The 144,179-nt window shown below is 28.5% G+C and overlaps 1 protein-coding gene across 1 annotated transcript; it reads right to left on the bottom strand.

Annotated features, from left to right (window-relative positions):
- Nucleotides 1-29,359: 29,359 nt before the first annotated feature.
- LOC129958264 (homeobox protein abdominal-A homolog) lies at nucleotides 29,360-93,279 on the bottom strand. Its single transcript, XM_056070593.1, has 3 exons — nucleotides 92,633-93,279; nucleotides 89,357-89,401; nucleotides 29,360-33,354 (listed from the first exon to the last, which is right to left on the bottom strand). The coding sequence occupies exons 1-3, from the start codon at nucleotides 93,075-93,077 to the stop codon at nucleotides 32,813-32,815; spliced, it is 1,032 nt and encodes a 343-aa protein (XP_055926568.1). The 5' UTR covers nucleotides 93,078-93,279; the 3' UTR covers nucleotides 29,360-32,812.
- Nucleotides 93,280-144,179: the final 50,900 nt, after the last annotated feature.

Below are 144,179 nucleotides of genomic sequence, written 5' to 3'. Positions count from 1 at the left end.
TTTTTTTTTCAAATCTTAATCTAAATTCTGCAATGCCTTATTTCTTAAATTACATTGGGATTTAATAGAAAGAAAACGAAATTCTTCACAAGCTAATCAATTCTAACTTTTGATCAGTTCTTATAAATGAAATACTACTGAAAAGAATTTGAAATTCATTATCATTCAAATTATTATTTGAAAGTTATAATAAAAAATTATCCTTCACATTATTATTTGAGAAAAATGAAAATAAAATAAACAAATAATGTGACAGCTGGCGCAACTTCATGCGATAAATTTTTATTAAATCATATATTTTTTCCACTCAAACGTTTTTTTAAAAAATTCATTTCACTTAAAAGAAATATTTTTCTTAATCATTGCATCTTTTTAAAAGCTTATTATTTAGAAATTGGTAATGATTTCATTTTTGCCCTCGGATATAGAATGTCTTTGGACGATTTATTTTACAAGACAATCAATTTCATTCTTTAATTAATGATAAGTTATTCATAATTCATGGTATAAAAATATCACTCTTTACAAACTTTGATGGAAAGAAAATTCTCTTGTAATAAGTAAATGAAATTAATTGTCATTTTTGTCAATTTTGGATTCAAAATTACAACATTTAACTAAATAATTCTTTATTTCCTGAAAGAAATTCATAAGATTCGCCCTCATCGTTGAATATCAGATCAATTAATATATCAACAGAGAATTTAGAAACTTTAAAATAGGATTCTTTCTTTCCTGGTTTTTAAAACAGAAAGTGGAGTCTTTTTACCTTAAAGGAATCGATAGGCGGGAGAGACTTCCATCAAGAATCCGTGTGAAGTGGAGTATGAAGGAAAAAGATCGCCTTCTTTTGATGCTGATTCGGCTTTCGTAAGGGATGGTGGATTAACTTCGAAATATGAAGACACCGCGAAAGACGATTAATAATGTCCACAACTGACAGCTAATTATTGAGAGCACGAAGTAAAAATAAAAAGCTAAAATTATTGACTAGTTTGGTTCTTTCTTTCCCTCTTGCTAACCTGATCAATGAAGCAGGGGAAAAGACTTTTTTCCCCTTCGAAAATCCATATACAAATAAAAGATAAGATAGTCACTTAAGAAGAATGCTTTTTATTTCAGTTAATCACTTCTGAAGAATGCTCTTTATTTCAGTTAATCACTTCTGAAGAATGCTCTTTATTTCAGTTAATCACTTCTGAAGAATGCTCTGTATTTCATTTAATCACTTATGAAGAATGCTCTTTATTTCAGTTAATCACTTATGAAGAATGCTCTTTATTTCAGTTAAAAATCTATTGACATAGTGCTTCCATTCACATAAACTTGTGATGATCTAAATTTTATTGATATATTTATAGTACAGTGAGAGAAGCAAATTTAACTAATGCGTGTGAATCATTTATAATGATTCAAGTCACAAAATCTTTCAATACATTTGACACTTGAATTTCATCACTCTTTTTAGATTCGAAAGATTTAAAATAGTAGCTTAAAAGCTACAAAAAATATTTATGTTTTAGAATTTCCCTCAAAAATGTGCTCGGCTTATTTGAAACTTAATGGATCATTTATCTGGAGAAGAATTCTAATTTTTACAATTTTTTTTTGAATATCTGACATTAGCATGCATTAACATGCTGTTAGCTTTGCGGCAAAATATTTGAACTTCTCATACGTGCTTATTCTTAAGCTGATAATGCATATACATGAAAAATAAGAAAAGACGGGGGGGGGGGGTCTTTAAAAGAACGTGATGAAACAATACCCTGAAGAAAAAAAAATGTTTGACATTCTCCGACAGAATTTTTTTCTTTTTGTGTGTCATCTGCAGTTGTATGTAGAAAATCCAGACATCAGAAGAAGAAGAAGAAGAAAAAGAAAGATAAAGGGAGGGGGCTACAAGGGTTGATTGTATAGCTTCTGAAAGGATGCTACAATCAAAGCCGAAACAAAAGGCAAAATCTGTTACATCCGAAATTTCATACAAATAAATCTCGTCGACATGTTGAAAAATTTTAGATTAAAAGTATTAAGCCATACAAAAAAAATATTTGAGTCATTCTTTTTTATTGTTCCATGAAGGGCAAGCTATCGATTTCAATTTGGTATTATCTTGCAAATATCGGTTATGTATTGTTGTTGTGACTTACGGCACTTTACAAGCACGCCGATAGTTATCGGTCAGCGATTTAAGCCGTGTGAGAGTCTCTTGTTTTTTCATCAGCGCCAATTATGGCCAAGAGTACGATTTAGCTACTTCATGGGTCACATTCGCTTACACAACCCTTTTTACAGGGGGGCACATTCACACACCTCACAGAGAGAACACAGAAGCAGAACAACCATGCCCGAACCGGAACTCAGCCCTAGATCACGGGGAAGACGCGCTACCCTTATACCAGGACGCCGGCAAAAGTCGGTTATATATTCATTAACATTTTTTTCAATGAAATTGTTTGATAAATTTTTTGAATTGATTAACGAAATTTAAAGAATTGAGTTTGCTAAGCTTTTAAAACTCAGATATGCGGGTATTTATGCCCTAGTTATGCCGGAATCTTAATTACCCATAACTAATAGCAACATTTATTTGTACTATTCAAAATATTCTTATTAATTTAAATTTAATTTGGACTTTTTTCTAAATCTCAAAATAAAGCATTTCCTCTATTAATAAATTCTGAAATATACATAAAATCCTAAGTTTCCAAAAAGTTACATTATAAACATCTGCTATTCTTGGCCAAAATGATTGTTATTTTCTTTGTTAAGAAACAAAGCCTTGTATCGCATTTTAATCTCATTTTCTGTGGTTAGATTTTAGAACCTATTTTAACCACATTTTAATTTATTTTTGGTAGTTGAAGTAGCTGATTGAGAAAGTGAGACGATTAAAAAAATGATAAAAAAATTAAGTTCCGTAATTCAGGCAAGTTCTCGTAATTTCTTCTAGCGAACATTTTAATTGCAGTTATTAAAGGGAATAATTAAGGGTTTAAATTGGTTATTTTTCCTTGTTTTTGGTCACGCAAGTCATTTTCTTTTTTAACTTCAATGATCTGCCACATATAATTTTTTTCTTTGTATGATGGTAATATTACTTAGAATTATAATTGCACAAGCATTCTAGGTTTCAAATGACATTAAGAAAAAAAAAGACATCGCAGTTTTTTTTTTATAACTCCCTTATTAGGTGACTTTAAGATAATTCTTCGAGGGGGGAGATTCGCAATGGTAATTACTTCGTTCATAAACACGAGTTTGCTTTCGGCGAAAAATAATTCTTATCTTTTACGTTTACAAGCCAGAACTGAGAGAAATGCTTCATTTTTTTCATTGGTTTCTGCACTTTATATAGCCATTTAGATACAAAATATAACCTCTACTTTGCAATTAGTAGCCAAAATAGCCTGATGTCTTAATATATAGACATTTCTTTTTTACCGTTAGCGCACGATTCCTACAGTAATGCTGCCTGTTTTCAGTATATAAATTCATGGGCATGATTCGATGTTAAAAATCCATTCTACATGCTGATAATTACAGGAAAACGAAGAAGGAATATTAGTGGTGACTTCTAATTAACGACTTAATCTTGAAGTGGTTAAATAAAGAAATTGATCCTCGATATTTATATGTTTTTACAAAACTTTCAATTAAATATGATTTATTATTTATGTCAGTGTCATATTTAAAAGGATTAAATTACATCTTTTAGATGGGATTTCTATTGATAGTTGGATTTTTTTAATTACGAGGTTACCTCATATATTAAGTTGATATTTTATTGTTTTTTTTTCTATCAAAAATTTCTTGGAAACGTTGTAATGATATTATTTTCCACAATTAAAAACTGAAAAATATAGAATTTGAACGCAGTTATTTTTAATTGCTTTCCATTTATTTGTCAGAATGTTTTAATATCTTCGGCTAATGCTATAATTCAGAAATAGTGTGTTCTTCAAATGGACTTTTTATCTCAATCAGAAAATTAAAAATAGAAATTTCCGATATACATGACATATTAGTTTTTGTTACTTAACAGCAAGCATTTTGGATGATTACAATTAGTATAAAAACAAGTTTTTCCTTTTAAATTCAGGATTTCTTTGGTTGGCATTGTTTGGAATTGACATTTTATCGTTTTAAAATATTTCAAACAAAACATGTTATTTTTATATCTTCATTAATAGTTAAAAATCTCCTGCTGTAGAAGAAACTCAAAGCTGTAAACAGAATAAAATTTAAACACAGTTAATTTATCAGTATTCTAAATTCACAAACTTAATTTATCAGTATTCTAAATTCACAAACTTAATTTATCAGTATTCTAAATTCACAAACTTAATTTATCAGTATTTTAAATTCACATTTATACATGTGTCTGAAGTTTTTGTTTTATTTGTTTTAATTCATACTTTACCTCACATGAAGATCAAACTTGAAAGTACAATTGCATAGTACTAATTTCTACACAAGCAATATAAATGATTAAGCAATATCAATGCTCATAATAATCCTGAACCATTACAAAAAATAAATAACCTTTAGCGTATTTTTTATTTCGTTTATCTCAAGTTCAGATCTGGAAATAAAAAGAAAGGCTGCTGCCGAGTATAATAGTTTCTTCGTCAGATAGCCAGTAAGGCATTAATGAAGCCACTGCTTCAACAAAGCAAAAAGATATTTCCGATTCGCAGACACACCCAAAACCATGAATTAGTTGGCTTGACAACTTAATCCCCTATTAACCATATAGCGTTGTCCTTCGTTAACGATAAAACGTTTGCATATTCAAAAATATTCTGGGAATCGCTAGGATAGCAATTTGTCGCACGTTTTCTCTCTAATCCACTGACTAATTTATCAATAATTTAACTTTGAATTTTTGTTTTAAGACCATCAGTTGGAGCAGCACAGAACTAACGATCCGATAACGACGTCTTTGTGGAAGAAAGAGCACTCCATTAAAAAGAATCCTTATTGAAACAAGTTGATGATTTGAAAACCGGGATATAATTTGGTAATTACTTCGCTCAATTTCTTAATTTTTTCGTCCAGAACTTAGCTATGATTTGTTATTTTGAAAGGGACATTCATGATGCTATAATCAACAATTTGTTAAAATACTATCTGAATGGATAAATTAAAAAAAATCATTCAAGATCCAATCAAAAAATGTTGCGTTATTTGTTATTTAGATTAATTTTTGTTGGAAAGCTCACTTCTGTTGCGAGAAAACTATTTGACATAAATTAAAATAATGTTCTACATTTATTTAGTTTACTTAATGTATTAAAAAACATTGCTTTTATATATCGAAAAAAATACTAATAATTTATTCTGGAAATAATTGCAGCTTAGAGCATTATACATTAATTTTATTGCTGTAAGGACGAAAAAAATAGTGTTGCTACTCATTAATTTTGAATTCTCTAACGATTTCTGTCATTGAACGCCTCCTTAAGTGATAAGAAAGTCATTAAGTTCTTACTCCGATAATTATATTTCTATTTTAAGAATAACATTAATTTAGTTTAATGCAATTGACATCAATAAAACAATGCCTATAAATTTGAGCTTTCGACTGTACAGTATAGACTCTGTTGAAGCATTAAACAATAGGCATTAAAATTAAGTAAAGAATCATTAAAATTATTCTCAGCACTTTTTTATGCACTTTTTCTTAGAAGGGTTTTGAGCATTTAATTTTTTAATGAAGTTTTATCATGTAGTAAAGAAATGATAACCAAATTAAGAAAGCCTTTCGTATTGAATGTCATAAATAATGATTGCAAAAATCCGATGAGAAATTTTTGAATTGTAAAACGAACTAATTCGTTTTAAACTAAACGACTATATCAATTGATATGTAATGCACAAAATGTGACTCTTTTCTTCGCACAACTTAGAAACCGCCTCAATTATTGCATCAAAATCAAGAAGCTATATTATTTCAAATTAGTTTAAATGAAATATTTAATCCTATTACAGAACTGAATAATATTATAATCTTTCAAGTAATAGCAGTTCGCTAATTTACAAAGATATATAAACCTTTTCATTAGCATTTATCTAAATGAGGATTAAAATTAGACAAGCTACATTATTTTTTCTTAAAGAAACCCTTTGATTTCTTAAATAGATTAATTTTCAATATATCTGAAGAAAATTACCTATTCTAAGTTTGTGTAACTAGTATATTTGTAATACATACTATTAATAAAATAATCTGGTTTTAAAATTATATTTAAGACTCTTGAGTTGAATTGATTTTTATAAAAAAAAAAAAAAAAAAAAATGTATAGTTTTTCATTGTTTTTCAATATGGAAAATTATTTCAAAATAAAACTATGTTTTGTTATTTGAATTCTAAGGAATCTTAAAATAGTCCTTGTTTTATGAACATTATTATGTCACTTTCAGATCTATTTATTTTCGTTTGTAAGTAAATTACTTGTTAAGGTTTTAACAAACCGCAAAATCTCAGAATTTCATAGCTCTCTTCGAGTAAGTTTTTCATTCATAATTCCAAATAATTATCAAAATTTTATTCATAACGTCAAATAAACTATTTTAATATGAATAAATAAATATTATATTATTTTACAGCAGGATTTCAAAAAAATTTCGCTAAATCTATCTTACATTGCAACTTCAAAAATTATTCGACGGCCGAAGTTTATGAATTATGTTTCGTACGTGATCGCGATATTTTATAAAAATTTTAAAAAATTCCTAAAAAATTAAAATAAGCGTTTCAAATACATATACATATTTTGGCACTTAAGAAGCTGAACTCAAACATGTATATTTATTTGCAAATTATTGTTTTTTTTAATTAAGGGACAAAAATAAAGATTAAAAAATACTATACATTCAAACTTGCGATATAGCTAAACGCAGTATACGTAGCGTTCTGATGATTACTGCAATGTGGGTTGCGAAATACAAGTTCCTAGTCCGGCATTATCTACTGTTAATTTTGCATTGTCTTTGCATATGCATGAATTTTTATGATTACAAGCTGTCTCAACGAACAATGAGTTGGCAAGGAATCTATAAGGAAATTAAATTCAAATTTGATTAACATGACTCATAACTTATATCGTAGAATGTGTTTTTTTATGTTTCATTTTGATAGAGAAAAATTTGCAGTAGGCAACACACACATTTGAACGATCATTAACTGAAGCAACCTAAAAGGTTGAAAATTTTATTTATGAGTATTTATTATGTGCATTAGCTGATACGCAGGCAAAATTCCTTAAGGTGCATATTTTGGTTTATTCTACAGTAAAATGGGATATAATTGCTCGGCGACCATAATAAAGTTCTTCCTGTCTTCATTTTTTTTTTATTAAAATGAGTTATAGACTTTTGGCTATATATTCTCAGATTAATTTTTAAAAAATTCATATTTTATTTCAGGATAATTTATCTTAAATCTTCTAAGAGGAAAACACTGAATATGTTCTTTTCTAAAATACGCATACATTGTACGAAGAATATTTCATAATATTAAAGGATATAACAAAATTTAAGTTGTTTTTCAAGTATATATCTATAGCCTCTGGGAGAATTTATTTCTGATAGTTATTAGTCTTAAATTATTTATAACTAGGGATTACATCACTGCTTAAAATTTTATCATTTCTTTTTCATGATAGATTTTTTATTTTTAATTGATTGACATTAAATTATTGATCACGACTGACAAAGGTGCTACACGACAAAGAAATTTCCTTCTGTTGCTGAAAAAAGTAAGCCCTTTCCCCAATAGCATGAAATGCGGAATAGAAATACATTAGAAGCGAAATTATATTTTAAGTTACCGCAAAATTATTAATTTATGAAAAACTTTCAAATGGATTTTGTTATTCGTATAAAGAAATCAATATACATATTTGCCAATCACACAGATTTTTAAACAAAATTGAAGCTAATGATCAAAGTATAATATGTGAGCAATTGATAACCAATAATGAAATTGTAGAATTATTCAAATATTCATTTAAATGGCTCCTCTCATACATTTTATGCAGATAGCTCACAGTTAAGGAAAATATTTTTACGAGAAAAAGATGACAATGAAATTGCTAAAATTAATTTTTATTTTAATTAAAAAAATTCTTTTAAGATTTTTTTTGAAAAGTCCCTTTAACATATTCTCTGAATCAATCATTACAGTTAAAACGAATTATTTATATTTTTTAATTCTTAATAGTTCGATACTAAGCTTCTAGAAAATGTATTTAAATTTTAATGGCTTATGTTTCATAAATGGCTAAAAAAGATATACGTGAACTAAAATTCAAAATTGAAATCATAAAGATATGATTTTCAAAGAATTATGAAACTCTCATATGCAAAAAATAATATGAATTCTGAAAAAAAAAAAAAAGACATAGAAATAATTTAAATATTAACGAGGATGAAGTCAATATTAAAAGCCAAACATTTTAAATTCTTGCTTTTGTGTCAAAAGTAATATATAAATGTCACGGTTATAATTATTTACATAAAAATTAAAGTAATACTCCCTCCGGACTTCATTTTATGTCACTATTTATGGCTCCTGTGAAACGTAATACAGATCTTATTTGCCAATCGATAAGTGCTTTCACGGATGCATCGAGATGAGTCAGTTAGAATTCTTTTTCATAATATTTTAAGACAACTGCCATCTGATCATTAAAAAGACCATTTCATGCTTAAATAACTGGGGTGGATAGCGCATGCAAATCGCTGAGAAAATCCGGCCATCATTTCTTTAGAAAACAACTTTTAATTTTCGGCTTTTGTTAGTGGAAATATTTAAAGCTTTTACTCATGCCCAGTGTCTCGAAATCACCAGCAAGTAATCGATGCCAGCTAAATCCCATGGAATGCACCACTGCGGGGAGCGCTGATCCGAAGCAAGAACTTGGAAGATTAGGAAGAAGAAGCACTTGCCTTTAAATGAGTCTAGCTCTAACCGATGGCCTGGGCTTAAGATATAAAGTGACGCCTTAATGCTCTGCACAAACCAGCCTCTTTACGGCGGATGGATATGTATTTTGGTCAATTTTTGAGAATAAAATACGCCCAATAGATAGGAAATTTCATGGATTTAACTCAAAGGGCTTTAAGAAGGTTCATGCATTGGCAAAAAGTGGCTTCGCCAATTAAATAATAATAAATAAATTATGTCTATTTTCTTTTATACAGATAAAAAACATGTTGGTATATAATAATTAATGGAGAATGAAGAATTTAATTTTTTAAATGGAAAATTTAATTTTTCCTGATTTATTTGGATAAATTTAAAACTCCAATAGCAAATTGATATGAGTATTAATAATGATTATTGATATTTGTGGATTGGTATGATTACATATTTATTAAATGTAAGTAATAAAAAATAATCCAATTTAAAATATTATTCTAACCTAAATTTTTAAATGGATTTATTAATTTGTATAATTTAAGTGATTAAGTCAATGAAAAATAACTAATGCACCTTTGAAAAGAACTGTAGCATTTTTTTTTTTTTTTTAATCATTGAGAGATTCTAATAAGTTTTTTTTCCCTCTCTCTCTTTCAGAAATAAATACTTAGATTAATAATTTTAGTATTAATTCTTAAGTAAAATATTTGGCATCTACCTTCTTATAATGAAGAATTATTGAGAAAAATGTTTTCTTTCTTTAAAACTACAATCTTTAAATAAAACAGCTTTACTTTTTCAAAAAAATTGACAGTTCTATAACTTAAATGCATTAGTGTAATTTATTGTTGTGTTATTCGCAGTAGGTAAATAAATTTTCATATTTAAAAATAAATTTGAAAAATTCTAATAACTGAATATCTGTCAAGCAATAAAAAAATACAGATGTTATTTCAGAGATCAATTTTTTTGGACTTAACAGTTCTCAAGAAGAGATTCAGTTGAATTGTGATCAGTTGTTTAGATGCCTATTTTATTAAAAAAGTAGTTAAAATGAAAAAATGTAAAAGATGAGGTAAAGTATTAGTATTGATAATAATATTATTAATGTTTAAAAATTTTAAGATGTAATTTAGTCATTAAATAAAAAGCTGATAGCAATAATTTTTGTATTTGATCTAAAACTCAATTTATTACAAATCAATGTTATAAAAATATTGAAATATATTTTTCAATTATTTCCGCAGTATCGATAAACTGACAGCAAAAATTATTAAAATTCAGGCAGTATTGAGGTCAGAATTCAAGATTTTTTTTTCTTTCTTAAATATTGGCTGACTTTAGGAGAACACTTCTTAAAATAGAAATCGAAAATAAGATGTTATAGGACTCCAAGAGAGCTTTCTGTCTACCCGACTATAAAGTAACTTGGTATATCTCTATTCTTGTTTGCTTTTCTTCTCATGTCAGGTACAGACTACCTAACTACAATCTGCTGCGGGGCGTATCTAAAGGGCGTTCGTTACAAGCCATTGTACTGGTTCAGCGTCCCACAGCGTTTCTATACAGGACCAATGTTATCCCCCAACTCCCCCTTAAACACTAATGTATAGAAGCTAAGGCTTTTTCCCGAGTCGGTGTTCTCATAGATTCAAAGAATCTTCGTAATTGACGTCAGATATATCAAGATACTGTCGACAAAACTTATTGCGCAAGAAGTATGTCAATAACTAGTTTCAAGGAATTCGGAGCACAGCAGGATGGATAGAAAGCCTAATGAATAAACGACTGAGGATAGCTTAGATAAAAGAAACTAGAAGTAGCCGGAAAGATTGTTTTTGTTTCATTTGAGTATCTTTTAGCGGTTTGGTAAAAAGAAAAGAAAAGCTCTTCGGTAGGGGAAAAGAAAAAAGGCCACGTAGATTAGTCTTAATTTACAATCCAAGATTGCGATTAGGATTTGAAGTTTTTTTTTTTTTTTTCTCTTTATCGATTGCAGTAGTAACTGAAAGGGCGCATGACTATCAACTTCGAATTTTCCATCCAGTTTTTCCTATCTGATTATTGCTCTTCTTAGACAGAACGATACATTCAAAATTAGATTGTTGATGAGAAACGAGAAAGCAAATAAAATACCATCTGGGCAGAATAATACATTAGTCTGGGAGGCTCAGTTTTATGAGAACAAACGATCTTCTCAAGTGGTTTAATAAAAATGACCGAAAAGGTGCCAAATAACTTTAAATCATCTTGAGTTAAATGTATTGGGTGTGTATTCAATATGTAAATAGACATCGTCATTTACTGCATTCGTCATTTCGTCTTTTCGTTACCCATTTTCATCTGCAAAAAAAAAAAAAAAAAAAAAAAAAGGAATGTCTATATACAATGCAGATTTATGATTAAATATGTTTTATATTTTGTTTCAAACTATTTCAACTGTTATTTTAAAGTTAGATTATATTGTACATATTAATACTTCAGATTTCTAAATGTAATAGAATTAGTGATACAGAAGTAAAAAAAAAATCCAAGAAAATTATATATATATATATATATATATATATATATATATATATATATATATATATATATATATATATATATATATATATATATATATATATGCAAGTTTTAAATAAGGCCAAAGGCAACGTTTGAATAAAAAAGCCTAATGAGTCAACTTTTATGAAGAACAGTAATTTAAAAAAAACATCCTGTATATTCACAGAATCTGTGAAATACTTTTATGGAATTTTATTCATTTAATAATAACATTTAAATTTATATACAAACTGCTGAGACGATCTAAAATGTAAAATTTAACTATAAAATATTCCTGACTAGACATAAACATGTAAAATAGATTTTTAAAAAAATATTAATTTGTTTGGAACTACAACTGCCACTGGATCCCTTGTGTACAATATGATGTTATATCTCAATTAATATTTTTTAATGAGTAATGCTTATCCATAAAATGATATGCTAATTCTCTTTTAATTTGAAGTGATATTTGTCAGACATATATTTTTCCATTTTGAAATCTCAATTCAAACGCAATGAAATAAAGAAGTTACAAATAATGCTCTGTTCCCTGTCTAATGTACGCTGATGGTTCGTTTTATTTTCCCTTTTCTGAAGATTTTATCACATTTCATTTCCGTTTCAAAAATATCAGCTTAGCTTTATTGAAGCACCACATCCTCTAGACGAAAGATAGATTTTTGAATAAAATAAATGCTTTTGGTTGAAAAAAAGATGCCACGAGCAATCATCAGTTGAGAAAATTGCGATAAACATGATAAGAAAACGCAATTAAAATAAACAGATAAAGTTGGATAAATCTATCATTCTTTGTATAGTAACAGCCAATAAAGATAAAACTTGAAGATATCTAGAATGTTTTATTTTCTCATTCAAGCTTTTTGATTTACTTGTAGTATCAGACTTGTTGAAACTTTCTTCCGTCGACGATCTCTGTCTCTGAAATGCTGCATTTGTTTCTTCATTGACTTAATAAGACATTTATAAAATATTTTAAAACTTGTTACGAAAGGGATTTTCACATTCTGAAAGAAATCTTTGTTTCCCTCAAAACGCAATATTTATTTCTTAAGAGACTTAAACAGAAGCTTCATAAGATATATACTCCTCTGCTATCAGAAATGTCCCCCTCTTAATATAGGTCATCGGTATGAAAGCCAATAACATGTTAGATGTCCCTACAAGTTAGGGGTAATCCCACCTTCTACATGTTGAACTTAATGAGGTTATCTGCAGGCCTATATTTCCTCTCACTAGAATCTACGGTGACTACGAGTAACCAAAGACGCCTTCATACATATCGTTATCTTCATGCATTTTATAGCCGACTGTAATCTTCGAAGGCACCGAGAAATAGCTAGTAACGGCAACATTAGCGGGAATTTAAGATCCGCGATGAGAAATCTTCAAGTGCTTAGACAAGTCTCTGGGCAATGACAGCGGCCGTCATTTCGCAATATAATGGGTTCATGGTGATGACATTGGTTTCAGATGAGCGGTTTATATCTCCAGGACCCATTTGTTGGTCTTGGGAGGGGCACATAATAGTCTCTTTATTTCGGAGTCTTCTGCACTGTTGCTCCAGGATAGATATCCACAGCCACCAAAATTGAGATTTATTAGTTCATATTTCTTCACAGAAAAGCAGATTCAAAATCAAAAGGCGTCTCAGTGAAAGAAGGATTTTTTAGATTGAATAAATGGTTCACTATCTCTGCAACTTGCTATTCTCGGATGAAAAATGACTATTTTTGAAAGTATCCTTTTACATTTGCTTCGGTAATCTATTAAATAGGGTTATTTGCTTACAAAAAGCCAATGTAATTCATTCAAACAGTGTTTAAAATCAGTTACTTTCCCTGACACTGAAAAACAATACTTCAATTAGTGCCATTTAAGCAATTTCTGATTTCACTGAAATTCTTGAATATGTAAAATAAATTTTATATTGAAAGATAAAGAAGATATAGTTTAAAGTTACTCACATTGCTTAAAATTAATAGTAATTTTCGAATCTTGAGAAGATTTTCTTATACAAAAATTCTTTTTGTTTAAATATTGATATTTACGCATTTGATTCAATTTTAACTCTTGCTTAAAAGTATAAAATAGGCCCATAAATTTTTAATTAACAATTTTTGTCTGTTCGCATTTGCTTTGCGCTCGTAAACATGAAATTTGGTATTGTAAGTTTTCTTGCGAAGTTCTTTAACATTTTTTAAAAATTTTATTTGTGAAAGCTCTTATATTATTTTTATGATTCAGCCAGGATTAAGCATTAAATATCAAAACAAAATTACCATGTCAATGCGTTTTAAACTTACTCTGTCGATTCACACTCTGGCAATTCTAAAAGAATAAGCAAATGCTTATAATATTCTAACATGAAAGATCAACACAGTAATCCGTAATACAAACCCTCCAAAAACAGGGAAAGAAAAAAAAATCCCCCAAACTAAAGCTTTCTCATCAAGACGCCACCTTTTCCTGCTATTTCACAATTACCACGCCATTAATGAATAAAACGAGCATCGAAGGAGAAAAAGAAATGTTTTTGCTTCCGGCAAATTACTAAATTACGGAGGCAGTGGAAGAGCGTATTTTAGTCGATCGTAATCTAAATTACCAGAACAAGTACTTCATTGCGAAGGTGGAAAGAAAGAGTATCCGGACTAATGCTAATGCTATGAAGCTGCACTGGAATAACATCCTGTATCGAAGAGAATTCTAATAACTGCGCTAACTGCTAAACGTTTTTAATCAGAACTTGCCCATAAAGGCAAGAGATGATGTTCACCCGCCCTGCCAGGGGGAATATCTACTTTTTACGAAAACGAAACAACTGAGCCTCGCAGCATTGAGGCGCTACCAAACGCAGCTGCCTACAGGATGAATGTTATTCGGTTGTCTTCTGAGACCATTTTATGTGATAGTCTAAAAAGTAATTACATTGGAAAATTTGTTATTTTTCCTTTATGTTGGTGAAGGCACATTCTTGATAAAACACGTCGAAGTAAAAATTATTTAATAGTTGGGTGGCCATTGAAATAAGAAAATGAAAGTTAAAGCGATAAATTATTTGATAATAAATAATTATTTTTAAATCACTATTTCCTTATAATTTCAGAAAAATTCAAATTCAGGTTTTAAGCAACAATATCAGCTAAAACGTTGGTTTTGCTTATTATTTTTCACTATGCACTAATTAATAAAAAGGTCGTTTATTTTATTTTAATTTGAGAGCTAATTTTACATTTTGTAGATAACGTCCTATTTTTTAAGATGGTAATGTTACTTATCTAAAAATAATAATCGGTTTGTTTAAACTTCTGACATTTAGTAATTACTAGTAAATAAAAGTTACCCAATGTTTTATTTAAAAATAATGGAAAAACAGGAAATGTTGTTTAAATAAGTGTAAGTACGAATTAATGCATATTGTAGAAAAGGTATTTAAAAAAAATTGTCGTAATTTTAATTACAGTGGTAATGGAAAAATGTTTCCTTCGAAAAGAAATAAATATATTCAGATGAAAAAAAATATGTATATAATTGATATTTTCCAAAAGATTGCCACTGTACTTCAATCCAAATAATATTAAGTTTATCGGTAATGAAGCATTCTGGTTTTAAATAGACTATTAAAGTAATAAATTTTATTACTATGTTTTGATTAACGTTGAAACTGGAAAGACATAATTTCAAGGAATGTTATTTTAATGTTAAAATTCCATCTAAAACAACCTGAAATACGTGACCAGGCAATAAAATTTAATATCAGTTTTGAATTCATGGCTTCCTGGACTATTTGCAGCAACTATGCTTAAAAAAATAAATAGCAGCTATGTTTGTAAAAAGAAAGAAATAATATTTATATTTAATAAAATGGTCATAAATTGTTGTATTAGCGTATTTTGCTCGCTTCTTGTCCCGTAATTTTTGAATAATAATTTCAGTTAAAAATGCATAAAATAAAAATCTAGCGACATTTTATTTCTTATTTATTTTTTAGAATAAATTATGCCTTACTGGAAATTTGAATGCTATGAAAAAAATATTTCACACTTGAACGATTAGCGCAAATGTTTTTAAAAGTTTACATGGATATCTCAATTTCTATTTGTACTGAGTTTTTTCACAGACCAGGGAAATATTTTCTTTCTTTAGGATTACACATAATCGAGTAAAATGGCTTATTTTATTTATTATTGTAATGTCCAATAAAAGGGAAATAACTTTTTTTTATATATCTAAAATCGTTTTGCGGATAAGAAGAAATGTCAAAATTTTCGATTTACTTTAGGTTTAATCGATGCCAAAAATATTAAAACAACAACAATTATTGAACAAGAAAATGCATTTAAAGGACATATAACTTCATCCTTTTCTTGTAAGAGACTATCATACTTTTTTTATTGGATGCGATTTCTATTCATTATTGCATCAGTTTATGTCAAAATCGATTCCATATCACATGAAAAACTATAAAATGCTCGTAAAATTTATAATATTGTAATTCTGAACCTCAGTAACTGAGCATTAAAACTTCGGATTAATGTAAGTTTGATTTATGTCCATGCTTTGTTTCTCTGGAATTTTTTTATGAATCCATTTCACAAGTTCTTTTGAGGAGGGAACGAATACGAACGCATCAATTTCTATTGATAGTTTTGGCTTGACATCGTCTTCGATGAATGTCGTTTTTTCTCTAGCAGCGTTCTTTTCTATTCATCGATACCTCATAACGATTGCGTAAGTGCTTATGATGAAAGATCCCGCTGTTCATCCATAATAGAGATTCAAGTTTTACAATTTCGCCTTTTTTATTTTTTTTATTTCCTAGCAGCTATTTCGAAGAATTATTTAAGTGCATCATGTGTAAGTTGTACAATTTTCAGAAATTTAAGATTTGTAACTTATTATTTATTAATAGCGTAGTCATTATAAAAAAAATTGCTTATCTTCCACGGATTTTAATGGCTCAATTAACAAATATAGTCATGATGTGCCAAAAATTTACCAAAACTTTGCTTATTCGGAAAATAAGCTTTTCTTAAATGTAAAATGCTATTTTTTTTTTTAAAAAAAAGAGGGAATCGGAAAGAAAATGCAATACGCCAGTAAACATTTAGATCACCTAAAAAGAGAAAAAAATACCAGGAGACGAATGTGTTCATTTTCTTAGGAAGGTTAAACAGAGTGGAATTGGACAATTCGAAATTAAACAATAGCAAAAATAAATATTCAGTTTATTCAAAAATTCGAATTAAAAAAATTTGGTCTAAAATGAGTACAGCATGGGGACGCCATAGTTTTTGAAATAAAGATACGAGCAAATTATTTTTAATATTTAATAATTTTAATATTAATGTATCCTTAATAAATAAACAGTAAGTAAATTTAATAGATCCTTTTAATAATAATACCTAAAAAAATTTAATAATTTAAAGAATAAATTCGACTCTAGAAATTTCAATAAGTAGTACAATCCACGTCTGCCATGTACAGAATTTCTAAAAAAAAAAAAAAAAATTAATATTTACTGCTTGTTTGGTTGAGTACATTGCATTGTAGCGAAGTCCTTGAGCTATTTAAGGACTTAAAAATATAGTTCACTTACGAGCATTGGAGACAAAAGGTACCGAAGCATTTAACTGACGTTAACAGTTTTGAAATGAATATGATTTTTTTTTTTTTTTTTTTTTTGCAACTCTTAGATTTTATTTCAAACTAACCAAAATAAATCCGAGTAATGGACGATATTTTAACACTATATTAATAGAAAATTCAAGGAATCACAAAAATTCAAATACCCAGCAAATTCGAACAAAAAGCATTCCAAGTAGCCTAGTTCCATAGTAAAAATCAACTTAACGATTTACAGACTAGTCAATCTTATAAATTTTTAAGGTCGTTTGTTTTTATATGTAATCTCTCTTCCTCTCTCATTAACTATTAAAAATGTCAAAAATAACATTTATATTATTGGACTTATAAATATATTAGGAGATTTGTAATTTTGAGGAAAAAATGTACATTGAAATAAATGATGAAACTACTAATTATGACTGATTAATATTATGCGACAGAAAATGTTATATCATTTTCTTTTAAATATTTTTCAAGGAAAAGGAAAGTCTCAGCGAAATTTCAAATAAACGAACTATTTTTATAATCTTTTTTAATCTTCACCGATAAATACTTATATGCAAAATAATAATAATAATAACATCTTTTCTGGCTTTCGATGTTGGACAGAAGTAACGTTTAGTTCTCCCCCCCCCCTTCTTTTCTATTACATTGGCCTTTTATACTTTTTAAAGTATGTACTAATGCAAAATGCTTTCTATGAAAATTCTATTTACATTTATTTCTTAGAACTAATACTCCGAGAATAATATTTTATATAGACCTACGCGTTTTGTGTAATCTTGTTTTTTTTTTTTTTTTTGTTTTTTTTAAAATTGTGATTGATAAAAAATCAGCTTTGCGTTCTTGAAATTTTTCTATTGAAAATGTTCCTCTAAATTACCAATCAATATTATGAAATGTTAGGCTTAAAACCCTTTTAGATCTGAAGTTATCCTGCGTAACTTCATGCGTCTCCCCTCTGTGAAGGGCGCATTTTCCGTGGGCCGTAAATAATATGATATCGCGCTTTCTAGCCGTTTTAATTTCAGCGTAAGCCACCTTCATATTCTTGTCAAGTGTAGATATATCAGTCTAAGTTACTGCACCAACCCTAGCTCTCGGAGCCTTCGCTTTGTGGCTTCCGATGATAATTGAATTGATCCAGTTGGAACGAAATGCAACATCTCGGTGCGCACGACCAGCGCATGCGCTCGCTTTATGGCTATATCTGTGGGCTGAATTTTTGATGATGGTGGAATTTCGTTGAAGATGGCTTCAAGCGGTGAATTTAAAATAACGGAGGATGCAGTCCCACTTATCTGGTTCCATTTACGGTTTGTTGGGGCATCATGGCTCTCATTTTTACGAAGCCGTAAGCCCTCGTAATATCTACTTTGAACCCGATGGCCACTGAAAATCACTGATGCGGAGTATATTAGACTCTCCAAGTTCCAACTCTCATTGAACTAATGTCGTAAATTGTGGCCCTTTTTCCCTCCATCAAGGCCCAGATAGATAAGGATATGGCTTCAAACTAAAAATTGGATGGGGAGAAAAAATTGAAGGAAAAAGCACATAAAAATAACACAGCGATGTGTATACATATCATCTTGGCAGAAAATTCGTTTCATACTTTAATAATTTTTATTTTTTATTTTTAACCGAAAGAAATGTTTTTGTGAGCATAGAAGGAATTTATTTGCCAACCTTATTTTAATTTTTTTTTTTTTTTTTTTTTTTTTATCTGAATAGAGAACAACTTAGTCTGAAAATGTTTGAAAACAGCAATAAAAATAGAATAAGCAAAATTTAATGAACGAACAATTCTTTCATTAATTAATCTCTAATGCATAATGTTTAGTGAATAGAAATTAATCGTGTATATATATACATATATACCAAAAGATTTACCAAACATGATAAAATAAATTAATGTTTACTTAGAGTGGAAATATTTTCTTCAATTTCACTGTTTTGAATACGGATATTAGTATCATTTCCTTAAATTATTCAATGAAGTTCGTATGATTCTTTTGTCTTCTTAGTTAAATTAAAAGAACTCTTTTGCAGAATAATGATTCCTCCAAGCTTCAAGCCAAAAACTTAAAAAATAAATTCGGAAATTCTATTTACAGAAAATTAAATTTCCTTCAGAATCATTTGCATTATTATGAATATTTATAAGTAATTGAAACATTTTAAAATTAGATTTGGTCATACTGCCTTTTTGTGATTTTTCTGGCGTTGTTTAGATTTAAAGTAGCAAATACTGTATTTTCTATAAGGGGAAGGATCAACTTAGACTACTTACATGCTCCCGCCATACGATATGCCAAGTGCAAATGAAAATTATTAGGCTGATATTTGTAAGATAACGACTAGCAGTTTGAATCATTTCCTGTTTCAAGCAACATAACTTTCATAGTGCAATTCTTGAATAATTTTTTTGCATTTATAAGGAAATAACAATAAAAAGTTATATTGTTTAAACTAAACCTTTGGAAATAACTCATGAAAATATTCCTTTAATCTCGAACAAGGCGTCAAACACACTAATCACAAGCAATATCTTTGCAACCTTGCAGAAGTAACATAATGTAACAAATTTTTTTAATAAAAATTTTATAAAATCGGGAGTAGTTGAAAATTCACGATGTAATGTAATAACTTTCCGACTTGCAATATGAACAAATCGAATTTATGGGAAAATACATCTTAGTAAAAATGTTTTGAAAAAAAATTTAAAATATTAGAACTAAATTTGAAACAGGTTAGGAGGTTTTAAATCTATGGATGGATAGTTTTTTTTCTATTCTTAACCTTTTTTCCTTATAAGAATTAGTATTTATAATTATAAAATTAAATTAGTATTAATTCGAACCTATCTTTGTACAAATTGAATTAATCAAAATTTACTGCTATTCAGATTTGAAGACAAAATTTGACAAAGTTGAGATTATTATATTATTATAATTTTACAAATATAAATAATTCATATTTAAAAACCAAAATTTGCTCAAAAAGTCAGAATATGAAATTATTTCCACTTTGGAAGTATTTATTGGTGTGAGTAATTACTTTCATTAATGAAAAAGTCCGGTTAGCTCCATGATTATTAGCATTTATCAGGGGTCAGTTGAAAAAATAGTCATTGCATGCAAGATATCCTCTGAATTAGGAAGGATGGTAGTAGAAAGGAAATGGCAGAAAATAACATTAGCTTCATCGTTGCCTTTGTTTTATTCGCACTAAGTTCCCGAAATAAATCTGTGTTTCTTTAAAAATTGAGCATTTTGGTTTTTTGCAAGCTACATAAGCAAATATTTTGTTTATTTGTCTTTGTGCTTCAGTTAGAAACCAGTGATTGATCTAGAAACCAGTAAATTACACAAAAATGGATTAAAAAAATTAAGTAAATACTGAGATTTTTACCCGAACAGATTATATTTCTCTTTCGAGGTTATGAATATAATTTTAAATTCGATTTTGAGTTTTTGCCTTGATTTTAACTAAGCATAATTCATTTCCCAACCAAAAGATCTACTCTTCTTCAGTATATCACAAAATAATGAATCTGAATGCTAAAATACCAGGCTGAAAAAAATGATGAAAATTCATTGACTGAAAATTTACATGTTCCCATTTTTAGTAACTCAGTATAATAATATGAATCTCTTATCAAGAGTACAAAACGGATATGGGACGTTATGAAAGCCATCGACGAGCAGTATAAACCACAGTCAGCTGTAAAAATCAGCCTCAGAATTCCAGGACTTTCGTATTTTGGGTCGTTGGACTTTCATTTCTGGAGCGGGAAATGCCTGGAGATAATGGAATGGAGGGATCGAAATGGTGATGACGATTCCCCAACTGGATATCTCTCCGTCTCCGGTTATTGCAAAGGCGGGCTTACGGCGTTTGTCAGAGGCATAAAGTGGACGTTGACGTAAAGCGAAATGTGGTTCGAGGCGACGTCGTCGGGCCTATCAAGTAGAGAGTTGGTCTTGATGTTTATCACCTCGTGGACAAAGCTACGATCTGGGAGGATGTCCCCTCTCGCCCATTTTGAAGTTGCTGTCTTTGCGTATTTTATTTCCCTTTCCTCGGCAATTCACTTTAGGAGACCAGTTGAATCCGACGGATCGGTAAACACTCAAAGAGGCTTGTTGCTGACGACGTTGCATTATAGAGGATTAATTTTCTATAGGAATTTTCTTCATGTTCGTCTATGATAGGGGGAAAAAAAAATAAGGGTGTTGTGTTCAATAATCGTGCTTCGTCTAAACAAATATATCCTTTAATTTTAGAATACAGGCAGAAAATATATTATTTGAAATGAGAATCAGAATAATTAATTAACTTATTAAAATTTTTCTTATTTTTATTTTCAATTTTTAAGAATCAAACGAATTTCATGTCTCTTTCCTGAAAGAACGATAAGAAATCAACTTAATTTTTTTTAAGTATATATGTTTATAACATTTAAAAAAAAAATTGAAATATAAAAAGCTAATAGGTTTAAATTCATAATGCAAATAAAGCAAATGAATATTAAAACGACTGAATTCTTAGACATATTCATTCTATTACTGATCTCTGTTGTTAATATTGTGTAATGATTTTTAACATGAAATAACTCATTTTATTGCATAGAATCTAATTTTTTTTGTACCAGAAATTTGTTTAATAAACAATTAAAAAAGAATAATTTATACGAGAATGCTAGTTCTAAATTTTAGTATACTACTGAGATTTTTGCGTAGTTCCAGTTATAAATAATTAAAGAGCGGCATTTTTCAATAATAATAATAATAATCTGTATTATGAAGGGAATATACAACCCTTCTTTGGTTATTTGTAGTTTAAAAGTTTTAATTTTGTAGTCTTTCATGTTAAAATCCTTCAAACTACATTTTCAAGAAGAAAGTGTATATATATATATATATATATATATATATATATATATATATATATATATATATATATATATATATATTGTGTTTTGATATCAGTAGGATCTTCAATAAAATAGGAAGTGTTCAAAGGAATATCATAAATTAATGTTGTAAGCATAACAGTGATTCTTTCGGGACAAAGACTGGGAACGATTCTCAAGAGACTAGGCTAGAATAAAGAGAAACTGTCAGATGAAATGTTGGTAGCATTATAGATTTCCTCTCTCCTTAGAAATGGACTTTTTCCTTTCTTCCGTGTAGTATATAGTGAGGCAAACGGAGTTGTAGGGGAGTGCTTTCGTCCCTTTGGTATGGTTTATAAAGAAATAGGTTTCTTGAAGAAATAAATGCTTAAAAAAAACTATTTTCTTTTATTCTTGCCTTCCTTACTTTTTCCCTACGTCCTTTTCTTTTTTCCTACTGAAATATTTTTTTTTTTTTTTTGAAAAGCTTGGTGTATATATTTTTAAAAGTATGAAGTAGAATTTAACAACTTTTCACCAATTGACTTAAGAGTGTATTAATTATATACCCGCATCAATCAAATTAATTCATTTGACTTATTTTATGGCCCAATTTCTTAGGAGCTGTACAAAGAAAACTGAGATACAAAGAGCATTGTATTTCAAAATTTTCAAAATTGAACCCAGAATTTCTTTTTAAATAGTGGATTTTATATAGATTTATATAATTAAGTTTCAAATGAAAGCGCTATTTCCGTTTACAGCAAAGAAAATCAAAGCATTTTTAAGTAAATAAATAAAAAAAACACCATATTTTTTTAAGTACGAAACTAACTTATAAATGATAAAGGCAAAGCTCCTGAAAACAATTTTTTTTTTCTACACTGCGAATGAAACATAATCCACGTATAAATCATTTCATTGGAACATATAAGCATTAATTTTTCCACCAGAAAGCTTTTGATGACATATCTCATACCCCATCTTATCGCATATTTGTTCGCAGAAGACTGAACAGAATTACTTGGCTAAATTAAAAGGTTAGCCGCTACACCATTAACTTTGCGTTTCTCTCAACGCAGCAATATCCAAAACAGCAGAGCTTATTATACCTTGCACTACTTCTAATTCTTATTATAGATATCGAAATCGATGATAATTGGAAAAACCAACAATCCCTGATTGTTTTTATGTTCAGTGAATTCATGGGATATCAGATAAAAACGAAGCGAGAGAACTGAAGTGGACTGCAGCTTCAGCATTGTGGAGATTATAGATATTAAGAGCTATTTGTTTGCAATTTATCGTAAGCATGGAGTCTAGATCTCCAATCCTTAGTCGTTTACTTTGCTGATGAATCACTCGTATCTCATTCTAACTCAGCTTTCCGAGAACTCTTTGACCAATTACTGCAATAAATTGCTTGGGACTGATATTGCTATTCTGGCCAGCAAGCTTCCTGCCAAAAGGTACCCCAACGCAATCGGCAAGCGGGAGCATCACCACAATTATTAAAGTATCCTTGAAGACTCATTCCTTTGCATGTTCTATTAAAATCGATTTGATTGATTTCAAATAATTCAGGCTATTTTGCTTTACTTTGTTACATTTTGCATTATAGAAATGACAGAAAAAATCCTGCAATCTATGTTGATAAGAACAGAAAGGGAAATATTTTGGATATACTATGATTATGCCGCAAACATTGTTGATTTGTTTAATAGATTTAATCTCTTTCGCAGTCAAGACCTTTTTCTGTCACGATTTTTCTATTATATATTTAATTGTTAAGAAATTTTGTAACTCATTTTCTCGTGCAAAACTAAATATTTTCTGATAATTTTTCTTAAACAAATATTTTTTTAAGAATGGACATCAGTAATGTTAAATTGCTTAGTGATCATTTGGAAACTATCATGAAAAATTTTAATAAAACAAAATAAAGTAAATTTATGGGATTTTGAAGAAACATTTGACTACTGAAATGCATCTCACAAGAAGTTAACCAATTGGAATTCTTCATTTTACGAGTAGGTAATTTTCTTACCTTTGTCTGCTCTTCTTTTCCATTCATAAGTTTGCTATTCTCATTCGGGTAAGATTGTCTTGGATTTTACCCTAAATTATAAGACAATATAATATATTTATGTTTATATACAGGATTAAAACAGTACCAGAATTTTTATTTATGTATATTCCCTGGCTAAATAAAAGACTCACAATTTGAATTTGTGTGCGTGAGCAACGAAATTCAAAGCAAACCGCTTAGTTATGCGAGCTTGCTTCACTATGTCGGCGATTCATTTCAGTTCCTTAATTCAATTACAGCTTGCGGTTAAAAGTCTTTATTTAAGAGGCTGGAAGGAATTCAAAAAAAAAAAAAAAATTAGAAGAATGATTTATTTAGAAGAATAAAAAAATTTTTGAGAAGATTTTTTTTTTTTTTTTTTTTTTTTTTTTTTTTTAGAATTTAGATACTATTACCAGTAGCGGTTTTGGTCATTTTGCGGCTCTGAGCCATTACGAAGCATCTCTTTTAATAAAATAGTTAATTTAATCTCATATTTATAACTTAACCAGCATGTTGATGATTTATTATAGGTTAATATTTTATTTTATTATATCTATGGCAATGCATATATTTTACTTATATATTTAATATGACTCATGATTGCGCTACATACACATTTATACACAATATTTTTTAAGAAGATGCTCGGTATTTATAAATATTGTAATAATTAAGTGAACGTAATGAGATAGATTGGAACGTTTCTGGTTTCCTTATCTCCAGTAGCTCAAGGTACTCGGAAATCCGTCACTCGCTATTACTATGCAAAATAGAAAAATTATTCTTCGATATACATTCAAAGCTCGTATTAAATAATAAATTTTTTCCACTTGTAGGAATGTTTAACATACAAGATATGAATAATCTGATAAAATTCCTTGGAGTTAATCAAAATTCCACAGTTCTAAAGGGGAAAAAATATCTGCAATAAAAAATAATTTAAATGGCAGAATTCTTATTACTACAAGGTGTTTCGATATTCATTGCTAAACAGTCCATGGAAAAAATTAAAGTAATTTTCATGTTAATTTACATTTTAAGAATTTTTATTTCTTTTATTTTGTGTCATGCATATATAATTTCTTCTGTGTACCGACGATTATCAAACCAAATACTTAATATTCTACTACGACATTTCAAGATACTGTTAGCAACACTTGAACTTGATTTCGCTGTACATATTTTATATTTTTGGAACATTTTTGGCATTATATGTATATGAACGCGAAGCTGAATTGAATTAACTAAAAATTTTATTTAATTTTTTTGCAGGTTGCCTTTTTCATGAAAATGGCTGAAATATCTTCCCCGATAAAGCGTTTTATACTATACATCTGAGACTTACGCACATATCTGACTAACAGATAACGCTCCTTTTATGAACAATAATAAAAATAAAAGTTAAGTATATTTTGTTTTTTATATATTTTTTTTATTAAACTTGTCATGTTTCATGTTTATAAAGCTGGAATTCTGAAACAGATTTTACACTGACTTACTGATGTGGTAGAGTTTTCGATATTTTGCACACTTATGTATTTATGTAGCGCAGATGATAATACTCAATTTTAGTATTTTCAGAACTTAAATGTTATTTAATTGATCAATGCCAATTAAATTTTGATTCCATGCAGATGACGTCATCTGATAGTGAATTTGAGAAGAATCCATAATATTTATACAAAATGAATTAAATAATAAAATGTAGAACATGATAGAAAAAATTATTATCTGTAGGAACACTAATTTATCTGCGCTTTCAAAAATTATTTTATTACATATATTTCTGAAAGCACTTTCACATTATAATAAAGAAATAATTATAAACATATTGAATCCATTACGTTTTTAAATTTTTATTGATATAGTTTATCGTCAATCTGTATGTCAAATATTGCGTGTATTTTTTAGAGAGGGATTTAAAATCTTAGATAAATTAAATTAGTAGCTAATAATATATTATTATAAAATTAACGTTCATTTGCAATCAAACTACTTCTCTTATATCATTAAAATATCAGTATAATTTTTTTTCACATTTTTTCGTATTTTGAAGCTACGCCTTTTTTTTATATAACAGTTTTTTTGGATAATGTTAAATTTTAATTAGAGAAGAAAAATTATGTCATCGTCAGTAATAAATCAATATGTTTTCGTATAAATAATGTAAATGCTTTTCTGGTTGATTCTTTTTAATTATATATGTTGATAAAATAATCCGTTCTCTAATAAACTAACATTACTATTTTTAGAAATTACGAAGTGCTGTTTTCGCTGATTATCTTTTTTCTGCTATTTCAGTATGTATACCTATAACAACTATATGTATCATTTATTATAAATTACGAATACAATTAACATTATACAAGTTGCTAGTTATTAACCACTGATATTTAACATTAAACTTCAACCTCGGTTTTTTTTTAACTGAAATAAGTGTAAGCTACATAGCTTGTTTTTTATACTTTTTTTTCTAAATTCATTACTTTTTCTTTATACAACTTTGTTATAAATCTAAGCTGCTCTCATAAAAAAATAGTGCAATCTAACGTTTGAGTTTTAGATTAATCGTTAATATTTTCGGATTTTTAGAGCATTAATTTTAAGGATAAAACAATGTAATTAACAGTCTCCTTTAAAAAATCTCCTTTAATTATTTTCAATACAATATAATTGTATAAATATCACGGAGATAAAATGAAAGTTATTTCATTGCTACCAAAAAGCATTTTATTAATTTTTCTATACATTTTTAGAAAAAAGTTTTTAATTAAATTTATTCTTTTTAAAATAATGCTTCAATCTATGCTTCACATTTACCTTGTAAGCTCATCTTTATGTTTCTACAAATTAATCAAACTGTAATACTCTGTACACAAAACAAAGTAAGGAGTCAATAAGGAATACAAAGATAAATCTTGCAATGTATATTTATTTGACCAGTCTTCTGAGTTATGTCCGTAAGTACTAACGTATAATGACGTATATTTCATCAGACTGTAGAGCTACACGAACTTACAGGCATAGAAGCAGTTCAACAACTAAGATTTCTACAGGCTAAATACCTTTTTCTGAACGCCAAAAAGTTTGAAAAAGTTTGCACTAATATAAAATAAACCTTGCTGCTGTTAATGTTAAATCTTCTGTTGATACATATACGCATGTTTGCTGATTTTTAAATTTTACAATCAGCGAAATACAATTCAGTTCGACTCCGGAGGGAAACATATTTTTTTAAAAACAATTTGAATAAATTTTTTGGTAAATATTTTTTCACTAAACTATAAATATTTTTAACGTGTAAAATTCAGATCTATACGAATCACTTTTTAAAAGGGTATTTTTTAATGGAGGAATTAAATTTCTTTATATTGCATAGAATATATATGAGTATGTATTTTCTATTAATTAACAGACATCATTCCGTTTCAGAAGATGCACATTAACTTCAGCTATAATTATAACGAAACTTGAATTATATCTAGAAAAACAAATATGATGATTATCTGAAAAAATTTACATTTAACCTTTTGGCGTTCGAATTAGGCGGTAGTACGTAGCATATTACACTTTTCAGTTGTCCATTCAATGAACGTTTTTTCTACTAGAAAGCATTTGAATTTTTTTAGTAATCAGTAAAAGTTATTAACAAATAAACAGAAAAACAGGGAAAAAAAGAAAATTTATAACTCACAAGTCACACTAGAAGTAACAATGATAGTAAGACGCGAACAACAAAGCCTTTTGTCAGCTGTATATTGCATGCCAAGCCACTGAAACTTTGTAAAAGATTATATGTATATATATAATATATTTATTAGTGATAAAATGTTATTTACCAACAACATTGACGACTGACGTATGTGGTAGAATAAATACGTATGAGACCAAGAGGGACTTGTAAAACATCAATTTGTTTTTCAAAATCACTCCTTCAAGAAATTGTTTACACACACGGTGCAAAGATGTACTCGTATTCCTTTTTTTTATGAAGAATAATACATAAACAGAGAAACATGACTGTACACTTTCACATAAAAGTTTATCAGGAAATTGCATTGTTGCTGCACTCCGATGAAGTTTCCAAGGATCTGAAGCGAATATTTTCCACTCCGTTGGATACGTAAGAATATATTGCTAGACCAAAAATGATGTTCACGATCGCAACAAAGACTGCAGAATCAGTTTCATATTTACAGTGAATGTGAATTTGAAATCATTATAGGAAATTACGGAATTTTCAAGAAATTAAAGCATGTAACAGTACAAATTCGATAATTCACATTAAAGAAAAAACACAGCAATTTTTTAACACATTGAAACAGAATTTAAGTTTTAAATATGGTACTACGATACAGCAATTACTTAATAATCACAAAAATTAAGAAACCCTCAATTTCATTACAAAAATGTAATAAATACTGTATAAACACACACACACGGTCAAATATACAATACAAAAATTAAATTTTGATATGCTACACTGATAGAGTTGATAATTTATTGATTTTTCAAAGCGAGCATTAATTGGAATCGCAGCATCAAAATGCAAAATTAAAGCCTCACAGATAGTTCTAAATCATTTATTTTAGTTCATGAAACTTAAAAAATTTGAAGGAAAATTTCTACTTTATCTTGAAAATTATTGGAATAATTTATTTATAATACTTATTAATTTTTCTTTTGAAATCAATTGTCAATGATGTAACAGTTATTAATAAATAAAATGCATTGACAAAAATTAATTTTTTTTATATAAAACCTTTTTTAAAATTGTTAAACTATTTTTTGTATTTTATATAAAAATCTGTCATTTAGGAGTTTAAAATTAGTTATTTGTTGATTAAGAACAAAAATATTTAGCTTAAAATATATTAATTATTCAGATCCCATATGTCGCCCTAATTGAGATTTTCTCGATTTAGAATAATTAATTTAAATCGAATGAATTTAATTTTAGATTAGATTTAGATTAATGGATTTAAAAATCAATTTTAATCAGAATTAAATTAGATTCTAATATATTTCTACTTTAAGAATCAAGTAATTAATCATATAAGTTTAAATACCGAATTTTTTGTCTATGTTAAAATTTAATATTGATTTTGAAGTTTGTATTTAAATTTTTTTTATTAAATATTTACTATTTTATATAAGTCTGAAAGAAAATTTCAATTTACGTATCTATAATTCAATAAAATTAAATAAAGCATTGCTTGAACTGTTTCAATATTTATAGAAAATTTTAAACTTTCCAATGACATTCCTATTGTAAAAGAATTAGATGGAAGCCCTAACAATATATTGAAACAAATACGAGAAATAAAGAAGTCTTTTGAATATCCTTTTATTAAAAGAAGAAATAAACACCCATATAAAAAAATTCATTAAAAATTTAATTGTGGAAATAATAATTTTGTAGAAACCCATTTGCAAATAAAAATGATTGTTAGTATTTATATTTTAGAAGGAATATTTAAATATTTCGAAAAAAATTACGATTGGATGCATTTTTTTTCTTGAAATAGAATTTAAATACTCCTTCAATTATAAAAATTTCTCAGATTGTCACGCAGAGCGTATTTAACTACCAATTAAGACTAAGCGTAAATTTTTGAGGAACTGTCAAGTCATGGCAAAAGGAACTGATGAATCTAAAAGCATAAGCTAACAGTTTTTTTTTTTTTATAAAATAGTTCTTTCTGATATTCCTTCTGCTCCTACTTACAAAGGACTGCGTTATAATTTTCTTATTACGTACTATCTGAATTCGAAGTTTACGTATATACGTTGTACGTATATTGTTATATGTTTTTCTATGTACCTAGAGAGCAACATGGGTAATGGCAGTAGCTCAAAAAGGATATGTTGAAGCATTAAAATAAATCCTGAAAATATTCATATATTTTTTTTAAAAAGGCTGTAATTATCAGATATACAGAAATAAATTGTAAACCTATAATTCAGAGTATATACAGAGAGAAAAAGAATTGAATATACTCTCTATAGAAAACGGCTAAACCCGAAATTTCGCCAGCATTAAATTAACCAAAAGACATGAAGTTCTAGCCCTAAGTAGTACCTCGTGTTTTTAAATATGAAAGCTTACGTTTTAAAAAGTTTCCTGAGATATTAGAGAAATATGATAAAAACAAGGCGAATTTAATAAATGTTATTCATTCTTATAAAGTGTTAAAGGCTTTTTGAAAATTTACCTAAAGATTTAATCGTAGAGAGTCCTAATATTTGGAAATTAAGCCTTCAACTTGTTGTTAAAAGGTAGAATGCATTTTGATGAGTAATAGGCACAGTTAAGATTTAATTTGTTGACTTGCATAAGACATTTTAGGTTTTTAGGACATTTAGGCAAGGTTCATAAAAAAAATTATGAAAAAAATACTCCTCAGATTTCACAAAAATAGAAAGATATTTTCAATAATCCTTAAATAAATTGCGAATTATTATATGTATTTAATATTTAATAAAATCATAAAAATATATAGCATATTATATTCGTCATTTATGTAAAAGTTTCTAGAGTTATTAAACACATTTTTTGAATTTTCTCGAAATGTTAGTAATGTGATAATACAATATACAACAGACTCAATTCTAATATTGTCTTCGTTGACTTGCCAATAATATGTGATCATTAAAAAAAAAACCAATGATAACATTCCAACATTATTAAAACTACAAATAACTGGATTCAAAAACCTTTGCAAAACATCATATACTCAACACCATAAAATTAACCAAAATATTTAATCAAGGTAATAGACTGAGGAAATGTTTAACTAATGCATTGCAAATGTTTTCTCCTCTATTGCCATTTATACAATAAAATCTGATTTATTTAAAGTTATAACATTTTCATCACAGAGAAAGAAAGGAATCAAATCAAATAGAAGAAAAATAACGCTTAAAATATTCTAACAATTAACTGAACTTTTCAGAAGTTCGCATAACCTGATATTCAACAAAGAGTAAGAAATTTAACAACAAACTTATGATTCGATGATTGACAATAAAACAAAAATATTAACATATTAACAAATAATGACATTGACTTTTAATACAATGGTAACATGCTGGATGCTTGCAAAATTAAATAAAAACAATTAATTTAAATTTAAAAATGTAACAGTGAAACATATGAGACTTTAACGAATGAAAGTGATACATGATAATTAAGTATTTTGCTGTTGGGTTTTTTAAGTCTCGATGTTTGAAATTCTTAACATGTTAGGTTTCAACATTGTATTGAAATTGTAATCCAATGTGTATTGGATTTATTGGGAGAACTGGCCAAAATATGCTTATCGTTACAAGTTTTCAAAAATACGCACTAAATTCTGGTACATTATCCAACGCTTGATTTGTATTGGTATTAAATTAGAAACACATTAAATAAAAGAATGAAGGATGCAGAAAACTGTAAAAATTGCACTTGATAAGATTATCATTTGACAGAACTTGCTGTTTTTTACGTAAATTTTTTATTGGCTTAAAAGCTTCGAAATATTTACCAATAAATATAATTCTCCAATCACTCTTACATAAAAAAAACAACAACAACGGACGATTGAATTAAATTTTGTTTGTGTGACAACAAACTTCGAGCACTTTTTTACAGTGTCTTAGGGCCTAATAACAAAAACCTACTATATAAGACAACAATAGACATACATTAGAATTGATTTCGTCTTCATCAGTGTTACAGTCATTTAGAAAATTGCAGAGAAGTAAGCTAAGTTGAACTGCACAGCTGATCCGATGAAAAATTTAAGGAATGTCACACAAACTTATAAACGAAAACAAATTTCAATATATATATGATTTCCAAAATTATCTTCACGAGTAATTTAACATAAAACACTTCTCTATCTAGCAACAAACAAGTGATGGGTCATTTAAAATCTATACAAACATTTAAGTTCCTTTAAAGTCATCAACACATACAAAGAGAAAATAACTGATAACGAACGGTGTCTCAGTTTCATGTAGAAAACGATGAAATACGTATAGAAACACTCAATGATAAGACACAGTACAAAATTATTCGAAAGAAGATGCTTTTGTTCTTGCAACAATTCTCGGGAGTCGGGAGTTAAAACTCCGGCTATATTACAAAAAACAAAATTTCTGGGACTATTGAATGCCTCGAGTGTCCATTGCATGCCTAAGAAACGTAGGGTTCCCACATTCGTAAGTGTATGAATGCCATGGATAAATGTTCAAATATTTGCTAATGAGATTTCATCTAAATTACAGAGTTCAAATATATTGATACAAATTGAATTTTATTACTTGAATCACGTTACATTACCTTTGGGAAGTACTTTGTACGAGGGAAATGCATTCTATGTCTTTCTGTAATATCTACTACGTATATCGGAAAGGCGTTTAGCTGCTTTGTGCTGAGGCTCACATGAAGGTTAAAAAAAATACCTACGAAATAATAAAACCTATCGTCATCAGATTGAGCATGTCAAAACCACTGATAGATCGAAATTCAGAAGTAACATTGTGCATCAACGTGGGAACCCTAAATGGCAAATTTTCACTTCCATTTTGAAAGGTGAAATTAAATAAAATCAAATAAACTCTACGGTTTTTGTAGAAGCAGCAACACAGAGAAATTTGTTTCAGTAACGTCGTATATTGGTAATCATTTGCCCAATCTGGATGATCCAGATGAAGGTCAGTATATTTACGGCAAACTAGCTTCATCAGAGCTAGGAATCAGAGGTCTGGCTACCAAATGATCGACCCTAGGGCTTGTATCCACAATATCACCTACGGATGTGGTGCTGATATCCGTGTTGGTGGAATTTCTGGAGTCGTTGTCCTCATCCTGAAGACTCTCTCTCCTTCCTCGTGCATCACCATCTGTATCATGTTTCACTTTCTCGGAGTACTGATCTTTACTGGTCGCCGATGACGAAGAATCTTTCTTGTCACTACCGCTAGATGAGTTGCTTTTTCGTTTTCCGTCATCCTGATCTTTTAGTTTGGCTTCTAATCTAGCCTGCTCGTTTATTTCTTTGACAGCCCGAAGTTCTTTCTTGAGCTTCATACGCCGGTTCTGAAACCATATTTTAATCTGTCTCTCTGTGAGGCAAAGAGCGTGAGCTATCTCAATCCGCCTCCGTCGAGTCAAGTAATGGTTGAAGTGAAATTCTTTTTCCAGTTCAAGGGTTTGGAACCGGGTATATGTTTGTCGACCACGTCGCCTAGGGCACCCATTTGGACCTGGAAAATACAAGTAAACACAATGCATTGGATATTTCTTATCAGCTTTTAACAACACTTTTGGATACAGTAAAAAAAAATTTCGTGAAAGTTTAAAAGCAACACACATCATTCCCTCCAAACACGAAGACACATTATGTGGTCTTTTAATCCTTTACACTCAAGAAAATAATAACAGGCATAATTATACAAATGTGGGAGTAAGAATTCCTTTTAGTGCTTAGGAAGCTAAAAAATATAGTAACAACTTTATTATATTTCCTAAAAATTAATGTAAGAGTTTTTGCTACGGCTTTTATAACTATTATAACTAATTATTATAACTTTTATAACTAACTATACGGCTTTTATAACTATCATCATCTAACAAGAATGTGAAAACTGTGCTTCCTTCAGAATGGCCAGTCAGACTGGACATATGATGGCAAAAGGTTAATGTTTTTTTTCAGTAAAATTTCAATGAAATTTCTTTTAAAACAAAGAAGTATCCCTGCTCCTAACTAATATGCATAGAGTTCATAAATTATTAGACCCATCATAAAATTATTAAAAAATTGAATACACAATGCTGTCTCATTTTTTTTTCTTTAGCAGAATAATTATTGATAAAACTGCAGTAGAATATCACTACAGCCATTCACTCCATAATTTCTTATATGTTGACCGATGCAATATGCACACAATGTGAAGTCGAGTATCGATTGGATTCACCATGAGCAACTAAATCATCTCAGAGAGAAATGTATTGATTTTTAGTTAATGTGTTTTTATTTATTTATACAAGTACTTTATTTCTATTCATATACATCTTTTTCTAATGTGTCTAATACTTCTCGAACACCCTGTATATTCTTATAATGCACAGAAACTACAAAATTTGTAATAACTCAGACAAACTTTTATGTCTTGGCTTAAGATCCAAAGCATACAGACTTCAGTTTAAAAATGATGCATTATTCTTCCTATTGTATTTTCCATTTCATAACTATACAGAAAGTTCCAAAAGTGTTTTTAACCATTTTAAGGGAAGGAACTAAGGAATTAAAAGTGGACACAACCCACTTGTATTACTTCGGGTCTTAAATATAAGGAATTATCGCTGCAAGTGGCTCTTCTTCAGTGAATTTAGTAAATGAAAAGAATTTACAAAATAAAATATATAGCAAAAGAAGACAAATGATCGATATTATCACATAATTGCATGAATAATAGCATTGCAAGTCATACGCAGCATAACAAACACAAATAGGATGCAGTATCAAAGTAACAAGCCTTTGGAGAACTTAAAAGTAAATATTCGAAGAACCTGCTGTTCAAGTAGATGCACGCTTAGCTTGTTGCTATCTGTGCAATTGTGTTGTTGTGATATCGAAAATTTGTAACCCACTGAACTTGTGTCATATATTTTATCTGGTATATCCTTTTCTCTTACTTTATTCACTGGCAAACAACCCCTGCGTAGCAGCTATTTTTTGTTTTGCAACCCCATGTTCTAGAGAAAAAAAATGACTTTTTTTCCTATCTGAATGACCTATACTTATAATTTGTAAACAACCTTTTGAAACATTCTGTACGTCTTTGTATTGCATCGTTAATATCAATTAGATTCTTTTTAAATTATTTTACCATTTCCACTGTATTTAATATAAATTGAATAGCCTTCGCTTTTCACTTTATTAATTATTTATAAAAGCTAAGATTTGTCTTTATAACATTTATTATTTAACAATCATAAAAAAAGTAATACTATTGATGTTTTTATTTTTTAGCAATTTCAAAAGAATATATATGTTATGATCAAGACTGACAGTTTACACACGAGTTGTTTAGGCTGTAGTAATAGTTCAGATTTGCAGATTAACAAGTCCTCGTCTTTGTTCTACAGAACTGTCGTGCAGCGTCAAGTTTTAAAATATAAGAATCTCAAATCTCAACTGAAAGATGCAAAAGATTTCAGATCTTGCAATTATAGAATTCAGGTATTTAAATAGAAGTAAAATTTATCTTAAAATATTAAAATTTCTCAATAGTAATTCACAACGAGAAAAAAAATGTAATGTTATGTAGTTTATTCTTTGTTTATTCAATCATTCATTATTCCTTTCAGAAAATTCAATTATAATCATAAAAATTTCCTTCAGATGTATCTTTTTTTTATTTACATATTTATGATTTTTGAGATATGAGTTTTGATTATCTTTTTTAAATTTGTTTTAACATTTATGAACTTCCCTAAATGAATTCTTCTACAAATGGAGATATTAACAAAGCTGGTTCCTGTACAACTGTTTGATAGCAGCAGGATTAGAAATTTCGGAAGAGAAACTTCAAGTTGGTTTGATGCAAAGCTGTGAAGACTGGGATTTCAGCTCAAGTTCTTCTTCACTAGAAATTGTAAAGTGCATCCTTACATTCCCATAGTACAGTTTCGAAATTTGACAATTATTTCGCTGGTCAAATAATTTTAAATTCCATAAGCTGCATAATAAAGGTAAATGAATTCTATTATATTTTTAAAATTTTTCTCCTCTACCCATTTATACAGTTCAAATGAAATAAATGAAACTTAATAGAATGTGAAGTGCAATTTTGAATCCACAAACATTTAATGACTAATAATATCACATTTTTTTATTGTATATAAATGATTGCATGAAGATAAATTGAGTCATACGAATTGCATTACCTGGAATTGGAATTTTTTTACCCCGATTTTTCACATATAACTCATTTTGTCATATAAAATACATCGTAATATCATTCTAAAACGTTTAAACAGACGAAAAAGTAAGAATAAAATCCTTTTTTTAAAGGATAATATTCTTATTAAATTATATTCCTACCCGTATATTCTAAATTTAATGCCCCATAAGTACAGTTAAAACTGTAGTAAACCTGTATTTTTAAAAGCTTTAAAGAAAAGATGCAAAATCCTTTTATAAAGTGATTTTTAAAAGCAATAGAAGACAAATGAACATCAAGTATGTGAAATTGAGCACTGCCTCCTCGAAGACACATTATGGATCATTTGAAAAATTCTTTTTCATTTATAATCGCTTTACCTTCTTGGAAATTTACTTATCTAACAAATTTCGATATTCTTAAGTCCTACAACAATTATGAAATCACGTCTGACAAAGTAAGAATTTATTTAATGACAATATCTGCTATAGCTTAGTATTTATTTCTGCTACTCTTTCTATTAAATTCATTCAATATTCAGATTTATTATAAAAAATACAAGTTTAAATTAATTCTCATCATTTGAATACAAAATTATTTTAGTGCTTCGGTTTGATATTTTAAAGCCCATATCGTAGATCTGAACATTAGATTTACTTTATAGGCTCTCTGAAAATTAGTGAAAATCGCACTTAGTGACAATTTTTTTGCTGCTGGTTGAAATGAGAAAATAAAAGTTTTTAAAAAATTTTTTAAGTAAATAAATAAATTCAGTAAAATTAAAATAATATCTTTAGCAGTAAGCCTCATCTTGATTCAAACATATACACTTATGTTTATGCTTTATGTACTTATGTTATAAGTTACATAAGTTACTTATAACGTATTGTTTTCAAACATATTTTACTTATGTTTTCTAACATATTTTACTTATGTTTTCTAACATATTTTACTTATGTTGTTCAGACATATTTTACTTATTTTTTCTAACATATTTTACTTTTGTTTTACTTATGCTGTTCAGACATATGTACTTATGTTTTCTAACATATTTTACTCTTGTTTTACTTATGTTGTTCAGACAAATGTATATGTTTACATGTACACATGCTTATGTTTTACTTATTTATATATTTATCAAACATATTCGACTTATATTTAATAACTACCCGAAATAAATATTCGCATCAGTAGGTTCCTTAGTTATCTATTAAAAAATGTACACAATAAAACATAAAAAATCTAAGCGTATTAGCTTGTTATACTCTCTAAAAGAATATTTAATTTTTGAAGATTAATGGCCTTCTAGTGTGTTCTCTAATCAAGTAAATGTGGAAATACCATTACTGCAGAATAAAAAATAAGAAAAACGGATATCGGTGAGACTTCTTGTCCATCATGAGGGAGACATTTTTATATTGCGATTCCGCAATTTCTTGAATGATATCTGACAGGGAACATGCTTCGAATCCACAACACATATTTATTGCATCATTTTTTACATTTCATAAGAGTATAGAACGCCAAACAATTTTTTTTAATGTAAGGAGCTATTTCTTCAAACAAAATTAAACAATATTTACAACGTTAAGCCTCATCTTGAACGTGGCTTTCGTAAATTCTATTCTTGATAACTCATCGAAAACCAATAATTAATACCAATAGATTTATTTATATGTCAAAAAATATTGCATTTGAACATTCAGTTAACAATTAAGTGGGTTAGCGAGCGAAGTACCCTCAAAGAATAAGCAGAATTTTCATTGTTAACTGTTTTTTACTGAGATATTGTAACCAAAAAAAATCTGAAAATTTTAATACCAATTATAGCAGGATGAACAAGTCTTATCATGAGGAAGCATTTTTGTACGCCAATTCCGCAACATTTTGAATGATATCTGACAGAGAACACGCTTCGAATCCATAACATAGAATTATTGCACCATTCTTTGGCATTTCATAAGAATTTATTTTCATTTTGTTTGTGTGTACACGGAAGCACTGATCAGGGTTCCTCTTAATTCACTCACTTTTCACTTAGTGTGACTGAAATTAAGGAGACAATTAAGCAGCGTATAGGAGCCTTGATGAGAAATTTCGTTAATTGCATTAATTTAGATGTCAGTCATATTCAGGAAATACAATAAATATAGAAGCAAATTTCCGGAACGTCGGAAACGCAGAAGCGAATTAATGTGTAATTGGCAATGTAATGAGTTCTATAATATGGAGGTTTGATAATTAGCTGGTAAATAAAATGACTAGATTATTCGATTCACTTTACAGCTATAGCTCTTACTTCGATTAAGCTTATGAAATAATGGATTATTCAAAACTATTTTAGCAATCGAATCATATAGAAAATTAAAAGTGTTGCATTTAAAATATGCCTCATGAATAACGAAACAGCAATATGGGTTTATTATGAAAATTTCGGTGTAGGTATTGCACTGTCTATATAATAAAATTTGATAAATAACGCTAAGTGGAGTGTGCTTAACTTCTTTAATTCATGTCAAAAAATCTGTATGGGATTTTGCATATTTCTATTGTTGTTTTGTGGGAAAGAACAAAAATTAGAGGTAATATTTACGTATGTAAAATCCTTTACCAATTCTTAATAGTATCAAATTTAACAGGAATTGAATTCCTTTGATATTTGAATTTAAATAAAACTCAAATATTCAAATTTCAGTTTTTCTTCGAGGAAACAACAGGTTTTGTATGCTTTTAATGGTTTTCCATTTTTTGGATTGTTTAAATGAAGTGACGTGCCCTGACGAAATCATAGTTATTATTCTAAATTTTATTTAATTAAAATTTTTTTATAGCACAAAAAGGAAATGGAATAGGCATACGCTACGTATAGAGTATTTACTATATGCTGTTTTAACAATGGTTAGAAACTGCTTGTTTTGCAGATTAAAAAATTTAATATGAAATAACAAACTGAAAAGAATTCTGTAGACTGCTTGAGATCTTTTAAAATTTTTCTTTTCGAGACAAGCAAAACATAATTTTTTAATAATAATTCCAAAGTTACGTATACATAGTAGCATACACATACGCATCAGAGAAAAATAAGCGCCAGATAAAAAAATAATAATTTTAAAGCGTTGTTTGCTAATAATTACACTGGTGACCATAAACTAAGGAACAACAACATTTTATAGGAAAGCATATATATAAAATGCAAAGAAAAAAAAAAGCAAAAGTATAATGCGAAAAATAACAAATTTATAAAATATATCATAGACACCGAGTAGGAGAAAATTATGGCTTTTAAGAGGAATTTGCAAAATTATAAAAGTTTCATTACAATTTCTTTTACGAAATTTTATGTAGGTGTTCACATTTCACCACAATGTATGTACAGCATCAGTTTCGCATACTCTTGATTAAATCCTCATTCCAAAATAAGGTTAATTTTGCAACTCTTGTTTCAAAACTACAAGAAAATCTTTGCTAAGCAATGACGGATTGCAGTTTGCCACGAGTTTTCTAAGTATATGCCATATATGTTCTGAGTGATTAAAATCAGTTGAGAATGCAGGACACTCCATTCAGTGTAATTCTTCACTTTCATTGAGATTATCAACACACCACGCACAATGAAAGTGAGCAATATCATACATGAAGATGGAACTTTTTCTAATAGTGCAATGAAAATTGCATGCATGAGATTCTAAAATATCTTGGCAATAAGTATGTGAATTTTTAGCGCCTCTTTCCATGATATTAAATTGTGTAAGTCCGTTTAACATTATGCCTTCCCAAATACATAATAACATCACTTCAGTCAAGATCAATTTTCAAGATGTTGGTGAAAGAATATGTCATTGCAATTTTACGCCAAATGTACTGTCTCATAGAATCGAATGTTGAGCAAAATTTGCTTTAATCCATTTCAAGTACATTTTCCCATTATTGATCAATCCCTTTATGGTATTCACGATGTTCACTAATATATCTTCTGTCTGTTGAAAACATTCAATGGAACACATTTAACTGGTTTACGGGTAGAGGTGGATTTAGGAATTTTGCGAAAATAGGCAGTGTATATTATGAGACCCCTTTTTCAATAAAATGATCAGTTTAGATTCTCATTTCAACATGTTTTTAGGCTTGCACCTTTTATTTAATTTACTTTGAAAATTTATTTATTTACTTATTTATTATGTCTACAAACTGCCCAGCGTAGACATAATAGACAAGTTTGTATGCAATATTATTAAGACAGAGATTAGTTTTTACAATTATTCCAATAACTAAATTAGCGTAATGAAACAGATAAGAACCTGTCCAATCATACTTTGCAAAATGTTAATGTTATCATTATATCTTATCTTCCATAGAATTTACATTTTTTATAAGCTTTTTTATTTGGAAACTAGGAAATTAAAGTCTTTTAATCGGTTTGTTTCTCAGTTTAGCGGCCCTAGGCAGTTACTTAGTTTGCTTAGTTGAAAATCCACCACTGTTTATGAGAAAACAAAACAACAGAGTTGAATCTTTTGGCCACCGATTGGTTTAATATTCAGATACCCGCGCTTATCTGTATCCCTTATAATAATTTGACAGCAGTTATCGGGTGATTACTTTTGGGTGTAATCTCGTAAAATCGTCTACACGTGTTCTTAGATTCATATCATTTGTAATATCAAGAGGGAAAACATAAATCATGTGCATAACGCATATACAATATCTTTTACCACAATGCCCTGCTTCACTTATTATCCTTTTATATGCCTTCGATGCTAGTCACGTAGTTCGGTATATTTGCATACTTATCAACCAATATTAAAATCTATTACCCATATCTGGAAATTTTGACATCTTCCTTTAGTGCCTCACATTTTAGTTTGGTGTACGAAAACTAGTATTTTATATTTTCCCTTTAATTTATAAACCCCAGTGAATAATATTGTTAACTTATTGGCATTACTTAATATAAAATGAAATTTGTTGAACGCTGAGACTGAACTAGATTTATATATAAGGATTCAAAGCTTGATAAAATATTATCCAAATATAGCTTGATAAGCTTTTATCCAAAAGATATATCTTAAAATTTTAAGTCTAATGATTGTTTATTAGATTTCAAACAATCAACTTTTACAAGCTTTTTGTCTTGGATTTCAAACAACTGCCAGAAGCTATCTGATGATGCAGATCGAAGCGATAACTGGTAGATAAACATTACTTCCCTTTTTCTAATATTATGGTGCTATAATTTTAAATTTGTTTATTTTTACTTAACTGTTCATAGAAAAAAAATCTGCTGTATTAAGACAAAAAATTCTCAAATTAGCTTTCCTATACGTCATTTAAATAAAAGTCAAAGCACAATTGTGGTAATGCTTTTGAAATTTGTTAATCCTGCGAAATATTTACATCATATTGCCAATGAAATAAAATAGAAATTCCGCTATTTTATTTCATTTTTTATTCACTGAATTTTAAAGCTCTCATTTTATTAATATCATGATGATTAATCATTACAGAAAACATGATTAAACGGTTTTGAATCAGATGTGCTCAATAATATTATCCTATTTAGTATCAAAACACAATATTTGACATTTTTAATAATGGTAATCCGTAAAATGAAAATTCTCTACATTAATGAGAAAGAACTGGATGAACAACTATTTTTTAATAGAGTGAATGAAAATCGAAATAAACACCTGAATAGAAAATCTGATGATCGTAGAACATCATTGGCTTTAAAAGCCTTTACAACACTAGGCATGTTTGAAGACCTCATTATGTTCCTCTGGAGATCCAGATTCGGTAATTTTAGAATGCATTCAATTAATTTATAGCAGGAGAAATTCACACAAAACTCCCATATTTTTCAATATTGCCATACCATTCCCGAGGGTATCAACATTAAACTACAAGACAGTTTCTTTTACAAGTTTTAGAAACTTTTATTTTTATTTCAGCTTTAAAAAAAACGCCCTTCTAAAAATTTAAGTAAAAAAAAGCGCCCCCAAAAACATCTTTTTTTTTTTTTTTTTTGCAAGGAAGATATAGATAAAATTACCATCAGCAGCATCTCTTCTTCTTTCTTTACTTTACAAAATAAAAAAGAAAAGAAAAGAAAAAGAATCTCGGATACATTTTCCACGGAAGGAAAGAAAAAAAAAATATATATGTAGGAGAGTCAAGACAAACTATTTCTCCCGAGAGATTTGCTAAGGGAGAGGCAAAAAAGGAGGAAAGAGAGGGGGTGGGGGTGGAAAGGGCGGTGTTTCAGGTATCTTGTATAGCTCAGTGGAGAATTCTAGGGAGAAGGCCGGGAAGATATATAAATACATCCTTTTTTCTTTCCTGCCCTGCTCTGATGGGATGAAGGGTTTTGTGTGATACAGCTCCTGATGGCGCTTCTGCTCGTTATCCGAGAGCAATGTAGAAGAGCTGTAATGAGAAGTGCCAGCAATGGATCGTCTTGGCTTATGAACACTTGGAAAGATGATGTTCCCCATACCTGAACGCGGGGAAAGCTTAGAAATTGTGAATAAAACTCTATAGTTTATGTAAGCGATGGCGGGCTATCTCATACTAAAATGAACGCAAAAATCAAAATAAGGAATAAAGACGCGAGGGCTTCAGATATGCGAAGTTTCATATGAGATTAAATAATTCGGGGAGCTGCTGGTTATTTCCCGGTTGCTTTGTTTAGGTCTCGACAACTTTTTAAAGGTATACCGAGGATGCATGCTACTAAATATTTTACAGTAACGTAATAAGTTTAAAAGCATCTTTTCCATGCAGAAACTGAGCTTCGAAGGATAAAAACATGTGTAGAAATGAATTTTATTACTGTTTTTATTCCACATTTTTCAATAATAATGAATTAAAATGTACATAATGATGAGAAAAATGTATTCAGAAAATGAGAGTTTATATATTTATAAATCTCTTAGCAGTTAGAAAAGGTTATTCATTTTTACGTGTTTTTTTAATAAGACCCTTAAAGAGCAAAAGAATTATTCTGTTAAAATATAGTGACAATTTATGGAAATGGTGACTTTCCTTTTTTTCTTTCTTCTTCTCTTTTTTTAATTCTCAAATAAAAAAAAATGCTATTCAATAAACATTTTTCGTGGATATATAAATTCTTGCAATAAATTATTGAAAATGAGCAATGACTTTGTGAACAATTTCACAAATCTGAGTTCAATGAAATGCTACATAAGAATATTTTTAGTAAATTATATGAAAATAATACAATACCGCGCCTGATTTTCTTTATTTCTTGTAGACTATTAATATTAATCTTGTAGATTTTTAAATATTAATCTTGTTTTTATATTGACATGTGTTGGCCATTATTATTCATTGAAAACAGTTACTAAAAGAGCTGGGGTGGAAAGGAAAATTCAGATCATTCTCCCATTTTAAAATACAAAGTGTTTGGATCATTTTTTGATTAAAAAGTTGACAAATTTGTAAGTAAAGCATTTTTAATAGCATCATTTACAGTCAGGCATCAACTGCCCCTCTGATAAATATGAAGATTTTTTCTCTAACGTGAAATTGCCCATTTGCTATTTTAAATTTTGTATTAATAACTGGAATTCCTTATTTGTGAATTTTTTATTCCTTTCTTTGTGAATTTTCTTTCTCCTAAAAATAATGGAGCTACAATAGTAATTTATCTGAAAACGGGGATCAATCTTATGTTATTAGAAGTTTCAAACTAAAATTATTGAACCAGAAAATTATTACAAAAATAATAGCGACTAAAATTCAAGGAGAAATTAATTGTTCATGTCAAAAAGTAGACTCGGAAATATTACACTTCTTATTGTTTCATTTTTTTAATAAAAAAAAACGGTTGTTATTTGTAAGGGTTTTAGATATTTATCATATAAGGGAAATATCTACTATTTTAGAAAATCGGTGGATATTTCCCATATATTCCATAATGGCTTTCCACTTTTGCCAGATTGAATGAGCATTTTTTTATTAATTTAAATATTTTTATTTTTACAAATAATAACATTTCATTTTAATCAGAAGTTTCAAAATTTAAAGGACCGGTTTACAATAACTTCACATAAGAAAAGTATGAATTGTTTTCCCTTTATTACGAATTTACAATTTAAAAAACAAATAAAAATTTACATTAAAAATCGGTTACATTCCCGAAATATTTTTTAAATTAAATATAACGGTGTTTCTTATTATGAATTAAATTTAATGTAAAATCAGAGAATATTTCATACTACAAACCGAAATATCTGCACTTTGAAGTTAAACGTTATTCTTAGTCAACCATTTCGATGCACGGTAGAATGTTGAAAGGCCCCTTTTTCTTCATGGGATTTGGATGAAAAACAATGACTATCTAATCTATTACTCTGATATTATTTCTAGTTAAAAAATATGAAGTTCCACAAGATATATGAGCAATCTTGTTGAATCGGACACTTAAACTCTATTAAGGCTGTCGTAGGTCGTATTAAGTTGACCTCTTGGGTATATTTATAATCTCTGGATTTAAATCCCAGATTAGTGCCGATTCTTCATTTAGCTGTTTAAAGAAATACTCTTGAATTAATTTTTTCTTCCTGTGATAGAATTAATTACAGTTCTAACCATCAACTTCATCACTAATCCTTATTTTTTCGCAAACAAACAGAAATTTTTTCATTGTTTCCTCATTTACTCCAGATGTTCGTCTCAATATTTTTAATGCAAAAATAGTCTTGCTACCATTTTCAAATCTGTAAAAATGTTGTTTTAATATTTACATATAGGAAAGTGCATTACTTTCTAATGATGTGGCACATTCAAGTTTGGAAATTTTCTTTCATCTTATATAAGAATTTCAGGGATACCTGAGGTGTTATGTGTGCCCATAGGATTTTTTTTAAATTAATGGGTACTAATGGGAGTTGTTAAAATCAAATATTTCATAACAGGATTGAAGTCTGTATTTTAAGTGTTATTTTAAGTGAACCATTAATAACTTTTAGTATAGCAATTTTTTGAAGACTTTCGATTATTTGTATTTCTTAATCTTCCTGATTTGAAAATTCCGTAATGCTATGCAAAAATGCAATAAATTCGGAAAATATTTTTTGTTCATTCGAAAAGTTATGTAAAGCTTTAATAATATCGGCTCTAGACAATTATTTTTCAAATAATTAGTTTATATGTCTTATAAATGGGGAAATATTAGTGAAATGCAAATAAATTCAGAGTATGGAAGAATGATAAAATTTTACTTAATCAATGCTGCAAATAGAATGAAAAAATCCAACTGAAAATATCCAGAGAGGCGATACTTAACGGCTATTTTCAGTTAAAAATTTAGGAAAAGAGATTTTAAAAATATGATAATGCAAACGTTGTAAGATACAGCGTCCTCATTTTTAGGATATGTTACCTCGATATTTTTCAAATAATAAGTTTATTTTTAATATGGTTTGAAAAGTTTTTCCCCTAAATAAAAAATTATTTTGAAAACCCGTCTGATTAACATTACGAATAATAGTTGCAAGTGAAGCTGGTTTTAAGTGCAGAGTTTTGAGACGAAATATAGAGCTTTCGTGACGCACGTCAAGTGACTCATCAAGCTTTTTTGTAGAGATGTGAAGTGTTTAAAGAAGCATAATGTAATAGATTTTACTAAGTCATAAAATTTACTTATGTCTGCTATTTCTGCAATTGAATATTGCTTTGAAAATAAGCAGTACTTTCAAAAGCAGTACATTTTGAAACTAGGCAGAAAAGTCAAACTTAACAAAACTGTGTTATTCATTTGTGAAAGAAAAATATATTTTGATGCCATGAACATGTATTCAGTCATTACAGTAGTTGGATACGAGTCTGCATATAACAAAATACTTCTTTCTTACAAATGTACTGAAATGACAACAGTATTCCCGCTTAATATTTTTATCTTGCTAGGAGTTTTACGCATTCTGTAAATTATAATAGTTCTTTTATAATAATATTTTCGTACTTAAGAAAATGAAAAGACCAAATTTTGGTATTTGCAATTAAAATTAGTAAAATTTTGCCCAGGCAATTAAAATATGTATAAGTACAAGTATATATGTATTTAAAATTTAAAAATTACTTTGAAGATACGTAATTTGAAGTTTTTATAGAATATATTTTTGTTGATGATAGCACTATACTTGGTATTAAAGCTAGTCAATTTACAACACTGAAACGAGCGATACGTTTGTATTAATTCAATGTTTGTATTAATTCAATAAGACAGTAATATGAAGAATAATAATTTATATATGTTAAGGAAAATATAAGTATTACCGAACATTAGCACCAGAAGGGAAACTATTTAAGTGTATAAGAAACATATACAGAATTCTATGGTATTCAAAGATTGTTTAAAACATCAGTTAAGTTTTTGTGTCATATTAAGAAATGTGAAATAGTTATTTAATCTGTTTAGAATCAATAGTAAATGCTTATTCATTTTTTTTTTTTTTTGATCGTCAGAATTTAAGTAAAGAATGACAAATGTTTGAATGTGCAGTGTTAATAAACAAAGAAAATTATCAATTTAATAATCTAGCAAAATTTGATGGAATTAGTTTTCAATTCAAAAGTTTTTTCCCTAACTGCAAGTAAAAACTTTTTGCAACAAATCTATAAAGTTTTAATAAATAGTCTAATTTTTCTTTTCAGATTCATTTCAGAAACAACGTTTGTCAAAAATGAGAAATACTATACTCGAATTGCAGAATTCAAGTATATAATTATTCATTACTATTCTTTAGTATCAAAGATGAAAAAAAAATGAGGGGAAAAATGAGGTTTTCGTGTTTTTTCTGTTTTAACATAAAATGATGAGCAAACAAGCTTCATCCCATCAGTTCTGTCTGAAGAAAAATATCCGGTACTAAATTTTGATTTAAAACAAACAGTAAAATCATTTACGATTCTTCTGTAAATACACCTCAACTGCTGTTTATTGGCAAGATAATTTTCTTTACAAATATTTATAGAAATTGGATAATTTGATTTATTACAAGTGCTAAAATTATTTACAACAGTTCTATCAGCTGTTTATGTCAACTATAACCATAAGATCTGTTAAAATGCAAACGAAAGCAGATAAGATGCATTCTTTTAAAACAGTTACGTAAAACACGCATAATTTCGAGAAAAAATATATCTTCAAATAGTTTTTCCTCATAAAAACTTGTGTGATCTATCATTTAAATTGTGCATATTATTTCAAAAGTCTACTGAAAGACATATCAACCAGAATTCTTTAAGTAGTTTGAGCAAAATTCATTTGTAAGATTTCTGCATGTTACCATGCACATCAATTTAGAATCTAGTGAATTGTTTTCATAGCTCTTTATATTTTTTCTCCTTTATTTTAATACTAAAGTTTTTATTTCATCTAAGAAACAGTTTAGTTTTTCAGTTATTGAGCTATTTACCAGTTTCAGGATAAAGTAGTAAGGATTATAAAGCTGCGTTAAAAGTAGTTCGAAATGCTTACTTTTAATTCATTATTTCACAAAAACTGATAACTCGATATGACGATTAAAAAAATTATCACTCCCGTCAAATACAAATTTTTTCTCATTTTTAATTTAAATGCACATTTATAATTCAGTGATGAAATTTTTATATATTTAAAGCATACCATAAAAGGATTAACAAGAGCAGATTTAAATGAATTAAGACATTAAAATAGCTTTTGATCAAAAATATTCCGAAAAAAAAACATAACATAAATTTATGATTCTCTGGATGCAGTTTTAGGAGGTTTAGTCTCTTAAATAACACTTATATACTTGAAAATGTAAAAGTATTGCAATAAATATCACCTGTCTTCTTTGAGAAATTTACTGCATTGTTATTAGCCGTTACTAAGACTATTTCAAATATTTTTTCAAATACTGAAAATAAAATTTATTGTGCCACCATATATCTCTATTCAACAGTTTATACTAAGCGACACAGTCCATTCGCTGTTAAAAAGTTTTTACTTGAATGAAAAAAAATATCGGAAAAATATTAAATTTTTAAAATAGTGAGCATAAGTGTGAATCTTTTTGAATGAACCATTCATAAAATCTTTTAATATAGACATATAAATTTTATATTTTGTTTAGCCAACTGTAAATACAAATGATTCTACGTGTTTAAAACTAAAATTTATACATCCTTTCTATTGGAATTTCCTATATTTTTATCGAACAATAAGATGCTTTTCTAAAGAGAAGTATTAAAGTTAACTCTAGATTCGAATAACTGCCACTTTTTAGTGGAACTTACGACTTCAGTGAAAATATTACAAGTCCTTGACAGAGAACGGGCCATTGAAAACAATAGAAGTTGTACATTGCGCTTCATAGCACACGGACTGATTTTTATTACAAATGGATTTCTTTCCAATGTAATTTAATCCGGTTCAAGTTTGTAGGATGTCATCGGTCCGTAACTTCGACGTGTTTAGTGATTCTTGTATTCTTTATTTATCTCAAAGAATCAAATATCAGATTTTCCATGATATTATTTGATAACCTGAATTGAATTATTTATTTGAATTGTTGTATTTACAATTTCTTGTATGTAGAATATTAATTTATATTTTAGAAACTTGTTCGCATAACTATAAAATTTTTAACTAGACAATTTTGGATTATATATATTTTTCAGATGACAAAAATATTGTATCGTTAAAACATATTAATTGAGGTAATATTATTTTGCTTTAGATATTCATATGCTGTTATTCTTTTAAATTTTTTGTTAAAATAAACATATGCTCATACTTAAAAAAATTTTTTTTAAAAGTTGGTGCTTACATTGTACTTGTATCATAAGTCTAGAACTTTTGCTTGACAACAACAAATATTGAATCTGTTCTCTGACATATAATATATTTCCATGATATTTAACTCATATATATATCTATATACATATAAAAATTTCTGGTCACATTTGGTTTTATTTTTTGAACCAATACGGTTCAAAGTAAAAACATTTGCATTTCATTACAATCGATTTCCATTCACAAAACTGCACACAATTATATTATACAAATACAACATGTCAGGTATGTAGCCAATTTCTTAACGAAAGTTTTATAGATATATTTCAAGTAAAATGTATGACGTTTGCTTGTCTCGCAATGAGAGAAAAATAACGATCCAAAATTATGTTAGATCTTTTTACTATCAATATCGTATCAATATTTCATATTTATCTCTAAAAATCACATATGATATTTACTATAATTGAATAAATGGATCCTTTTTAAATTATTCAATTAAATAAAATAGCTACATTCTTTCACTTATGACTTTTTAGCATCACAGTGAAACATATTTAATTACATATTTCCTTCATCATATCTCTTGGTTGTTTTACTGAAACCTGTATTAGTTTAATGATTATAAATGAGATGAATCCTCGTATTTTACAACTGGATGAAATATAAATGTATATTGTATTTGTGGAAAGTAAAAACAGCAAAGATACGTTAATCATTGTCAAAAACAAAAGAAGAATTCTAAAGTGGCAAAATCCTTGTTAATAATTTTTGCAGTGTATTTTTTCGAACAGTGATTAATTTTTTTTCATATCCAAATTTATAGAAAAATATATAAGCAAAAGTTTCGATTTCATTTACATTAACTTGTTTCTTATTTTGTGTTTTATTTATTTTAAATCATGGGGCATTATTTCTAACCTTAATATTAAACCACAATTGCTTAAATTATAGATACCGATTGAAAAATAAGTGCGCAGTTTTATCTATCCCAATATTTGTCTCCAAAACATATTTAAACAAGCAGTGAAATAATTTCGATTCAGCGTATTCCTCTAAAATTTTAGATACAAATATATTTGAAATTTCTTTTATTATTCAAAAGCTATCTTAGTTTTCCACGTATATGTATATTTAGAATTTTAAGAGATTTTTTTTTTTTTACTTAAAAATGGTTATCGAATTTCAAAGGTATCACGAATGATATGAGATTAAATACTCCGATTTTAGAGACTTGTATTAATTTTTCTTTTCTAGAAACCTTTTTACCTGATTTTAACTAATGACATATGATGGAATAATAAAAAAATGCAATTAGTCCATGCATAAGAATATAAAGGGATATTTTATCTAATGTTTATATGTAGCTAAAAATGTATTGATATCATAAGCAGTTTCTTTTTATTTAATTATAGTGTCAATAGTACATAGTATTTAAAAACTTTTCAGCCTTAAAAAGAATACCCCAATTTACTTTTTGTATTTGAAAGTATTTTCCAAGGTTCTACTATTTTATAGACATTTTGTTTCCTTAATATTCTAAGACTTTTTTTTTCATTTTATTTAAGCTTAAATAAAATGAAAAAGCTGCAAGTATAAATGAATATTCGTAAAAATTGGAATCGCACTTCTCAGTCAGTCCTGCAAACTTAAACTTCCAAAAAAAAAAAAAAAAAATGCATTTCTTTTGATTTCTCACAGATATAAAAATTTATTGATTTCTTGCAATACTTTTATTTAATTGTTTCTTACCATTTATTTCTTTTTAATAATACTTTAGATTCTCAAAAGAGTTTTGACTTTAACAGATTAACTTTTATAAGAGTTTTTACTTTAAAAATTCATTCAGATAACAAAAAGAAAAGAAAGACAGAAGATATGTATGGCTCAAATTAGTGCATAACCTTTTATAATACATATCGCATTCTACATCGTATTACTATATATTATGCATCCTAGATTCTTACAAAAACCAATTAAGTATATAGAAAATGTCTGCTTCTCTTAAACGAATCTAATTTCATCAGTTGCTACAGTTCCCAAAATACATTACTCTATAAACAAATTTCTTAAATGAACACTCCCACTAAATATGTGCTAATGTACCATTTTCTATTCTTCTAGGTAAATGAAAATGGCATTGAAAGCTTCAGCAACAAAAGCAGCAAAGAAATGAGTATAAAAAATGGCAAAAAGAATGTCCAGTCATGAAGAGTACAATTAGCTATTCCTTTGCTCGCAAGGTAGATTTATGAAGCGAATCGTGATTATGCTGCAAACTGGCGAGCTTGTCTCGGGCACACAGAAGAACTCGTGATGAACGACTTAGCTACTTTCAACGACAAATGCCATTAACAGGTGAACCAAAATAACCCACGTAATTAAACTTTGCGGGTAAGCCCATCTCGAGTTGTGATTAACGAGACATAAAACGAATGGAAATGGATATTGTCTTGTACTTGGTTACTGAAACGGCAGAATAGGAAATTTCGCGGAGGTCATATTATTTCAGTGGAAATTCATTCATTCGAATTGGCTTCTCTATTTATTGGAAGATGCCATTTAAAGTCATAAAACATCCTGTAATGTAAAATTTTTCGCACTCCTCGATTTAAAAATATTTTCACTGTAATGTAAATGTAAATTTTAGCAAGCCATTACTTTTTTTAATGGAAATTTCTTCCACAATCTCATTTGTTTTTAACTATCGTAAAAGTCATGTTATTCCAATGAAAATTCATTTAGTCGCATTCGATTCCTCATTCACTGGAAATTGCCATTTAAATGTATATAATATAATCTGACGACAATAGCTTTTATAGTTTTTGATTTGAATTAACATTTCTTTGAAATGTAAACATTTTTCAACCAAAATGCTCAAAAATAGATTCAACAAAATTTCTCCACGGCTTTCTTTTTTTGGAACATAATTTTAAAAACATTTTCACTGTAATGTAAATGTAAATTTTAGCAAGCCATTACTTTTTTAATGGAAATTTCTTCCACAATCTCATTTGTTTTTAACTAACGTAAAAGTCATGTTATTCCAATGAAAATTCATTTAGTCGCATTCGATTCCTCATTCACTGGAAATTGCCATTTAAATGTATATAATATAATCTGACGACAATAGCTTTTATAGTTTTTGATTTGAATTAACATTTCTTTGAAATGTAAACAAATTTCAACCAAAATGCTCAAAAACAGATTGCAAAATTTCTCCACGGCTTGTTTTTGAGAATAAAATTTTACAAAGCAAATACGGAGTTTCTTTAAAAGAATGTCATTCCGGTGAAAACTCGTTAATTGTACTACTCGAATGCGTCAGAAGAAATTACTATCAAAGATAAACACTTGTTGTGATAGAATTTCGATGTGATGTAAATTGTAAATCTTGGGACAAAAAAAAACTTTAATTTTCGTTAGTTTTTTTCTTCTTCTTTTTATAAAATATCTACTTTTCTATGTAAATAACAAATTTCATTCTTCATAACAACTTTTTACATGGATTTATCATATATTTCCAAAAAGATTATTGTTGAAGCCTTATAATATGTTGAAGGATTTTAAAATAAACTGTATACATATAAATTCAATTTGAACATTCTAAATATTCGTAAGCAAGTCTTTATAGAAAATTAGAAAAGCATTAAAAAAATATGATTAGATGCGTATCTTTTTACAAAAGTATAAATTTATGTTTCAACAACAAAATTTTAAAAATGTGATGGACAGTATACATAAAAACTATAATTCCTTTTGAAAAATGTGATTATGATGCTATTTTTTTTCATCATATATATTGAAAGATATTTGGTCTTGACAGATTCTTAAAGTTCATTCCTTCATTTCATCACATCAAAACATTTCGAAAAAAGTCTAAAGTTAAAGTTAAAAAAATAATAATAAATATGATTACGATTACAAAAATCTTATTCGATGTAAAACTCAAAAATTAAGCCATTAACAATAATTCAAGTTTCATTTTCACGAGTGAAATCTTTTATTTTAGATAATTTGTACACAATTTTCCTTCATATTACTTGTTTTAAAAAAATCCAACTGAATTTTATTCGTCGTTAATTCGTTTATTTTTCTTTATTGAAAATTTAAATCTGACGTACTTAACGGTAAATATCAAGGATTTAAATTCGTCAATATAAACACCTCGAATACTGAAATAAATAAATAAAAAGTAAAAATATAAACAGAAAAAAATACTAATAGCATTTTATTCTCTATGCCCTCTGGTGCTTTTCAAAGATTTATTCACATTCAGGAGGTGTGACTTGTATCATCCAGCAATATCATCTGAGCACTAATTCTATAAGTGTATAGAAAAAAGAAGGGAACATCTCAAACAGCTCATTATTCTCTTGTCACATACGAACTATTAAGTAATGTCAATATTATTCAAACATTCATGAAAATAAAGATGTGATAGTCCACAAGGATTGGTTGGATAGTTTCAAAATAGTCATCAATTTCAGATGACATTCGTAAACTCTGTCGTGTCCATTCAAGCTTCTTTACAATGTCCCTGAATCTGGGGGAATGGGGGTGGACGTCAACTATCCGTCTTCTTTGTCCAAGTAAGGTCACCCCTTCTCAGGATTGGTCCCAAAAATAGTCTGAAGTCAAATTTCGAAGTGCTACTGTGTACAAAATTTCATTCACGTTTTATCTGTTATCCTGCTACTGATTTTGGGTTTAAAATGTGTCGTTTCAGCTGTTTCTGTGGATTATATTTATTTGGAAGAGAATTTATTTTAATGGATTATCCATGGATTTTTGCAAAACACGGAGGTAGGACGTTTTTACATTTTATTCGAGAAATTAATTGATTGATGAACAAAATATGTAAATAATTATTTTCTTATGCAATGTTTGTAAATATTATTTTTCCTTTATGGATTATCTGCTATTTATCTATCTATACATTTGTGGAAACTATTTTTGAAAAAAAAATTATTTATTGTCCATAGTAGTTCATTTAAAAATTTTCCATACGTTTCCTATGGTATTTAACTATATTTTAATGCACATGTGGGATGCATATTTATTTTATAGATATCTATATTTATTTTGATTTAAAAAAGGAGTTTTATTATTATTATAATTTGAAATGTTTGAAGAAAAAATTTGAAAATTTCTAATTCAATCGATATTTGTAATCACATATTGAGTAATTGCTTAACTAAAATATAGGTACTAAACAAAATCAGCAAGAAATTTTAGTGAAATTGCTTTGAAATACTTCAAGCCTACAAAATGTATAGAAATTGAAATATCTAAGTACTGATTTAAATTTATTATTCAATTATTGTTTTAGATTTGTTTTCATATTTAATGCTATTTTTATTATTTATTTATACAGTGGGTTGGTTTCCGGATAGCCTTCTAGATTTTGAAAATAATTATATAAATAACTTTAACATAAAAAATTATTTTTAAGAGCATTAAACATTTTATTCTTATACTATTAATTTTTATTTTTATTTTAAAACTATTTGTTTCATATATCGTAAATCATTCTGATTAATTCGTTTGTGAGTTTTAAATCGCAAGAATCATCTATGAATTTTATGCCATGCATATTCGGAGATTCTGTTTCATTTTTTCAAAATGGGAAATGTTATTTTCAAAAATTTAGTTCTAACAGTATTTTTCTTTTCTTTTCTTTACTTTTTTTCTTTTCATCTCTCTCTTTCGTTAAAAAAAAAAAGAGCTTCAAAAATAAGCTGCATCGAAAAATTTCCTAAATTCAGATGCATTTCAATTGATTAGTTTGAAAAATGCTTTATTTTAACTAAAATTTAATACTGGTTCTAAAACGTGCGTACATTAAGTTTAATCTGATTAGTTAAAGAAAAAAATATCTTTCAAACATATATGCGACAGTTTACGAATTAGAAGTTAAAAAAACAGTTTTTGCGCTTTGAAAAGATGAATTATTAATTACAAATGAAGCAAGTGAAACTACCTTTTAATCATATATTATCACATTAGACTTTTATCAAATTAATTTTTTTTCCAAAATATTGGTTCATTCAAATTCTTAAAAAGAAATAAAAAATAATAATTTGAAAATGCTAAATTTATGCATCGCTAGTCGAAACAATGATAAAATGAAAACACAGCGTAATCTACGCACTCCGTCGTTCTTTTGAATTTAAACAAATGTTTAAATTATTTGAACAGTTGATGGTGCAATAAAATGTAATTATAATTTTTGTCAACAAATAGCAAAATCTTTTCATTCTATTGGAGTACTGCTTATGTTTGAGCAAATCATCACCTGATTTATTCACTACGATTAAAAACTTAAAACTTCAACTGTGTGTAAGAAGAATTAAACAATTGATGTACCGTCTAAGCAAACGAAACCAAAATTTGAATAACTAAATGACTTTTAATTGCTATTTTCTTTTAAAAAATCGAAGTCATGGAAAAAAGATCAACTCTTTTGTGTCTTTTCTAGATATCTCGTTTCTTGAAGTACTGAATTATTAGCTCTAAGAATAAATTTAAATCTAAACTCTACAGTAGCTGAATATTATGTAATAGATGCCACTCCAAAACTTTCGATAAAACCGACGTCTTTGATTCTAATTTTCGTCTACAAAGCGTCAAATGCTTGGAGTTGTGCGAGACACTCCTTTTCTCGGAGAAGAAAATTAAATTTGAGCTGTGCAGGGGGCGAACATTAAGAGCCTTTCCTTGGGAGCGATTTCATTACTTTCTCATGTGATACAGAGGAGATGGATTCGGATGAGAGGCCATTCTCGGAACCGTGAACATTAAAGCGGGCGCCGTGTAAGCATAATGCAAAACAAGAGTCGAACCTGTCTTATTTTATGCACGCATTGACTATAAATTTGGCCCTTTTCTCTTTCTGTGAATGGAGTTTTGTGCAAATTGATCGCGACCAGAGGATGGCAGTTCCCTATCAGGAAGACAGCCATTGCAGCTGCATCGATAGCGAGCCATTAGACGGTATGGCACGGCCATCTTTGGCGAGGAGAAGACGCGGATCGATTGGACCGTTGCAGCTCCGCTATTAAAATCTTCGCGATGAGCTATGCTTTTGAAAGGAAAGCCATTTGGCTCCTGCCGCACCGCGGATTCATCAAATTGAACAAACTTTGAATGAGCCTTTCTAGTACAACATTTTATTTTGCTTTTTTTCCTCCTCCCTTTTTTCCCCGTCCAAACGGGGTGCTCTTATCATTTGGACGCATATCGCAGCCAAATATATAGAAGAATAAATTCCTCATTCAACGCCGTGAGCTGAAATTCGAGAGTGGGATGCAAGTTGCACATTAAAGGAAGCGTTTTCGTATCGTTATTACTGGGAAAAGAGAATCATTTAGAAGCGAGATAAGGAAAAAGTCTCGCTGCAGCATAAAATTCTTGAGTGAAACCCCGCGTACTCATTTGGCATTTGGTAGCAGGCGCAAGATGGCACATTTATTAAAATTAATGACGACTAAATGCGTTACACTCCTGATTCGGAAAGTCGATAACGTTTCAAGCCAACAAAACTCTTTAGATTCCGACGAAATAGTCCAAAAATTTATATTGCAGAGTAAACGAGATGAATCGTGGTTTAAAATCAACATTTAAGTTCTCTGCAAACTACTTACTATGTAAATTGTTTTTTAAAAGTAAAGTAACTACTTTAGAACTGCTCTTTATTCTGGACATCCTGAAACCAAAAATAATAATTAACTAGTTGAAGTTAGCTATTGTTTTTAATTTATGCTGCCTTAGGAAACATAACAATGTATAAAATGATCGAGGAAAAAAAATTCTTAACATGTATTTAACACATCCATAATTGCAAAGATAATACAAACAAAAGAATCCGAATGGATACTTTTTACTTTTTCAATGGCGATCACGTTTGAAAATGTAACTAAGATCACGTTTAGATAAGTTCACTATATTCAACTTGAAATGTGTGCTCTTTCAAGCGTCACCGTTGTATCATCGGAACAAATTATTAGCATGGGATGAAGTTGATTAACATCTTTTACTTTCACCCTGAACGTGCGTAGACTTATAAGAATCAGAAACGGATACGAATAGTTTCTGAGATTAAATTCTGACTCTGATGTTTTAATTTATTGTTTAAGTAATAAACAAATTGATAAACTGATATAAGTAGGAAAAAATCGATTCCAATTGATATCTTCTCATGATGTTGATAAATTTCTGTCTCTTATATTATAATGACGTTTCGAGATTTTGCTATCATGTGCTATTTCACATGTAGAGATAAATGTAATCGTTGGTCTGAAAAACGTGATAAATATAAAGCGTCCTAATTATGCTCCTTATGTAAACACACTAAAAAACAGACAGAATTATCCATGTTTTTTAAAGTTATTTTTTATTAACGCATTTTTTATTGCTCTTTCTGTTTTTTGGATAGACGAGAGAGCCTTAATGAATATTTTTCCCTATTACCAAAATTGCTATCACATGCTACTTCACATGTAGCGATAAATGTAATCGGTGATCTGAAAAGCTTGATGAATATAAAGCTTCCTGATTATGCTTCTTAAAGTGAATGCGTAAAAAAATATATTCATGTGTTTTAATTTTTATATATATACATGTAAACTCATTTTTTGTAATTGCTCATTCTATCTTTAGATCGACGAGAGAGCCTTAATTAATTTTTTTTTCCTATTACCAAAATTGCTACCACATGATACTTCACATGTAGCGATAAATATAATCGGTGATCTGAAAAGCTTGATGAATGTAAAGCTTCCTGATTATGCTCCTTAAAGTGAATGCGTAAAAAAAATTATTCATGTGTTTTAATATATACATATAAACTCATTTTTTGTAATTGCTCATTATATTTTTGGATCGACGACAGAGGGAATTAGTAATTTTCGAGGGACTTAGAATTTCGTTAATACAAGAACATATCATCTGTGTATCGCTAAAATAGTTCAAGTTGAAAGTGTAAGAAAAATGAATTGATGTATTTTTATTGTTTTAAAATGTCATATCTACAACAGAAAAAATTTTGCATGCCAAAATATGTATGTACTATATAGTGTATTATATCTTTAACCTCATGATTTTTTTTGCAATATAGAGACGTTATTGTCATATATGAATCATGGAATCATGCGTAAAAAATTAACATCACTGCAACGGAAATAATTTATTTCAAAATGACAAGCTTAAGAAAAGAATCCGTTTTCTTTCCCGCATTGACCTCCAATAAAAATCAAACTTAACGAGTAAGACTCAAGAGCTCAACAATTATTTATATTCAACGAAAGCAGAATAAACAGTGAGCTGTTTTCAGTCTTCTACTTCAATATTTAACTATGTCTTGAAGTGCAATTGAACGAGATATATATCCATAAGAGTCAATATTCAATCATCCCAGTTCTGTTTACGATCTTTGGATTGCGATATTTCGTAGGCTACCTACTCGAGTATTTGTTAAAGAACAGACAGATCGTTGGCGTCGTAACAGTTTCCTTTAGTGGAAATCGCGATTACAATGGGGTTCAGACTGATTTACAGTCACAACTACTGCGATTACAAGAATTTGATTTTGTGACAACTCCTATTACATCACGATTATTCCCTCGTATATAACTCTGCTTCATGACAGCTATGAGTCGCGATATTTAGCTAACCTTATTTCCAGTTAGGGACAAAAAAAGCACGCCAAGGTTCACTCAGTGAAAGGAGGAGAAAATCGCTTTTTTATTCACGGTTATTGAATACTTAAGAGTCGCAAGAATACTAATATTTCACAGATGTCACACCATTGAATGTCACAGCAATGTTTCATTCTCAGATTCCTGTTCTTTTCTGTTTTCTCTACAATAAGAAGAATTAAAAATAAAATACCAAGGTTTAATAGCATACGCATTGCTCTTATCTATGCAGATTTATAAAACCATGTACCGTTTTTTTAAATGTGCATTTAATTGATGCAATATGTAAAATATCCGTATAAGTAAAATATCCATTTTATCCGTAAATGTTTAAATTAAATTAGATAAGATTATACTGACAGTGCACAAGTTAATGCCCAATTATAAATATTACATACATTACTTAAACTATTGTTGATTATACAAAAAAAGTTAAGGGCCTGCATTTCGTATTTAAGTTGTTTTAAACATACATGTATTTGATAAAAATATTTCTAGAAAAAATTAAAAATTACTTAATGGCATGTTAGGAGATTAATTAGGAAAATTACGTGAATCGGAAATTATTTGTAATTATTATTATTTTTCATTTTAGCAGCCCCAATTGAATGTTTTTTATTGCATTAGTAAGCTTTATATTAAATAGAAGTTCATTACGCTTTAGAAGAAAACAAAATTGTTTAGAAACCTTTCAATTTTTGATTCTTTACCTCTTTAACAGAATTTTGGCATTAAAAATATGAATTAAAATATATTTTACTTAGTTTATCTTATACTGACTTATTGAATCTATTTGTTTTTTCATTACTAGAAAACTATCTCAAAAGAGAAATTCGTGTATTTGCATCTATACGATCACGTACCCAAATACCGTTTTTATAAAACACCATCATTTGCTGAGTTTAATAGACGAATCCTGAATTTGCAAGTTCAAACTTCTTCATTTCGAATATTTTTAACTTATAAAGCAATTCTCTGCTGGCGAATACCAATAGATATTCGTAGAAAAGCCGTTGAAAATTAACGGACTTGCTACTCATTGATTTTAGGTGAATTTTTAAGCGATAATGAAATAAATTTTGGACTGCAATATTAATTATTATATGTTTCGATGATTGTTCACAATATTGAGTTTGAATCTTACTTTATATATATTTTTTTTATACAAGGTAATTTTTGTTAGAAAAAATGTATGCGAACTAGCTTCCTTCTTTTTGCGTCTAATTTTTCATTTAAGAGGAACTTAATTTGGAGTTTCTTTAAAAACTCACTCAAAACGGGCATAAATGTAATAATTTTATGAATAAGAATTTATTAATCAACTTATGGTGACCATTTTATTACTTTGTGTCAGTTTTCATAACTACTTTATTCTTAATTCGCAGCAGAATACTAAGCATTCCATTATTGTTATTATCCATGGCACTAAGTAAATATCCTCAGAAATGGAAAGAAAATCAAATTTAAAAAAAAAGGATATCTACAATTTTTTTCTTTGAATAATTTTTTTTAAACCTAATCTTAAACTATATAGATTTTATAAAGCTATTTTTCAATTTCTATATCATTTATTGCTTAAAAATGTTCTTCAGTAAGATTTATGAAATTTCCAAGAAGAAAAATTTGTTGCTGAATTAATTTTGGCAAACCATATGTCATTTTGAATGATAGAATTGTACCTTATTTTTGAATTTAATAACATACAAAGTCACTTTTGCGGTATTTTTAGTTATTTCTTTATTGAATTCCTATAAATTGCACATCATCGTATTTGTATTGAATTGATATATTTTTAAGTGTTGCTTAAATATATTTAAATTTAGATGTTAAAACCTACAACTGATGAAAAATAAATGATATTTCACAAGATATTGTTCCAGCCTCATATTTTTTTAAAGTGAAAGGACGCGTAGCAATAGATTTTGTCTTAAAATAGAGAGGCTAATAAGTAATAGAATTATAATCACATTACTAAAATATATTTCAATTTAAGATAACCTATTATTGATAAAACATAAATATTACTTCACATATAATTTCACTTCACTTCAAAGACGAAAACACGTGTACCAATATATTTTGTCTTAAAATTGAGATTCAAATACAATTGGTTGATAATTTAGAGGTACGAAATGCGGAATGTGTTTGCATTATGCTTATTTAATGAAGGTCTATTGAAAAGCAGGTTGGGCAACATTCAACAAGACCTTTCATGACTGATTAACCCAATCGAGGTCAATGACCACACTTGCCATTCGATAGAGATGCTAAGGAATAATGTGGAACAAATGGATAATAACTACCCTTTAAGCGGCATGTTCAATAACAGAGATTTAAACTGCCTTTTAAAAGTCATCTGTGACTTTTACCATTGGTTTTATAGCCAATACGCGCTAAAGCTTCCTAGTTGTACAATTTTCTTTTTAGAAAAATAATGATGATTTACTGCTTTTCGTTTTTCTTTCTTTTTCCTAACTTATGGGAATTACTTTAGGAGAATATTAAAAAAGAAAGATAAATTGCATCCAGTACATTGATAATATTTGTTTTAGTTTTATTATTACTTTTATAGTTCTTATTTTTATAATCGTAAATCTGAAACATTAAATAGACGAATACTTGATAAACTATAATATGGATTTAATAATACATATCTAGATATTCATTTCAAAATTTCTAATTTTAACTAAAGCAGTTGCGAAAAGCCATTTAAATTCTTAAATAATGCTTGCATTTAAGTGCCTTTATTTGATTGAAGAGAATTAAGAATACAGTTAACATAACCAAAACATGAAGAGGGAGAGAAATCAGATGTTATAAAGGTTTCCGGATTTTAATACGTTCCGTAATGGAGTGACTTTTTCAATGTCAAAAGAGTCTGCAAAGCTAAGCTCGATGTTTCTAAATATTTCCGTGAACAATAAACTTTTAAGTGAGCATTGATTTTTAAAATACAGATACAGTGAATTTATGCAGATTCTTTTCGAAAAAATGCAACTATTTATGTCTTTCGATCTGATTTCTGTCTTGAATAATATTCTAAATCGAAAGTTATAAACAAGCAGTTCCTGAAATCCATTTTTGTTTAAATTTTTCAACAAACTAATAACGTTCCATTTGGATAAAGGCGCATTCTGCTTCCACAATTTACATTCAAACCAATAAAATGTAGATAAATCGAAGATTAGTACATAAATTATGAGAATACTTTTCTCCGAAAACATTCGGATTTTGAAAAGTTAACACTGAAGATCTATGCTGTATCTAACACAAATTCTTCCTTATTTGTTAACTTTTAAAAGAATGTTGTGCAGCTTTTCTTTTACGGTTTTAATGACTTAGAGTAGATTATAAGACTAACACGACAGCCGATAATTAAAAATGAGTAATCTTACAAATTTATAATAATTTTCGTTATAACTCATGTTCGTTAATCCTTTCGAAGAATTTTTATATCTCAAACATCCAGATTTTGAATAATGTCTTAACTATTGTATCTACTAAATTATAATTGATTATTTAAATAATTTTAATTTAGAGAATTTCCTTACATTAAAAATTTTAAATTCTTAAATTTTCTAAGTTGATCGATGTGTTATTATATTGCTATTTCATTCCACTTTTACGCCAAATGATTCTAATCTTAAGCAATTTCATTGCCTCTTTAATATAATATGACTGATACATAGGCTCAGAACTCTTCCTAAGACTAAAGTAAAAAAGATGAAAAATATCGTAAAATTAATGAAGATGAATTATCTGTAGATTCAACGATGCAACATGCCCCTTGTTGTATAAACTCTTTGAGTGGTTACCTAATACTTCTCTTTCAATCCGAATATTCTTGAATAATATATTTTTGGAAGTTGATTTAGGCAGAAATTTTATGTTGTAACAAGTGCGATCTAGGTAAATATTACTAAATATATGATGATGACCCATGATTAGTTTCGAGAGTCCAGAGTACCCTCAGACTTACCCGGAAAACTTTAAACTTCTTTTATAATCAACTATTTGAAATTTACTATCCTGCCACTTATGTAAATCCATAGCTATAAATATGTTTATGGATTCTCTCAAAATTTGAAAATACGCTAATAAATAATAAGCAGCCGATCGCTTTCCCTCTCTTTTCTCAAAAATAAATTTCCGACATAAACTCGATAGCAAAGCCTTCCGCATGACCTAAAGATGTTGGAATTTGCACACAGCTATAAACCTGATGGTAGACTAAGCTATCGGTTTGCCATAAAGAGGACACTAGCGAAGGATATTTTATCGCAGACGTTTTTAATTCATTTAAATGGAGGGTTTCTTCAGAACTCTTGAAAATGCACAGAACAAATTTCTTCATAAACGGATGGCAGAGAATTTTAATAGAATCGCACTAATTTCCTCTTCTGCAGCCGAGTAAGATTTGTACTGCAGGTAGTGCTTAAGAATTAAAATTTGTTTAACTGTATTTCATAGAAATTAAAATAGTGTTAAGTCATATGATTTAAAAGTTGATCTTGCATATTCCTAAATCGAAAGAATCAGTTGGTTGACATGTAAGAATTTCAACAACCGTAATACGCTACACATTCTTCATCACTGAATAAGAATTCTTCCATAGGCATATAAAATAGTTTCAAAATCGATCAGACGCTTTTATTTTTCCATATACATATTGATTAGTTTCAGAATCGATCAATCGCTTTTATTTTTCCATATACATTTTGATTAGTTTAAGAATTGATCAAACGCTTTTATTATCCTTATCAATCAACTTCATATTACCAATTTTAAGTTAGGAAGGCAGATATTATTTAGAAGTTAGGTTTTTGACATTTAAAATAAAATTCTAAACTTGATAAGCTTACTTTTCTAATTTTCATTCGTATCATTGTTATTTATAAAGTATTATCTTACTGATTCTACCAAACTACATAATTTTGACGTCAATTGGATAAAATAGTGATAGTTGCTTATGATTTAAATTATATCAGATTTTGATTTTAACCTGCAATTCTTTTGAAATAATTAATAACAATTTAAACAATAGATTCTATAACGAGTTGAACTTTATATTCAAAATGTGTGTCATATTCGCCATGATAAGTGAAAAGAAACTGAGAACATGCTTTGGTAAATCTATTTCAATATTTTAAAGTATAGAACTCCTATCTTTTCAAGAGAAGTTAATTTTTAGCAGTACAGTGCCCTGTTGTCGTTTATAAGAATTTTCCCATATGCTCCTTCTCTGAGAAAGGAATGGGTAAGATTTCATGAATGTTCAACTAGCTTAAGAACTTTCCTATTGAATTTAGTTTGAAACTAACAACAATTGCAAGAAGAAGGGGGAAGGGTCAATTTCGAATTCAGACTCGTGTTCGGAAAGCGTTCCGTTTATAAACGCACTGCAAAAAACACGCTTCGATGCACTTTATTACAACTTTTATTGCACGGTGAAGCGAGTCTAATCTGTTCTGCTGCAGCAGTACAGATCGCAGGTTATGAGAGGGGTTTGTACGATGACCGTGTTTTTTTAGCACAGGAGGGAAAACCGAAATGCATCTATCTGGACAAGGCTTTTATGCTAATGAGACAACGTACCCACTTTCAGGAATGGAAAAATACACAAGAAATTCAAACTGAATGTTGATACAGGGAATGAAATAAGTCTTTAAGGTAAACTCTGTAGTGTATATTTCACATTACAAAAAAAAAAAAAAACTATAATTCAGTCATCAATATTTTTATAATCAGAATAGAGTAACCTATCAGTCGTAAGAAATTTGGGATTCATTTCGAAGATCAGCAGAGCGAAAAACTATGTCCGTACGAAAATTTCTGGAAAACATTCTAACTTACTGCGCTTCTCATGAGGGGATCACCTTTCGGTAATTTAAGAAGCTTCTTTACTTGATTCTGCTAGCAGCGTTAGTCATCATCGGATACATAATACTCATTATCCTTATATCTTAATAACGCACTCAATAACAAAAAAAAAAAAAAAAAAAAAAAAAAATCCATCGAAAACGCTTGAAGAAAGATATAAGACCACTCTATTCATGCTTCTGCAAGAAATGCGATAAAATTTCTTTGCTTTGCTTACAAAACTATATGCTCTTTGTCATTTACAATACTTTTTCCCCCATTTTTTTAAATGTTTGCCTGGTCTACATAACGAGTTCTAAAAATCTATAAGCTCTACTTTCCTTAAGTAAATTTACAAGAATTGAAACTACAGTAGACTCCCAATTATCCGCGGGCGGGTTATCCGCGCCTGTCGCACTAAGTTTTTTTTTTTTTTTTTTTTTTGCTTTTCACTTCCTTAATACTTCACTTAATACTTCCAAAGTAAGAAGCAAACACAAATGACTAATTTCTTCAAAAAGGTGTAGTTTTACAGTTATGCTTTAGTAATTACATAATACATTACAGTATTAAAACCGTACATACATGTATTAATTTTTCTGTGTATTCTTGACGCCTCTCGTAAGTGCAAAGCACTTTTTTGTTTTCATTAACAAAATGCATTTTAAGTTAGTTTTGAGTGATATACTAAAATATTAAGCGTTAGTTAAACATTTCCTGCTGTTTATTTTACGTTTTATTGTACATAAAACGATTTTTCAAAGTTGGAATGATTGTTTTCTCTTTTGCTATACCCGTTTTTAGCTTTTTTCGGATTATCCGCGATTTTTGTTATCCGCGGCGGCCTCGCCACCCAATTCCGCGGATAATCGGGAGTGTACTGTATATGAAAACCTTCATTTCGTTATAATTTAGTCGGAAAACAATAATAAGAAGAAAAAAATTAAGTTTCTTCTTTTTTTTATTGTCATAAACCGACCAAAAAAAAACCGGTGAAAAAAAGTGTACACAGTCTTTCTTTCATACATACTTTTCTCATCATAAGAGAACCCTTAAAAATCAATAACATCATATTACTGCTCATCACAGCATGATAGAAACATTTTTTGTTTATTGCTTTCTTTCTTGATATTATTTTCTGTTCCAGCCTGTTTATTTATTTATTTTTTAACTGATTTATGTTCCTTTTTTTCTATATTCGGATCTAATTATATTCTGAAAATAGAGGATTTCATATTGCTAGAAAAAGAATGTCAATGTCCTTACTTTCGGGAAAAAATAAGGTACCTAAATTTTCATGGGGTAATTTTATCATATACTAGTTGATATATCCGGCTTTTCTCGGAATTAGAATCATAGCGTGCGTAATATTTTTAGAGTAAAATTCATTTTGTCGAAAATATTGTAAAATACAAAATCTTTCCATGATCTACAATGTTTTTTTTAAAAATTAATATTAGAATATCAGTAGAACCATATGATTTTTAGAAACCATTAATGGCTAATTTTCTCCGTAAGTCAGATATTAATATTTGTTATATTTGTACATAAATGTTGAAGTAAAAAAGCGGCGGGGGGGGGGGGTGTCTTCGTTTGATCGATTGACTTAAACTTGCTTTTATATATGCTTTATTCACTATTTTAAAAACCATAGAATGAGCTGTCAAAAGATATATTAAGACAAAGAAATTTAAAAACATAATGATGGAGTAGTTTCGAAATGAAAAAAAAAAAATGCAACATTTTGGTTAATTTCTAATTAATTCAATATTTAATTAATTTCTACACTTTGAAAACTTGACTATATTCTTCCTCTTGTCTTTTATAATAAGTGTCAAAATCTGCTTCAATTCGGCCTGGTAATTTAGGAGGAGATTTGGAGAGTACATACACATATATAACCACATTGATTTTTATTTATATAAAGTTGATAATTTTTTTAGACATATGGTAATTTCATCAGAGGATGCAAGATTATTTTCGAACCTTTTCTTTTATTTAAACTCTTTTCAAGATGTAAAACTTAAAAATTCAACATTTTAATCTTTAGCATTTTTGATATTTTCGTTTGTAATTTCGCCTGTAAGACAATCTGGTAGAAACAAGCGAATTAAAATAATGCATATAACTTCTTCCATACAAAGATAAGAAAGTCATTGCAGGCTTACTGCTTTAAGATGATCAGTTGTTTCGCATTAAAAAGACTAATGTTTTTTAAAAAAAATACTGTATTATCAATGTTCCTCTCCTTTTAATATAGTAGTAGAAGTTGATATTCCTTTCTCTACAAAAATGTAATGCGATTTGATGCATTATTTAACGAAATTCTTTCTTTAAACTGGCCTTTTTTTCTCTGAAATTAAAATAACGGCACTTCTTGAGATGTGGAAAATTTTATTAGGAATAATTCCAGGACCTCCTCCGATAAGGTAAAATCTACCGAATGCAAGCCACCCCCCTCATCATCCCCTTTTCGAAAAATCAAGGGACAGAAATATTCCGCAGACAGAATTCGCATTTGATCCGCGTGAGAATGGCTGAACAGAGTCTACCAGCTTCTTTTCCCCTACCATTTTAAGCGAGGGGAGAGCAGGTCACTAGAGGGATGAGCTGGAAAGGGAAAAAAGAATGTGTGGGGGAAGGGGGGGGGGAGAAGGCACCACTGTGATTGGGTAGAGAACATCAACGGTTCTCATAGTGTTTAAATCAGAAAGCAGTTGATAGTCTCTATATTTATCATAATTCTATAATGTAAGCATAAATTATAAATCGATATGCTTTTCATTTTACACCTATCAAAAGAGCAAATAAATATGTAAAATTCCTAAGCAGAACTAGCAGTTCCTTCTAGTTTTTCAATATCAAATTTCAAAAATCAAGAATATCAAATTTCAAAAAACAAGAATACCAAATTTCAAAAATAACCAGGATTCGTAAACCCATTTTGAAACATTTTGTTAACCTCTAAATATTTAAAAAGTCCCCGCAAATATTGGGTTCGTTGAAAAATAATTCGGCGTCTCTATGCTCAGAATAAAGTTGAATGGTCTTCTTAATACAAACACACACACACACACACAAAAAAAACCCCTCAATTGTTTATCTGCATTTCGGAACTCTTTACAATTACTGAAAGGGAAAGTTCAAAAATAATGATAAATAAGAGATGCAAGAATGAGTAAAAATATTTTAATTCGAAACGATCTATCAATTTAGGTTCAAAAGAAAGGGAAAAAACCCTCGTAAGTAGATGAAGTTTTGAGAAAAAATGCATTTATTAAAAAATATGCTTACTGACGATGTACCCCTACTGAATATTTATGAGTTAAAAGTAAAACTTCCGCACCAGCGTTTTTTATCCCCTCTTTCATTCCCTAATTCGGTTTTCTTTTTATTATTATTACCAGGCTTTGAAGCTGAAGTAGTATTAACGAGGAATTTGTAATGAGTCTTACAAATGAGTGTGGAGCGCATTTTTTGAATAATTTTCCAACTCACCATGTTTTCAGTAGCAGCTAAATTAATATTGCCGATAATTACACCTCGCCATAGATATTTCATCGTCTAAGCTATCAGTTTTATTTTGTTTTCGCATCGGAACAGCTCATTAACAAGCGGACTTTTCAGCTTCTTTTCAGTAATTTGTATTCTAAAAGACTTTCAAAGGATGCTTTCATGGAGCTGTTTCAGCAAACTACGACCAAATTATGAGCAATTTTTTTTCTCCCGTTGAAAGAGCGAATGAAAGGAAGGCTTTTGCTAAGCACACTTATGTATCGATAAAAAGGTTCAAATGAAAAGGAAATAATTAATTTCTTCGGAAGGATATTCATAACTTTAATCTAACTTTCCAAGTGACGCAGATGTTAAAAATTTGCAGATATGAAAGAGAAGAAATTAGATTACTTTTCTAAAAATTGGCTTCAAAATTATCTTTCTTTCCTAAAAAAGCCCTTTTCAACTTAATTAGGAAAAATAAGCTTCTAACCTCATTTCCCTGATCAGCGAAAATCCATTAGTTATGTTTTCCCGTTTTTTTCGCTAATAGCTTCGCATTATCTGATAAATTTAGATGGGAAAGGAAGAAATTAATCCGCTGCTGTAAGCTATTTGAATTAGAAAGCCGTTTGGATGATGTACAGAGACGGCAAAAAAGTGTTATCTCTCTTCCACACTTTGTAAATACGTATTTTTCGGCATTTTAAATTTGATTTAAAGAAAATTCGATGTGTTTATTTATATTTTTTTTCGTCATCAATAGGAAGAATAAAAAATGTTTCTAATTAGCCAAAAACTATAATTATCTAAAGAAGAAAGAAGTGAAATTCGCAATGATATTTTGTTACAAAATGTCTTTTAATGAAATTTAATAATATTACATATATGCATGTATATTATATACTAAATGGATTTTTAATAGAATGTTGTTTTTATTAATTTACTAATTGATTTTTGATGTTCCCAAATTTTCTTTCTGATACAAATACATAGTTTATATTCATCAGAAATATTATCTTTCTTGTTAATAATTGTTAAAAATTAATATTTTTTTAGAATTAATTAAGTTAAGTGTATAGTATTTTTAATTACAAGATAATGTAGGATTAAATAAACGACATTTCATCAGTTTTTGAATTAGAAATCAAGAACCTTAATAAATAATTCCAACAATGTTACGCTATGTTGAGCAAATTCTTATTGCAGTAACAAAATACTAGCACACACACACACACACACACACACACACAAAAAAAAAAAAACGGGTTATACACCATTCACGCAAAAAAAAAAAAAGAAATCCCCCACAATTTTTATATTTTAGAGAAATGTCTCTTTTGAAGCAGCTTTCATTAAAAATGTAAAAATTACTATATTTTAATTATTTTTTTCTTTACTATCCAACTTTAATTTTAACTAGTGTTTCTTTATACAACCATCATTAACAAGGGTCATTTTTCGATGTAGTAAATTTTAAACTATTATTAATTTTTCTTCTAACAATTGAAATGAAGAAATTGCATTAAATGGTAACCAAGCTGTTTTAGCATTTAAATTTTTCCAATGGATTGGAGCAATATCTAATATTAATGGAACTTAAAAAACCGAATTCTTTGTGTTTTCAATAATTTTTCACATTTGTGTGAAACATTTTGAATTTCATAATTAACTAAGCTTTTGTATTGGTTTCACAATATACAGATAAATTATTTTAATCTATGTTTTTATAAGGAGTGCGGGATATGTAGCTCTACAATTATACTAATACAACATTTTTAGGATTTTTTTTTCTAATTTTCAATGCGATATCCATTGTTTTTAAAACATTTTTATTGCATTACATATTATTTGAAGATTTCCCTATCATTAAATGCTATTTGTTCTTGAATTATTAAAGAATATTTTATTCTTGAAAGTATTTACTGCGTTTCATGTTGTTCAGAAATTTCGCTTTTTCGCGAACCGTGTTACAAAGTCACATTATAAGAGAGTATTTAAATGTACTGAAAAGTACAATTTTATTAATATTAACAAGAACGATAGGACAAATTATATTAACATGATAAAATTTTTTAATTTAATAAAGAAATAATAGTAGAAATTGAAACTAATTTCCAGAATAAACATATTAAAAATAAAAAACTGTTTAAAGAATGCGCTATTTTTTAAATTGTATATTTGTACAAAAATATAACAAAACATATCAAATACAAATACACTTCTTTCGCAATTTCGGATAAGTACAATCAATTTACAAAATGCTCAACATTATTTATTAAAATTGTTATTTTATATATAATTAATGTTTATATAAAAGTTACGCTTATATCTAAATTATCTCTTAACAACTCATCCATTACCATTAAAAAAAGAAGTTATATTTTGGTTCCTAACATGAAAAAGATATATTTAAAAATTTATTTCACGTTTTTGTCTTTTTGAAAATCTATTGCATTGGAATGTATAATTCTTAATACATCCGATAAACCGAAATAAAATTTTGACGAATATATTTAATCAAAAGCTTATAACATTGTTTAAAGTCTTTTCTTTTAATGTAAAAATTAAATTGAAATTAATTTAAAATTGATATTATGTAATTTCATAAAGATGCGGATTTTTTTTCATTTTAATATATTTATTAGCAGAATTCAAGTAAAACTTGCTTCATTTCTCTTAATTCCTTAAATTTCCTTATTATTATTATTTCCAGAAATCATATAATTGATTAAATTAAATATTTAGAAAACAAAACGTGTAAGAATAATATTTAGAAAAAAAACGTGTAAGAATAATATTTAGAAAACAAAACGTGTAAGAATAATATTTACAAAGCAAAACGTAAACGTTTTTAAATAACATTATCGTCAGGCGTTTCAAAACGCTCTATTATTTTCAGCAGTTATCATGAATCTGTCTTACATTAACGTGCTAAAATCGTTCATGAAGATGTAATCTAACTACGGTTACCTAATCAAATTCCCTTACCGACAATTAATCTTTGCTTTAATAAAAATGTATTTCACACTTGTTTCGTAAGCATGATTAATACGAGTTCGCAAATACCTTCTATTTCCCAAGAAAACATAAATAAATAAATAAAAATAAATAAATTTAAAAATTGCAATAATTTGAATTGCCATTGGTAGAAAGCTTAATAAAACATACGAGATATTTCTCAAAAATTTCAAACAAGAATATTTCTTTTTCCTTCAATATGGGTAAAAAATAAACAAAAGCGTATTTCAACGCATCAAAAAATAAATTCCCGTAATTTTAGCTAAAAATAATCTTTCTCTTGCATTTTATACAAATTATTTAATTGCTTGAAATAAAGCTATTAATTGCATTTCAATAACTAATTAAATCATACTCTTAATAAACACTGAATGCGCAAGTGCAAATAAAAATTGCTCCCAAAATATGTTCCTTTTCTCGGTCTGTTAATTGCGACGAAGCACTTAACTGGAATCGGTTTATTTAAATTACTCATAACACTTAAAAAGACACTTCTCGGCATGACTCCCAAAGACAAAGTATTCGAACATGTGTTTATTTAGATTACCTAGTGAAACAAGATTATTATTTCATTTCAGTAGAAAAATCTTATCTTTCATCTACAAGCATTCTGTGAAACGCATTTTAACACCTGATTAAATACAAAATGGTATTTTTAACTCAATTGATCAATGACTCAATAGTCAGATATGATGAATATCAGTTGTGAAAACACAAATGGCTTTTCTGCTCCAGTAACACCATCTTAAACTTGTTTAAATATTGTTTTCTTGGCTTTGCTTGTGGAAGGCAAACGAAGAAACGTTTGCAATGGCCTGACATGCATTAGTTTAATGGCAGCAGACCCAGGTGTTTAAACAATAGCGTTGCCGCTATCTTGTGTGCATTTTTATAAGTAGTGGGAGATTCATATCGCAACAGTTGTTTAAAGCTCCCACTATTTGGTATCAAATCATTTTTTATGAATATGATAGTTTGTGGTATCTGTGCGGAGAACGAAATAAAAGTTCAATAACATCAATCTTCTCTCACAGACAGTGTGGCTCCCAATACGTTAATGAACATTTAACAGCGATAACAAGCATGGTTTTTATGCTTTTCTGATGTAATTTCCACAATAAAAAGATTTTCTATGAGAAGAGCATCGGGTGTATTTATTCACCTGCTTTCAATTGAAAATTTTATGGGAAAAAATATATGTATGTCGTCGCTTAATAAACATCATTTGTCTGAATTTTCAAAATGATAGAAAAGTTTCAGTAAAAAAATTCATTCAAAAAAATCCATTTAGTTTTTAAAAGGAGGGAGAAAATAAAATACTCTCAACCAAACATGAATATTTTTTTATTCTTTTTTCATATCAAGATTTCGTATGAAATTTGAAAGAAAATCAGAGCAATTCATTATTGGTTGCAAGAAATTCAGTTTATACTTCTTATTGTACAATTTGGAAAATTGAAAGAGGTGGTGTTGCTTGTTAAGGAGATATATATTCATATTCATAACGTCTCATATAAACTTCCCAGGCATGTCAAACTATGGATTCATTTTAATGAACAGAAGGCTCTGAGGTTCTTAAAAAAAGCTGAATTTCAATTCATGTAGTTTTAATTCCCTCACTTTATAAGATGAATGATAACTTTTGGTATACTTTCATTTTCAGAGTTTTAGAGTTAAGTTATCATTCAGTGAATTATTTATTAATATCTCTCGAGTAATATTTCCTGTTTTCCTTTTTATCAAAACATTGTTCTTTTAACAACCAATTTTTAAAAAATCGTTTTAAAATCGCCTGTACTTAGAAACAATACGTTTATCTCCAATCGAAATAGTTTAATTAAAAATTTAAAAATTCAATAGCAGCAAAATAAAGAAAAATTTCACAGAATAAATTTAATTTTTTATTTACATATACGAACTTTTCTCTTTAAACAAAATTCATTCAATGTATGAGCATTAATACTTTCAATGAAATTTCCAAAGGACTTAATGATACTTTGTGATAATAAAGCAAGAAGATAGAACAATTATAAAATATCACGTCGAAATAATTAATTTATAATGATTATTGTCTTTTTTATGAGAAAGGTTTAATTGATGTAGATAGTTATCTACAAGCACAGAAAAGAATTACGTGAATACAAAAGCACTCTTAAGCAACGGTGTGATGCTGGCAATGGAATTTTTCTATTTTCAGATTACGTAACCAACAGTAACCCAAATATAATTAGAAAGAGAAATTAAATACAGACATAATAACTTAATTTCAATGTTTAACCTGTTTTTATACCTCAAATAACACATTTCAGCTGGAATCTCCCCTTATCTATCTAATATATACGATTACGATTACTAACATTACAACTAGTTTCAGCATCCTTTTAAAAATTTTCTTTGGGATTTAATTATTTGAAAACAAGGTTAATTGACTTTAAATACAAAGTATGGGAGATCGAATAATGAATATATCAGAATATGACCAGAAAAATTATAAAATTTTAATTTCACATACTTTTTAATGAATAAAATAATTAGCGCATTCATGGTAATGATATATATGCTTAGATGTTTTTAAATATGTTTTTTCCTGCATTTATTCCTAAATTAAAATACTTTTGTTGACTTAACAATATATGAATTAAGACTTTTTTTTCAAAATGGAGACTATTACTCTTTCTATTAGTTTATCAGAAAAAATATTGCCTAGAAACCAGAAAATAAAATTAATAATTTTTTATAAATCTAAATTGATGTCAACATTTAAAGTAATTTTAATCAATCATCTTTGCTGTTTGATGTTAGAAAATATTGGTATTGTTAAAATGTGAAGCATTCAATGGAACCTGCATTAGTATTAAAATTTCTAAATTTTCAATGTTCAAACGAATCGAGCTGTTATAATTATTGAAAGCAGAATTATTTCTATTATATATATGAAAAGAATTCTTAATAAAGTAGAAAGAGTTGAATTAGCATGATTGTTATAGCATGATACTAACAATAACACTGCTCCTTTTACATTTAAAACCGTATCTTTATTATGAGACTATTTCCATCTAATTAGAGATTAATATTTGTTGGCACAATATCCAAGAGTCAAAATGAGTGAATTCATTAAAATTTGCAAAGATATTTAATCCAGATTAGTTTCAGTTTTGACATTTATTTTATTTACATCAATTCTTTTGAATAGCATTATTTGTCGCTTTACCTTAAAAAGAGGTTTATTAATTCTATATACTCTATTAAAAAAAGTCAGGAATGATTTCATTTAATAACTTTCAAATACTTCTTTTAAGAATTTTTTTCATTAGAATAAATAAATAGAAAAAATGTATTTAAGCAGCTAAAAATTTTGCATTTCAACCAATTAAACAATTTTATATTAATATCTATGCAAGGAATTACGATCCCTGAATAAATTATTAGAATACTGAAATGTGGACAAGACCTGTTTTTTCTGTAATGATAATATATAGTGAAGCATAGTTTATATGTCTTTCAAACGAAGTATAAAAGATAAATCGTATGATAGAATTGCTAATAAACATTACAAAATGAATGTTAATTTATTAAAAATGAATAATTAAAAATTTTGTACAAGTGTGATGATACATAGTGTTGATAATTAGATTTAAAATATAATGATTTATCTTAAAAGTAAAAAAAAATTATATCCTTGTTAAATTTATACTTTTCTTATTTGATATGATTTATGTGCATGAAGTTAGCACTTAACTAAAAAATTATATTTAACATTGACATTGTTTGTTAATATTGAAAATAGCATTATGAATCTAATTAAGCGCCATAAATATTCTTTAATTAGTGTTTTAGCAACCAACCAAATAAGTTAGGTTGGAAAGGAGACTATTGCATCTTTAAAGAAAAGTGGAATAACTTCTTTATAATCGTCTTTAGCATCACTTAATTAGCTCCAGATAATTTGTCTTTTATTGTGAATAATTCCGAAATCATGATATTGTTATCACAGCTTAATATTCCTCGAAAACAAGCTTTGCTCTCAGGGTATTCCATTCTTCTTTGACGCTGAAAACAACGTATAGCCAAAACTTCGAGCCGTATAAATGAAGTACTTTATCAATACAATGGTTATTAAGGAATCGGGATTGTGATGAAACAGCGTATTAATGAGAAACATGTAAACAGCGCTTTACTGTATTTTTTGAATATTTAAGAAAATAATAATAAATTTTCAGAATATTTAACGAAAAACATTTTGCATTTTTTCATCATTAAATATTTTCTCAAGAAAAATACTCATGAATGTAATTCTGAAATTAAACGAACTTTTTTTACTTCACTGAAATTAAAACGCCTTTAAATATGTTATTTCAGGCAAAATTACGCCTTTTATATTGCTAACATAGTGCAATTTATTAAAACTGCGACAGTTAACCTTGACTACCTTCAATTAAGTAATATAAGCACATCATCAAAGGGAGTGTGGCAGTTTCTTTCTTAAAGAAAACTATTTTAAGAATAGTGAATATTCATCAAGGTAATTGGGATTTTTGTAATCTAATATTAGAAATATTCTGTGGCGATGTTTTGCTTTTAGTGTTTCTGTAACCTATTTGAAATCATATATGTCCAAAGATAACGCAAGAGTTGAAAGTTCTCTTGACGAATGTTTCCGGTTCTGAATTTTCCATTTCTGACTTTCAGAAAGTTTCTTTTATCGAGAATTTGACTTTTACAAGCTCTCAGTTTGGTAATGATGCAGTAAAAATTGGAAGTAGAGTCATTTTGTTGGATATAAGGAACTATATTTTCCTTTCGAAACTTGGCGAATTCCTGTAACCTGTCAACTTGTTTATTCAGAATAATTTATAACTTTTTCCGTCTTCTTGTGGAAACGGTAAGGTGTTTATCTATCTAACATCTGTTGCAAACGTCTACTCTTAATCCTGAGTCTATGAAAAAATAACTTTTCTCCTTCAGCGTCCTTTTTTTTTTTTTTTTTTTTCCCTTCTTTTCCCACCCTCTTTTTCTCAGTTATCTTCCAACTGATATATACAGAGTTGGTTGATTTTAAATACAATGATATATTCTTAAATTAAAGCATTTTATCTTCCTAATTTGATTTCATTTTCAATGATTTTGCATAAGAATTTCTGAAGTAAAAAAAAAAAAAATGACAGGTTCCTGGTAACAATATCCAAATAAGAGTTAAATTACATCATGAAGCAAATTTTCTGCCTAATTACTCATAAAAATCTATAACTCAATTTGGCACAGCAGTCTATTTATAAATAATAATATTGATCTATGTAAAATAATCTGGCAAAATAAGAGAAACGAGCTTTAAAAATCAATCAAAAATCATAATATGAAAAAAATACGTACAACAAATGCTAATATTATATTTTTTCCAATGTTCAACGAATGCATCTGTATTTATAGGTAAATGCGTAAAAAATGAAATAAAGATTCTGTTTCAGCTGGATGAAAATATACTTAATGTTAAATTTTAATCACTGTTATCTGTCTTAAGTCAATTTTGCGATTTTCTTGCCATAAACTAGTTTTATTAACTGATATGATAGCACCATAAATGTAGAAAAAATGAATTTTCCGGCAAGACTGAATTATAGTTGCTCTGAAATTTTATCTGTTAAATTCAATACAAAAAAGTTCCTATAATTGCACAATCAAACGTATTCGTGAGTTTTGAAATTCAATAGCGAATTTTTGCTCAATGTCTTTATGAGACCGAAAACAAGTAGCGAAATTTCTCAGTTGTTTTAATAATTTTTCAAATAAATTCGGATAAAAAAGTTTTTTCCAAATGTTTTGCATTGACATAAATATTTAATTAAAGCGATTTTCTCAAAATGTTTAAAATTATTTGAGTTGCAAAAATTAAATTATTTGAAATGCAAGTAATATTTTCAATCTTCAGCAAACTTGTTCTCAAAAGAAAGAAAAGTTTAAATTGGTAGGACTTGAAAAATGCATAATAAATTATTTTCAACATTATTCGGAATAACTCAATGATTAATATATTCTATGTTAATTCAAAATTTAAGATTTTTTAAAAATATTTTTATTACGGCAAAGAAAATATTTTCCTTGCAAACAACTACGAAATCATTTTTTATTTACAAAAATCAGCGGATATTTTATAATATAAATGATTCTTATTTAGCGGATATTTTTTCAGTGCGTGGGCAGTGTAAGATCTTTCATTCATAACATCAAAAATATTAATACTAATCTTTAACCTATTTTTACTGCATACATGTTTACTATGCAATGTCATTTCAACACTGGTGCATTTCACTAGACTTCTTATTATCTATTTCTTCCATGTGTGCTTTAACAACAACAACAAAAAATCACAGATCTACAAAAGAAAAACAAATGTAATATCTTGAAAGCATAGCGTTATATTCCGAAATAACTAATTTTCAGCCAACTATTTCAAAAGATGTGTTTTCATTGAAAGATAATCGATATATTATAATCTTTGTGATTTTATGGGGGTTATTTGTAATCATATACTATGAATAGCAAGCCTCCAGTAACCGAAAACAGCTTAGGGAGTGAGTACAGATAAGGGATTTATAAGAGATTTGAATCACGTACGCAGACATTTTAGAAGGAGGGCGGGAGGTGGCAACGATATTTCTAATCTGCTTGATATAAACGCCGATGGATTTATAGCGATACAGTCACTAGAAAAGATAGAGAGATAGTTAACAAACATTTTAAGCGTAATATATATACATGAATAAAAGTTTTTTGACTGTCAGAGCGATTCGGACTCCACCCGAAACGAATGTGGCATTTTCTACTTAGTCGGTCTTTCCTCGTAGAATTCTGTTTCCCTGCCTCAAATAATCTTGTAATTCAACGATTCTCATTTTTAACGGGGACTGGTGAGATAAATTACTTCCCATAAACCGTTGTTGAGCTTTAGACTTTTATAGTTGCGGGCTCTATGCATAGAAGTAGAATGGTCAAAGAATGGCCTTGTTTTAAGTAGACGATTCTCTTGCAAGCGCAGATTATTAGGCAATCCTGTATAATAGAAAAAAAAAGTAGTATTAAAACTGGTCTTTTAATTGGAAATGCTACGCTATTATTTCTTACTGCCCTGTCGCTCTTTCAGATCCGCTTCGAACATAAAAGATAATTGTAAGCGCCATTAGTGCATAAGTTACTTCTCATTTCATAATCGTAATGGGATGTTTAAGTTGCCTACAACGAATGAATGTTTCATGTGTATGCTATCAGGTTATTGCTAGGAGATGAATGCGATTTATGATGAATAAAATTGATCGAAACCCTACATTTCTTTTAAATTACTGTTCTGGAACCTTCAAAACAGAGAAATTACTTTAATGCTGGTGTTTACTAAATTGCTTTAAAAGTGAGAAAATTGATCATTATCAGATATCTTGCAAATTAAGAGAGTGAACAAGATCCCCATCACACATTAACATTAACAAACCTATAATGAAAAATTATGCACGACTAAATGTATTTTATACACGTTCATAGTACTCGCAAGCATTCCAATATAGCGAAAGGATATTTCATTCGCGTTTTATAAAATTACTTTCGCAATGTGTAATATCTTCAAATGATTAAGAATATAATGCTTAACGCCATTATAAATATAATTCATTAACAAAAACTGTGCAAATTGTGTATTTCTAAGGCTTACACTAATCTATAATTTTCTTATGCTTTTATAATTAAATTATTGGATAATAATTTTGAAAATTATCAAAGCATATTTTGGCTTATATTTAATCACAAAAGCATCCATTTATTTCAAATTGGTCATTATCAGATTCCCTGCAAATTAAGAGAGGGAACCTGATCTCCATAATACATTAACAATAATAAACTTATATAGAAACATTATTCATGATTAAATGTATTTTATATATTTATAGTACTCACTCGTTTTCAATATATCAAAAGAATATTTCATTCCCTTTTAATAAAGTTATTATAGCGATGTATAATGCCACTAATGATTAAAAATATAATGGTCAACGACATTATAAATAGACTTCATTTACAAAAATTGTGCAAATTGCGTATTTTTAAGGTTTATATTAATCTGTAATTTTCTTATATTTTTGTCATTAAATTATCAGGTAATAATTTTGAAAATTATCAAAGCATTTATATAAGCATCTAAACATAGTCTTTTTTTCGTCTTTTTAAAAGAGGATAACGACTGAGAAAAAATTTATTTAATGTACTTAAATGAATAAAAAAAAAAAAAATCACTGTAATAAAAACGGATTTCAGACTTCTTGTTAGTGTATTATTTGAAGGCAGTTTATAGTTTGGCTCTAGCATACAATAAAAATATCGCCTTCACGTCTCGACAAGCACCAGCTTCATCTTTCTGGAAATCTTCTTTTTTACTCATGCAATCTGCGAGGGCAGAACACGCAATGATACGCACGGTGTACCCTAAAACAATGCTCAAAAACCTCAACATTTACAATTTTGAAGTACCGTGAATTCAAATGAAAACACAGAAATGGTCAGGCGATTGCTGCATGCGTTTATAAAAAGACTCTTCATTTATTTATTATACTAGGAATTAAATCTAGCTACAGATCAAATTTTAACATTTAAAAACGGAGACATTTAACATGGTATTCCCTAAAAATAAATACACCTTTTTTTTATATTAGGTTATTTTTTCATCATTTATAAACCTAAAGTTAAATAAAAAAAAAGAACGAGAAAAATAGAAAGGATGTACTACTACGACCTTTAAAATCAAGACAATTTACCTTAACTTTTATGTATAAACTTTTTATTGAATTTCAATGCATTGTATAGATAGATATTTCTTCTCGCATTTATTTCAAAAATATTTATTTTTTTATTCATTTGAAAGTTTTCTAATGAATAAAAAATTTTAGAGATACTAATATAAAAAAGAAATTAAGATATTAACGGCAAAAAAAATAATAATAATAATACCAATGACGTAACAAAATCCTGACAACCACCAAACTTAGAAATGTTGATATATTAAAGGCTGCTTTTTAAAGAAATATGTTTTTTACACGTTAATTAAATCTAGACTTATAATATATCCCAGACTCCTAGAATATCCTTAATTAATGTATGCTGCAACGTTCAAAATTACAAAATGAAACAATTTCTGATAAAATTTCTCCCATGTAGATTCTAAAGATAATTGAAAACTGAAAAATTTCCACTTCAAAACAGCAAAATAACTGCCACACCTCTAGTCCGATAAGTTCACCACAATTGAGAAAGAAAGTCATACAAGGAACAAAATTTCGCATGTAGGAAGCGAAATACCTAACTACTAAGTGTTCATTTATAATGTAGGACCTGCTTTCCAAGTGGGCACACCTCCTGCACCCACAGTTTCTCAGGGTGACCTCTCGACCTTTTACAGGTCTACAAAAAAGGGCGGGCATATAAAGTGTAAGGGCGTATTCAACGATAACCATCTCTCAGTGGGGTAAAAAAACGTTGGCACTTTTACAAAAGAACGCTGGTATAAATATACTCCATGATCTCCATCTTTCTAACAGATTCGTCTTTTACTGCATCCATTTTGAACTATTCATGATACCAATTCTTGTCAAACAGAAACAGCAATGACGAAAAGAGGAGAGAATAAAAATAAGCAAATGCTGGCAATTTTAATCTTGTTAAGGACTGCGGTGTGTTTGAGTCTGATGTAACTTTAGGAACAAAGAAACTGCAAAGAACTTGGTGTTATATAGGAGTGCAAATTGATTGTCATATTCCTTTTCCCGCAGACAGGCAATAACTTATCGCACAATACAGCAGTTAGCATCACTTATTTATAAGAGAGAAAGTAGCAAGACGGAAGCCAGAATTGTAAGATTAAAGCCTGAATAGATGAAAAAAAAAAATGATAAAAACTCACAGAAAATTTTATGGAAATAAGTGATTTTCAATCTTTCCTAATAGGAAAGCGCATCAACGTTCGGTTGCCTAAATATCAATGCCTGAGTGTAAATTTTATTAACATTGTCCTTTCAGACTTCCCTCATTTAAGAAAAATTTTAAGACCAAAAGCATATTAAATCCAAAATTTTCTCTTAATGGTTTTTTTAAGAAGCAATTAAGTTTTATTAAAATTAAAACAAAGCATTAAAAATTGTTCCTGAAATAAATCTGAAACTTATGAATTTCCTTTCTGATGTTTCAGAGAGATTCGCATAGTTAAAAGTCTTCGCTTTCTTCTAATTTTTTATTACGTATTCGCGATCATCTATGAACAAAATATTTAAACAAAATCATGTAAATATTTCATCATGATGTCAGCACGTTTGGTGCTTAACATCATGTACGTTAAGTACATCAAAGAAAATTAAAATATATTTCACGTTCCTATCATTGAAATTTCAGAAAATTTTCAAAGAATCCCTGACTTTGTAGAGACTGTAAAAAAGTTAACAGCCAGACAAAAAACAATAACAAATTGGCTAGATTATAGCAATTATTTATAACTACGAAATTCAGTTATTAAAAGTCTGATGTCAAATTATAATGTTAATGTATCAAGTTATAATAGTTTTATAAGTACTCGAGAGAATTAAGTATTTTTATATTTTTGAAATAAAAAAATTAAGAATATATTAACATATACTAATTTCAATGCTTATTCATGGTATTAAGGTATGATGAGGATATGACTATATTTTCGCGTTTCTTCAGATATAAATGATTAATTTCCAATAAAATTAAAATATTTTTAACAACAGTCGATCTGCTTTAAATCATTTTTAAAAGCCATATCTAAATACATGCATAATTCAATTTTAATTCCAACATGAGCAACAAATAAATAAAATAGATTTGAGCTTATATTTTACACAACTAAATAAAATTAGAGAATTTTGTCCTCTTGGCATATGCATATGCACTCAGGCTTAAAAAATAGCTAACACAAATTTAGAAAGCAAATTATTCGAATTATTTATATAAAAGCTACAGTAATGTTTTACTATATACGAAATATTTCGGAAACATTTTCCATATATTTTGTCATGCAAAATATAAATAAGAATACTTGTAGTATAAATGGCTACAAAATTATACAGAAAGTAAATTATTCATAAAGCATTGTAATTTGCAAATGAAATTCAGAAGGGAAAATGTCTTATATTACATAGTATTTCCAAGTCGTAAGAAATAATAATACGAATCTATCAGTACTGAAAGTAACAAATAATAATGCTAAGGCTATATGGCACTTAAATAAAACATATCAGGTATCGTATTAAATATTTATAAAGATATTTGCTTGCATTTTTAGGGATCAATTAATCAAAGAAGCCTTTGAATATTCTATAAATCATACACCTAAGCGAAGCAAAGACAAGTAGAACAATACAAACTACCATTTTTAAACTCACAAAATAATTTTTACTGAGCAAGTTTATTCAAATAGGTATTTAATTCAATAGGTAAGAAATTTGAAAGTAAATAGGAGGTGAATTGGGTATTTCAAGTGAATAAAGCAATACCGCATTTAAGGACTTAATTATCTACATGTAAAATTATTATCATATTTTAAGAAATCAAATAAGCAACAGTTTATTGAAAATATTCTTTTATTTGAAATATAGCGTAGAACAAAACAAGTAAATTATTTCAACAATGCGAATCTATATTTGTTGTCATAAATCTATTTTTAATGTAACCTTTTCATGTTTTAAAAATTTTCGAAAAGCTTTAAATAGATGCGATGTAACATTATTTCTGCCTTGAAAAGGATTAATTCAGTTTTTGATCATAGTGCTAAAATATTAAGTTGTCTTTTGAATAACATTATAAACGAATATGTTTTATTGAACTTTAATCTTCATATTTTTCAATAAACATAATTTTGTAAACGTTCATTAATTGGTAATGACTAATTATTTTATTTAAGAATTTAAATTAATCAACCCTTTTAATGATTTAATATTCATTGTTAAGTACTTTTAGTTATCTGCACACATGCATGATTAATACATTTAGTAAAATTCAATAAATTCAGGAAAGGATTTTACTTTAATGTAAGGACAACTGTATTTAAGCAAATTACTTTTGATATTTATGCCAAATAAATGATGCTCACTATAAAATAAATTTTCCTAAGAGTTTTCAAAAATTTACATGTTTTATACCAAGCGTTTAGAAAAAAATAGTTTTATATCTGCAATGCTCAGAATAGGGAATTTAAACACATTTGAAGATTATCCAGATTATAATATATGGGTAAGAAAAAGCAATACTCGTAACTTAAATTGATAAGTTGATTCTATAAATGGAAAGAGATAGATAAGAAATAAACTAATAAAGATTCCATCAATATATTCAGGATATGAATTCACCTATGTCATATAAAACGCAAATTTCTGATGTCTAATGTATGTGAAGACTTCTCTATAAAATAATTTCCAAACAAATAATAATTCAAAATAAAAAAAAAAGTTTTATAATAGTGTCAGATGTCATGGAATTTTAAAAAGTCAATCACAAATGCATTTAGACTTTTCTTGTCTTTAAGTTCGTTTTTTTTTTTTAAATGAAATAAGTCATACAAATGAAAAGTTGCATTTTTTTCAGATAATAAACGATAATTCAAATAACAACGCTAACATTCGAAATCAAATCATCTAACATTCAATCAAATTTGATAACCTTCCTCTAAAATCTTATATTCGTATTTTTCCTAAATGTATTTTTTTCAAAAGACAAAGAAAAAAAAAATCAAATCTAACTTAAATTTGCAAATTTATAAAAGATATTATCCGATTGAAATTCCAAAAAGCAGATTATTTTCGAAATTCCAAAAAGCAGATTATTTTCAAAATTCCAGAAAGCAGATTATTTCCAAAGCAAACAAAGGCGGGAAATATTTTTAATTGAAAATGCATGCATACCAATAATTCTTCTATATTTTAAAAATCACTATCTAAAGTTGTAAGGTACCAAGGAATGCAAGAATATCACTCTAAAATAACTCTATGTTAAATTCTCAAGCAGTCAATGAAATAAACTTCCCTTCCCAAAGACCAGAAGTACTATGCTTTACATTAAAAACATTTTTTTAGCAGTTGTTGAAAAACTTTCATTATTTAAATGACTTCATGATCATGTTGAAATACCTTAATAATATTGAAATAGATTGTTATATTTTCGAAAAGTGATTTTATCTCTTAAAACATTTGTCGCATCGTTTTTACTTTTTTAGCAAGACAACTCTATTTGGCAGTTATTTCTGATATTTCCGTTATAACATTGCACTTGCCCTAGGCAATTCATGCAGTTTGAAATACTGTTACTCATTTTGTGTTCATTTACTTTTCCGAAATCAATAATCCAATACGAATGTTGTTTGGGTCCATGAAAATGCTGACTATCAAAAGAGCTGAAAAATATTTTCTTTAACTTAAAACATTCGATTTTTTTTCATATCCGACTAGGCAGCGGGATTGAGGAGGTAAGTCGATTAAATATTATTAACTTATCTTTCAAAGAAAAAAATGAATTATAAAGAATCAGGATAATATTAACTAACGCTTTATCAGGTATAATTGGCGAGGTTCCTATTTTTGCTATTATTCTCTTAGTTATTACAGTATATATATATAAACACCAAGCCTCTGTTTACTCAATAAAATGTGCAAATGTGGTTGCCGCGCAGTTGTAAGTCATAAAAAATAAATTAATTAAGGTATCGCATTTTCCTAATGTAACTAAAAAAAAAAGTAACCTAAAATAAGAATTAAATTTTTGATTAAGTTAAAAATGTGAAATTGAACTGATAAGTTCATTAAACGAATATACAGCATAGGGTAGCAAAATGACTAAAACCACCTCTGTTCTTTTTCGAAGCTATGATTTTGGCACAGCATGGACAAACCTGGTTGTTGGGTTGTTTGATCCCATAAACCAACCAAACAATTATAAGAAATAAAAACATGACAGACGCTATCTCCTCTTACGTAAAAATAAGCATAGCTGATCAATACAAGTTTTTGTCTCTTAGTAAGTTTCCTACTTTTTTTATTCACACAAATTAAATAATAATTTTATTTTTCAGATTCCGAATCATTTGTATTCTCACTGTTCTTCATTAAACTTAATCCTTCTTACTGAAATTCTTGTCTATTTCACTTTTCTTTTCTGATATTTTAAAGAATTGGAAACTTTTTAATGACCAAGAATATAAGGATAGTGTGGTATTATATATGGTATATACAGCAATAACTTTGTAAGCAGATTTTTGAAAATATTGCCTTTTATCTAGAAAAAAGCTAGAATTCTAAGCCTAATATTTGCTCTTGTTTTCCCTAACAGACTGAAAAGGAATTGAAACTCATAAAATTAATTACAAGAAAGATAAAAGTACATCTCAAAAAAAACGACGTATGTATTTTTCACAGCTGCGCTGTGATTAACATATAGGGAAATTATATTATTAATTTTTGTATAAGTAAACTATATTTTTTAGAATTAAAGTAATTTTGGCATAGAATATAAATTTTGATGAAACACATCAAAATAAAAATCTATTGCCAAAAAAGCCAGAAAAATTCTCGAAGTTAGTGCACTGATGTGTTAACCAGCAATGAATTAAAAGATATTCTCGAAAGTTTTACTTATCTTTACTTTAAAAAACACAGCAAGAAAACATAGTTTAAACAATTACCCGTGATTAAAATAATGCAATTGAAATTTAAAGGATAAATTTAAAAAAACTTAAAGATTAAAGGTATTATCACATTTTCCTTTAACAGAAAAGATGAAAATTTGTAATCATTAAGATTTATAATAAGGAAAACTAATGTTATTACAGCAAACGAAATTCAACAAAAAAGAATCCAAGCGGACATACTTATTTTAAATTTAGATTGTGAAAAGGATACTCATTTTGTGACTACCCTTCTGAAATTTGCATTGCAAACATCGAATGATTTTTTTTTTGTCTGCAGTTTTATTTTATTGCTTATTTATTGAAAGTATTTTGAGAGAAGTAGTTTAGACAGGATACGCTGTATCTAATTTTCTCGCATCGCGTATATATATTTTTAAGTAAGTCTCTTTATTTGTTTTAAAAAGCAATAAAATTAGAAAATTTATCTTTAAAAGTGGAATTTTTACACAATCGCTGAATAAATTATAAAGTTCTCATATCATCTCTATTTAAAAAAACAATTTATACACGTGTAAATGAATGGGGAACTGTGAAACAGGATCTTTGTAGTCTAGCTGCGAAGAAAGTACGTACTATAAATTTTAAAAGCAAAACGGCCACCCACTGTGTCTTTTTAACTGAAATAATTAATCTTTCTAGACAATCATCTTTATTTTACATTTTAATTTTTTTCTTTTCTGAAACTTTAATAATCCTTAAAATCCGGTTTTCACGGCTATCAAAGAACTTTAAATTTTGGGGTGTGGCATTAAATTTAGACATCAAAGTAAATTTGAATTCAACTACCTTGACTTAAAAGAACGGTCCTCATTTAATTTCGTTTAATTAATTTAAAAGAGTTACAAGAGTAGACGACTTTTAATGCTCATTTTTGAGGGCAAAATATATAGGGCTAGATTTACAATGTTCTAATCAAAACAATCTTGACTAAGCCATAAATGTCAAATGAGAGAAATTTAATCGAATTTGAAACCATATTTTAAAAGTCCTATTTGTTTTTCGCAATGCTGTTTTAATACAATTATAATGTATTTGAATTTTTAAAAAAGACATTTTTACAACTATTTTTACTATGGTTTTAAAACCTAAGGAAATTTTCTAAATAAAATGTAGTTGTAAACAAATAAAAATGTATGGTGAATACTGTAGCATTTTTTCAGATATATTTTATATAGGTATCGAAAACATTAAAAGAGTTTTCAGCTGTCTGATCTTTGTGGGTATGAAAAATAATTTTAAAAACAATTGCACACATCTATATCCTTTATTACATGGCATTTTTTAAAATCCAAATTATTTTGTTATTACATAGCATAGTATAATGAATTGAATACAAATTTTAACTACAGATCAAATAAACGTAGTGGTATAATTTTTCCAGTTAGCAAATAATTTTAATAGAATATAGATCATACAAAGATTTTTTTCGTTAATAACATCATCGGCTTGCTGCAAAATCTTGGCTTAGTCTCTTTTTCTATTTGATTTGTACTCACTTTAGTCAGTTATCCTTATTCTCATTTAGAATTTTTTTCAAATCTTCAAGAATATGATAAAGCCTTACCTTCATCATATCCCAACACTTATTCCAATGTATATCATAAAATTAATCATCAAACAGTGTAATGCACACATTGTTGATCTTTTAATATTAATCCGAATAAAACACTTACCCTTCAAAATGTACTTTTAAGTTTTTAAAATTTCTTCGAAAAGGAATAAAGCCATGGTTAAAGGCTTTCTTCTTCTTATTATATGAGAATAATAATTATATAACAAAAAGCATGCCCTTACCTTTTACTGCAATCTTAATCTTCAGATCACGTGATCGTCCATCTAAGAGTCTTTAGAGAGTACTTACCAACACTTTACAGTAAGCCGACGATGCTTTCGAATTTGTTTTAAACACGAAACACTAAATGATATCTTATAATTTTAAATAAATTCTTTGAATAAATTTTTTAGAGTTCTTTCACTCAGTTTTTGATATTAATTGAAGTATTAATATGAATTAGAAAAAGTGCCTTTATTCACAACATTTTTGATACTGATGAAAATTGTAATGTGAGTTATTAAATGAAACCTTTGAAATCTAATTTCATTACAGTGCTTCAATGCAACGAAGCCAATAACTTCACTCATAAATATTAATCTGCTATTTAAAAGTGATAGAAGTGCTTATTTTAATCCATTTTTCATTTATTTACAAACGTATAATTCTGGAACTGTTTTTGGAAAGCAATTTCAGTGATTCGGAAAGTTTAAAAAATACACGGCATTACAAGAAAATCTATTAAAATATAAATTCTGGCTTGAAATCATGGACGACTGGTTTAGACTGTCATGGATATGAGACGTATCTATTTCTCGATGCAGTCTACTGATTTAGACGAAAGTAGTTCACAATAACTTGGCATTTTTTCTTTATTTTCTCTTTCCTTGTGGATTTTTATTTATTTGTTTGTTTTTCAAATGTCGGTACTATTTTATGATGTTTTTGCTGCTTAATAAGGATGTTACTGTGATAAAAAAATGCAATATGTATGTTGTTCGATTTTGATAGTATTTTTCATATGGATAATTTTAAAACCAATAATATTGAAGCAAATGTATCCAAAACGGATTAGTTGGTTTCATTTTAAACGTGTCTCTAAGGGTACACACTATTTGTTTAGAAAAATCTTTAAATTTATTGTAAAATGTGATTTGATTTTTTTTAACAATTAATGAAATTATAGCATTTTTCCACCAAGCATTACTAGATGGTATTTATGAAATATTTTTTAAAATTGTATCTAACGGCTAACTTGTCCTGTCTAAACACTTTTCGTTTAGAGAAAAAAAATTTATACGCGTTTTCGATTCCCTTGATCAAGCCCTTCTGCCCAAATAAAATATCGTATCGTATAAAAAATAATGCGAAATAAATTTAATGTCCTTTAAAAAAAGGATTTGAGCATATTTTTATCGTGATAGGTAATTAATAAGCAAAACGCAAATCTTCTCAGAGCATTTTAAAAACGAGCTAAATTTGTAAATGCCCATTCTCCCAGGAATATCACCTTCTCCCCACCTGAAGTAACTCATCGCTCACAAAGAACCAGTTTTTCAGAGTTATACCACAGTCAACTACATTTTATGATTCATTTTGCTGTTGTTGTTAAATCTATTGCTCAACTTTCTCAGTGTGTCAAAATAATTTCGAGCACGAATCATTCAAACACAGAATTAAAAATTGTAAAAGCTTTAAAATATTACTATAAAAACTTGTTAATCCTAGCATTTCAAACACCATTCATTTTATAAGAATATTGAAAACAGTATATTAATCAAAAATTTCATAAGCAATCACGTAATCATAGAGCAAATGAGCAAAATCGTTTAAAATGAAATCTATACAATTAAATGGCTAAAATTTCAAGTATGTGCCAAAAATTAATATTGATGGTGCTTAATACGGTTTCAATTATTTATGAACCAACTTTTGCTCATTTGCTCTTCTACTTAATGATGAAAGAAATCAGTGATAAAATGAAACATAATCTAGTCTATTATATTAGATTTAAAGCACTTTCTATGAGTGATCTTTAAAAATAAATATTTTCAAATAATGTTTGACGTAATTTGATAAATAAGCCAATTTTGTCAAAGAAAAGATTATGTTTCAATCTTAACACGAATATATGTTTAAAAGCACATAAATATAATTTATTATAAAGGGAATATTATGTGATTTGAACCTACTTCTTAAAGATCTGTATCCAGCATGGAGCGAGTGTTCTGTCCACCCTGTATAAAATTTAATTTAATAAGGTTTAAGATATCTGTAAAATGGGATAAAATCCAAAAAAAGGACAGATTAAAAAATAAATTTTATGTAATCTTCATAACAATCCATCTAAAAGTATTTAAAGATAGTCCTAAATTATATTTTTCAGTACAAATTAATAAAATGACTGTCACTGAGTTTAAATAAGTACAGTACTAATTAATTATACAAAAATGTGTGAAAGAGTAGACATTAAAACACTGGAAAAAACCTAATTTTTTGTACTGATTTTTTTTTTTTTTTACTTTTAAGCATGCATTAATAAAGCTCTGAAATAACAAGGGTATATAGAAATCAATTTCAACGAAAGGTATTTTTTAGTAAGAGACACTTATGCAAGCAATGTATTACATTCGACATACATTTTCTAAATCAAAGTAAGTATAAAATAGCACAAAATATCGATAATTTGAGACAAAATTTGCATACTCGCCTTTTGTACTTAGACTTTTAAAATTTTCATTCGCCATATTTATGTTCTGGAACTTAAGGATTAAAAAAATTGATCGATTTTAACAATTAATTTTTTAATGCTAAAGATCATGATATTTCATTTAACTGATCTATGTTAATTCAATTTTCCTGAAAACTTCGTCTAAAATATTGCTCGCATAAAGCAATCTTTGAAACGAATTCTTAAAAAAAAAAAAAAAAAAAAAAAAAAAATCGGATGTCAATTAAAATGAAAAGAAAAGGAATAAGAATACATTTTAATCCAAGTAAACGATACCAATGAAACATCAGAAGATTATTATGCTGACCAAAATTTAGCCGTTATTAAAATTACCCCTGAGACGCTATTTGCATAACAGTGGCTATAATCCTTAACCTCCCAAGATTATTATGGGTAGACGGGACACCGTTAAAGGGCCTAAGAAGCCATTACCTGGAGCAAGGCTGCTTGAGGCAGTCTAAAGTAGATGCTTTATATACAGCGTCTCAAAAGACGCTGATAGCACGAGTTCAATTGAGCAGTTTCTAACCCCTTTAACAATTTTCAAGCCATTTGTCTGATCCTTATGGCTCCCGAATGACTCTTCGCCATGTTATGGAAAACATAACGTCTTATGCAGACTGCAGTTTCGGTATCAAAATTCCTTCATGCAAACAAAGCATTTCCAGCAATAATGGGAACCACCAGCAAGGAAATCGCCCGGATTAAGTGAACCAAGATAAGAACGTAAGGTGATAAGGAGAAGTTTATGTTCATTCGCATTCAATAAAGAAAAAGCCAAACATGGTTCTCGGATATCAGAATCCTAATATTAACATAAATATACTTGAACTTTACTTTTTAATTAATTTTAAGCAAACAGATTCCATTGCATTGTTTTTTTAATTGTAAAAAGTATCGATTAGGGTGTCAAATGGCCTTACATTGCAATAATAATTGGTAAATAATGATTATTTTTTTAATATTCTTCCAGAGGAATATTAATGCATGCCATATATTTACACTAACTTCAGATTTTGCATTTTTAATTTTGACTCTACATTTTTAATATTATTCTTTAAATGAACCCTATTAAAATTTCAATTAATTTAATGTAAAAATATCCATGAAATTCCAGAACATAAATTTAATTGTATTTACTCACCAGGATTTGTGAATTTCCATTTGCATATTATATAATGGTATATAGTATGAATAGATATAAAAGTAAATATATACTTAAGCTCATTTAAAATATTAGAATATCCTACCATGAGAGATAAATTCCGCCTCATGAAGCTTTCGACCTCCTCATCAATAAAAATTATTATATTTTTACCTGTATGGTGTGAGTTTAAAAATCTGGTCCTAAATAATTTTCTTTTGTTTCCAACCACAACAAAATAACTAATTTTTTGAAAGCCTTCAAATACATTTTGTATAGAATGACATAAAAATATTCAACAGCCTCATTTAGAGATTGAGATTTTCAAAGCCATATCAAGACAGAAGGTTTTAACCAAAAATTTGTCTTTTTGTTTTCTCCCTTCCAAGTTTTAGACAGGAAAAGACTATAAACAAAATTATTCCAAATGTACATTCCATAGGGTTTTTTTTTTTTTTTTTTTTTTGCATAAGTGACTATAATTCACCAGAAAAATTCTAAAATGATACCAATAAAATTTCAGACATCAATATACTATTCATATTTTTACGACTTCAAATAGTTACTAAATGACAATAATTATCATTTTTAAACGTCTATAAAACATCAGAGATAAAAATTCTCAAATTCACCATAATAAATCCTCTGTACAAATATAAAATGAACAATGGATGAAAGTTTTGAAGAAAATGGTAAAAAAGAATTCAGTATTCTAAAATTTTTACCAAAAATGCAACTTTCATAGATTCTCACTTAAATTTCTTATAATGACTTCTGTTTTAAAAGAATTTAATGAATACCAAATAACGTTTCAAGCATCAAACAAAATATATTCAGCATTGACATTCTCAGCTTACATGAGTTTCCATTCTCATTTTTAATCCTAACCAACATCAACCATATCCAGCATTGCCAAATATTCCAAAACTTTATCTGTTTTCTATTTTTAATAGAATCAGCAACCTGTAATATTCACTCTATTAGTTACACTCAAATTACAAACTTTAGACTGATTTTCTAATTGAAATACAACATTACAGAATTAATATGTGATTATTATTTTAAGCATACAATTTTTTGAAAATGTTCTAATGAAATTCAGAGGAAAATTAAAAGAATTTTTAGAACATAATTGACTTGACACGTGCAAGAATTAATAAAAAACATACAACAAAACGACTTCAAAACAGTATATTGCACCATTTTAAAATACTCATCCAGTGCTTATATAAAACTGTGAATGATGAATTTATATAAACAACACTTCTCATACAATTTCACTCACTAGAGAAAAATACAAAACAAAAAAACCATTCTTTCGATATTATCTTAATCTTAGAACACTTCTGAATCTAACGATGAGACAATTTTCTTCTCTTTAAAAACAACCATGGCCAATAGGCAAAAGCTAACTACCATCTTCCGAATTGTAAACAGCGATGCTTTATTTACCCGACGCTACTATCAAACAGCCACCGTCTGACGTTTCTTAAGCGGCGAAGTATACACAAAAAGACCGCGACTGTTGTGGTTAAGCCTAAGGCGACGACTACAAAAGGCGAGTACACATAAAAAATTCTGGAATCATCTTACCCGCTATGGTCATCCAGGGGTAACGGGGGACATCTGGTATGGGGTCCAGTTGTCGGTAGCCCAGCTGGGAACATGGGCTGAGAGAAGATGCCAAATCTGCCGCAGGATGGGGCAAAAATTGCGCCGGGGCCATCATAGCTTGAGCGGCGGCAGTTGAACCAGAGACGCCGCAGTTTTGCAGGTTAAAAGCGTACCCCGTACTGGAAATGTCTAAACCGTTGCTTTGGCCTGTAGAATTGTACCGACAAGATTTAGCCAGATCCGGATTGGAAGTATAGTAGAGTGTACCGGAGACTGCCACGGAGGATTGTGGAGACAGAGATCCATAGGGATACATCCTATGTTGGGGGTGATGGCCGTAGCTTTGCAGTGCGGCGGCTGAAGAAACGGCATCGCTGGCATACTTGCTCCCCAAAAACGAGTCCATGAAAGTATTCGAGCTCATTTTTACTTCATAATGGGGGGCTATCACAATAGAGATTATTCTATTTTTCCGTCGACTGGTGAATAGAAGTACTTGTCCGAATAGAGCACCCGAACATCAGCTGCTGGTACAACCGCGTAAACAACGCAACGCCAATCACAGAGCCTACGTTAGGAACCAGCCAATGACTTGTCGTTTCCGCCACCACGCTGGGAATGCTCACAGTGCCTCCGTTCGCCTCGAGTCGGGTCTTCTCGTTCATTCTCTCCATCTTTCGTTCGCTCGCTTCCCCCCTCCCCCCACCTCTCTTCTTCGTTCTGTTTTGTTTTTTTAACGGGCCTCTAAGACAACTGTAGACTGCATTATAAATTACCACTGCTCCCCCCTCTCCTCCGTCAGGATGTTATCGAATCGATTTTTTTTTTCTTTCTTTCTTTCTCTCTTTTTCCTTCAAATCTCGTTCCATAAGTCGCGTATTGTAAGAGAGGGAGTTTTGGATTTGATTCATCGAATTTTTCTCCTATCAAGATGCGTAAGAATGCGTTCATAAAGAGAGGGAAACATCGTTGCCTTTGAAGTGCAAGTTGAAGCGTGGTGGGCTTGTTCATTGTTGTGAGTGATTGTGGATATGCTCGCGTAAGTAAACGAATGACAAATCGTTCCTCAGAAACGAAAGAAAACGATAGCTATGTTTTTTTTTTTATCGAAAAGCTTTATCAAAAATGACGCTGGAAATACGCTTTAAACCTTTTTATATGAAACTTTAAATCATTTGTTGATTTACTTCAGAAATTATTTTTTTAATTATAGTGTAGAATTTTTGTCAAAGACAGAATAGTATTTTCTTTTAAAGAACAACTATTATAATTTGTAATAGATTTTTTTAATTAAAGTTTAATTATAAATTTTAGTTATAAACGAAGAATAAAGTCCATTGAAATAACCTATTTTTAGCTAAATATTTTAGAATCAAGAAGAAATGTTACTCTTTCGATGCATGATTATTTTTAATAGAAGCCTTTTAATTAAATTTTTGAATACGCCTACTATCATAAGGTACATTTAATTTAATTTCCTATTAGTTAAGCTCCTCTTCTGTCAAGAAAGAATTGTAGTTTCTTTTAAAGAAAAAATAATTTAAATATTCTATAATTTACCACTTTATTAATCATAAATAAACAAGATAAGAGTACAGTGCATTGAAGTAACAAGTTTACAATGAAATTTATTCATGAATGAAGTCCATTAAATAGATTATTTTTAATTCAATTCCTTATCACTAAAATCATTTCTTGAGAAAGGAAAAAAAAAAAAAAAAAAAAAAGGGAAATAAATAAATCTATTCTTAATGACGCACAATAGCTTCAAGTAAGGAAAAAAAATTTATCAAATTTAGCAATGAATTATGAATAAAGTCAAATAAATAAATTATTTTTAATTATACTCATGAAAAATTTGAAAACAAAGTTTTAAGAAGTAAAGATTTTTTAAACAAAAAAATAAAAGAAAAAAAGCTGTTATGCATAAATTATCTTTAAGTAAATTATTTTTAATTAAATTCCCTGTTAATTGCTTTTTTTTAATTTATCAAAGTCTCTTTCCCCCCAAAAAGGAATGGATAATCGTTTTGCAAAAATAGCTTTTAATAAGAAATAATTTTCAATATTTGATGTTTAGGTACTTAATTAGTCAGAAATTAAACTTAATTAGAATTACAAGCAAATTTCATTAAATCGACAAATGAAGAGTGAAGTTTAGGAATTAAATCCATTAAAATAAATTATTTTTGAATAAACTTCCATATTAGTAAAGTCTTTTTTGAAGAAAAGATATGCAATTTTTCTTGTCGCACAATTAAACATATAACATGTTATAGCAATAATGGCACTATTTAATTAATTGTTTGTTACATTAAGTTATTTTTAAGTTAATTAAATAGCCGAAAAAAAGGAGTTAATTTGATGAAAAAGGATATAAATTGTCTCGTTGCACAATTGTAACAATAATGTCGCTTTCTAATTAAATATCTATTAAATCGAGCTATTTTTAATTAAATTCCCTATTAGTAAAGTTCTTCCTTTGCCACCTGCCCCCCCAAAAAAAACTGTAATTTCTTTTTTTCCATTCAAAATTATTGAGATCTTTAACCATTTTATTCATCATAAATTAAATTTAATTACAAATTATATGCCACATATATAAATTATAAGCGATATATTTTAAAATTTCATAGCAGTTCAGTCTATATGTTGAATTTTCTTAATTTCTTATTTTTTTTTCATAATTTTATTGTAATGTCGAATTTTCTATATTTCGGTTATGAGCAATGAAATCAATATTAATTATTTGCAAATAATTGCATCTATTATTAATTTTGAAATGAAAGAAGTTTCGACATTTCATATGATAGATTTCTATCACATTATCAATAATTTTACTGAAATCAAATGATGTTTTTTCTGTCTAAATAATAAGTTAATAAAATAATATTTAAATATAGTAAATTCTCTTTTAAAAATTACGAAAAAAAAATAACTAATGATATTTAAAAAATTCTTTAATATGCTTTTAAATCCATCTACGTAAAGCAAATAAATAAAATGAATCTGAATGAAGACAAAATGTAAAACTATCCTATTTATTAAGAAGAATTAATTGATTTTCCAGTAATTGTCAAAAGGGAAAGGGAAAAACTGCAAATTGTGTAATAAATTATCAGTTAAAAAGTCCAAACTAATTTTTAAACCTTACTAATTCTAGTGTGAATGCCTATTTATTATTATTATTTCCATTTATATAGACAAAAATTGTTAAAATTAACTTTTTAATCTATGCACTTAAAAGAGCTATTGTAAATTTAATCCGTATTAAATATGTAGTATTGAGCTTTGTATTTCATTTTAGTATTTCTTATTAATGGAAACTGGATAATTTAATTTAATTGAAAATTACTGAATTAAATGGAATTAATTAATTAAATAATTAATTGCTGAATAAATTAACAGCAAAAAAAATCTTTCTAAGCTAATCTTTTAACAAGGATACAAGACGATATTTCTTCAAAATCGTCTTATCGAAATAATAAGATACAGATATTTAATTTTTGCTTTAAGTGAAGCATTATACATAAGTCAAGAAATATTTATAAACTGTGATCTGCCTTCTACTTCTGTTCTTTAAACGGATTTATTTATTTCATTTTATTTATTAATTTTTTGTTTCCAAAGTTTCTCGACTTTAGAAAATTGGAAAAATGATTTCCAAACTACAGATTAAATACTACAGTTAAATATTAAATAATGCCGTTCATTGATGAATTAATGAACTGTAAAAGAATATTTTTTTAAAGAGTTCCATTCATGTTTGTTTTATTTTGTTTATCTCACCAGATTCATTCTAATAAGAAAATATTAATTTTCAATTGATCGTTTCCAGCCCAAATTATTCTTTCTTAGTAAAAAATTTAATAATGAAGAAAACATTAATTTTTTATTCAATAGTTAAAACATTTCATGATGGGATTACTTAAATTAAAAAATATTTCGTATCTAAAAAATTTCTTTTTATTCAAATTAACTAATTAATTTCATGTAGATCATTTAATTAAAATCATTCACTCATTATTCGTTTGCATCCAGATCATGTTGCCATTTAGGAAAATGTCAGTATGGATTCGAGTCATGTCGTATATTGATTACTAAAAATTACTTATCACTAAGCAGGAAAGTGTTGAAATTTTTTTAATTCCGTCCTTTAAATATTGAAAAATAAAATTTAGATATTGAAAGAAAGCGCATTTCAAGTCTCTGACATCTGCAAGTTGATAACCAGTCTTTCATAGCTCTGTTCATGTGTTATGATGTTTGTTTATTTTTCAATAAATATCAAAGCATGGAAAGTTGAGAGGCAATAAAATTTTTACTTGTAAGCTAGTTCTTATGGCTGAGAATCGAGTTGTTGGAAAAGAGTGCATAAAAGGATAATAATAAAGCTATGAAGAAAAAAATAATAATCTTAATGCATTTATTTATTATATAACTAATGAATAATTAGTGACTCAAAAAAATGTGTTTCATCATTCAGCATTTCATCTCTAAATCAATATTCCTATCTCTAAACAATAAAATATTTATTAGAATAAATTACACTTGAATCACTGTAAACTATTATTCAAAATATACTTAGAAACACATTTGAAATTTGCTTTTTGAAAACTGACCAAAAACATGTTTACACCATTCCATATTTAAAATGTATGAAGACGGATAATTCAAAGGAAAAATAATGATGATGTGGAAAATAAAAACTTTAATGCCAGACAATTTATTTTTCAGTAGAAAACTCCACCTGAGTTCCCTTTAGATCGATAAAAGGGAAGCAGAAAAAACTGCATTATATCCTTCCTTTCTTCCCCTCCATCCTTTTATTGGCTCTTTGAACTGTTGTATTGACCTTAAGGATCGATAGGCTCACTCGGGAAACCCTACTTTAATAGAAGAACCTAAGTGTTATGAAACTAAGAGCTGCTCGTTTTAGAGCTCAAAAAAGTGGAAACAAAAGAAAAAAAAAAGCACTGGCACGTACTAAAACCCATAAAGAATTCCCAGTTTTTCAATTATTACCCCGTATAACTGCAAACTAACGGCTACTTAAAACTAAATCAAAGTATTACTACCTTTGTGAAATTTACCATCAGTTTAAATTATTAGAATTTTATGTAACATGCATATGTGCACAAATTTTTTAAGATCTTATATGAGTAACTATTTGTAATGCTATGTAACTAAAAAAAAAAAAAAAAAAAAAAAATCTAAATTACTACCTATCTTATACATTTTATTGACAAGTTTACTGTACTTTATATAATATGCGTTAAAACACATTTTAAGCCTTTTTATTCACAAATTCCTCACTAGTTATATTTCGTACCTGCACAGAAAGTTGGTTGGATAAAGCATATAAAAAAGTGAATAAGGTAGCTAACTTTCAGGATTTTAGAATATTTTTCAACTAGTCAAGTTTTAGTTCAAAATGAAACTAACTTTGCTGCCATTATAAAGTCAGAGTATTCACATAGGATTAATATATACTTTAATATGTATTCAGTAATATTAATTTAATTAATATTTATTTGCTATGTACCGAGTAATGTTTATTTAGTTAATTTTAAATAAAATTGATATCATCAATGGTTATATAAAGTGCAAACTTATAAAGCGCCCTTCCTTTTATGATTTATGACTAAAATTTTTAAAGAAATATTAATTTATGTGATATCAAATTAAAAAGCTTTTATACATACATTTTTGCTGCTTTTTTCACCAGATCTTTCAATCAATATAAACATATTGATGTTTAAGATTTTCAAGGTAAGATATTTCTGCATATACAAACTGAATATACTCCAATAAACATAAGGATTAATGTTGTTGTAATTCCTTTTGAAAATAAAGTTAGAAATGCGATATTGAAGGCGAACGACTATGAACTTTTGGTACAGATGAAAATAAATAAGGAACTTCGTTTATGAAGCGAAGAAACATGAGAGAATATATCTAGTAATGTTCATATTAATTACAATTTCAATTCTAATACATTTACGCGAAGAATTCCATCACCTTGCACGTATATTTTTTATGCTTCATATATATTCTTTATGTTGGAAGCTCATGGAATAAGCATGTCTCTTTATTTCTAACAAAAAGGAGAATTTTTGTAAGAGAAGATAAGTAAACAAAGTATGAAATACTTGATTATTGAATTCAGATTTTATTGATGAAAATTCATAATTTAAAAATTTCTCAAATGTTCAATGAGAGCTAAAATATTATTAAAAATCAATTTATATCTGAAGGATCTCAGGATATTTTTGAATATTTTGTTTATATTTTGTAGTGGATGTTATTAAGTGAAATCTTAAAATTAAATAATTATTGGAGCTTTCACTGAGAAAGAAATCGTTAAAATTAAGCTTCATCTTTTTCCTTGATTGCTGGTTGTATATATTTATTATTTTGCTCAAAAATATAATTGAAGTGTGTGTGTGTGTGTGCGTGTACGTCTGTGTGTATGTGTGTGTGTGTGTGTGTGTGTGTGTGTGTGAGAGAGAGAGAGAGAGAGAGAACCAAAATATTTCTTTAAGCTACAGAGAATTTAGGTTTCAGAATCTATTTCCTCTTGCTGTGTAAGAAAAATTTGGCTGGATCGTATTCCCTGGGAAAAAAAGGGATGATAAAACTAGGTAATTGAGCTGAAGTGACGAGTCATGGAGGGGGGGGGGGGTGAAAGGATGAAATACGTGCCGAAAATATATGTTTTTATGCCTTTAAAGAGTGGTCGTTGTGTAAGACTGATGATTTTCTTTCCTGAACAAGCCTACGCCTTTTCAGAGATTTTTTTTGGAACGAAAAGTTAATAAGATGGGGTTTATGACTTTACCATTAATGTGAATTTATCGTATTCAATTGTATAAATCATAAAATGCATACCAATGAATGTGATATGTTAAAAATATTTGGAAACAATATGATCAATCCGACTTTGCTTTAAGATCTTAAACTAAAAACTTCTATAAACTTTTATACTTTCGAGTTTACTATAATTCAGCTCTAATAACTACAATCTAACTAAATCTTGAATTTTCTTCTTCACTATGAATTTATACGATTAAATATTTTTAATTAAACTAAACATATTTTTTTTGTCATTTTTTCAATACATTTTATCCTTGTTCTACTACATTTCGACATTTAAGATGTCGATAAATGCAGATAAAATGTTGTTTGCTACACAACAAAGTATAGCACATTCAAATTTCCTCCGAGACTATGTTTCCATTCTACAGGAAAAAATGTTAACTAACAATTATATAACGGCAATATAGAAAGTAGAAGTGGATTCGTTTCCTCCTTAGGTTTTTTTTCAAACATCATTATAGGAGTAAAAGTCATATTCATTTTATTTAATTAGAAAATTTATGTCCTTGAAATACATTCTTGCGATGTCTCCATACAGCTCAACTTTGACAGAGATTTCATTAGACGCTTTTCCCCAAAGCAAAACGAAAAAGTTTCAAATCTATGGTCCTTGTCGGTGCAGAAAATATTGACCTATATTATAGGGAAAATGTGATTTTGAATCTTATCCTTCCTTAACTAACATCAATTGTAAAATTGCTTGATAAAATATGTTCCCTGAAGATTTTGTTTCGCTTCTGATACAAATGCGGACCAATTTTCCTTAGAAATACTGGATCAGAGTGGTATTTCAGTTTTCTTATAAAATAGAAGTTGCAATAGCCAATTCCCTGTGATCTACCTTACATATGACTATTTCCTCCTCCCTCATTCTAATAAACAGATATAACCTAGCATAATGAAAGAGCTGAAGCTTCTGCCTTGTGGATCTTTTTTATTTTATTCTTATTCATCCTTTCTTGCTATATACTCCAAAAGATGTATTTGTTACGATGCTGACGTTTAGGATTTTCAAAGTGAGATATTTCTTCATATTCAGAACGAATATGCTTTAATAACATGCCACATGGATTTTTCCTATTTTATTCCTATTTGTTTTTTTCTAGCTATTCAATTAAAAAAAACCCATTATTATATCCAAAGTGATACATTCCTACTAATACAACAATTATCTAAACAAACTGAAAAATCTGAAATTGTCTGAGTCAGTTTTTTTTGTTTGTTTGTTTATTATTTGGTTTCATTTTATTTATAGACAATTTAAATTTATGCCAATTTTGAGAATTTATTTAAAAATATCATTAACTATGCATTGAATGTCATTTTACTGATTTATTATTTCTAATAATTCAATTTTCACTGATAAAAAAATCTCTGTTCTAAAATACTAAATATGCAAATTCACACAAAAAAGTTCAACAGCAACAAAAAATAAAATGTTCACATTTTATGTCAAATTATGATTTTTATATAAAAAAATGTTTAAGTTTTATTAACACAAAAAGCTAAAAAATGTGTAGCGTCTAATACTTAACAGCAGAAATTCTTGAACCATGAATTTCTATTCCAAGTGAGGTCACATATTTTAATTTTATGGTCAGAAGCACTTCGAAAGCAGATATTCTATCATATAGAATGTAATAGCAATTTCTATGTCTTGGCCAAAGCAGTATGTTTGTCCTATGCAATTTGGAAACAGTTCTTACACTCTAATTATAAAAGAGAAGGCAGTGACGGATATCCTACTAAGTAATTGTCTAGGGCAGCTTGGCTGGGAGGCGCACAGACAGGTTGTTTAAAAGGATATTATTAAATTATTCATTAATTAAATAAATTTGTAAAAGATACAAATCCTATGAATTACGAAATTTTAGGATAGTATTAATACATTTCAAGTTAATTGATAAAATTCATATCTGTTTCATATCGTTCACTTACTTATTATAATATTTCTAAACACCAAATATCTGTTTAAGTAATATTGTGACAACCGTGCTCAACCATGATTAACAGCTGAATAAAAATGTATATATTTTCACGAGGCTGCTAAAAAAAATTCAATCTAATATAAACCACTAACATATTGAATAAGTTAAAGATGTTAAACTATTTTATAAAAAAAAGGGGGCCTCATAATCTGCATTGCCTAGAGCAACAAAATACCTAAATTGGTTATTAAATGCATATTGGATGTTTTCTTGAAATCTTGGAAAATTCAGTCATTCTTCTTCAAATTATAGTTTATATTTATAGAAACTGATATTTTTCTGTAAATCACTGTGTTCAGTATTAAGCTTTTTAATTATTAAACTAACATGTATTTACTCTAGCAATCAATCAAGTGAAGTTTATATACAAAACGCATTGAAAATCTGTCCTCCTAAATAAATTATTTCAGCAATCGGGAATCCTATGCCTGCTTTAAATACGTGTCGTTTTAATAATTCATAACTCGATAAAATCAACAGTTAAGTAGTGCAACACCCAAAATTCATGTAACGCATTGTAAGGTTTAAAGACTAATAACAAAACGTGCCCTACAGTTGCTCATAAAAAAGTCTACTTTCGTCATCAAGTTCGCTGCTATCACTTAGAATTGTACATTTTTTCCCCCCACATTGCATCCAAGGACTTTCAGAATGTCTCTATAGCCACTGAAGTCTAAACTTTATGGTTGTTAACGGGAAGATTGTAAGGTGGCAAGGGGTGGAGGACTCTTTAAGTCTTGTTACAGATGTAGCAATTCGCAGAGTTCCACACCATTATATGGATGCGCAATGAATTCTAAGAAAGCTATTTCAGTTCATCAATTAAAGGCCGAGCTTTCTCCCTGCTAGGGGGAAGGGCACTGATATACGGGTTATGAACACGTACCTCCATCGTCCTGCCATCCAGTCGGAATAGTTCTTATAATGAGCGGCATAATAAGAACAAACCAAGAAACGATTTGGATATTTATGAACTAGCGTTACTACGGTCGTAAATATGGTGAACGGGGGGGGATATCTAATTACTTGGATTCTATTATATCTCTTCCTCCTTTGCCGACACGAGAAGTTGATGTTAGGCGGAACTTTGGAGATCTTGCAAACAGTCTGGGGCTCTAATGACTAGCACGTTATATTAATGCCGACAAGAATCCATTTTTGTTGTCAAGTCCACAGTGATAAACGAGCGTTTATGCTTTTAAAAGGTAGTGTTGACCGAACTGAAAACATCTTTCGTTGTCAGGAAAATTTCGAGAGAAGCTGAACTATGAATTATGTAAAGGTCTCGGATGACAGGCAAAACTTAAAAGAGTGGGAGCTACTGTTATTTTCTATAATCATGGACGAAATATTACGTTCGACTCTCCATTACTTCTTATGATGAATTGAAATTACAGCATTTTTCCTCATCAATCGTTCGTATGTAGAGTTTTAATGACCACAAAATACATGTGTTTTTCCCGTCAAACAGATGTTTTTTATCAGCTTCGCAACCGACACCCGATAATTTTATTTTATTCAGTTATATCAAGTTATAATGAATAAAATTGGTTGTTAACTTCAAATTTAAAGCACAATTTTAAATCTTAAATTTTGATTAATATTCAGTTAGAGAATGAAAATCCCATTTGAATGCAAAGTTCCAAAACACAGCCACTAAATATGAATGAAAATTAGAAGGTTCAAGGTTTGTTTTTCTTTTTAAAATTTTTTAAATGCACATTCTTTCAAAATTACTATATTCAGTCGTAAAAAAATTTAAAAGAATGATATTAAATGTAATGATAAATTTAGGGGGAGTAAATTTATCGCGAGTCAAATTGCTGTGTTTTTTGATGAAATAAAGAAATTTATAGCCACCAAAATTAGGCGAAAAACAGTAATATGGATGCCATCTGTTTAATTCAATGCCGCTTTCTGTAAAATAAACATAAATAGGGAAGTCTGCTACATAAGAAATTCTGTTGGAGAGGATACTCCTCGAATTTCTGTTAGTTACCTGTAGATGAATGCAAATAGAACTGCAGTGATTTAATAAGTGAAGCTGACTGCTATTTATACAAATGTGTTCGAAAACTTTTATTTATGTCAATAAAAATTTAAAAACGAAATAAAAAAAATTAAGTTGTTATGGTAATTATTAATGAGAAATACATTTTACAAGGGAAGTTAGCAAATTTCAACTAACTTTTGAACTATATTTTATTCGACGGTTTCTATTTATATAAATAGTTATAATGTCGTTGTCCTAGAAAATGTTTTTTTTTAAAGAAATAGTATTTATGTAATAGTAAAGAAATAGTAAGTAAAGTAATAGTAAAGAAATAGTAAGTAAAGTAATAGTAAAGAAATAGTAAGTAAAGAAATAGTAAGATGGATACCGTCCGTTTAATTCAAGGTCACTTTCTGTAAAACAAACATAAATAGGGAACTCTGCTACACAAGAAATTCTGTTCGAAGAGATGCTCCTCAAATTTCTGTTAGTTACGTGTGGATGAATGTAAACAGAATTGCAGTGATTTAATGAGTGAGACTCACTGCTGTTTACATAAATCTGTTCGCAAACTTTTATTTATATCAATAAAAATTTTAAAACATTGAAATAAAAAAAATTAAGTTGTTATGGTAATTATTAATGAGAAATACATTTTACAAGGGAAGTTAGCAAATTTCAACTAACTTTTGAACTATATTTTATTCGACGGTTTCTATTTATATAAATAGTTATAATGTCGTTGTCCTAGAAAATGTTTTTTTAAAAGAAATAGTATTTATGTAATAGTAAAGAAATAGTAAGATGGATACCATCCGTTTAATTCAAGGTCACTTTCTGTAAAACAAACATAAATAGGGAAGTCTGCTACACAAGAAATTCTGTTCGAAGAGATGCTCCTCAAATTTCTGTTAGTTACGTGCGGATGAATGTAAACAGAATTGCAGTGATTTAATGAGTGAGACTCACTGCTGTTTACATAAATGTGTTCGAAAACTTTTATTTATATCAATAAAAATTTTAAAACATTGAAATAAAAAAAATTAAGCTGTTATGGTAATTATTAATGAGAGATATATTATTTGAGGAAGATTAGCAAATTTCAATTGACTTTTGAACAATATATTATTCAATGGTTTATATCTATATAGATTGTTATAATTTCTTTGCTCTAGAAGTTCTTTAAAAACAGAAAGTGTTAAAAAATAGGACTTAGCTCTATATCGAAGACGTCGTTTCTAAACCTCATAAGGGCAAAGTTTAGGAAAATGTGATTTAATTGAATTCTATTAGAAAAAAAAAATCGGGAAATATTATTTTAAAACCCTCAAAAATTAGTTAATGCTTCTAATTTACTTTTAAAAACTTTGATTGGTGCTTCAAGTGGGCATTATTAAAACCATAATTAGTGCTTCCAGTGGAAGTTTTAAACAGTTACTAGAGTCTCCTGAAAAATATTTATTCTCCCATTTACATGATTTTGAAATCAAACAGATGATATAAGTTTAGAGAAATTAAATTACATATCTTTAAAAATAGGCATAGGACTGAAACAATAAAATTGATTTTACTCTCTTCAAAAAACAAAGCAAAACCAAAACATTTATAATGGCGTAATTTATTTCAAGAAATTATTTTGCAATTATTATCAGTTAATAGCATGCAAAGGAAAAAATATTTCATTAAAAAAAAATTAGCCGTCTTTGGCCACTAGCTTGTTTTTCAGAAATATTAGCAATGTTTTAGGCTGCAAATAAGCTCCTTATAGAAATAAAAATTGAAGAGATCGGGCAATAGTTGGAACTGGGGGGGGGGGGTCTCTATCAAGGTTTGTCCCCTATAAGAAATGTACAAAGAAGTAGAGTCCCCACCCCCTCTCGAAAATTATATTATTGACGTCGAAAGCATTGATGACGTTTTAAAGATTCGTGAACTTTCATATGAAATAAAAATTAGCGAAATCGGTGTTGTGATTGGTTGTAAGTGATACTATCAAGGTTTCCTCATTGCCAAGTGAAATGGCATTTTTACTATTATTTTATTTTCTTTCAAAAATGTGGGTTATAGAGGGTTAACGATTATTAAGACGTAACCAAGTCTCTTTAACTTTCACATAAAATAAAAAGAGGCGAAATCGGTACCGTGGCTGGGTCTAGTGATTAAATTTTGCCTATTCAGAGCACTTTGTAGTTGTAGGGAATACACGAATTGCTAAGAAAATTTGTTAATAGATAATTCAAAGCATGAACTAAAAGATTCTACAAAAATAAATAAATAATTTATTTTTTTTACATATTTCCGCTAGACTGCACATTAGAACCAAAATATTTGGAAAAGTATGCAATTACATTTTCAAGCATTTTGGCGCTTAAAATTGTTTTTAGGTTTTGAAGCATTATGACAGTACAAAGAAAGATAATTGTGGCACTCCTGCTGTTTTCTTTCTTCCTTTTCTTTTTCTTTCTTTCTTTTTTTTTTTTCAGAATTTTTCAGTGCCTTCTTTGACTTGTCAGTCTACAAATTTTCGAATCACTCCGCATTTTAATTACAACTACAGAGTCCTCTGAATATGCCAAATTTAATTACAGTCCCCTTGTACAGAGAAAAAGTGTTTTTAAAATTTCATTTGACAATGGGACGAGCGAGAATCCTATGTTGACTTATCTAGGAGCAATGTGCTTTCATAAAAATTAAAAGTTGATAATGTCGACCCAGTAATTATGGTTGGGGGGGGGAGGCTCTTTCAAGGTTTTTCACACACAGAGAATATATATTGAATCAAAGTTTTTTGAAGATTTCTCTCGAAGATAAAGGATTGTGGTGGTAGGCGATCATTGATGACATATCTAGGAATTATGAGCTTTCATATAAAAGAGACTGGCGAAATAGGTCCTGTGGTTATGTCTGGAGAACTAGTTGTTTGGTTTTTGTCAATTATTTGAAATATATAAATAATATATCAAAATTTTTTGTTGTATTATATTTTGGTAGCTCTTCGTTATTTTCTGAGACATGCAGTAGCAATGAATTTATTCCTCTTGATACGTCCCCAGTATTTGAGAAAAATATTCACTAAATCGAGCGACATTTTTTTTTCTCTCTTTTTGTTCTTTTTTTCCTACATTTACTTGATTCTTAGAGAATCGTCTATATTCTTCGAGAGAGCCATTAGAATGAGTTCTTACATTTCTTTATATCCCACATGCAAATATAGAACGGTTAACACCCAAAAAAATTTTGAATGATGTAATAAAAGAAAAATAATTGACGAGATTAAATTTTCCTTTAGAATTTTCTTAAAAGTCACATTTTAAAATTTAAATTAATTATTTTCTTAAATTTACTTTAATACTTCCTATGTGAAGTCCAAGTGAAGAGGATTGAGATTTAAAAATCAATTAAAAATATATTTCGGAAACATAACAGGTATTAATAGACTTTCGGAACATGAATAGAATATTGATGGAAGCAGATTTTATTATCAATGGGTTTCAAGCAAATAAAGTCAGTAGTGTTCAAATTATTTTATTTTTTCTCTTTAAAACTATATTGAAATTATTAAGAATAACCATGTTGAATTAAAATAAAGGCATTTGTATTAAGTTAGATTTATTCTAAAAACATAGAAATGCAGAAAAATTTGTAAGGTATATTTAGAATTTATATTTAATAATTTTAATTTTGCATGCTCACTTCTTCCACCAATATTTAATCCAGTTTCTAGAAATGACTTGAATATATAAAATTATAAACGTTAAATTACAAGAAAGAAGTACATATGATTATTAATTAGCGTATATAATTAGACGCCATTTAAAAAACTGTCTATTAATAATTCTTTAAGTCTATTGTTTTTTATTAGTCCATTACTGATAAATACACTTACTTACTTCTAGATAGAGCAAAATATCATTAAAAAAATTGTATCACTGAAAAGATGCATAATTGTTTTACTTCATCAATATAAAAAAAAATCAAAAGTCTAATAGTAATTTTTAAATTGTTTTATTGATTAGAAATTTTTTAAATAATCTCGATTATTTTTCTCTTCTATTGATTCATTAGAATTTCTTGAACCTTCCTTACACTTCAAAAATATAAATATAAACCATTATTTATCGAGAAATAAAAGAATAATAATAAGTATTTCCGGAATAAACTAAAATCATAATTTGTTATTACATCAGGCAGTATCAACAATCAGTTTACTTTGGAGGAGACAGTTATTTTTTGATAGAAATTTTGTCAAATACTAAACAAATGTTGAACTTTCAAAAATATAATTTGTAATTACATATTTGATTTATCATTGTTGGACACTTCATTAATGTATACTCATTACTTCCAAAAAATATGCAGCTCTTACACTTTATAAATAATTCAATATCTGTCTTCTTAAGGTCTAATCAGTTTTAAATGATGGGTGGGGGCAGAATAAATTTTAAATAAATAAATTTTACCCTGAACTGATACTGTGTTAAAAATATAGTTATGCGACACGAAAGCTTAGGAGAGAATTTCAACTTGATCCGCCAATGGCATTGTATCATGACTCAAGTTAAAAACAAGTTTGAACCAGATGGGACTGCTCAAAAAGCACGCAATAAATATTCCGAAAGATATAGGACACTGATGGGCTTGACAAGGCAAGAAAAATTGACTGATACGCATGACCATACTTAAATAAAATATGTGTTTATATATTTATTATTTTCTGCACAATTCATTTCACACCATCTTCATTGAAAGCACGGATTTTTTTCTTATACAGCATTTTTAATGGCTACATTTCAAAGTACGATTGCTTGATTTTAACACTCATAGCACAAGACCCCTTTGGCATACATTTTTTTAAAATTCTAGTGATACTTTCCCTTTTATCTATCTTTCTTTGCAATTTTTTGTTAACTAACATGCTTGGCAATTACGATTAATATATAGTTTGAAAAACAGAAAGTAATGGATCGAATTAAAATCTCTCCAAGTGTGTGTGTGTGTATGGTGATTACAGAATGATAATGGAGAAAGTAATGGATCGAATTAAAATCGCTGCAAAGTTGTGTGTGTGTGTGTGTGTCATGAATATAGAAAGATGTATCTATCAATTCATAGTTTTTTCTTATAAAGTTAGTTATGTTCTGATTCAGTTGGAATTTTCAATTAAAAGTTCCTTAAAAAAGTATTAAAAAATTGTGCAGCAAAGAAAATTTCAAGACACTTAAATTTTGATACCATCTATTAAAATAAACAACAGCCAAGCCAAATTTTAAAAAAATGAGCTAAAATGCCAAGGTTTATATTTTAATAATGAAAAAGGGCATCATTTAAATTAGTTCCCACTTGATTGCATTATTAACCATTGCTAAATAGATAGGCCTTCTATAAAAACACAGGGTTAGGATTTTATCTTATTCTTAAAAGATTTTCAGAAATAATATTTATATTCTACTTAGGTTGCCCAATAAAGAATGATCATGAATCTATAAAAAATAATAACTTATGCACTGAATTTTGATTATCATTTTCCAGATATTTCCCATTACGTGTGATGTCCTTATCCCATCTTTTCTCCAGTTTTCAAACGCATGCTAAAAGCCATTTCTTGGCAGGACCTGAAAACACCGCCTCAACTTTTACCACTGCCCCTGATGATAGAAAATGTTTAACCCTGATTTATTTTTCAAATTCTCAAAAAGAAAATATCGCATGGTGCCAAATCAAGGCTATAAGGAGGGGAAACACCTGTGACGTCGATTTTAGAAAGATAATAATAAGCAATGTCCACCATGCACAAGTACATATCTTGTCCAATTTTTCTGCAATCAATGCGTAAGCAACTCCCCAAATGAAATGTTCAGTCTTTCTGATAGGCTTCTTAATGTGATTCAATCATCTTCTCTCATTTTTACAAAAACTATACTGACGCTTATTTCCATTAGAAAAATCAGAGTAGAGCCGGGCTCACCTTCCTTAGAAATCTATTCCAGCTCCATTTGGAATATTTTAAACATCTTCTAACTCTATTATAGGAAAGTACAGATTCCAAATAAGCTTGTTATACCCTCACATGGGCTTCAGCTGAAATATTTTTAAAGTAAAAATAAAATTTCAATGTGTTTCTTTCATGTCTAATCCATTTTTAGTATAGGTGAAAGTGAAATAAAACGTGATAAGCCGACTGCCAAGGCCACAACAGTGACATCATAACCATGAAACATTCCCCATCTATTTTTCATTTATCTTGTTTCCAAAATAATATTAATTTTTCTTGGTTTTTATTTTTTATTTTAATCACCATTAAAAAATTACAATCTTTCTTTTTTAAAAAGCTTCTGTAGATACGAAATTTTGAACGTTAGTTAATAACGTTCAAAAAAGTGATTCATGTTTGGAGTCTAAATGGAGAAAAGTACGAAATTACCCATCATATTGTTTTTAGTGCTAATCCGTTGCTAGACCAGTTATATCATGTGACCATACATAGATCAGAATTCACAGTTTACCCCAGTATTTAAAAGAATAATAAAGCGTTATTGGAGACTTATGCAATTTAGTATTTAAATAATTTTTTTTAAATCGTAGTAATCATGAACCATTTCAAAAGCGAAAAAAATATTTTTATATTGATAATTTAACAATTTAAAAAAATAATTTCACTAACCAATTCGTGTATCTCTCATTGATTTGGTTAAATTACATTATTGCTATGAATCTATATGGCGATATTATTACTAAAAATATTTGTCTCAGATTTTTCAACTAAATTCATGGTTTCAATCAGCGAATTATAAAACAAAATAGGATTATTCATTTATAAAATCTGTATAAGCACTAAAAAAGTTTGAAATAAGTGCCACAGAAATGCTAATATTTCCTCTGATGTGTTCTTTAAAATAACGACATTAATCTTAAATTTCTAGGGAAAAGCAAGTAAATTTCCAAGAAAACAAAATATGTTTTTAGTTCGTAGTCAATCAAACACTAATTTCAGGTGAAAATGAAACTTTTAAAGAATTAGTATTTAAAAAAAAATGTTGTATTCACTTCAATAATGATGTGAATGCTATATTTTATAAACATGTTAGTTTGTACCATAGCTATCAAAAATCTGATTTTTTTAAAAAAATTTTATTTATTTATTTTGAAAAATTACTAAACGTACACATCAAAGATATTATAGTTATATAATTCTCAGCTTTTTCTTATATAAAATAATATAAATGTTTAAAAGATAATCCAAATTAAATAGACTTCAGTAAATAATGACAATATTTTATATTGCTTAAGTCTTCGTTTATGCTTACTATTCTAACTACTGTGTTCCTTTCCAAAAATATCATTTGCAGACTTAATTCCAAAAATTATCGAATATTATGTAAATATAAATTATATGTGAGCAAGGACAAGAAGCACGAAAATTTTTTAAAAAGGTTTTCAGATATTCACAACATTTCCGGACGAAAAACTAAAGAAAGAAAACAACCTGGCAAGGAGAATAAGGGCAAACAAGGGGCATCGGTTATCAATATTGCAAAACACGGAAGCTGAAATTCCTTACACAAAAAGAGATATTTACAGAAAAAAAAATCCATTTGTGAAATTTTCTTTTGGCTTCTCGTGCAATTGAGAGCGCCATGGAGAGTGCCTTAGATACCAGTCTTTTATCCATCCCCTGGATCACCCAATCGATAAACTATTATGCTCTAACAAAAGCATTAAGGGGTGCTGATAAAAGGCTTTAATAGCATAATAGCTCGCCTTATCAGGATTTAACCCATCCAAAATTTCTTTTCTTTCCTAGTTTGTTTAATTTGTAAAATATTTTTCCACCGCCCCCAAACCTTCATCAACCATAACGGACAACTCATCTTAGTTAATAAATTGATATTTGCAAACTTAACTAAGTTGTTTTTCAACTAACTCAAATAAAAACACAAAAGTGCATGCTAATTGATATGCCATTCAATTTCACAGCAACAGCAAGGCTTTGAAAATGAAGAACCCTTGAGTCCAAGTACTTCATAAATCTTCCTCACTGCCATCTGTATTTCTATTACGCCTTAACTTTTACAACCCATTTTCTTTTTAAGTTTGAGTATGCCTCCCTCCCAAAGTATAAATATATCTTACAAGGTTAACTGTCTTTTATCAGCTGTTTCTGTAAAAGTACACACAGACGAGAAAAAAAAATTGAAAATACTACATGTGTAAGGAAGAAAGTAATTTAAATATCAACACTGTCGCAGTGCTTCACTTTCTCGGATTTTATAGCTTCAGTCTTTGTAAGTTTGAAGCTAGAACCAGTTGAGAGCTTCAGAGCCATTTTCATGTTACAAATCTCAAAAGTATGCAAGATCATTGCCTTTCTCCACGGAAATTTCACGATGCCCTATAAACATAAAATTGAGTAATTTCATCTTCTAAATTATGCGACTAATTACTAAAACCAGACGTCAGAAATTTTAATGAAATCCAGATGTCACTGATAATGACCTAGAGGGTTTTTAACTATTCAGACTTTTTTACCTTATCAGTATTTAAGTCACATCTTTAGTGGGACAAAATATTAATAATTACTTTATATTATAGGTCATCATCAACGCCCTTGCAAACTTAAATGGTGTCCAAGCCATAGTATTAATTTTCCCTCCCCCTTGTGTATGGGTTTAAAAATTGGCATAAACGCACTAATGTTTTGTCTCAATGGCAACCCCTGAGACTGGCGCCTAGACATCTATACCCTCTTGTGTCCCCCTCTCCCACCACACACACTCCCGCCGTCGCTTAACTACTGCGCACCACGCCTAATCACAAAACCATGTCTCTGTCGTCGTATTGTTTTGTATTAGAGATAAAATCAACTATGTTCTGGCAATACAATTATCGTTATTCTGCATGATAATTTAATTAGTCAATATTCTGAGATATTAGCACATTTTATATTTCTTAAATAAAAAGATTAAAAATTTCCTGCTAATTATTTTCTTAAATAACTTCCATTTAGAACATATGAGCCTGAATTTTTAAATTTTAATGATAAGTAATATTTACTTTCATTTACAAAAATGTTATCAATTAATAAGCAGAAAAGAACATTATATTCTTAGCATCCCATTAATACGCATTTGCACTCTAATAGGTTATTTCCGCGCGCTGTCTGACTTAATATAAATAGTGAAAGTAATAACTTTTGCCTTTACGCTACTAAACTGAGTCAGAAAAAAAGCGTATTAACGAAATTAGAGCTTAGGGATATACTGGAAAATGGATTACGATCCTTTTTCTTCCTCTGCATCATAAAAAAAATGAAAGAGAGAGAAAAAAAGATCTTTATATCACTGTTTATCTTCAACGACTTTGTGAGAGAAAAACTCGATTAAAAAATCCATTGTTGTCCTGGTGATGCTATTGATCATTCTTTCATGGGGAGCCGCAATAGCTTTGTTTACTGTTAGTGAACACGTAAGAGGGCATTTAAAAGCACTTAATGCTGCATCGAGTGCTTGCTTAAGGTAGAAATATGCCAGGTTTCAAGATAAAACCGAGAATGAAGTTATCGATTTCGTATTTTATTTCTCGATTTACCATGCAAAAGGAAAACTAAATAAAGATTATAACCTTGTAATCTAATAATTCAATTTGGGATTTTTGATCTAGGCAAATCTCGAACGAAGTAACATGCTTCACAAAGGATCCAAACGCTTATTTTTCAATGGTCCTCGTTGAATTTTACTGTCGTTTTTCTTGAGCAAAATTGGATGCTTTTTTTACAGCTCCATAAATCTTCAGAATGGAAACGGAAGTTGCTCCCTCCTTCAATACTAAAGGCAAACGAATGGAAATAAAGAGCATTTGGATTTTAAAGAACATTACTTGAAAAATTAAATAATATCACTTTAAATCCCTTTAGAAAGTTTTAGACCTATAGGGAAAAGCCTTTGTTCCTATGGATCATTGCCTTTGAATTTCGTTGGAGCATGGGGAAATGGAATAAGTTGGAGGACTCCAGGGTATGTGAATTAGTCAGTGGTAATTGCCCACTTAGGTTCAGTTCTATCGACTTAAGCAATAAGCGGATTGGGCTTTTTTTTCCCTTTTATTTTCTTTGCCATAGATCAAAGTAAAAAAGAAAGTTTTCAAAATTGTGTTTTTATTTCTTTTAAGATTTATTACCAATTTCCGTAGTAGATTTTGTCTTACATTAGTTTGGATTGTTCATTTTCGATGCTAAAGACTACGAATTTACAACATATTTTGCTTGTTACATATAAAAGTAAGATTGCTATAAAAGTAATATAAAATTGCTATAAAGTAAGTTACATATAAAAGGAGGTGTTAACCAACAAACTTATTTTTCATTTGAAGAATACAAAATACACACATGATGGCTCATTAGAGATTCATGGCCTATATTTTTAATTTCTATGCAATTTTGTTGACTCAGCAAAGCATCATTAATTTTTTAAATAAATGCTTCTGTAGATTTCCCAAGATTTCGTTCGAGTTAAAATGTGACTAGTGGAGGCACACAGTAAATTTATGAATCATCACATTCATGATCATCTTCTTTTTCTTCAGTTAAAAGTTATTTTTTGAATTTTTATCGTTTTTTTAATCAAATTTCTGAAAGTTGAACATTTTCTAATCTTTTATTATTTCTGTACGTTTTTTTTTTAATTCTTCAAGTTACATAATGAATATCAAGAAAGAACATCAACCCTCCTCCCCCCCCCAAAAAAAAAGATAAATTATTTTGTTACTTTAATAATAAATAATATTTTTTTCCAAGTTAAAAGTATTACAAAGTATATTACAGATTAAAAGTATATTCAAAGTATATTACAGATTATAAAAAGTTTTTCAAAGTATATTACAGATTAAAAGTATATTCAAAGTATATTACAGATTAAAAGTATATTCAAAGTATATTACAGATTATAAAAAAGTTTTCCAAAGTATATTACAGATTATAAAAAAGTTTTCCAAAGTATATTGCAGGTTAAAAGTATATTCAAAGTATATTACAGATTATAAAAAAGTTTTCCAAAGTATATTACAGATTATAAAAAGAACATATCCTTTGATCCCATTTAGCTCCATTTTCCTAAATATATGAGAATGCATGATTTGAAAAGAATAAATTGATTTATAAAAATATGCCTTTGTTTTTCATTAAAGATACTTATTTAAAACACAAGTTACATCTGTGTATATCCTCTCATTGATTTGGGATGTTGTATGTGTCGGGCCATGCAATTTAATATTTTGCTCAAAAAATTATATTTGTTGGGAACTTGAAAACATTCTTTTTATCGAAGGATTTAAAGATCAAAACGAATGTTATTGAAAAAAAAAAAGATTGTTAAAAATTAAATTTTGATCTTAAGTACAATGATTTTCCTTAACTTAATATTTTTCAGCGATTGTAATTCTTTTTAAACAAATTGAACAAGAAATAATTTGAAATTTACCTTAGTATCAATCCACTAAATAATCGTTTCCGTATCATGAATTAACTCTATGTTTCAACTTAGATGCATTCATTTAAGAAACAAAGACAATACGGAGGATGTTTGGCTCTTTTTTTAAACTGTTGCGCAGGAAAATCCAAATTAGGGAGGAAAAATCTGTAATTGTTGACAAAGAATGAAATAGACCTCATTTCATCTCTCTGATTGTTCGTCAAAGTCAAACATGTGCTATATTAAAGAAATGTCAAATTTTTTGTTAGTAACCTTTTATACTAACCATAATTACAAATGAACCCCTCCCCCCATCACGCATCACGCTAAGCATTCGGTTACATTGAATGATTGGTAGCTTAAACAATAAAACAGATGATTCGATTAGCGCAAAATAGCTCTGATTACAAGAGACATATGTAAAAACCCCTCCCTAAGGAGGTACACCCCGATATCGGCTACTGGATCGTTAACCACACTCACCACCCTCATTATATTCCCAGGAGAAGCATTAACCTGTACTGTGAATAGAACAACCCCTTATCAACCCCGTTTTCAACCCCTTACTTGAGGTGCCTGCCTACCAGGGGACAAACTTTTTAAATAGATAACATTTGAGAATTATTTCAATTGAGTTGTCATAATCCTTAAAACTTATTTTGTCAATGTGCAAAGCGGAGTGAGGAGCTTCACAATATAATCCAAACTGCAAGGATTACTATGGTTTAAGTCTCATAAGCAGCAAATTCTTATCTTTCTTCTCATTCTTTTATATCTCTCTGTCTTTAAATGCGGATCGTACTTTTAATTACATTGAGTTTAGTCTCAATTATTATTCTAACCAAGATGGACAAAGCAGGTTAAGTTACAAAGTTCTGAAAATAATTTCTCAAGAAAACTGAAGCAAAAGGCGTAAAAAGTACTTACGTGCTTATCCAAATAAAGGTATCCAAATTTTATGGTAATCCACAATATCCACAAAGTATCCATTATCCAATGTATTTAAAGGCACATTTTCCTAATAAAATAAAGTAAAATGTTATCATAGGCCAAGGAAATGTAAGCTTAAGTCTTTATAAAACTTACTTTTATGAATAGTGAAAATATATTAGTATCATATATTTACTTTTTGTGCAGTTTTATTGTGAAAACAAGTTTTTGTGTACACAATTCTTGGTCATGTTTTGAGAAAGAATCCATGCAAGCTTTAAGGGAGCGTTTGACTGATATATGTTTGTGGCATTTTATAGTCATACTAGGTATCTTAAATGCGCAAAAGTTACAGATTTAGCTCCATGAACTGGCAATGCAACAAACAAAAACAATATCACAAATAAAAACAATCTAATACAACTTATTAAGGATGTGTCAAAATTTCTGACTTTTTTCTGATGGTTTAATTTAATAAGATATATTTTTTCTGTTTATGGATATTGAGGTATCAGTTACAGATCTATAGATTAAATTTTAAGAAAAATTGACATTTTATCAATAAATAATTTTATCAGATTTACTTCATACTGCATGATTCAATTTTTAATTGTCGTTGATAAAAGAGATATGAACAAATTTTGAAATCTTTTTGGTATAGAAATATATTGTTCATTTCCAGACCCCGAGATTACCACTTTCGGACTAATTTATTCCGCTAGTAGGTGATACGCAGTAAGATGTGAGAGCTTCCGGGATTCTTTGCTATTGTTTGACTTTGTCTTCCGTTCCGATAAATGCATTTTCTTTCATATTTGGTGAAATAAACACTTCCTGGCGCATGCACAAAAGCGCGGAGGATTTCTGTATCTGACATTACTTTTCTCAAAACAGTGCATTCTTCCGAATGATATGTCTCCCACGAAATCTCTAAGCCCGCCATATATCAAGGTTGGGAAAAATAGCGAGGCATATTAGATCTTTGTTTGGACCAATAATTTGGAAGAAAACAAAATTTGGTGACTTGCAGGAAAAGTATTGATTAAAATAAAATGAAATAAATAAATAAATAAAAAGAATCGGGATTAGCAATATTTCATTCATACAACTAAACAATATATTTTGTTTTGTTTTGTTTATGTTTCTATCAATATCGTATTCACATTTTTGAATTGATTATTAACATCTATTTGTATCATAATATAATTGTGCTTCATTTCATTTATAATATTATATTCTGTTGTGTGATTCTTCAATTAAACCATAAAAAAATATAATCGTTATTTGGGCTTAGAATTCTATATTTTATTTATATTGAGTAGGATCCAAAGTATGGTTTGAACAGAATTCTAAACTTCATACAAGAAAGAATTATTGAAATCTAAGATACTTATTCTTCTCCCATTCAGCGACACTCATGTATTGTACATTTTGCTAAAAAGGAAATAAAAATGTTAACAGTTTTATTTCAATGTAACTAGCAATAACATCATTTTTCGATTTCGAAACGCGTCTTTAATTTACGATGTAACATTATGTTATCGCCTTTTTTAACATTTAATGCTCTATTTGCATTCAAAGGAATATAAAATGAAAACGACTTTTGATATGATGGCATTCAATGTTTTAAAATAAATGGCAAATTCAAAAAAATAATGAATTTGTATATGTGTATAAGTTCAATATAAGACAATATTATAATGTAGAAAATTTATTTTTCTATAATTACGAAACTCATCCAAAAAGTTAAATTTTTCGCCTTGTCAACAAACAATAAGTCATGTTTTACAAAAAGCCATTATATACGCATATCAGACTGTACTTTATAACTAGTCAAATTATTGAAATTACAATTGTTTAAAATGAATAAAAATTTCATTTTGCCTAGAGCATAAATCTGTAATAAATATGTAAGTTATGGTCGGGTATCATGAAGAAGCAGTTGGTGCAGTTAGTTTTCCATAAGCCATCAAAATGTAAAACATCTGTAGGAGTGTTGTGGGCTGCTCTCCAATATTAATAATGACCACGAGGATCTGACGAGGCAGCGCTTTGCAGAGAACATTCGATTGAAGATTATGGAACTCAGCAGCCATTTCAAGCAAATATCTCTATCCTAATTAACTCGAACCGGAAAGGGACATTTGTTCCGATTATTGTGAGTTAATATACTTTAAGTTATATATATTATCAACATTCTGCAAAAAAATCAATAAATACCTCTTCTAAAAATGATAGTTAACGCTCAAATTCATGTTCAAAATTCTTATTCACCACTCAAAACCAACAACATTAAAAAAAATTTATGTATTGAATACTAAGGGGACATCGTGTCATCACAGAAATTTCCGAAATCTGACAAAAGTCTATTGGAAGTAGCGTCTTTTCAATCCAGTCTACTCGAGACCTTCGACACTCAAGGCCAAAAACAGGAACACCTATGTATGTAATAAATATAATAACCATACTACTCAAATAGTTGTATGATCAGTTTTGTAAAATAACCTTCTATCCTATTAAAAGTCATTGTATGGTTTAAAGTAAAATATTCTATTGGAAAGACAAATTTTCCTTCAAACGATGTGTAAAATGAGCCGTAAGCTCTAGATTGCTTACTGTTATTCTAAAGATGTCAAAAATCTAAAATTATGTTGAGAAACTTTAACTATACCTTAGAACACTCTCTTATCTATTGAATAGCTTACTATGCACGTGAAGGATCTATAAATTCACAGATTTCAATTAGTATTTCCGAATATTAATAATAATTTTAAAATAATACACGTTTCCTCAGTGTTCCTTTGCTTCAATACTAGGCCAACAGGAAATATTTCCATACTATTCTCTCAAGCAATGGAAACAGAATAAGGCCATTGGCTATTATAACCAAACAATTCAAAATTTCATTCAATAATCAATACTAATATTGCACCTTTAAATTAAAATTGTATTTTGCATTTATTTGTAAGCTAGTCTTACTAGACTAGACTCTAAAAGCAGAAGATAATCTTTTTTAAAGATATCTGCCATTATTTTCTGACCTCTCTACTGAATGTGATAAATACTCTACTGATAAGATATATATGAGATAAATCTCTCATTCATATGAGATAAATTCAATATTTATCACATATATTGCCTAAACGCTCTGATACTGTTCGTTATAAGAAAAGTTTGGGGAAAAGCGCAGCAGCTCGGTAGTCTTTTCTGACACCTATCATCATGATAAGATTCTCGCTTTCAATAATTCTAGCGATGATAAAACCATGGAAACAGCTCTGTTGTATTGTGCAGACTCTGGCCGTGATTAAATAACACATTACGAAATTGTTATTATTATTTTCATTTCAGCAAAGAATATTTAATAAAGTGGTCTAGTATATATATAATGAAAATAGTGGTAACAGCAATGGTAGCTCTTTCACATTCTCATTACAATATCTGTTACTTTTTAAGTTGAATTTCCTGTCTCATTGAATGTTAAATATTTCCACAATTGAAGTACAAAGACGGAGCTACCTCATTCTATAAATATAGGTGTTACTGAACCACATTCTTCGCGGCAGAATTAATGATGAAAAACGGTAACAATATCTTCCGAATATGATGCTGCTGAATAGAAATCTTGATAAAATGTAAAGCAATCCTTATTCCCATTAATACTGATGCTAGAAAAGAAGAAAACAAATTGCATGGTATTATGGAAGCTCTAATGGCTGCTAGTAGTTGAAGGAATAAATTAATATTACATGTACTACATGACAGATTTATCAAGCGATTTATGTGCAAGCTAAAGATATGAATCAAAGGTTTTACCTGGATTGTACTAAAAGCTAAACCAAAATATTAGAATTTACGTGCAAAGCAAGCAATAGAAAAAGAGAAAAAGACAATATAATTTATACCCCTTAAAAGAATAATTTTAAGAAAACCAGATTACGAAAAACCTTACGAAAAGAAATTATTTTTTTGAGTATCATACACTTTAATATTTTTATAAGAAAAAAAAAATAATAAAATAGCTATTAGGGGACAAATAACACGACAGCAAGAATTAAAAAAAATATTGCCAAATGAGCTTTGATATGAGATAACAAAAACGGCAAGTTTCTTCAAATGAAAATTAATAAAATTACCCAGCATGAGAAAAGATGAAAAGATCATGCATGAACAGAATCTAATATAACAAAAATAATAATACAAAAAAAAAGAAAAAAAAAACATTATGAAGAAAAATGCAACAAGAATTCTCTCTTCTGGCTCATCTGGTTTGTCGTCTCAAATGTCAGCAGTTCATTTGTAAAAAATTATTGCTGGAATGGGCGGAGGGTATGGAATAATAATTCTAAATCTCTTTTTGCGTTAAAATAGGCATAGGATTTCATTCAAAAACGCACTCTCATTTTTTAATATCTGAACCTTTAATTTAATGATATTGTTAAGTATTCAAACATTTATTATGCTAAAAATTAATTTCATGATTAAAAAAAATCATTTATTACTTTATACAAGTGGAAGTGGTATCAATTTAGGAACAAACTGTAAAAGCAGTGAAAAAGCCAAAAAGGAACGAAGAATGTACTTCATTAAAATTACGTACAAATGAATTAAATCGTCTATAGTCCGGTGTTTTCTGGTGTCTAAATAATATTGTGTTATTTATTTGCTACTAAAAAACCTTTATTTTTAAAGGTCGAGCAAGGTCGTCGATATACATAAGAATTCTACTCAAAGATTTTTAGAAAAAAGTATTAAAGGATTTTGTAATATCGTATAAAAATTTTATCGGCAGTAAATATGGGGGTAAAAAATATCCATCTTGCACTTAAAGAATTTTTCAAAGGTAGTATTACAAAAAAACCGAAGTGCATCCCTCAATAACGAAAATAATCCATACATGGGCAATAATTCAACTAAGAGTTATGCATGAAGTTTTTGTTTCATCTCGTCAAAAATTTTGAATATTTACTCTATATATCAATAATTGGTAACGATCACAAACGGACGGTTTTAATGCTGTTTACCGGATATTCCATGGCAATACCATTATAATTTTTGAGATATTGAATTATTCAAATATCAAAAAGATAATCACAAATTAAGATGTCCGTAGTTATGAATTTTATATTGTGTACAATTTCTAAATTATAAAATGGCATTAGACCTAGGGAATGTTTTAAGAGTAACATGTGACATGTCGATAAAGCGGAGACATCGTTGACAACACGGACATGTGTCCAACAAAGCAGTGTGACCTAGATGATGCTGCCACATAGAGAACTACTGGGCCTGCTCTTCCTAAGGAAGCAACAATTCCAGAGCACTACTATATACAGAAAGCCAAGGAACAGCGGTAGAATTTACCTATTGTTGACCTACGTACTCAGGATGTTCCGCTTCAAGTGAAATAGGTCATAAGGACACTGTAGAAGCTTAAGGAAGTTGTGTGATTAATCTCAAAGGATTCAAAATTTTATTTCTAAATCTGGAAATAACATTATAAATTCAACTATGGTTTGGGAATGAGATCTGTATTACTGAGAGCTAATCACGCATTTTTATTGAACTTTAGTGCAGTTTTCCTTTTTTCCTTCCACAAAAAATGGTCCTTTTATATTGTCCTTAAAATAAAATAACTAGTCATTCTCGTCGCTTTTGAATAAAATGGATGTCCAGAGTATCTCAAAAGGTATTTTCGGGGGGGGGGGGATCTTAATCAACTTAACATGATTAAAAATTTTTTTTTATTATCAATGGCAATTTTTTAATTCGATTTTTTCCCTGAGCATATATAAAATTTCATTCTATAGTTTCTTGTAGCTTCCAAGAAAAAAATGAAGGAATATTTTTAGAATCATTATATAAAGGTGTGTTTTAATGATAGACTTTTAATAAGAATCTTTTTCACTCAAATGGCTGGACATTTTATCATTTTGAGTTATTTGTAATGTAATACGCTTAGTAAATACTAGAATGTGGGAAGTTCTGTATTGCAGGATTACGTTTTGTTATTTTACTATTACTTCATCAAAATGGTATTTATGTTATTAAAAAAATTTTATCAATCAAAATAAACTATCGTGATAGTCCGTGGTCTAGCGGATTAAAAGAAGATTGGATCTCACGAATATGAATTATAAAAAGGTTACAGTTTCATTTCTCTAACTGGTCTTTCAGCCAACGTTGTTGAAAAACTGGTAGAGCGATGTATACCCTAGAAGCGATCTGCTCACTGTAGTTGTCTGAGTGCGGAAATTTTGCTCAGTTTTTTTCCAAGCTAAAATGAAACTAATGTCCCCCAAAAGGCTGATTGAAAGGCAACAAATCCCCATTTATGACTAAGTCAGACTTATGCTTTGAGTGATATCTAAGTGCTCCAAGTTTACTTTGACTAAAAAAAAAAAAAAAAAAAAAAAATTGCAGACCACATTTTTTCCTCATTGGTACTTGGCAAAATATGCTTAACTCCTTGTCATATAAAGAAAAGGGAATTTGATGCGTCCGAAAAATACTATTTAATTTCACTCAACTGTACAGTTATGTACATGCTTAGAAACAGGGCATTTTAATTTGTAATTTGAATTGTTATATAAATTTAATAATGTTGATATATATTATTAATGGGCGATGTATATACAATGCTGCTAGGCTTCCGCCGGAGAGAGTTCTTGATGGTCTCCCTGATGTCATTGTATCTCAGCGGGTTAACTAATTGCAATTAGAAGTTCTACAAATAATCTTACACTTCATTTTAAATATAAATAATTGTTATCCGTCCTCCAATTTTCAAAAGCCAGCCAATCTCAGATGCGTAATTTAATTCCTCGCCACATAAAAGAAATTTTACCTTTAACAAACAAGTCTGAGTATTTTATTAGATTGCAATGTTTCTTCTTATTATAGAAAACCGAAAGTGATTGTACTTTAAAGTGAAAGATAACTTTAAAAAATATTATATAATGATATTTGAAATATAAATAAGTTAAAATTGTGTGTTTGTTTCTCTATAACATTTAACTCTCGTCTACTGAATAGAAACACTGTTAATAATTTTGTCTGTTTCAGCGTGCGAAAATTATTCCATTTCAAAAATTATAGAAAATTCTAACAATTCAGATTATAAATTTAGCTTTCTTAAATGAAATGAATTTATGTCATACATTGTAATGTATCATTATATGTTTTTTCATTGCCATAAGATGTATAATGAATACCAATATCGCTTCCAAACATTCACCTAGATCATTCCCACACAATTAAAAAAATATTGAAAGAAATATTTCATTTATTTAGAGCACAAGAATTTTTCAAAAATAGAATATAAAATTTAATTTCAATATTACAATACATGGATTTGCCTGTTTTGCGAATTATTATAACTAATTTTGAAGCAAAATTAAGAAGGGACATGAAATGTACCTAATTTGGGCTCGATGGTAAAAAAAAAAATTACCTTACATGTTGATAATATATTTTATATTTAGTTATGATGCAAAATAATGATGTGTGATAAATAGAAGGGCTCGAAAAGGCAGTCAATATTGTCATTAGTATTCAGGATTACCAAAAATATTTAATAATAAGCAAAATAAATTTTTTCAGGTGATTTTCGACTGTTCCTCATTCCATTATTTCAATTCGTTTTCAAAAATAACTTCAAGACTATAAAAAAAATAATTTATTTGCTTCAGGTATATTTTATGGAAATGCTTTGTGGAACATTCCCCCCCCCCCGAAATTTTAGTTCTATAAAACTTATTTTAGCAATTAAACTGAACTGCAAGTTATTTCTATTATACCAAGATGCAAGCTGCAAAAAATACTGAAAAAATATTGAAATACTATCAAAATACAGGTGACCGAGTATTCTGTGCACCGGTATTTTGGGACGCATTACAAAATTATGTGAAATAATAATTAGGATTAATGCCCTTTCTTCGGTGCTACATATTCCAATATGGCTCATAAAGTTTTATTTCACAAAATTGGTATTACTTAAAATCCGATATAGCGGCCTGCTGATGACTTAATACCGATAGTATGACCAGATAACGATTTAATACCAATAGATTTAATAAGAACTGGAAGGGAGTTAAGGGTATAGAAAGCGCTGGAAAGTACACGTGGTTGAGGCAACCAAGATCTGCAAGGGGCTGTTGTGCTCATGAAGAAGATTTGATACTGATAGTATGGTCAGATATGATTTAATACCAATAATATGGTCTAATGATGATTTAATACTAATACAACCTGATGATTATTTAATACTAGTACAGCCTGATGATGATTTAATGAGGAAATTTTATGTCTTTCATAATTAATTTCCTTGGATTTTTTTTATATGTTGGTATGGGAAAACTGTGTGTATCATATGCTTACATTAAATTAAATAGTTTAAAGCAGTTACTGTTCAATCTGTAATACACTTGCAAATTCATAACGTGAAACGGAGTATCGCTTGAATATACTAAGTGCAATGAAAGGTATCACACTGAGGTTTATTCCTTTAACAGTTTTAGAGTAAGTAATTAAAGACAAGTTTTTGTGTTATATAATTTTGCAATCTGTCTAAGATTTTTCTGATATCCTGTATTTCTTGAATAGAAAAATAACATATCAATAACAAAAAATCAAGGAATATTTAATTATTCATAAGTTGTTAACTAATTCGGTCATTTTCCCTTGGGTATGTTCATAATTTGAAATTTCGTCGATTCCACCTTTCAAAGAAGAGTATTTCGATTGCTGCTTTTTTATTAATCATATTTTCTCAAAGGAATTTATTCTCCTAAGTTTCTCAAATGCATACCACAAAAATCAAGTTCGGAGATAAGCTTTCAAATAAGATAATAATTAAAATTCTGATAATTATATATTGAAAAAAAACAATGAAAGCAAAAAAGACCGAACTGAAAAGAAACAAGTCATTTAATAATTTCTTTTAAAGAAATAATTTATGTCATGTGTTTATAGCTGATGTAGCAAAATTAAAAGAAAGACGAATTGGCTTAGAATTTTTCATGCAGAAAGAGACCATCATAAAAAAATTTCAAAATATTCTTAAATTTTTTTTCAGAGAGTAATTTGTTGTAGACAAGACAGGCGATAGTATGTTATGAGCCAGTAACTAAGTATAAACAAAACTGCTCATTAGTGCATTTCGGGGAAAGTAATTAAAGTCAACAATTGAGAGTAAAAAATATTTCCATCTTTCATTAAAAAGAGGGAAAGAAAGGCAGTCAGGATTTAGTTTGAACGCTAAAACCTGAATACCATTGAGATTTCAAGGTGTTTATTTTATTTATTTATTTTTTTATGTTGGGGTATTTTTGAACGTTTTATAAAAGAGCTGATGGAAAGTTTCTTGCAAAAAAAAAAAAAAAAAAAAAAAATCACTAATCACTCTAAACTGACTTTGTATGTGTGAACACCTTGACAACGGTTTTCTTCATGTCATAGTTTCCAAATGGTTTCATAACAAACTTATTGTATCAATGAGTAATTATTTCCTTCTTACATATTTAGATTGTGCTAAAAATTTTCAAGCATTCAGAAACATTTTCTAAGGAAGCTTTCAATTATTCTAAAACAAATCTCTTTCCGAATACTGGAATAACTTTTGTTTGCGATTATGACGGTGAATTGCTGCTTCACTGTCAAAGGACTGCGATTTCGAGCCCTGGTGCCACTAAGGAATTTCCATATATTTAGGTGTGATGCATATCAAATCTGTTGCGCTTGAAATGTTCTTACGTTGCGGAGAAATTAGGGGAGATGGGTTGGCATTGCAAACGTCAATCTCATTAAATTATTACATCAGAAAATATTAGGTACTACCCAAAGTAACTTTCTTGCTATAATAGGAATTTTTAAGCCGAGAAACTGAATCCTTCCATCGAAATGAAGATATATTTTTCGACTTAGCCGAATAATTGATTAAAAATTCAGAGCTTTTTTTAAAAAGAGAAAAATTATTAGTCATATAAGAACTCTACAACAAAACTTATTGATTAATGAAATATAAGGCACATTTCTAGCTTGAATTACTTGCATTCAAGAAATAAAATTGCCTTTTATTATTATTGCATATTTTATTTATATTCATGAGAAAATAATTAATTATCTTCTTATAAAATACGAAATAAATCATAATCCATTAACTCTTGACCTTTGAATGGAACAGTATAACGAAAAATGGCTCTTGCGCTAATAAACCACACAACAAACAAACAAACTTGGCCTTTGAATGGCTGTGAGTAATTTTCAATAACTTTAAAAGTAAAATATTCACTTCAAAATATTTTTTTTTTTTTTTTTTTGCCTTTTATTCAGTTCAAAAATAATTTTAAAATTCTAAGAATGAACAATAAGTGAGAAGATATATATGTATTTAATTTCTTTCTTTTAATATGGCATAATACGTCTTCAGCTACCTGAATGAGGAATTGTTATTTCAAATTTCTTTAAGCTTTACTTTAATTATCTCAAAGGGCATCACAATGAAAGTTCTTGAAAACAAAAATACTTATTACTAAGAGGAAATAAAAAATATGTAGATAATTTTGTAATATGTATGCTGAATCAAAATAAAGCATAGTAACAGTATGTGATATGGTTTTTACCTGTTAAGAAATATAAATTAAATTTTGGTGTAGCTTTGATACAAAAAAAAAATATTTAAAATTGTTCATGAGAGAATTTGGTTTTAAGCATGTTACTATTTGATTAAAAGAGGAATTCGGTGTATTATCTGAATGCTCAGAGAATCTCCTTTATTTATTTATTATTATTTTTCATTTATTTATTTTTTTGCAATTTTATCAAAATCAAACATCCTAATTGTGTTTCAATATGAAAATGGTTTTAAGACTTAATATATTCAGAAAAACGCCAATAACAACAACTCGAACTTTATTGAAATTTATTGAATTCGCATATCTCTAGATGTGCTTTTGACTTGGTGACACTTTTATAATACAGTGGCATTTGAATATATATATCTAAGAACGTTATGTAATCTCAAATTCGAGAAGAGAAGTAAGAAATAAAATTTGAGAAAGAAGAAGGGGAGAAGTCGAAGGAGAAGAAATAATTTAACCCAGTAATCCAGAAAAGAGGATTAATATGAACAAGATCAAAAGATATAATTTATAAATTACTTTTAGTAATTGTATGGGTTTTTATAAATTTCATTCCAACTTGATTACATCTCATATTTTTTATCTTAAATTTTAGACAGTCAATTGAAGAATATGAAAAATTATTAATGGAGACCTTGTTTTAAAATTATGAATTCGTCGATAAAACATGAATCTGTAATCTAAGCTTTTGTTTCAATGTTTTAAAATTTAAATTCTCTCACGGAATATCTTTGTAAATCTTAGAGATAATCCTACAGCCCGTACGTATTTACAGATAGACCTGATTCCTATTAAATGACGCCTACTTGAATGATAGATATTAAATTTATTGTATTTTGCAAAAATGTATGTATTATTTTATCGAATAAAATGGTTTTTGATTATAAAATGTGTGTTCAGTTGTATTTACTTTTGGTGATTTGTTGTTTATTAAATAATTATATTGCTATTTGAGATTTAGTAAAAAAATAAAAAATTTTAGTTCTTATAGACTTGGACACTACAGGATTAAGAGTAATGAAATTGGTTTCAGATCAGTTTTGAAAAATTTCATTGACTGATTCAAACAGACAAATAATCGCAAAAATAATTTATCTGAATTTTCAGTGACATGAAAGACATTCCTGGTCGCCTTAAATATTGGTATCATTATAGTTGTTTTATTATTGATTTCATAAAGATTTATTATATTGTTATCTGAATTACAGTATTTCCAGAATGACAATATTTTGGATGAAGTACAGTATTTCAGTTGAATTTTGATACTTATGCAATGGCAAGGAAAATAGCCGAATTTTTAACAGAAATATTTAATATACATTTATATAATTGAAAAAATTAAGATTTATATTCAAAATGAAGAAAACTGATCATAGCAGATATGCGGGTAAATAAGATTTACATGATAAAACTGAATAAACAATGCATTCGTTTAAGCACAATTAATATGCTATAATTGTATCCTAATTTAATTCACAGACATTCATTACAGTATGTTATATCAAAAAAAGGAGTTATCACAAAACACATTTCCGTTCAACCTTTCAATGTCTTCAGCTTTTTCAAAGTCTTTTATTGTCTTTCAGACAATACTAAATAAAAATAAAGTTATATTACATCCATATTTTTAGACGTTAATATTTTTTTTAAAAATAATATGTTGTGGCGCAATTCTTTGTTACGTTATAATCGTTAATTAACATTGTTTCAGCTTGCAAATGACTTAAATCAAGAGCTGCAATTTAATTTACCTCAGTCACCTAATCTTCTCTTACTTGTTTACCATAATGATAAAATCACGATTATGGGCCTATAAACAAACCACACCTCTCTCGCCAGGTAAGTAATTATTAACATAAAGCCCACCATTCTGATTAAAAATACATTAGCTCCGCCTCTTTAACTGACAGAACCCTCATCAGTTCAAAGTAGAAGAAAATACACGTCCAATTACAGATATCATAGGGAAAGGAGGCCTCCCTCTTGATAGTTGCGAGCGTTTCAACGGATGAGTAACTCCATTTGCAATTAGATGATTCGAAGTCGCATTGTATTGGCTAATAAGAGTATGATTTCTTCCTATGTATAAATGCTTTGGAATGAAAATGAACCACGAGGAAGAAGAGGTAGATTTGAAAAATAAATTATACATAAAGAAACTGAAAAAATAGAATTTTTGCGAATCTGTGCACATAGTTATAACGATTCATTATTTATATATAACTTCTCATTCATGCTCATAATGTCAGCTCTATTAAAATGATTAAGCTAAACTAGTAGAAACAGATATTTTTTTTCTTTGAATAAATTTTTTAAAAAAATAAAATGAGAAATTTGTTTTTATGTGTTTGTAATGCAAAATTTATTTTATTTTATTTAGATATATTACTGATTCGTATTAATGTTTCACTTTAAATTTTTCAACAATATATCTATGTTCAATCATTAAACAGAGTTCAGTTGTTATTATCATTAGTTTCAATCAGTTGTAATTTAAATAAGTAAAAGTTTGATTCTAAAACAATTCTATCATCAATCAGTTTTTATTTTATTGTTTTGAATACTAGGGGCTTGTAAAGGAGCATAAAAGGCTTAACTTTGCTTCATAAAAGTACAACTACAAAAAAAAAAAAAAAAAAAGAGGGGGGGGGGGGAAGAGAGAGAACATTTTATTGGTAAAAATGAAATTTGAAACATTCACCTCAATCTCATTTCACAATTTACATGGTGAAAAATGATTTTCAACTTCAGCATTTAAAAAAATTCGTGATAAAAACAATAATTGTAAATAAATAACTTTAATAGCCTGTTTCATTACTATGTCACATCCCTTTTATATGGGATGATTCCATTTAAAGGGTGGAGGGTAGGAGATAAAATAATAAATGGCCAGATCCTTTATATTCTTTTATGATTCAGAATCTGAAGTTGAGAAAAATTAGAAAAAAAATTTAAAAGTTTAAAAAAAAACCCGCATCTAAAAGCTATAATGTTTCATTTTGATAAGTGACAGCTACTTCCTATTTAAAAGGACCTTTTTCTGAAGCTCGGTTGCATACAAATGTTGATTCAAACAGGTTTAATTTTTTCCTGTCATGTCCATGAGATTTATTCGAAACATTTAATTGACTAGAAAGAAAACCTTGTGTTGCTTTCCCTCCTCCCCTTTTTTTTACTTATATAAAGATATAAACTAAACATTAACTATCACAAACCATTTTTAAAATTAAAACTATTTTAATTTTTCACAACACTCTACACTTTTCACACTTGAATATTTACTATCTCCTTCCAAAAAAAGGGGGGGGGGAATGGAGGGGAAAAAACAAGTTTTTTTCCTCTTCCTTTGCCTGTAATAAATAATTTCTCCTTGTTTATCATAAATTATATTTGTATTAATCTTTCTGTATTTTAATAAATTAAGTCACACGTTTTTTTAAACCGAAACGCTTGGTTTTCGTAAATGCTGTAGCAAGCGGACGAGTGTGTGTGGTGCACGAGTCTTTTCTTTATGCAGCTCTATTCATTCGTCCGCCATTTTGGTACTTCACCTTCTTTACGATGTTGTACGGGTAAGGAGGGGGAAAAACAATAAATACACGCTACGGCGCTGCTTTATTGCATTCGACGGCGGCGTTTTACCTTCCATAAACCAAACTGATAATGCAATAAACATGCAATTAAGTTACATAACCACAGGCTCACTTCACTCTATCGACCAAGCACTTATATTTTGGGTTTAAGAGGTTTTAAATTATCAATTGATGAGTGATATGCCCGACCAATGGCGTCATCGGCAGGAGGAAAGGTGTGTTAAGCGGGAGGAGCTATAATAAAGATCGCCCTTTCTATGCTTAGTATGAGGAGCGCAACTAAACTATTGTCACCATTTTTATCACATTTTTTCTAAATTTGTGGAGGCATTATGATATTAAAACTAGTTAGGTTGGTCGTTCTTTTTTTTTAGTTGCCTGACAGTCCGGAATGGATTAATGTACAGAGCAACTTGCCATAAAAGTCACATTTGGAATCCATGGAAGTGGAATTTTATGTTTCGGGTTAAAAAAAAAAAAAAAAAAAAGTAACTTGGCTATGAAAACTTGTTACATTTTCTGATGACAATGATTTTTTTCTAACAGAAGGGAATAGAAAGATACTTTATTTTTATATATCTGAGTGATTCTTAAAATATATATATATAATATTATTTGAGTATTTGAATCCCCAAATATTTGGAAATGTACAAAATTTTAAGGATTGAACTAAATTCAGAGCTTATTATACGTCGATTTCTTTTTTAAAAAATGCACTGAAAATAAATAACAAAAAGATTAAATAAGTAATGTGTAATAGAATAAAACTTAAAATTTGCTTAAAACTTCAGAAAATTAAAAAAAAAATTTTACAAAATTGTAAGATATTATTTATTTCTTAGTTTAAAAAAATTAAATTCCATTAAGTTTGTAAAAAAATATTTTAAAAGTGTAATAAAAATATATTTTACGAAGAAGAGAGAAATTATATTATTTTAAAGTAAAATCTCATTTATTTCAGATAAATATAGCTGTCTTAGTAATTTCAGAAACAGGCCGATAATTTTAACGATTTTTCTTTATCGGTCTTTCTTTTTTCCCCCACTCTCATAAACGGTAAAAAAAATTATGTTATTTTATACCTAATTGATTCAAATTAGGCTATCTTTCAGATTAAAGAGTCATTTTGTTTTTCGAAATTGAACCGTATCTTACATTTAAAGCTAGTGGAAATTTAATTTCTACTTAATCTATACTTTTGTTATATTGGAGTATATAATTTGTTATAAAAATTCGATGATAGGCTATATTTTCGAATTGCAGATATCGTCTTTGACTTTTTCAAAGTTATCTTTACGGTATAATAGTTCGTCTATTTCTTTATAATTTGACTCTTAGTCTCATATTTTCCTGTTTTTGAAAATGACTTTATTGTGATATCAAAATTATAAAAATCTTGGATTTCCTTGGAAATAAATGAGTGTTAAATTTGGAAGAAATTATGAAAAATCGTTATTAGTTACATATTGAGGCAAAATGTTTCATTTCAAAAACTGTAGATTATCGGCTTTTCTTTCGTCTTTACGAGAAACTCAAATTTGTTGCATCTTTCAGACTTAACTCAGAATGGAAATGACTCATGATTTAGCGAAAAGCTACAAATGGCCGGAAATGTCTTTCAAAAGCCTTTACGATGATAAAACATTTCTTTGTCAAAAAATGGTTTATTTACCATATAAATCTCAAGAAAATAGAGTTGTATTCGAAGAAAGTGCTCACTCTGTAATTAAAAGAAGAGAACAAGGAGTTATGACTTTGAGGGCAGAATTTAACACGAAAAACCGACAAGTATTTTGGATCGCTTAGAACTGTTGGCGCTTAGCAATGTTTTTTCTTCTTGAGCAGTATTTATTACACGCATGACTCTATTAAAAAAGAAGATTCCCCCAAAACACCTCAAAACAGAAAACAGGGTCAGTTTTTAAAAATTAAATTCGTGTCTAAAAATGGAGCGGAAATGAATTCTTCGGCTTAAATTTAAACGGTTAGATTACTGTTGAACATTTTGAGAGACATAAAGGTCATCTTTTAAATATTTTTCCATTTTTGAACATAATAATGGATTTCCTTTCCCTTGATCTCCTTTTAATTTTTCAAATTTCCCGTTCAACCCTGAAAATGAATGACATTGAAAAAGCATGAGGGGAAAAAAATATAGAATCATTTATTTTTAAGTGATAAAATAATGTTGACATGCCTTTTCGTAATTAAATATAATTTTAACCAGCAAAATCTTGAGAGAATTTGAAAAGAGAGCTTTATTATTTAACATAAACATTGCACACTCTTCTTTTCGGGAATGTCATTTCTTTAGTAGTAAATATTCAAGGATTTATTAAATTATCATGGATGGATATTTCTCTTCTAGTTTCTTTATGAAGATCAATCAATTAAAAAAAAACTTTTTAAAGGTGTTATGCAAAATGCTTTTTCGTGATTTATGGAGATAAAACATAACAAATAAAAAAACTATTGTAAATTCTTTTTATACTTTATAGTAGTTAGCCGATGTTTCTTTTCTCAACATACTTTGCTTTTATTGTTCTTAATGTTAAACTTAACTCTTTGAAAGACGTGATTTACTAAATTAGATATAATACTTTTCTTAGATATATCACCATTTTAATCTATGAACAAGTATTGCCATGAATGCTTACCCAGGCAAATGCCTCACTTGTATATTAATCCGCTTTAAAATTTAAAAATCCTGTTTTGGAAATAGTCAATAATTAAACATTTGCATATCTCTTTACAGTCAAATAAATGCTCTTAAATTCGGTTCTTGAAAACTAACAAGTGAACTCTGATATATGGAATTAAGCTTTAGTTTGCTAATTGATATTCGGAGTTAAAAAATCTGACCCTATCAGAAAAATGGGATTCTTCTTTTTCAATTGGATAACCACGGAACCAAATGTAATTTCACATACTTAAACACTCAAAAGTCCTTATATTATGACCATCACTTTCAGATGATTCCACTTCTCCAAAATAAAATTAATGAATGCAAAATCAACAATGAATGTACGACACAAATATTCATTATCCCAAAAAATATTGCAAAATCAACAGCAATACTATACAATATACAGCAATAATATACTTGACTCTAGAAGAATGTTGGCTTTAATTCTGATCTTGATTAAATTAATAGTAATGCTCTGAAACTTGACAGTGTCATTGAAACTTGATAATTAAGAATATGAACCCTTTTACAATCTTTCTTCAGTCGAGAGGCACCCAATTTATACTTTGTCGGCGTTTGCATACCGTCAGTTTATTCTGAGTAAGTGTTTATACTCCATTTACATAAATGACAAAATACCCATCAAAGAGATAAAGTCACATTATTTCTATCTCATTATCTATATTTGTACATGTAAAGTGGTCAGTTCAATTTCCATAAAACAGACGAGGTCGCTGTCACAGTATTTTTGTAGGATAAACATAAGTGAAGCTAATTTTTCACCTCTCTGGCTTTGTGCATCAGTGACAGTATAGACTAACTTTATACATCATTTCCTCTTGTTGGTGCATTAATTACAGACACTACAATCATATTTGCAATATATATATATATATATATATATATATATATATATATATATATATATATATATGATTATAAGAAATTTGAATTTAAACTATTTCCAACACAATTCTGATTGCTTGATTTTCCTGAAATGAGCACAAAATAATATGTCAATAAAAAAAACATTGTAACCCTAAACCTCAATCTCATAAAGATCATTAAACAAAAAGTATGAATTTATCCATTTCTTTTCTTTCGTTCCTGTTTTTATTGAAAAGAAGTTAACATTTATTGAACTTTTTTTTTGCATCAAATTTCCTGGGGGTTTTCTGTGAAAAACTTCGATTTTCCTCAAGAAGCTGCAGCGTTCATTTACCGAAAACATTTATGCAGGTTGAGTACGAAGAAATGGCGTTATTTAGTCAGCAGAATTTCTGCAAACGATCTTGATATTATTCATCGCAGTAATTTTACTTCCTTCTCGTAAATTCGGTAATAACTGTAAGTGATTTAATGGTTAAAAACCGTAGTTTGAAGCACAATAACTCATGCTAAAACGCGGTAACTCACACACAGCTGGCTTTTATTTAGTTTAATAAGAATTGATATCATCAGAAATAACATCTAATAGCTAATTCCTCTGCTTGTTTAAATAAGAGGAAAATAAAAGAACCATTTTCTCCTCATTTGCAGCTTCGGGACAAGCATTATTTAATGAGTCGTAAAAATTAGAATTGAGAAAAGAAGCTCGTCTTCATAACGTTTGAAACTTGTTGCTCATTCAAGTTTCTTTGTAGAATTTCTTCAAATGAATGTTTAAAAAAGCTTTAAAATATTCATTTAAAAGATAAATCAGTGTTAGCATTTTAAGTATCAATACTTTAAAAAAATTTGGGGACATAAACGTCTCTTTAAATTTTGAGACAAATCTCACAAAATAAATTCATTTTCTTGTTTTAGCAAAAGAAATGAATATCTGGAACACAACCATAAAATTTAAAATTAAATAGTTGTAAATGAAAGATGTCTTTTTGCTTCGCTGTATTCAGAGATTTGAATTGTTATTGCGCATAGAATGCATCATATTAACAGGTTGAAATCTTTTTATATCGTTATGAGGCATTTATGTGTTAAAATGAAATCTGAATCTTTAAAAATAATAAATTTTGTGGTTTATAGCAACTTTATTTTGCATTAAAACACATACATTTATCTATGTTTTGTTATTATATAAGGTGAAAAATATTAATAACCTGTTTCTTAAAGCACCACGAAAATAATTGAAAAAATAGTTACAAAGATTGTTTCAACGTATTTAAAATTAGATTTGCTAATCATGTTGCGATTTTAATGGTATAATAAATTTTTAAGTTACATCTAATGTAAGTATATTTTTTCAAGAGATTTTAAAAAATAAAGTTTTCAGACTATACAGATATTTTTTTACAATAAAATAAGCAAAGAGCAACAACAAAGAGAATCAAACTTCATAATTGAATTTTGTATTCATTTTTAAATAAATTTAGATTGTGAGTAACTTTTCGCTTATTTGGTATCAACTATTTTAATCAGATATCCAATGCGATATATTTTACTGTGTGTTCTATCAAAAAGGAGTAGCCATATTTTCCATATCCAAGTCAAACCATTTGCGTCCATAATTTTCTCCGAAGACTCACTAAATATGCATGAGGACAAAATGTAATTTTTTAAGTATTTTTATTTTACATTATTGTGCCATAACGTAATTAAAGAAAAAAAAAAGATTACGATTCTTAAAATTCGTTCCTGTTTACTTTATTGAATAGAAGAATCTGGTAGTTTTAAAACTTGATGAAAGCTGGCATATATCAGTAAAATGATATAAACAAACAAATAAAAAAAAGGTAAGGTATAATCTTGACTTAAAAATAATTGCTGATAATTTAAAAAAAAGTTCTGCTTGCTAAAAAGAGTTCTAATATATAATAAGGTATCTGAAAATAAATACCGATAATGACAATACAGTCACTTGGTGGTTTGAGCATTAATTTTAAGTTACCCCACCCCACCACAACGAAATGGGATCTACTATCTTGAAAAGAAAGCTAAAATGCTAAAGCGGATGAAAAAATCTGCATATGCCAGCATTTCCGAGTGGTGTTTATTATTTTGATCTTGTAACTTTACCCTATCTGAGTGTAGTTATTGAATTAAAAATATATAATGTAATATGGAACCTGATAGGACTTCTAGTGCTCTTCTAAAAGATTTCATAAATGTAGCAACAGAAAAATAAAGATACGACTGTTTTGTTTGATCTGCAATATGTTATTGCTTCTAAACTCATTTAAAAATAAATTTAATTCCTTACTCTGTCCTCTCCCATCTGCTTCTGGAAAGCTTATTTTTATTATTTACATTTGAATTGTTATAAATAAAAACAACTACGAAAATCATAAAACTAACGAATCTAGGTCTTTTTTTTATCATTGCTTTTTTTTTTTTTTTTTTTTTTTTGCTTAATTGAAATGAAATTCAGTAAAAATGAATTTGTTGAGAAAAACTGGAAGCAAAATTATATTCAGTGGCCATATCATCTTCAGAAAAAAAGAGTTCTGCAAAATTTTGAATTTGAAAGTGAAAATCAAAAGTTAAAACAAAATTCTCTTTAAAACTTAAAGAGGATAGATATCGCTAATAATTGCGTGCTTTACATTTTTCAATATTAATACATCTATTACGATTTCAGTTTGAAATAAGAAAGACTATTATCCTCAGGTTTCTTAATTTTCTCTTTCGTATCTGAAATTTCATCTTAGATGTTATAATGAATTTCTTAGATAACTAAAAATGATTGCGAATTATAAATTACACTCCAATCTATTATTTTCATTCTTCAAAGGGAGGAGGGTGGTAAATTAAAGAGATCGAGACTTATAAATTTACAAAACTTAAAATTTTTTCGGCATTTTTTCGTAAAATGGAAAAACTATTGAAAGGAATCGCCGTGCACATTTTTTCAGAAATAGTTTGTAGTTAGATAATTTCCTGGTTTTCTAAACATGCTATGCCAAAAAACTACTTAAAGAAGAATTGGACAATAAATATTTATGGCTAAATAAGGAAAATATGTTGAATACAGTATGGTAAATATATTATAATTTTGAATAGATTAGAAAGTCTGTGCTATTAATCGTTTCGACATTGTACATAGAAAAATTAGATAGCAAACGCAATTTTGCTTCTTTTCCTCTCCTTAAGATTTACAAGATTTTTATACTGAAAAATAACTATAGATCTAAAATAAATGACCGTTTTTTGAATATTTATTACGAAACTTATACCATTATGTTTATAAAATTTTGTACAGCGAAAATTCGATCATCGGTATTTATTACCGTGGTTTGAAACAGTATTTTAATTTATGATTTTGTTGTTCCGCTTTCTATAAAATGAGATTCCCAGAACTTCTTCAGAAAGAAGCAATTAGGATTGTTCACATAATTAGAAAAATACAATATAAATTAGATGAACTTAATGATTCTTATTCTTGTTCAATGATTGCAATCATCTTTTCTTTGTGAGGTCATAAAATCCTTGGTTTCATGGCATAATTTCCCATTAGGATTCCCATCATATCATCTATCTAATTTAAGAATGAGAGTAATCAGTGCTATCATTCTTTTCCTTTGAAGGATAAATTTTCTGAGTCATTTTACTAGCCCTTTGTGCTTTTAACTAACGAATGTTACTGAATGTTTTCTGAAACAATTTGAAACATTTAGTGTTATTATTAAATTAAACCACTATTTTCTGCTTTAATGTAAAACAATGAATTCTAAGGACAACATAGAATATATTAGCATATTTCTAATGAATAAAGTAAATTTCAAAGTAATAATATAATATGACGTCATAAATTTGTTAAACATTCAATAACTTTGCAAACATCATAAAATCTGGAAAAGTGAATCGTCATTTTGAATAGTCAATTATCTCTGTTAAAGCATATTCGAATTTAAGCGACTTATTCTTCACCAATAATCTTCCGTGGTAATTTCCAGTAAACAATTAAATTTCATGTTGTTTCCCAATTAAATTTCTATTTTATATTGATTTAATTAAAATTGGATCATTGGGAACTGCACCAAAACTAGATGCAAAGAGAAACCCGAAGACATAGCAACTCGATATCTATTACTATACCAGTATTCACAGAAAAAATCTACCGTTTTACTCTGTCATGAAGGAGACCTATCATGACCAGAATAAATCAAAATCACCAATAAGTATAATAGTAGATTTCATAATAAGGACATCTACAGTTTAGTATCTCTATTTTCATATTTAATCATTTTGCTATGATTTCAATAAAATATTAAATTATAAAAAAAAATCAACACAATGGTTGCTTTTCTTTTACTTAATAAATTTCAAACGAATAAAACATAATTTAAGTATGAGGCTATTGTTTAATGTGGGGCTACTACTCTAAACGATAATTACTGGCTTGTCTAAAATGGAGTCGCGAACAGTTTTGTCAATTTCTTTAATAGTGGTAAATGGAACAAGTAATAAAACTATCTTAAGGTACTCAGATAACAGTAAAACAACATTATTAAATGGAATATATTTCACCATTTATTATTTATTAGCCGCCTTTGGCGATCACTGCTTTGCTGGGAAAATTGATTCTGTTAAATTTCAATTAAATCGCTTGGAGGTAATTTCATGCCAATTATTCCATCCTGTTTGTCAGACAATAAAACTATTTAATTTCAGTTGTCGTACATATGGTCTGTTCAATGAGTACAAGAAATTTTCTAATGGAGGCCAGTCCTATGACATCGTAGAACTGTAAAAAATGCAATTGTCCGGCTGAACTTTCTTCTAACTTTCGTGGCATTGACAATTCACTTTTTATTCGTCTTGAAAAATGCAAAGATATTAAACAGAATCCTTCTTCCTTAATAAACATTTAATGAAACAATGAAAATAGCATGAATTATGTTGTTGTGATAACAACAATCTACTGTTAAAATTTTCAGGTCAACAATGAAATCTGTTATTTAAAATTAGTCAAAAAAATTTAAAAATTTCTAAAAAAATATGCATGGATATTAAGTTATCATTAACAGGTAATTTTTTGAATTTTGACTTGGTATTAAAACCTTTTTTGTGCAATAATATCTTCTGAATTTATCGCGGATAAAATCTCAACATACAGCTTAAGTTTTGAATAATTATAATTTCAAAAATAATCGCTCCGAAAAGCACAGTACTGCCCACCAAGGTTTGTATGAACCAAATTTGGTAGCCGTAGGTCAAACGGTTTGATCTAACGATGAGCGTGTACATATATACACATATATATCTTTATTTGTAGTAAAAATGAACGTTTTATCTACACGTTTGATTTTTCCGTGTAAATATATACTTGGTGTCGAAAAAGTTTTCGGCTAATAAGATTATTAATGTCAAAAAAAAAAAAAAAGATTTTCGACCACAATCGGGACTCATAAATAGGAAGATTTTGAGAAATCATGACTTAATAAAACCAGTCTCTTTCGGTTGCTTTAATGTAAAAGACTTGCCACATTTAGCAATTCATAAACTTTTTTTTTTTCATTCTTTATTTTTTCCATTTCGGCTACAAAAATACTTAACGATCCCTTCCCTAAAATAAAGAAAAGTATATGTATTGGAGGGGGAAGCAAAACAGGAAAATAGGGAATTCTTTAGAATTAAGTCGAAAAAATTGTATTTATTGAGTTATAGAATTTTAATGAAATGTTCACATGAAGATAAATTTCTACATTGATTTTGCTTTGTAATATTTAAAAATCTAGAAGCATTCGCTGTCACTTCGCAACGTGAGAATGCAATTAAGTTCCTTAATTTGGACTTATTATCTGTCGTTTAAGAAGCTCTGGTCTGGTTCATTTTATCTTTGATTTATTCAGTGCCACCTTTTATGAAAGTTAAATTCAATTTAAATGCAGTCTGAGAAGTTTTCACAATGATTTCAAAATTTTGATATAGAAATAAGGCCTTTCCTTCTCCAACACACAGCGCAATAATTTATACAGAGGCAAGCATAGTATTTGACGTGTTCTTTCGCTTATAAAAAGGTTTTACTAAATTAAATAATTTCCATATCCATTTTCAACCTTGATAAAATCGACACCAACAGTTAACCTCCGGACACTTTTAACTCCTGTTTATATACATCATCCTCTTGGGGAAATTTATTATCATTCGAATACTTAAAAGAACTCCCAAGATACTTAAGTATATCCAAGTAATTTTATCTCTTAATTAATATCAATTAAGATTTAATTAAAAATTTAAATACTTCTAATACTGTCATTTTATACACAAATCAAACATGTTAGTTTATGCGAAGAGGTTAATTTCATCTTCTGCATGGAATTTCAATATTATATTAATTTTAGATTTAATTAGTTTATGAAACTAATTTAGAAACTTATCTTTGGGAACTTCTTTGAACTCTCCCCCCTCCCTCTCCACTGAGGGGCTGCCAACTCAAGTCACAGAAATCCTTGTCATCTGACCGCAATTCGATAGTGCGAGATCCGCCCCAAAATAGTCCTTGTGTAGCTTCAAAATTATACGTTACTCACAATTTCCAGAGTAAATAATCCAGGACTTAACTTTGTATTCTGTCAGGTTTTAACATTTTCAAGTAGTAAATTATATTCGTCCATCTATTGAAATTAAATGCCCCTCTCATTCTTTCCTTTTATTTAAATTCCAAATAAAAATCTTCTACTTACTATAATTTTTCTTACAATCCGTATTCATTTTAAGTCGCACACGAGGGAATAGTAATTTTTATGGAACAATCAAATTGCTTTCTAGTTTCAGCTATATTGAATGAAATTTGATCTTTCAGTCTTAAATCAAATGAAAGACTTTGACATACAATTGTGTTATAATATTTAACTTTTCCCAGTTGAAAAGTAGTATATTAAAATTTAAGTTTTAGTACATAAATATCCTTCTTTAAGGGTCTAAAACTTCCCTCTATCCAATCGCGTTTTTTTTTAATGCAATCCATTTAATCACTTATTTCTATGAAAGAAATGAAACGGAATTTGCTGATTTGAAAACTGACTCGAAATTCTGAATTTTCTAAATTATATGCAATGAAAAAGCAATTTCCCAATTGTTCTCAATCTGCTTTGATTTATGATTACTGCCTTGTTGATTTATGAATACCGGTTTTCAGAAGAGGAAGACTGAAAGGACAATTGTAACGCCCTTAAATTGAGAAAGCCTTACGCACCTAGATACAATTTTACATGTATAATAAAAGCCATTTTTATTTTAGAAATCTCAGCGGGTAGTACAATTTACAAGTTCTCTCTTCACAGGATAGATTCCATGAAGGGGTCATCGAGGAAATGGCTCGATTGGGTGATGACTTGCACCCATCTGCAGTTAATACTGGCATTTTTTTTTTTATTGTAAGATGAAGATTTACAGCTAAAAGATAAATTTAGAGAGTATTTCTCAAGTTATATTCAATTCAAAATTAACCTTTTCTCCTAGATATTGCTCAATAGACTTTCTTTCAACCATTTTGTACTAAGCAAAATGTTTAAAATCTGCTCTTGCTCGATTTTTAAATGTCTTTAAATGTCTTTTTTAAACTATTTTAGTAAATACTTATTAAGAGTAAATACGAAGTTGTTATCAATTTTTTGTATTTATTACAGGTTTGTTAATTGTTTTTAAATGTTAGTTACATTAGACAGTAAACCTATTGAAATACGAGGGGAAAAAAATTTAATTGTTTTACCACATGAGTTTTAGAAATGAATTTCTCAAACATGTATTTCTAACATGTATTTAGAACATGTATTGCACTCATGAATAATACATGTTTTGCCTTAAAATTTGAATAAATAAAGCTGTTATGTGACCAAAAGAATAACTACAAATTTTACAGGATGGAAATTTGTGAAAATACTCTTCTGAGCAGTTATTTATTTATCTTTAAGAAATGTGGCAAGATATTTCGTATGAATTTTAAATAAAAGGAGCGAAGATAAATATCTGAATTTTGAATGTAAAATAAAGCCTCAAAGCTGATTTTGCTTGTATTTACATAGGCAAGAATTAATTTATATTTATATTTGAAAAGTATCGAACGTGTTTTGAGACGGTATAAGAAAAAGAAAGGAAAGCTTTGCGTTTTTGTAGCTTATAAAAAGTGAAGCCAGAACTCGCAAGGAAAAATATTGGTTGAATGACAGAGTAACCCTCTACCTCGGGCTATTTTTAATCATTGTTCAGACTCAACGCTTGTAAATAAGTCCAAATAGTTTCGAAATGAAGCGAACTGCTATTTATACATAAAGCTCTAATACCACAATACTGTCCAACACCATGGTGTTATAATGTAACCTGTTTAAATAAATCTGTAATAACGTAGGCTACGAAATTATCTTTAATCATTGTTCAGACTCAACGCTTGTAAATAAGTCCAAATAGTTTCGAAATGAAGCGAACTGCTATTTATACATAAAGCTCTAATACCACAATACTGTCCAACGCCATGGTATTATAATGTAACCTGTTTAAATAAATCTGTAATAACATGGGCTACAAAATTATCTTTACTAATAAAAAGAAAGAACGTATATTTGAGTGACAGCTGGGGATTTCCATGCCAAACCATTTGATCTAGAGCTACAAAATTTGGAACAAACATACCTTAGAGAGCAAGGATGAGCACTTCAGCGATTTTGTATGACATTTTAATCTAGAATTTGCCATTTTTTGTAATAACTACAAAAATAATATTGCCCCAAACTGATTTTCATTTAAAATCTTGTCTCTTTAATGACACAAATTTAATTGCCGTGCAGTTATTTCCTGAATGTTGATAACTTAAAAAAATATTTATTTGAAAAATTCTCAACTATAGATTATTTTTATGCTTACGAATTCAAACTGTTTTCATTATTTCATCAAACATGTAATTACATGATTTTCTTCGATTGTTGAAAGGAAAGGAAGAACGTTTCAGTTTAATATTTATGCAGTTTGTGTTAGGAGTAAGCAGTTGCAGTATGCGAAAGTTAGAAAATAGATTAATTTCACTGTTGCGTTGCGTATGATGGTATGTGCCATGGGATTTCACAATATTTAGGTGGTTTATGTACACTGTGGAAGGTGTAAGATTATTAATATTACAACTTTAATATTTATCACAATTTGATGCTTTAAAATACTTTGCTGAGAGAATCATAAAGATCATGATACATTAATAACCATAATAGATAAATAAGATTCATAAAAAAAATATATGAGCATTAATCGCAATTAAACATAATCGGTATTTCCGAGTAACCAATTGGTTGCTAAAGTGGGTTAGTATAGAATAATTGAGACGTGTTTCCACATTTCCAGACGCAGCTGGATTTCTGTAACCAAGATATATATGTGATAAAAAGTTGGTTAAAGTAATGTACTAATAATAGGTTAGTTAAGTTAAAGTAATGGATAAATTAATGGGTTTAAGATCAGTCTGAGTGACTCGTCATTAGAACGAAGAGCTCAGAAGATATTCTTGATCCCCAAGAAAATATTTGACCCTAAACAAAGATCCAAAAGAGAAATCTGTAAAGCAATCAAACAAAGCTGCTTAGATGAAAGCAAAAATAAGTGTAATATATTTATGAGGAAATGCAAAGAAATATATCCCATTGCATATAAATGGGATAAAGAAAGAAAATTTTGGTGACCCGAGAAAATTGCATGGCTTAAGAAATAATAAATCTTCTTTGGATAATTGAGAATTAGCCAATTTGTTAAAAGACGAGCAATGTCTTTTTTTTTAGCGAAATATGGAACGACTTAAGGAACGGTACTTTAAAACGGAATTTTTCATTCGCGGCTTCATTACAAGGGCGTTAATGCACGAAAAGTTTTTTTTTTTCAACTTCTAGTGCATATATAGGAGAGAAAGTAAAATAATCCGCCTTTTTTTGAATGATAAACGAAAATAAATTAAGTTAAACAAAGTTGATCAAAAAATTTAATTAGTCGTTACAAATCAAAATGGGTTTTTAACCCCTTTTCCTCGTTTATTTTGAAAAATCTGAATAAAGGGCGCTGATCAATGCTTTTGCCATCCCATAATCTTTATGTGCATCAGCCTTTTGGATTGATTCCATAGTTTAAGAAACCTGGCTTTAGAAGAACTTTCGGAAAACTATTGCTGATAACGCTTGTGTAGGGACCAAAGATTTGTACTCCAATAAAGATTTCATTTTTGGATTCTTTCTTAATATAAATAAAAGTCATTTCGGCTATATACGTATGTTCCATATCTCCTCCTAAACAACCTGGCTGAATTGCACCAAATTCTGCCGACTTATTCTTTAAAATAAGAAAAAGGAACGCTGTCAATTTTCATTACGGTGCCATTCCCAACACATATTCAAAGGCTTGGAAAAAACATCACCTAGCTTACGCACAAATGCATTTTTACTA

Source organism: Argiope bruennichi, chromosome X1, assembly GCF_947563725.1.
Source record: "Argiope bruennichi chromosome X1, qqArgBrue1.1, whole genome shotgun sequence".
NCBI lineage: Eukaryota > Metazoa > Arthropoda > Arachnida > Araneae > Araneidae > Argiope > Argiope bruennichi.
The sequence above is the reverse complement of the archived record's forward strand: the minus strand, read 5'-3'. Positions and strand labels throughout refer to the sequence as shown.

What these genes read in the sequence shown, in the direction of transcription:
- LOC129958264 (XM_056070593.1), bottom strand. Translation starts at nt 93,077, where the DNA reads ATGAGCTCGAATACTTTCATGGACTCGTTTTTGGGGAGCAAGTATGCC. An exon ending in CCCCTGGATGACCATAGCGG is followed by an intron (nt 89,402 to 92,632) that starts GTAAGATGATTC and finishes AATTTTATACAG; the next exon opens with GGTGGACAGAACACTCGCTC. An exon ending in TGGATACAGATCTTTAAGAA is followed by an intron (nt 33,355 to 89,356) that starts GTAGGTTCAAAT and finishes TGTATTTTCCAG; the next exon opens with GTCCAAATGGGTGCCCTAGG.